Here is a 144,179-nt window from a genome sequence, read left to right as displayed (position 1 = left end):
TGTGGTAAGAAGGATTAAAAAATGGCCCTAAGATTCCTGCCTCCTGACATACACACAGATTATCCAATCAAACACTAATGTAGGTGCTGTGGTGAAGGTATTTTGCAGATGTAATTAAAGTCCCAAATCAATTAACCTAAAGATAGAAACACTATGCAGTTGAGCCATGAACATCTGAAAGCAATTTTCTCTGGCTAATAGCAAAATAGGAAGTTGGAGATGTGAAGTATGACCAGGATTTAATGTGTTGTTATTGGCTTAGGGATTGAGGAGAATATCTTAAAAAGACTGGACAGCCAGCCAGCAAAAACAGAGGGACCCCAGTCCTACAACCACAAGGAACTGAGATTTTCCAATAAAAAAATTGAGCTTGGAGATGTCTATTTCCCCAAAACTTCTGGGTAAAAATTCAGCCTAGTCAACCCTTTGATTTTAGCTTTGTGAGACCATGAGCAGAGAATCCATCCACACCATGCTGGTGTTCTGACCTGCAAAACTGAGAGCTAATAAATGAGTATTTATTAATAAGTGAATGTTTTAAGCAGCTGTGTCTGTAGTCATTGATTACATAGCATAGAAAATTGATATACATTTGATGTGACTATCACTTATATCCCTCAATAAATATTTTCCAAATGATACTACCTTTGCTCAGAAATTGCTCATTAAGTAAAAAGAGCAAAAATATTACCAAAAATTCCAGGAAAATAGATCACAATTGAAAGTCCAAATTCATGGAACCTATGTCAGCCGTTGACTGTGCCAATCCTATCGGTAGGAATTGGCTGCTGTTGGTACCACTGCAAGCGAAAAATTACTCCCATAGAAATGCATTAAAATTTCTCATTTTGCCTTGAGTTCACTCTGATAACCACAGAGGATGCAGCTAAACAAACTGGAGAAAACTTCATTAGTAATTATTAAGCGTTTCGAGGGAAAGTTCCCATGATACACACAGAGTTCAGCAGACAGAGGCTGAGTTCCAACAGCAAGTACATCTATAAATCAAAAAAATCCCATGAGTTGGTGGAGTGGTAATAGAGAAACCAGTGTGAATTACTGCTTAACGGGAATATTGAATCCTTAAATGAACTGCACACTCTCATTTTAATGGAAGCAAGCAGTAGCCAGGCATAATAAAAATAATTGAAATGAGGGTTTGGATCCATTAATCTACTGAAAAGTGTCTTAAAAAATAAGTGAGGCAGAAAAACAGCCAAATGTGGATGACAACTTCCCGATAGATGTCATTTGTGCCTAATGGTCTCCGTGGCCGTCAATAAAAGAGTGAATGGTATGGATAATGGCAAGTAAAAGTTTAAGACAAATTCTTCCCTAGAAGAAGGACATAATGGAGACTAGGAAGAGTGACGGATGGAGTAAATGTGCCTCCCCATTGCTTCACTGGAAAATAAGAATGAATTATCATATACACATACTACATATAATTAATGAAGTCGCAGGAGTCCAATTGAATGAACAAAACTCTTTTTTCATCTCTCTCTCTCCCCGTCATGTATGTTATATGAGATAATGTCTGAATCAGTCTTGCAAGAAACACTGGGGATTGCCACAGGTTTTATCTGAGTCCTTTCCCTGGAGTCTGAAAGTATGTGCCTTCCCACCATATATTAGTCTATTCTCGCATTGCTATAAAGAAATACCTAGGACTGGGCAATTTATTTTTAAAAAGAAAGTTTAATTGGCTCATGGTTCCACAGACCATACAGAAAGCACAGCTGAGAGGGCATCAGGAATCTTACAATTGCAGTGGAAGATGAAGGGGACACAGGCACATCTTTCATGGCTAGAAAAGAAAGAAGAAGAAAAGGGGAAGGTGTCACACTATTTTAAACAATGAGATCTTTTGAGAACTCACACACTGTCATGAGAACAGCAAGGGGAAATTCCACCCCCATGCTCTAATCACCTCCCACCAGGCCCCTCCTCCAACACTGGGGATTACAATTAGACATGAGATTTGGGGTGGGATACAGAGCCAAATCATTTGACACCATATTTAAAGATTTCACAGGCTGCCAGAAAAGGGCACAAGAAGTTTGCCTTCATACAAGATGCAGGTAGGTAATGTGAAAAGCAGGATGGTATGTATTTTTTTATGTTTCAGCAGATGAATTTGACAACTAGAAGCCCATGTTGGACTACTGGCGAGGGTAACTGTTTTGGAATGACCCACAGACCACAGTCTTTGATCTCCAGTTTACATCAGCATAATACATAATATGCTGTTGATTTTGGGAAGGTGATAGCATTTATATGACAAAACGATTATTTAATGTGGTTATGCCATCACCACTGTGCAGAAATGTGTGTAAATATTGAGTTATGCTTTTTGTGATTATTCCTTAAAAGCATACATTTAGGCCACCCTATGACAGTTCTCACTAAATAAATTGTCACCAGAACTATTTTGCAAAATATAATTCAGGTTCCAATCCCCTCATATAGCTTCAAGAAAATAAATCTCAATATATGTGAAAAGACTTGCCCAGTGGAGAGACAAGAGGTCTCAAGTTGCTCAGAGCCTACACAAAGTAGGTTGGACTTACCAAGAGGAGAATGAAATAGAGAATCGCAAGTATGGGAACAACCACATTGCTCGTTATTTTGTGAATTAGATGCAAATTTTGATTTCTCAGAACACACTAGTGTGTTTGAGAATTTCTGAAAGGAGAAAACATTCTTTCTCTCATTCCCTCGATTATTTGTGAGTCTCTTCTTCACAGAAGGCCTAGAAATGGTTAGGCCACTTCTTGAATGCTGGTGGCATTATTTAATCCAATTATAAAATCTTCACTGAGGGTTTTATTGCCAAGAACTCTACACGGATGAGTTATATAAATTCTTGTACAGACGACAGAACACAAACCCACTATATCATCACATACTGTAACATATATATATCATCATGCGATATACTTTACAATATACCATGCATAATAACATAAAATATTCAAAGTTAGGGTTTCAGTCTGTTTCAGCTGCTATAACACAATACCTTATTTATAAATAACAGAAATTTATTTCTCAGAGTTCTAGGGGTTGTGAAGTCCAAGCTCCAGGTGCAAGCAGATTCAGTTTCTGATGAGATTTCACTCTCTGCTTCCAAGATGGTGCCTTCTTTCTGCATTCTCACATCCAAGAAGAGAGGAACACTGTGCTCTTAAATGGAAGAAGGGCAAAAAGGGCAAAAAGGGCCAAGAAGACTCCCTCAAGCCCTTTTATAAGGGCACTAATCCCATTTGTGAGGGCAGAGCCTTCATGACCTCGTCACCTCTAAAGGCCCTGCCTCTTAATACTATTGCATTGTGGATTAACTTTCAACATGAATTTTGGAAGACATAAAAACACTCAAACCATAGTAATTGAAAAAGTTGAGTCCCTGCTTTCAAGAAACTCACCATCTAAAAGGAGTGGATGAAACACAGTCAAAGATTAGTCTAAAATGGATAAAGGATAAAATATATCTATGCAACAGTTATAATAGGAGCCCCTAAACTTCTCCATCAACTTAAAATCTTTCATGGAAGGAGTCTTTTTATTGGTGAAAATGTGGGAAAAGGCATTCAAAGTAGTGAAGAACCAGGCAGTTAAGTGTGACCTGTTTGAGAAAACACAAGAATTTTAATTCTTGAAGCAAAATGAGTCATGAAAATATGTCCACAGGTGAAGTCAGAAAGTAAGCTGAAAGTTTTGGTGGCAAGACTAAGAAATTTGATGCTCACTCTAACATTCATAGAAGCCATTGTAGGCTTCCTAAGAAAAAGAATGACCAGCTTATCTTGGTTTTCCTGGGGCTCTTTAGTTTTAGAACTGAATGCCCACATCCTCAGAACACCTTAGACCTGAGCAACTGAAGATGACTGGTCACTGTAGGCATAAGAAGATGGTGTCTCTCGATCTCAGAAATGCTTTATAATGACAACAAAGAATAGAACTGGGTTCCAGCTCTGGGATTCTATAGTAGCAATTATGGCAATGTAATGTTTGTATGGACGTAAATCAATGGCTGTGGAAACATAAAGAATGGAATGAACTCAAGAGAAATCAAGACAAACCCAACAGAAATTGGAGGCTAAATCAGATGTTCTGAGAGGTGAGAGGGAAAGAGAAATGTCAATTATGGCTCACTGTTTCTGGTTTGAGGGAAACAGTGGACATTTACTGAGTGTGCCCAGATATAGATTACAGGGATATACCTCTGCTTTTCCCCAGACAGCAGCATTAAAGGCAGTGGATGTGTACATACAAATCCATTATTAGGGGTTCAAACCCAGAGATAGGAGTAAGGAGCAAGAAGAGTAAGACAAAACATGTGGGAGAGTCTATGCACTGATGGCCCTGGGTGCTGCTAGTTGGCCAACCTGCAGGTAAATGCCACTAAGATGCATACAACATGCCTTGGCATTGCACCTTTGGAATGGAAGAAAGCAGCAGTAAATTATTCACTTGCTTCTTCTATTAGTTAAAGATTGGTTCCATAAGGCATTAACTTCTTGGACTTCCTGGTAGCACATATCTAGACAAGGGCAGTACACAAGGCTCTCTGTGCTGTCTCTTGGCATAGTATCCTTCAACATCAGAACTGCAATAAACTTCCAAGCACAGATGACTCCTATTGACCAAAAAAGACAACAAATAGCAATTACAGTGCATGTCAATACATGCATATCATTCACTGGACCATGACTTTATCTCACCAATGACCAGGTGATTGGTTGCACTAATTGATGAGCTGTTTTTACAGTGCTGGTTTCTCTGCTGATTATAAATGTTCAATTAATCAACATTGATGCTGTGTGTGGGAATCTGCTCCACAAGCATTTTCTCTGGTCCATGGACCAGGGCTCTGCAACTTTTTAAGGATAGTTAAAGCTCCCAATGCATCCTCCCAGGTAGGACAGGTATAGAAGGACAAAAAGTAGGTAAATCTTTCACAGGTTTTGTTGTGTTATTGTGAACAGCAGGAGAAGCAGATCATAACTTAGGGATCCTTTCTTAAACTTTGGAGAACTCTTGAAAGATACACTTTTACATTCAGGGTTAAATAGCACCCTTAAATGCAAATGACGTTCAAGTGTAAATTACCTGCACCCATCATGGTCATTGTAGCAATCAGTCAAAACCAACTCTAGCTAATTTAAGCTGAAAGGCATGGATGAAATAATAAGGAACAGGGTTCCTGAACATCAACAATATTGATATTTGGGCTACACAATTCTTTACTGTAAGAGGCTGTTCTATGCATTATAGGATATTTATCCATAAGAGGACAGTAGAACACTTTTTCTTCCTGCCCGACCAGTTGTGACAAACAAAAAAAGTCTTCAAATATTGTCAAATGTCCCCTCAGGAGAAAAATCACCCCAGTTGAGAAATACTGATAGCTCAACAAATTGCCACGAAAAGGGAGAGGAATTAAGATCAACAAATAGCTGAGCCACAGCCAAAATCAGTGCTAGAGCCATCTGGTTGGTACAGTAATCCAGGTACCAGGATTTATTGCCAAATACCATGGACTACAGCATTGCTAATACCCCGCAGTCTTATTATAGCCCTACTCTCACACTACCTCTGCATCCGTGGCAACCTCTGGTCACCTCCACCATGGTGTGTCAAGATTCTCCATCATCCCTTCATATTAGAGTCATCCTGTGAGGGAACAAAATGTTGGTGAATAGATGGTAGCAGAATGCTTAAGGGGTAGAGAGTTGGGGCATTTAATTTAATGTCTATAGGGTGTGTGAGTGTGTGTGTGTGTGTATGTGTGTGTGTGCTTGACATAAGAAGATGGGTGAAGAAGCAAGAATGACTAGGGTGAAGATAACACTCACCAGTATGACTTCAGATGTAGGAATAACGTCTTCTGGTAGATACTCATTGGGTGACAAAGAAGGTGGCCAGTTTATGCTGTCCTCCATTAAGGAAGCTTGAGCAAACTAATTCAAATAATGCATATCTCTCCTGAGAATGGTGAGGCCTTGCTCAACAACCCGAGACACCTGTATTGTGACTCTCCCAACATGGCTTGCCAAGGACTCTATGTACCATCCTTTCCCTCCACTGACACCTCCAACACCATAGAGTTTGCCAGATTATTTTGCTTAGGGGCAGGGTTATTTTCATCAAAGACTGGACAATTTCAGAGCTCTTTTCTACCGTGAGTCCCCATAAACTGGCCACCTTCTTTGTCACCCAGTACATGGGTCAAGGCATAAGATTACAACCTCTGTTTCTGTGTTATTTCCAAAATCCAAAAAGGGCTACCAGGTTTTGTGCTGCCTTTTACATGGTGAGATATACTAGAAGCAACAGTTTGTTTTCTACCTCAGATAGGACGCCTGAAAGCCTAAAATTTTTTTCCTGATATAGGAGACCCCTGAATCCTTACACACTCCACAAAACATTTTACACCAAGGTTCCCAGTATGCTGACCACCTCTTGCACATCCTGCCTGATCAATCTGCTGTCATCAATGTAATAATTTGATGTGATCTTCCAATGGTCCGATTTCTTTTGTCTTTTTAATGGTAGGGTGTCTTCCCAGGGACCCCAGTATCTCTTCAACTATTAGGTTCCAGTCTTGAAAACAAGCTCAGACCTGGAAACAAAAAAGGTCCTGTGGCTATCGTGGAAAAGAGTGCCTGTTCCCAGCCTCTTTGTTTTCTATCATGATTCCTTTCACTGGCATATGCTGAAAAATTCTTCTGTTAGACGTCCACACAATTTGCTCCACACACATGTCCATGCCTGTCTGATCCTCATGCATGTGGCCCTCTGATCTTCGTGATGTGTGCCCTGAAGATCAAAAGGAGAGGCAGAGACACAGTCTGAGGGGGCACCTGTTGCCTTGTGGGGAAGCAATCTCTACCTTGTCTTCTATCACAGAGGGACATCCAGCTCTTACTGGTGAAATTGGCTCCTTATGCAGGCTCAGAAATTTCAGGCAAGTATGGGCAGACAATTCACCCAAATGTCTCTATCCCATGTGCCAGAGTCCCAAGTCTCCATAACCAGTGCCCTGACCTTGGTCTTAGAGATGGGCTTTGATTGGGGCATTTAATTTTCTTTGAAGTTCAGCCAGTTGTACTGTTGGATCCTTGAGGTGGTCTTAGATTTTTGCCTTCTCCTAGTGAAAAAGAGAACTTATTTGCTTGCCACCAAAGAGCATCTCTTGTTTCATAGCACCCCTAAACTGACACTATGATGTTGCTAGTCATTGAGATATATGTGACCAACTCACTACAGGCAGAAAAAAATGTCCACAGGGTCTCTATGATTTCAGGTCTTATCATCTCCTTTGTTATCAGCAAGCCAAATGTTATTACTGCTTCTCCTCCTCTCAGGCCTGGTCCAAGAGAACACCACCTCTGAACCATTGAGTGATGTTGCCATCCTCTCACCAGCTCTTTGTCATGACCTTCATGCATCCTTGCCATGATGCATTTTGTTTTCCTTGCTGTGGAACAGAAATATCAGGTAGCTCTTCCATGACAGCACATCAGCTTCTCTGAGGTTTTGTTCCCATCTACTACCATCTGCCACAGCAATGCTGACATTTCTGCTTCACTCGGTGTAAACCATAGTGTTTTCCATGCATCTAATGACCATCTTAGTGGAAGGTCACACCATCTACTTGGGCACTGTCTAAGGTGTTAAATTCTGGATCTCAGAACACTCTGAGATCAACAAACTCTTCTGCAAGGCTATGTTTCAGCCCAAGAATCAAGCCCTGGAGAGATCCACTCTCTGCTGACTCTTTTGCAGCATCACACATTGACTTGGTGATACAGCTCCTTCTAGGTAGACCCACCCCTCCCCTATCAGTCTCAGCACCATCCCAGCCAGTATGAGGAGACTAAACTCTTGTTATTCCAAAAACCAGGGGACCACATGCATCATGAAGGCCTGAAGATCGAAAGGAGAGGCAGAGACACAGCCTGAGGGGGCACCTGTTGCCTTGTGGGGAAGCAACCTCTACCTTGTCTTCTATCACAGATGGGCATCCAGCTCTTACTGGTGAAACTGGCTCCTTATGCAGGCTCAGAAATTTCAGGCAAGTATGGGCAGGCAAAAGCATTGGGGTAATTCACCCAAATGTCTCTATCTCATGTGCCAGGGTCCCAAGTCTTTACAACCAGTGCCCTGACCTTGGTCTTAGAGATGGGCTTTGATTGGGGCATTTAACTTTCTTTGATGTTCAGCCAGTTACACTGTTGGATTTTCGAGGTGGTCTTGGCTTTTCTGCCTCCTCCTAGTGAAAAGGAGAACTTCTTTTTTTGCCACCAAAGAGCATCTCTTTTTTCGTAGGTGGCTTCCAATTGACCATTAGTCTCTCAGCGTTCCTTATTTTTCTGTAGCACATCATGGTATTTAATATTATTCATGCAATATCATTATGGCCATAGATACCATTTTCTCTATCCCTCTCAAACGCCAGATGAATCATGGCCTGCTCATGCAGTCTCTTCCAACATTACACCATCAAAAGTTGCTACCAGTGGGTGTTTTGTCAAAACTGAACCATAACTTTGCACCAGGGACTACCTCTGCACCACCTACCATAGCAGTGGAGTTCTCCTTCCCACCAGGTGGTGAAGAATCCACTTTCTGAGCACCATCCTGTTGCTTTATTTCAGACATCTGCAGGTATCAACTCTCACAGGTGGGCTTCTCCAAAAGTCAATGCTGAGAAAGATTTGGATGTGCAAGATAAGTACTAAGGATCATTCATGTGAAAGGAAGCATGATTGGGCAGAGAAAGAAGTCAAATAGCATTGAATAACATTGCAGATCAATCAGAATTTCTTCTAGCCTGTCATTAAACTCTGAAGTGTGTGGCTATCAGAGTACCTTGGGTTGAACCAAATTGGCCAGTTCCTTTTAGCCTGGATCCTGTCACTTAATGCAGCTGTCCTGGGAAAAGCAGGACCTCAGAAAATGTAGCTCTCTGCAGCTGAAGTCAACCCTGAGTAGCAAGTCCTTTCACAAAGTTAAATCCAGATGATGCATCTCCATTCTGCTATAGCAGATATTGTGTTTTATTCAGTAGTAAAATCAACATACAGCCCAGTCCCCATTCCAGGCCATTTCTTAAATGAATGAGTTAACGTAGGAGCAAACAAAGTTAAAAAATTATACAGGAGTGTTATTTTCACAGTGATAGTACTGTGTAAGCAATTGTTCTCCTTTGTTTCTGTAAGATTTTACAGGCAGTTAACCTAAGTATTGTTATGGGGTTTAATTTGTTCCACTATCTAGTCTCATTGTGATTTATTAAATATGGTGTGGTGCGTGGAGTGCAACCACACATACCAAAGTATGTTAAAGTTTAACTTCGGGAAATGTCAGTTTAAAAAAACAATACTGCATTGTTAAGGCATTTTGCTTAACAAATACTCCTATCACTGAGGAATCACCCTTGTCATTTATCTTCTGTCTCACTGAGACAAAAATAACATCATAAAGTGCTAATCCTTTTCGATGTCACATGCCCTTGAGTATCTGTTGTTCATTAACTTCCTTTAGTTGTTTGAATAACCCACTCGCTCCTGAAATCTTTATTAATCACACGAGCAATGAAAGTCATCATGCAAACAAATAAAATCTGTGCTCATCTTTCAAGTTTATTTTTCTTCCAGGGAGCCTCATTAGAGTGGCCTCTAAAATACTTGAAATTTGGTTTCCTAATTTACGAAGGGTGTGATTGTCAATAATTTATATCCACTCTGGGTTTAGCCAGGAGCCTTGCAATAAGAAATCAGCAGGACAGCCATTTGGTAAACAAAATCCTGCTCTCAGGAAATTGCCCTCATCCCAGGACATGAACAGACATTTCTCAAATGAAGACAAGCAAGCGGCCAACAAATATATGAAAAATACTTGACATCACTAATCGTCATCATTTGCAGAAATGCAAATTAAAACCACAATGAGATACCATCGCACACCAGTCAATATGGCTATTATTAAAAATTCAAAAAACAACCAATGTTAACATGGACACAGAGAAAAGGGAACATTTATACACTGTTGGTGGGAATATAAATTTGTACTACCTCTATGGAAAACAATATGGAGATTTCTCAAAGAGCTAACATAGTAATCCCACTACTGGGTATTTCTCTAAAGTAAGGGAAATCAGTATATCAAACAGATACCTGCACCCCATGTTCAACGAAGCACTATTCACAATGGCAATGATACGGAATCAACCTAAGTGTCCATCAACAGTGGATGGGGTATAGAAAATGTGGTACATCTGCAACATGGAATACTATGCAGCCACAAAAAAGAACAAAATCATGTCCTTTGCAGCAACATGGATGCAGCTGGAAGCCGTTATCCTAAGTGAACTAACTCAGAAACAGAAAGTCAAATATTGCATGTTCTCACTCACAAGTAAGAGCTAAACATTGGGTACTCATGGACATAAAGATAAAAACAATAGACACTGGGGACTCCAAAAAGGGGTAGAGTTAGAGGGGGGCAAGAGTTGAAAAATTAATTAGGTATAATGTTCACTATTTGGGTAATGGGGTTTTTACAGCTAGAAGCCCAAATCCGCCATCATTAGGCAATATACCCATGTAACAAACCTACACATGTAGTCTCTGAATCTAAAATAAAATTAAATTTAAAAAAAGAGATTGTCCTAATCCCTTCCTAAGGGTATGCTATAGGTCCATGTTCTGGAGGCTGCCTGATTTTATATAGATATCTATTTAAGGCTGATTTTATATAGATATCTATTTAAATAATATAGACATTAAATATATATTATATATTAAAATATATATTAAATATACGTACCATGTATTTTAATACATTATATTTAAAATATATAATATATTAAATATACATACTATGTATTTTAATATATACTATATATTTAAAGTATATAATGTATATTATATATAAAATATGTAATATAACAAAAATATATAAAGTATATTATATAAAATATAATATATTAAAATATGTATATGCATATTGTATAGAAAATTTTATTTCATGTGTAATATACATTATATATTATATATTATACATGTGTATTATAATATATGTTATACTTTTTTTCTTTTTTGAGACGGAGTCTCGCTCTGTCGCCCAGGCTGGAGTGCAATGGCACAATCTCAGCTCACTGCAACCTCCGCCTCCCGGGTTCAAGCAATTCTCCTGCCTCAGCCTCCTAAGTAGCTGGGACTACAGGTGCGTGCCACCACACCCAGCTAATTTTTGTATTTTTCGTAAAGATGGGGTTTCACCATGTTGGCCAGGCTTGTCTCGAGCTCCTGACCTCATGATTTGCCTGACTTGGCCTCCCAAAGTGCTGGGATTACAGGCATGAGCCACCATGCCCAGCCAATATTTTTATACTTTGTATACTTATTTTTATGTATCAATATATAATAGAATATATGTGTTATATATTATATAACATTCTAATAGAATGTATTATATAATATTCTATATTATATATAGACTATTCTAATATATCCTATCTAATAATATATTGTATTATACATAATATAATATATTCTAATATAGTCTATTATATGTATTTTCACATATATTCTCTTCTAATAGAATTCTAATAGGGAATATATATACTATTCTCTATGTATTATAATATATTCTATTCTATAGATTATCATATATATTCTATTCTATATATTCTATATGTATTCCATACATTATATAATTATGTAAATATGCAATCATAATTAGTAAAATAATTATTGATTAATTAATATAATAAATAATATAAATATTATTTAACTTTATATAATAATAAATAATATAGATATTGCAAATATTTTCCTCACTGCATTGGTAGGAGATATGTAGCATGGTACAGAAAGCAAGAAAGGTCATCCCACCTAGGCACATACCTAATTTCTTCCCTCCACTGTGGCCTAGCAGATTGCAATTGCTATTCCAGATGTTTCCTTCACCACCTGGGGTAGGTGAGAGATCATTTTTATCCCATCCAAAGGTCTGCTTACAAATACCATGTAGCTCTGTGCTGTTTATGGGCGCATTCAGTAAAGCATCATATTTTCAAGTATTGCAGAACATTACTGCTGGAATAGGTGTCTAAGCTCTTTTGCCTTTTTTTAATCTGGCAGAAACTTTCTGCTTGCTTTCTGTTCATGATACAATCGCTATTACTTCCACTCTTTTTAGTTCTGATTAAATGATATGTGTGTGCAGTGCTGGCATATAACTCTCTAAGTGACACGTCGTCTACATATCTCATGTTATTGAAAAGGCAGAAACCAGAAAGGAAGTACCCTATAGAGGAGAACTCTATTTTGGCCGGATGTCTGATGTGATGGGGCACAACCAAATACAGGCAAAGGACAGAAAAAAGCAGGAGTGGTCCAAGCAATCTATCACAAGCCTATGACTTTCACCTTGGAGGAAATGGGGCTGTTAGCCTCACACCTTTATCAGGCAATAACACATAAAATCAGAACAAAGATGAACTATGGCGGGGAGGCTTGACAGTCATGAAATTTAATGACTAAGAAGAGAATGAGGAGAAAGAGGGAACACAGTCATCCAAAAAATTATTAAAACAACGAGGTCTGAAAGGATTCGGGTTTGCTGAAACAGCCCTTAGGTGCCACAAAGACTGTTGCTGTAATGACACCTACTTCAGTCTTCTCACTTTGTAATCACAGCCACAAAGAGAAACAGGTTAAGCAATGTTGTATTATTTTTAAGAATGTAGAGAAGGTATCTTTTTTTTTTTACTTTTAAGTTCAGGGGTACCTGCACAGGTTCGTTATTCCGGCAGACTCGTGTCATGGGGGTTTGTTACATGGATTATTTTATCACCCAAGTATTAAGCCTAGTACACATTAATTATTCTTCCTGACCCTCTCCCTCCCCCCACCCTCCACTCTCAAGTAGGCCCCAGTGTGTATTGTTCTCCTCTGTGTGTCCATGTGTTCTCATCTTTTAGCTCCCACTTATAAGTGACAACATGTGGTATTTGGTTTTCTGTTCCCATCTTAATTTGCTAAAGATAATGGCCTCCAGCTCCATCCATGACCCTGCAAAGGACATGATCTCATTTTTTATGGCTGCATAATATTCCATGATGTATATGTACCACATTTTCACTATCCACTCCACCATTAATGGGAATTTGGCTTGATTCCATGTCTTTGCCACTGTGAATAGTACTGCAATGAACATTCACGTGCATGTGTCTTTATGATAGAATGATTTAAATTATCACATGTATCCCCAAAATACGTACATTGATTGTGTATCTTTTTTTAATTATGTAAATTCAACCAGGTATAAATAACACTTATATTTATCTCATTTTTTAAAAAAGAATGTAGAGAAAGAAAGACACGTTGGGAGCTTGGAAGAGCTCCCAATGTCCTAATCTGGGAAAACTGGAACAAGAAAATAAATACTAACAGTTAGAAATTATACTCATAAAAAAGTTGTTATTCCTCAGTCTATGGTGATGCAAGTAATTAATTGAATGGACAAATGAATGAGGAAGAAGGTAAAACTCTCCATGAAAGTAGAGTTCCAATGGACAAATGCAGAAGGAATGGTGGAACCAGAAAATCATAATCATTTCAGGCAAGAGTTGCCCTCAGAGGCTAAAAGAAACAGTTAGCTATATGAGGAAAAACAAGACACTTGCATAGTCTCAAAGTAACTACAGGGTACCTACTAGTTGCAAATGAGAAAATAGTAGCTTCAATGAGGTAGCTGAGCAGGTACCACATTTAATCAAATAATCAAAGTTATCACCAATAATGAGACATATCAACATCACTGGTATGATGCTCTGAGAAGACCTCAACATCACCTCTGTGGTATTCCGGCCAAATATGTGTAACCTCAACCTAATCTGATGGGTAAACATCAGACGAAGATGAATTGGACGCTATTCTGCAAAATAACTGGTCTGTATCCTTCCAAAATTTCAAGGTCGTCAGAGACAAAAACTAAGGACATGGCCCAGATGGAAGTCCACTGTGGAGGCATGACAGTGAATGCAAGGTGGGTCCTGGAAGGACATTAAAACAGAAAAACCACATTAGCAGGACAATCAGAGAAATTTGAACATCTGTGGATTAGTTGACAGTGTGACAACAGTGTTAATTTCCTAGTTTCAATAGTTTTCCTGTAGTTATTTGAAACACCAATGTTAGGGGAAGCTGTGCAAAGGGAATACTAGAATTCTCTGTGCCATTTTTGTAACTTTTCTGTAAATCTAAAGTGTTTTCAAAATGAAAAAAACATTAAAATAATAAAAAAGAACACAAATACATATGACAAAAAATAATAAGTAAAGAGAAGGAATTAGTGCATTTTAGAAATACTCATGACATTTCCAATCAACAGTAAATATTCAAGAAGCATTGCTTATATTTAAGAAAGGAAAAAAATGTGAACTAAAGATGTTCTACTAATGTTACTGTCTATTTATGCCATTTTCTAAAACATAGGTATAATTTAACAGATCCTAACTTCATGTATTTCTTGCTTTGCCAAAAATATATCTACTTCTTTATCAGTCAAAATTCTAGTCATCATCCTACAGAATGGGAGAAGATATTCACAAAGTATGCCTCCACCAAGGACCTAATATCCAGAATCTATAGGGAATTTAAATCAACAAGCACAAAACAAATAACTCCATTTAAAAATGTGCAAAGGACATGAACAGACACTTCTCCAAAGAAGACATACAAGTGGACAACAAACATATGAAACAAATGCTTGGCATCATTAAACATTAGAGAAACGCAAATCAAAAACCACAGTGAGATGCCATCTCACACCAGTCAGGATGGCTATTATCAAAAAGTCAAAAAGCAACAGATGCTGGTGAGGCGATGGTGAAAAGAGAATGCTTATACAATGTTAGTGTGAATGTAAATTAGTTCAGCCACTGTGGAAAGCAGTTTGGAGATTTCTCAAAGATGTTAAAACAGAGCTACCATTTAACTAGGCAATTCCATTACTGGGTACCTACCCAAAAGAAAATAAATCATTCTACCAAAAACACACATGCATTTGTAAGTTCATTGCTGCAATATTCACAATAACAAAGACATGGAACCAGCCCAGGTACCCATCAATGGTAGACTGGATTAAAAAATATGGTACATATACCTCATGGAATACTACACAGCCATAAAAAAAGAATGAAATCATGTCCTTTGCAGCAACATGGATACAGCTGGAAGCTATTTTCCTAAGCGAATTAATGCAGGAACACAAAACCAAATACTGCATATTCTTTCTTATAAGTGGGAAGTAAGCATTGAGCACACATTGATATAACTATGGGAAAAATAGATACTGTGGAATACTAGAGTGTGACTGGGGGCCAGAAATGGAAAAACGACTTATCAGGTACCATGCTCACTACCAGGGTATTGGGATCCATACTCCAAACCTCAGCATCACTCAATATTCCCATGTAACAAATCTGAATATGTACTCCCTGCGTCTAAAAAGTTGAAATTTAAAACAAAAACAAAAAAGAATACAATTTCTTAGAGAAGAGAAAGTGTTATTAACATAAAAAGTAAAATCCTGGTGATACTTCTACACCCATTTCAAGCTTTGTGTACTTTGTAAAGTCTTTCCAATTTTCCCCAACTAATAGGGCATTTGTGTCTTTCATCACTCTGTGTTGCACTCTGAGGACAAAACTATCATATTCCATTTCAGTATCTTGGGATAGAAGGAAGATGTGAAGTCTTCCAAATGCTAGTCCATCTGTGGGCTTACAGGTGGAATACCTCATGCCATCTCTCCTGTCCTAGGAATGTTTTGGAGCCCCTGGGTGGGGTTTTTACAGTGGATGGAGAGTAGGACCTTGGACAGCTCCATGGTTTCAATCCTGGTTGATACCTACGCTACTCACGAGCTATCAGCCAATCCCTTACTCAAAGAGCCATCTTCTTTCTGAAGGGCACATCAACAGCAATGCCCTCAGTTGCTACCACCATCTCTCTCACAAATACAGAACAGGACTTTGGCTCACAACTTTCAGCAGAAACAGTAGCCAAGGTGACACTAGGCTATGACAAAAGGAGTGAACGAGGTATTCTAGGTGCTTCATGAGTTTATTTTAGGAAATGTTTTCTCTGGCGGGTGCAGCGCCTCATGCCTATAATGTCAGCATCTTGAGGCCGAGGTGGGAGGATCGCTTGAGGCCAGGAGTTCAAGACCAGCCTGGCCCCCCATCTCTACAGGAAAAAAAAATAGCCAGGCATAATGGTGCACACCTGTAATCCCAGCTACTCAAGAGGCTGAGATGGGAGGATCACTTCAGCCTAGGAGGCTGGGGCTGCAGTAAGCCATGACTGCACCACTGCACTCCAGCCTGGGTGACAGAGTAAGACCCTGGCTCCAAAATCAACAACAAAAAAAGGAAATGTTTTCCCTTTGTGTTTATTTTCTACACACTGATGATATGCTCAAGGGAACCCACAGAAAGAAAACCTCTCTTAGCCAACTGGCAAGTGATAATGGGTGTTTTTCTTTCAAAGAGCTAGAGGACAGAGATCACTAGCCCTACAAGGACAACCATCAATTCCCAAGCAGCAGTTCATCTTTATATTCCTTTATATTCTTACTTCTTCCACTGACCTTTTATTGTTTCCACTTGGCCTGGCTCATTGACATGATTGGGAATTGAAATAAGTAAGGGAAAAGAGAAGAAATGCTTCCTCAGCTAGATGATGAAAAGTAACGGGTGAGGGTGCAGGGAAAAACAACCACATTTGCCAAATGGTAATGCATCCTTCTGCAGGGAGGTAGCTTCCAGATTTTCATGTCAGATGTACACCATGTTCAAGGGATTACACTCAATACCCCAAAATGCATCCAGCAAGGTCTCTGATGTGTTCACATTGTTGACACTGCTTCCCTATGGGGGCAGGATGTGAATGGGTTTTACGGCATCCCACGCAATTCTTCACTCCTTCCCCAGTGATCAGTCTAATTGTGATAAACACCCTCACACTCTGTGCAGAAAGTGCGAATCAAGCATTCTATGTTTTATAGCACTGTGATTCCATGTTGCTGCATAAAGACATAAACACTTCCACTCTGGGAGCAGGGGTAGCCAAATTTTGCTGTACTGCATTTTTCTGTTTTAATCCTATTCCGAAAGTAGTACCATATCCCCTGGCAATGCTCTCCTCTAAGTTGGCAGCCTACCTGCTTGCCATTTGGAATTAAGATCTAAATGGTGCTGGAGGTTTTTACACTGTTGGTGGGAGCGTAAATTAGTTCAACCATTGTGGAAGACAGTGTGGCGATTCCTCAAGAATCTAGAACCGGAAATACCATTTGACCTAGCAATCCTATTACTGGGTATAGACTCAAAGGATTATAAATCACTTTACTATAAAGACGCATGCACACATAAGTTTATTGCACCACTGTTTACAATAGCAAAGACTTGGAACCAACCCAAATGCCCATCAATGATGATAGACTGGATAAAGAAAATGTGGCACATACACAACATGGAATACTATGCAGCCATAAAAAAGAATGAGTTTATGTCTTTTGCAGGGACATGGATGAAGCTGGAAGCCATCATTCTCAGCAAACGAACACAGAAACAGAAAACCAAACACCGCATGTTCTCACTCATAAGTGGGAGTTGAACAATGAGAACGCAAGGACACAGGGAGGGGAACATCACACACTGAGACCTGTCAGGGGTTGGGGGGCAAGGGGAGGGAGAGCATTAGGACAAATAGCTAATGTATGCAGGGCTTAAAATCTAGATGACGGGTTCATAGGTGCAGCAAACCACCATGGCACATGTATACCTGTGCAACAAACCTGCATGTTCTGCACATGTACCCCAGAACTTAAAGTAAAATATACCTATATTTCTCTAAAAAAGATTAAATTACAAATTGACATAGAGGTGATTTGTAAACATTTTAAAGATTTCTATGAATATTCATTTGTACTATTCTTATACTAGTGAGGCTGGTTTCCATTGTAGTGGATCAGAGAAAAAACAGAGCAGAATTTATTTTCTATTTATTGCCTTTCCATCTTATTCCTTCTGACCTCTGTCGCTCATTGCCTCAAGTTCAACCATACTGGATGTATAGTCAGCCCTTTGTATTCATGGGTTCCATATCTGTGAATTCGACAAACCGGGGATCAAAAATATTCAGAAAAAAAAGGATCTGTACTGAATATGTATAGACTTTTCTTTTTCTTGTCATTAATCCCTAAACAACACAGTAGCTTTTACATTGTGTTTGGTATTTTAAGGAATCTAGAGATGACTTAAAGTATATAAGAGAATGTGCATAGGTTATATGCAAATATCATGTCATTTTATAAAAGAAACTTGGGCATCCTCAAATTTTGATATTCATGATGATATTCATGAGGAGTCCTAGAACCAATTTTCCATGGAGACTGAGAAATGACGGTATAAAAGAAATAGGACATAAATAAGTAAATTATGTTTCAACTGCATGACAAGATTGGAACATAGCCCGTAGATATGTGATATGGATAATGCTTTTTATTGCTATTGATAGTCATGATTGGCCCCATGATACCAAAATATTTAGTTTCATACAAGCGAGTTTTATTTTCTCAGATATATTATAAGTTCTTTGGTTTCTTAAACTTGTCTTCCACAATTCCCTGTAAAGTGTTGGTACACAAAAATACTGAATAGGCTGGGCACAATGGCTCACGCCTGGAGTCCCAGCACTTTGGGGGCCAAGGTGGGAGGACTGCTTGAGGCTAGGAGTTCAAGACTAGCTTGGTCAATATAGCAATACCTATTCTCTACTGAAAATTTAAAAATTAGCCGGCCGTGGTGTTGCATGCCTGTGGTCTCAGCTACTTGGGAGGCTGAAGCAGGAGGATCGCTTAAGCCCAGGAGTTTGAAGATGCAGTGAGCTATGATCACATCATTGCACTCCAGCCTGGGTGACAGAGCAAGACCCTGTCTCAAAAAAAAAAAAAAATACTGAACAAATACTTTCTGGACTCTACTGAACATAGACTACTTAACAATATATGAGATAGACCAAGTAAAACCGGGAAATAAGTTACTTGGATTCAAATTAAAGAGGAGTTAATTCTGCTATTTGTTTTGCCTGTAAAACCACAATGTCGGGGTGTGTGGCTATTTTGAAAAGCAAATAATAGAATGCAATCAAAAATACAGGAGGGTGTTGGGGGTTGGTTGTCAAAAGGCAAAATGAGAGACCCTCGTAATGCGACTGCCCTGTTTCTTGATCGTAATGGTAATTATATGAGCCTCTAAGTAGTAAAACTGTAAAGACATAAAGACACACAAACACATAAAAATTATTATCAGTGAAACTGATGGAATATGAATAAGGTCAGTGGATTGTATCAGTGTCTGTTTTCTGGTTGTGACAGTGTACAACAGTTATGCAAAATGTTACCATTTGAGAATTAGGATGGAAGGTACAGGCAACCTCTATGTGTCATTTCCTACCACTGAATGTGAATGTACCATTCCCTCAAAATTTTTAAAAATAAATTTCATTTTTTTAAAAAAACAACGCTTAAAACAAAGTAAAATGAAACGAACCTAATTTTGCATACAGGTCTTAACCACACAGAGGATAAATAATCCATGGGTCTTTAACACATAATCATTCGACTCTACATCCCTAATGAGGTAGACCTAATGACCAAAACAACTTGAACAGTCAAAACAAGGAAGTAAAGCAGTCCTCAGGAGGGGAACTTAATGTCATTATCTCCATTGTGCCTAATTGATACTCTAGTTGTGATCTATAAGTTATTTTATAATATTACCTATTTATGTGGATTTTTTTAGAGGCAGGGTCTCACACTGTCACCCAGGCTAGAGTGCAGTGCTGCAGGCATAGCTCACTGCACTCTTGTACTCCTGGGCTCAAGTGATCCTCCCACCTCAGCCTCCCAAATAGCTGGGACTAAAGACACATGCCACTACACCATGTGGCAGCTAAGGCTTTTAATTTTTTGTAGGGATGGAATCTGGTTATGTTGCCCAGTCTGGTCTTGAACTGCTGGTCTCAAGCAATCCTCCTGCCTCGACCTCCCAAAGTATTGGGATTACAGGTGTAAGCCACAACACTTGGCCCTCAGGTGGACCTTACGCCTTTACACAGGAGGCATTGTTCATTCTCCCTGATGCAATTTAATTATCCCCAAAATCTAAAGCTTAGAATGCCTGAAACATCACTGTGTACCCTAGACACTCTGCTGTTTCCTTCCTTCCTTCCTGGAAGTGGGTGCCAGTGTCTGTTAATAGTTAAAGCATTCCACAGACACCTGGCTATGACCATCAACCCCTCCCCAAGTGCAGCTAGACATTTCTTGTGCCAGTATCTTCCTTGTCCAATCAATGTATCTTATTAAGGGGATGGGCTGATGCCTATAGCCTTTGTATTCATTGCTCTGGCCATATGTATGAGGGGTTATGCTGGAGTTTTCTGTGACCAACCCCTTCCAGGAAACCACAGTAATATTCCTCTTCAGAGGTCATTTCTCTTCTGTGAATTACTTCAGCCTTAGAAAACTAGAGAAGTCACGAAGGAAAAGGAAATTCTACTCCAATCACAAAGTAATCTTTGCCTCTCAAGAGTTAAGGAATATATGAAGACTTGAAAATACATTTTATTTCAAATACATTGTCTTTTGTTTCCTTGTTAATTGTTTGATGGGAAGACACCATAAACATACAGCTTAGTTTCTTGAATTTCCTTCTAGAAGAACTTCATATTTTGAGCTGAACCTGTTTTTTACTGAGCAGTTCACACGGAAAACAACTATTCTTTGTGGCTCATGCCTGTAATCTCAGTGCTTTGGAGGCTAAGGTGGGAGGATTGCTTGAAGCCAGGAGTTCGAGATCAGCCTGGGCAAGATCACAAGACACTGTCTCTACAAAAACTTGGAAAATAAAATAATTTTTTAAACAAACAGCTATTTCTTTATCGCCAAAGAATTCCCCACTTCACATTTCCAGGTGTAGGATACCTATGACCCTCTCTTGTCTAATTAATAGCTGTTTCCTCAGAGAATGAAAAAAAAATTACTTATAAAGTAAAATCAATTAAATTAAAGGGAAAATATTCCATGAGGAACAAATCATTAATTGAAGTATTAATAAAGATAAAATCAAACTAACGTTTAATTAACCATGCAGTAACATCTGCAGCTCCATTTCTCTTCATTAGCATAAAGAATAGTTGTCTATATTTGAATATGTATTTTCATGTTACAATTTTACCTACAGAGGCTGGGTGCCATGGCTCACACCTGTAATCCTAGCACTTTGAGAGGCCGAGGTAGGCAGATTGCTTGAGCCCAGGAGTTCAAAACCAGCCTGGGCAACATATCGAGACCCCATCTCTACAAAAAATTAGCTGGATGTTGTAGTGTGCGCCTATAATCCCAGCTACTCAGGAGGCTGAGTGAGGAGCATCGCTTGAGCCCGGGAGTTTCAAGGCTGCAGTGAGTTGTGATCTCAAGATTCTTCCCTTAATGACATCTGCAAAGACCCTATTTCCAAATAACGTCCCATTCCCAGGTTCTGGGGGCTAGGATGCAGATATAGCGTTTGAGGGGACTATAGTTCAATCCACTACAATTGTAACCAGTTTCCTCTGGAAGGAGCCTTCCCTAGAGCCTCCAGAAGGAACTGGCTACAACTGCAATGGGTTAAATTGTGACCCCAAAACATATTCATATCTTACAACTCCGAACCTGTAAAGGAGACCTTATTGAGATGGAGTCTTATTCTGTCACCCAGGCTGGAGTGCAGTGGCACAATCTTGGTTCACTGCAACCTCCATCTCCCGGGTTCAAGTCATTCTCCTGCCTCAGCCTCCTGAGTAGCTGAGACTACAGGTGGCCACCACCATGCCCGGCTAACTATTTGTAGTTTTAGTAAAGATGGGGTTTCACCACATTGGTCAGGCTGGTCTCGAACTCCTGACCTCAGCTGATTCACCCACCTTGACCTCCCAAAGTGCTGGGATTACAGGCTTGAGCCACCGCGCCTGGCCCTAGACTTCTGTTTTAATAATGAATGATGACCATTACGTGTGACCAGAGTTGGATTCGAAGGGGATAACAAGAAAGCGTGTGGAGAGATGAATTGCAGACAGGCAATCCTTCCTAATTGGTCATGGGCTTCCCCTCTGCCTTGCATGAAGGTGAACTTACTGACAATACTCTCAAAGGCTTGAGGGGTCTTGTAATCCACTTAGAATCTGTGCAAGATCCTGCAGAGCCAATGCATTCTATTTCTCTACATTTTAAATTTTTAATAGAAAGGCACTTTGTGGTTTAAAACAATGAGTTGCATTGGCTTCGTTTCTCAAAGCTGAAAATGCACAGTGCGTTGCCCCGTGGTCTTGCTTCTGTAATTGGATCTGTCTCAAAACAAACAGCTGAGCAGCATCAAATGTTACTACAACTGAGTGGGTTTCCCTTTACAGGTACACGCTTATTGTTTATTTTCCTCTCTCAAAATATTTCTCCATCTCTGTTATTTGTCAAAAATATATACAGAAAAGGATCAGTGGAGAATTGAACTTCAAAAGAACAAACAAGGTAGATCTGAGTTTTTCTGGCGTCTGCCACCATGGAGGCGCTGGAGAAGGATTGTGGCCACGCTGGTATTCTCTGAGGTCGTTTTGTCACAGAGTGTAGGGGCACCATTTCTTCTTTAATGCATTTGTCAAAACTGCATCCAATTGTTTCACCAATGCAGCCAATAAACCAACTCTTTCTTTTCTCCTCTTATTTGTATCTATTTTAAATACTTTTCTGAATAAATAGCTTGATAGAGAAATTCACAGCAGGAGACGGCTATTTAAACATAAAACAGAGAGATGCAGGTAATTCTATATGAATTTTTGGCAACACCTAATTTAATAGTCTAGAAGATTTAATACATTCACATGATTTGAAAGTATTATTTTAAAAGTTAAGGCACTCGTTTCTGAGTAAATTTGCCTTCCTCCCTTCCTTCCTTCCTCCCTCCCTCCTTTTCTCCCTCTTTCCTTTCTCTTTCTTTCTTTCATTCTTTCTTTTGTTCATTCTTTCATTCATTCTTTCTTTCTTTCTTTCCCATATTTCTTGGAGGCTTTGTTCGTTCCTTTTTGTTCTTTTTTCTCTAATCTTGTCCTCTCACTTTATTTCATTAAGTTGATCTTCAATCACTGATATCCTTTCTTCCGCTTGACGGATTTGGCTATTGTTACTTGTGCATGCTTCATGAAGTTCTTGTGCTGTGTTTTTCAGCTCCATCAGGTCATTTATGTTCTTCTCTAAACTGGTTATTCTAGTTAGCAATTCCTCCAACGTTTTTTCAAGGTTCTTAGCTTCCTTGCATTGGGTTAGAACATGCTCCTTTAGCTCGGAGGAGTTTGCTATTACCCAACTTCTGAAGCCTACTTCCGTCAATTCGTCAAACTCATTCTCCATCCAGTTTTGTTCCCTTGCTGGCGAGGAGTTGTGATCCTTTGGAGGAGAAGAGGCATTCTGGTTTCTGCAATTTGCAGCCTGTTTGCACTGGTTTCTCCCCATCTTTGTGGATTTATCTACCTTTGGTCTTTGATGTTGGTGACCTTCAGATGAGGTCCTTGAGTGGACATGCTATTCCTTTCTGTTTATTAGTTTTCCTTCTAACAGTCAGGCCCCTCTGCTGCAGGTCTGCTGGAGTTTGCTGGAGGTTCACTCCCGATCCTGTTTGCTTGGGTATCACCAGCAGAGGCTGCAGAACAGTAAAGATTGCTGCCTGTTCTTTCCTCTGGAAGCTTCGCCCCAGAGGTGCACCTGCCACATGCCAGCCAGAGCTCTCCTGTATGAGATGTCTGTCGGCCCCTACTGGGAGATGTCACCCAGTCAGGATACACGGGGTTAAGGACCCACTTGAAGAGGCAGTCTGACCCTTAGCAGAGCTCGAATGCTGTGCTTGGTGGTCTGCTGCTCTCTTCAGAGCTGTCAGGCAGGGACATTTAAGTCTGCTGAAACTGTGCCCATGGCTGCCCCTTCCCCCCAGGTGTTCTGTCCCAGGTAGATGGGGGTTTTATCTATAAGTCCCTGACTGGGGTTGCTGCCTGTTTTTCAGAGGTTCCCTGCCCAGAGAAGAGAAATCTGGCAGTCCGGCCACAGCAACCTTGCTGAGCTGCAGTGGGCTCCGCCCAGTTTGAACTTCCTGGCAGCTTTGTTTATACTGTGAGCGTAAAACCGCCTACTTAAGCCTCAGAAATAATGGATGCCCCTGCCCCCACCAAGCTCGAGTGTCCCAGGTCCATCTCAGACAGCTGCTGTGCTGGCAGCAAGAATTTCAAGCCAGTGGATCTTAGTTTGCTGGACTCCATGGGAGTGGGACCCGCCAAACCAGACCACTTGGCTCCCTGGCTTCAGCACCCCTTTCCAGGGAAGTAAGTGGTTCTGTCTCGCTGGTGTCCCAGCTGCCACTGGAGTATGGAAAAAAAACAAACAAACAAACAAGCAAAAAAACTCCTGCAGCTAGTTCGTTGTCTGCCCAAATGGCCGCCCAGTTTTGTGCTTGAAACCCAGGGCCCTGGTGGGGTAGGCATCACAGGGTATCTCCTGGTTTATGACTTGCGAAGACTGTGGGACAAGCACAGTATCTGGACCGAAGTCCCCGGTTCCTCAGGCTCGGTCCCTCACAGCTTCCCTTGAGTAGGGGAGAAAATTCCCTGACCCCTTGTGCTTCCCTGGGGCGACACCCCACCCTGCTTCAGCTCGCCCTCCGTGGGCTGCACTCACTGTCTAACCAGTCCCAATGAGATGAACCAGGTACCTCAGTTGGAAGTGCAGAAATCACCTGCCTTCTGTGTCCATCTCGCTGGGAACTGCAGACCAGAGCTGTTCCTATTTGGTCATTTTGATCAGGATCTCTGGAAGCTCTTCCTTTTAAGCTGGAAATTGAATCACATATTCTAAAATTAGACTTCTGGCCGGGTGTGGTGGCTCATGCCCATAATCCCAGCACTTTGGGAGGCCAAGATGGGCAGATCACTTGAGGCCAGGAGTTTGAGACCAGCCTGACCAACATGGTGAAACCCTGTCTCTACTAAAAAAAAAAAATTGGTCTTCTGCTCATTTAGGCCTCATAAAGAGAACATACTTTGGGATTGCAAAGTCAGAACAAAAACTTTGTGTTCTGAGTCATGGCTGTGCTCAGCTTTATTCTACTGCTGGAAATCTGGTTACAAATAGCCCTTTATCACCTAACCTTAGTGAGAAGCAAGAGCTTTTTCATCACTAAACCAAACCCTAGGGTCAACATTGACACCCACACTTCAGATTTCACATGCATGACAAGGCCAGCCTTAGAAAGAAAGTTCAAGAAAAAATAATAGAATTTTTACCTATTTAGCTTGAAAATGAGGAGTTTAAAGATTATTAGCTGAATTACTTTCAAAATATTTTAATTGCATAAAGAAGAGAATAATACATTATCTTAAGTGTAAAATGGAGAAATAAACAGGAAGCTAAAACATGTCCAGAAAGTATTTGGGTGTTTTGGTTTTTTTGATTAAGGAACTATTTAATGACTTCTAAGTCAATATAATTACAAATTCATGATATATTAGGCAAGGCTAATAAGAAAGATTGATTTCACAATCTTCAGGTATAGGAATAAGTTTTTTTTTGTTTTTGGTTTTGTTTTCTTTTGTTTTTGAGACAGAGCCTCACTCTATCACCCAGGCTGGGGTGTAGTGGTGTGATCGTGGCTCATTGTGGCCTCCACCTCTCAGGTGCAAGCAACCCTCCCACCTCAGCTTCCTGAGTAGCTGGGACTACAGGTGCACACCACCACACCCAGCTGATTTTTATATTTTTTGTAGAGACAAGTTATCCCTATGTTTCCCAAGCTGGTCTCAAACTCCTGGCCTCAGCCAACTCTCCTGCCTTGGCCTCCCAAAGTGCTGAGATTACAGATGTGAACCACTGTGCCCTGCCTGGAATAAGTTTTTTTTTTTTTAAAAAAAAAAAAGAAAGAAAGAAAAGGAAATGTTATCTGTCCTGAAAAACTTAGATGTCCAGCCACCTAAAAAAAAAAAGAAATTAGACCAGATGACCTATTTGGGTTTTATACATGTATGTGTGAGCATGTATAGATATATGTTACTGTAAACAAATATTTGAGTTCCTACAAGAATATGGCATATTTCTATGAAACACAATTAGTTTCACAGCATTTTTTCCATGAAAGAGTTGACCAATCATCTACGAGATCTTCTTTTCCATATTTTACTTGGCCTTCCAAAAATAGAAGAGAACAAAACAGAGAGTGGTAACTTGAGAGCATCAAGTCTGAGACCCAGTCTACACACCCGTGTGGATGAACTATGACAGCCAGGTAAAGGTGATGCACACCTGTCTTTAGAAGAAGGATCTACACTTGGCCTTTGAACTGCATTGGGGATCCACTTATGCATGAATTTTCTTCCACCTCTGCCATCCCTTAGATAACAAAACCAACCCCTCCTCCTCCTTCTCCTCCTCAGCCTCCTCAACATGAAGACAATGAGATGAAGACATTTATGACGATTCACTTCTACTTGATGAATGGTAAATATATTTCCTGTTCTTTATGATTTTCTTAATAGTATTTCCTTTTCTCTAGCTTACTTTATTGTAACAACACAGTATATAATACATATAACATACAAAATATGTGTTAGTTGACTGTTTATGTCACCATAAGGCTTCTGGTCTTCAGCAGTTGATTAGCAGTTAAGTTTTGGGGGAGTTAAAAGTAATACATGGATTTTTGACTGAGTGGGGGGGGTCAGTGCCCCTAATCCCCACATTGTTCAAGGGTCATCCATATATTGAAAATATAGGGCCAGGCACAGTGGCTCATGCCTGTAATCCCAGCACTTTGGGAGGCTGAGGCTGGCAGATCATGAGGTCAGGAGATCAAGACTATCCTGGCTAACACTGTGAAACCTGATCTCTACTAAACATACAAAAAATTCCCTGGGCGTGGTGGCACGCACCTGTAGTCCCAGCTACTCGGGAGGCTGAGACAGGAGAATCACTTGAACCCAGGAGGCAGAAGTTGCAGTGAGCCGAGATAGCGCCACTGCACTCCAGCCTGGGGGACAGAGTGAGACTCCATCTCAAAAAAAAAGAAAAAAGAAAATATAAAGTAGTCTTCTTGCCAGTTAAAATCACTTTCGGGTACTGATGCAAGATGAATATGCATTAACTATGTTTTACTCCTTAAACCAAGACATATATAGACTTGGAAATTGTCAGTATATGGTATTGCAATACCTAACCCACAATATATTGGCTCTTATAAAAAGTTTCTCCTGCCTGGCATGGTGGGCTGATACCTGCAACTGCAACACTTTAGGAGACCCAGGTGTGAGTATCCCTTGAAGCCAGGAGTTTGAGACCAGCCTGGGCAACATATGGAGACCCCATCTCTACAAAAAGATTTAAAAATTAGCCAGGCTTGGTGGTGCACTCCTGTAGTCCCAGCTACTTGGGAGGCTGAAATGGGAGGATCACTTGAGGCCAGGAGTTCAAGGCTGCAGTGAGCTATGATCACACGACTGCACTCCAGCTTGGGTGACAGTGTAAGACAAAAGAAAGACGGAAAAGAAAGAAAAAGAAAGAAGAAAGAAGAAAGAAAGAAAGATAGAAAGAAAGAAAGAGAGAGAAAGGAAATTTTCTCCTGAATAATTATTTTTACTATAGCCCAAATAGAGAGACCAACTATAAAGAGAAGACAGAAAATGGCATCAAGACTTTTTCTCCCGTTTAGAGATAAAATACCCATGTTGGTACAGCCTGTTCTTTGTTTAAGTGTGTTGTCATTTTGTATTAGAAAGAGAAATTTAACGTGTGGAGTTTCTCCTGGAAATTTCCTTTGACCTGGCCTCGCTTGGGTTCATTTGATAAATCCACATCTGTTTATTTTTTTATGCCTCCAAATATAGACACACAAATACCAATTTAAACCGTAGGTTCTGTCTCCGTGGTAGTCTGAGGTGCCTCAAATCCTTATTTTTCACATGAATAGCTTTTGCTGTAGCCAATTTCCTACCTTTCCACGGTAAACAGCCAAGACACATGATCAGTCTTTGAAAGTTTTATCGTGTTTCTTTAATACTAAATGACACAATTTAACACCACCCAGGCCTGCAGCTCTCAAAAAATTGAATGTGATTTTGTTTGAAATGAAAGGATCCACCATTGCCTTCAGCAGCCTTCTATGTGTCCGAGGTCAGGAAGTTGTCTTAAAGAAGATAAATCCCACCTAAGGGAAAAAAACAAAATAAACGTTTTTGAGTTTTATATCTACACAGCTGTGCTATCAAAGAGAAACATGAAGGATAAAGAGAAAACAATCTACCAGCTTCTACGCACCAGATGACGAAAATCTGAGAGATTCTGAATATTCAGCTACTACAGGACAAAAACGCAGCTAAAATACAATGAAGTGTGCTCCTTTTCATTTAAAAGACATAAAACCACTCTCGTAAAAGGTTAAGGCTTTACAACTATCTATTAATGTTCAAAGCTTTTAAATAGCATCTTGAGTTGTTGAAAAGCATCTCAAGGGATTTTTGCTTTCTACCACAATTTTTCCTTGCAAGGTCAAAAGCATGATCAGTCACTTCTTCGGAGTTGCTCAAGAGTGCATAAAACCTTATTGTTAACTCTAGGCACCGTGACGTACAGCAGATCTCTAGAACTTACTCATCTCAAATAACTGAAGTGTCGATCAACATCTCCTTTTTCCCTCTCCTCGCCTTTCCTAGCAACGACCATTCTGTTTCCTGCTTCTCTAAGTTTGACTGTTTTAGATACCTCATATGAATGGCGTATAGGCAAAAACTCACCTCAAACTGTGTCTTCCCTCTGCTGTCATACCACAAAAAATCATCAACACAGAAGACTTCTGTGACCAAATGTGTGGGGGTTTTTCCCCCAAACACCAAGCAGTGGACACCAGCCAGGTGTCCTCCAATTCGGTTCCAACACCATCTACCCAAAGATAGAGAGCATCAGATCTCACAGGGTGAGAGCTCTGTTCCCAAGACTGCCCCCACTACACACATTAGTCACAAGTCCAGGCTTCTAGAACTTCTGGCTGACCACCTTCGTGTTGGGGTTCCTGCAAACCCCTCTTTGGGTTCAATTAATTTGCTGGAGCAGCTCACAGAACTCAAGGAAATGCTTAATTACACTTACTGGTTTATTATAAATGATATTGCAAAGGATACAGATGAGGATGTCTAGGGCAAGATTTGGGGATGGGAACCAAAAATAAAATTCTGAGGCCCCCCAACCATCTGAATGGACTTTCTCCTGGGTCAGGGGACTCTAAAATTTAACCCAAAAGACTATTTCAGACCATGATGGGAAGTGGGGGTTGGACATGCCTAATTCTATCCCTCCAGCATTAACATCAACACAGACAGCCCTTACATCTGATAAGAAACATTTACAATCTATTCTCTCTGAAGTCTGCTACTTGGAGGTTTCATCTGCATGATAAAACTTAGGTCTCCACAGCCCCTTATTTTAACCCAGACATTCCTTTTTATTGATAATAACTCTTTCAACAAATTGCCAATCAGAAAAAATTTAAATCTACCTATGACCCAGAAGGTCTTCTCCTCCTTTGAGCTGTCCTGCTCTTCCAGATGAAACCAATGTGTTTCTTAAATGTATTTGATTGAAGTCTCATGCCTCCCTAAAATATATAAAACCAAGCAGTATCTCGACCACCTTGGGCACATGTTCTCTTGATATCCTGGGGCTGTGTCACAGGCCATGGTCACACATATTTGGCTCAGAATAAATCTCTTCAAATATTTTACAGATTTGGACTCTTCTTGATGGCAGGGGAACAGGCACAGAGCTTCCACGCCCTCCCTGCGCCACCACCCTCCAGGAACCTACAAGTGTTCAGCTCTCTGGAAGCTCCCTGAACCTTGTCATCTTGGGGTTTTATTGAAGCTTCATGACATCAGCATTTTCTCCCTCAAGGAATAGAGTGAGACTCTCTCATGACAGTGAAATGGACAGTTTCCTGACCCCCATTCACAGGACATGCGACAGGGGTGTGGCTCATCTCTTCAGTCACTGCTGCTGCTCAAACCCCTTACAAGAGAGGGAGCACACAGATGGACAGGTGCAGGGCCCCAAGTGGGCGTGTGTTACAGTGTGCTCTTTTAGCCTTGCCATCTGCAGATGACTTAGGTTAACCTGTTAACCAGCTCAGTGGACCCTCTGCCTTTTTGCAAGGATGGAAGGCCAGTGTGTCAGCTTTCTGTATCCCTGTAGCAGGACAAGCCACAGACAAAACCCCTCAGACACCGAGTTAAAGAAGGAAGGGCTTTATTCAGCCGGGAGCTTCGGCAAGACTCACGTCTCCAACAACCGAGCTCCCTGAGTGAGCAATTCCTGTTCCTTTTAAGGGCTCACAGCTCTAAGGGGGTCGGCATGAGAGGGTTGTGATCAATTGAGCAAGCAGGGGGTACATGACTCAGGGCTGCATGCACCAGTAATTAGAACGGAACAGAACAGGACAGGGATTTTCACAGTGCTTTTCTATGCAATGTCTGTAATATATAGATAACATAACTGATTAGATCAGGGGTCAATCTTTAACTACCAGGCCCAGGGTGTGGTGCCAGGCTGTCTGCTTGTGGATTTCATTTCTGCCTTTTAGTTTTTACTTCTTCTTTCTTCGGAGGCAGAAACTGGGCATAAGACAATATGAGGGGTGGTCCCCTCCCTTATTCCCCCTCTTTGAGAATCTCACTTAATAGTGGGAGTTCTCACTTTCATTCTCACTACCCATGTCTTCTTGCAAGACAGATCTGTAATGATTCATATAGTACACTTGTGCTAAAGCATTTTGGTGAACTAAGGTAGCAATGAAGCTTTTTATCATTTGAAGAAGTACAGTTAGCAAACAAGGGAGCAGTAAGCAGGTTCCTATTACTATTATAACTCCTATTATAAGAGTTTTAAATCCTCCTAGCACTGGGAACCATTTTCCAAACATGGCCCCAGGATCAAATCCATGCCACACTTGCATGGGCACATGTGCCAATTTTGTCATATCTCTATGTCTTCAACTAGTTGCCCTTGATCATCTATATGTAGACAGCAATTAGTAAGGTTAAGTTTCCCACAGACCCCTCTTTCAGCTGCTAGCAAGTAGTCAAGAGCCAATCTATTTTGATAGATAACATTTCTCATCTGAGTTTCTTGCCGGACCAGAATAGTCAAGGCTCTGACAGTTTTATTAGTGATTATTTCTAAGACAGCTTGTAACTGTATGATTTGGTTGATCATGTAAATGGGGATCCAGTATCCCCATGAACCATCTTGTGTCCAAGTAGCAGGCCCATAATAGTGTATGATTCTCTGAGGGGGCCATTCATCATCTTTCCAATTTCCTACAGTTATGTTTCTCTTTTCATGGGAAGCATAGACAGGGAAGCCCAGGAGTTCACCTGTCTTTATGGGCAGTGGGAAGAAAGAAAGTTTAACAGTGCCAATAACACAACTACCTGCCCACTGGTCAGGTAATTTGGCGTAAGCTCTATGCCCACATATCCAGTATAATCCAGTGGGGGCTATCCAGTCCCGGTGGGACTCCAGGTGGGTCCACACGGTTTGCAACTTTGGGAATTTACTAAATGGAGTACTCTGTGTGATTTGAACTCTGCCTAGAGACTGTTTTTGTGGTAACGTTATACAGTTTCTGTCCCAGACAACTAAGTCACCCTATAGGGTGAGTGAATTCTTTTCCTTCTCTAGCTATGCAATGTTGTCCAATAATAGAGAGTTTTAGGACCCAGAAATTATCAGGGTGATTCTTTTGAGCCAGGAATTCATCAGGAACTGGTCTGTAGGTACTAATTCTCGGGCTTCCCATGGCCATTGATCTCCCATTACAGTTCCTCCACATATATAACACGAAGTGACATTGAGAGACTGGGCTACATGCTCAGCTAATTGCAAAAACAAATTTCTTGTTTTTCCTGGAATTTCTGGTACTGGCACATTTAGTTCATCATAGAAAGTTGGAAACACTGGCTCAGAAGAGCATTTGTAAACTTCTCGAACTAAGATATTTACTCAAGGATCCAGTACGGCCCCATCAATTCCTAAGTTCACACGCTCCCCTTTTTTCCAGCGAGGATCAAGGGGATTGGTTATTACTAGCTCTAAGGGGTTACATTGTCACTTAGTATAGGAAGGGCCATTTTTTGCTTTCTGAAGGTGGACTGGATCCTTTTCATTTTTTATCCAAGTGGCACAAATGACACAAGACCAGTATCCACATTCATTTCCACACAGTCCTAATTCATGACAAATGTACTTATTTTCGATCATATAGCCTTTTTCCCAACAAAAAGAGCCACATCCCCTTTCTAACTTACTGCTATTAATGACAGTACAGGCATCAAATTTCAAGGTTATGTATTTGGGCACCCCTTTTTCCTCTGTTCTGACTAATACTTTACTTGTATCATTTATGAGTCCCCACCAGTCTTCAGTCCTTAATCTCATTTCAAAAACTGTGGACATGGGAGGCTCAGAGGGGTCATAACACACATCTGGCCGGTCGTTTCCTGGGCTACATACCTTGTACTGACTGTCATTATATAAACATGTTCCTTTTAAAGTTCCTAGGTATTCATAGTAACTATAGAACAGAAAGATTGTTTTAACTTGTTGCCCTACCTCGGTAACCTGATGTATACACTGAGAGCAGTCCTCCATGCAGGGAAAATCGTGGAAGTTTTTACTATACAAGTCCAAATTATAAGGAAAATGAGTCCCACGATGATCCTCCTCATGTTTTGGCCATGCATAGACCAGTCAGCTTCCGGGTGTGACTGGAGCAGGGCTTGTCGTCCTCCTCAGAGTCACTTTGGAGGGGTTGTCCAGGCTTGGTTTTGCCTCCCAGGTTTCAGCGACTGCAGGTTTCACATGGCTGTGGTGGATCCAGGCTGGAATTCCTTCTACCTTTACAGCCGTGGGGGTGGTCAGGATGATGGTCTGAGGTCCTTTCCACCATGGCCGCAAAGGGGCTACGTTCCAGTCCTTGATCCACATGCGATCACCTGGAGAGAAAGGGTGAACTGGGGAGAATAAGCAGATGGGACATCTCTCATTTGCCCAAGTTGAGATTGTCTGTGTAATTTTTCCCAAAGTCTGTATGTAGCTGTCGCTGTAATTCAATTCCACCTAACTCTCAGGGAGTGCCTGGAAGTCCCCATAGTATAGGAGGAGGCCTATGATGCAGTATTTCATAAGTGGAGTATCCTGTTTTCTTAGAAGGAGTGCATCTAATTTTAAACAATACCATAAGAAGGGCCTGTATCTACTTTAATCCTGTTTCCTGACATACTTTCCCTAAACTATTTTTGATAGTCCGATTCATTCACTCCACCTTTCCAGAACTCTGAGGTTGGTCGGCGGCATGTAGCTTCCAAGTGATTCCTAATGCCTTTGCTGTCTTCTGTACCAAGTCAGCCACAAACGCCAGCCCGTTATCTGAGTAGATTCTTAAGGGCAGTCCAAACCTAGGAATAAGATCTCAGAGAAGCACATGGGTTACCTCATAGGCCTTTTCAGTTCGTGTTGGATAAGCCTCCACCCATCCGGAGTAAGTACACACACGAACCAACAAATACTTGTTACCTCCACATTTTGGCATTTCTGTGAAATCCACCTGAAGATCCTCAAAAGGAGCCACTCCATAAGCTTGTATGCCAGGTGGAACAGTGGGGCCTTGCCTCGCATTGTGCTGTTGGCAAGTAACACACTGTTGTGCTACTGCTTTGGCAAGGGCTGGCAAGTGTGAGATGTGGAAGTACTGGCCTAACAATTTTTCAAGTGACTCTTGACCTAGATGAGTGGTTTCATGCATGGCCAATATGAATGTGGCTCCGAGCAACTGCGGCACAGCTACTCTGCCATCTGGCAGTCTGATCCATCCTCCTTTTATTACTTGGCCCCCTCCTGCATGGAAGAAGTCTTTTTCTTCCCTAGAATAGGTAGGTATCAGGTCAGGTGTTTAAGAGAGTAAGGGAGCTGCTACCAATGCCCGGTAAGGGGTAGACGCTGCTTTTTGAGCTTCTGAATCAGCTCGAGAGTTTCCTAAGGCCACTGAGATGGAGGCTTGCTGGTGTCCCCTGCAGTGCAAGACTGCCACCTTCTGAGTTTTCTACACTGCCTCTAGTAATTGTAGAATTTCTTGTTATTTTATGTCCTTTCCCCCAGAGTTTAACAGACCCTTTTCTTTATATAATGCTCCATGCACTTGAAGGGTTAGAAAGGCATATCGAGAGTCAGTGTAGATGTTTACAGTCTTACCTTCACTGAGTTCTAGAGCCCGAGTTAAAGCAATGAGCTCAGCCTTCTGAGCCGAAGTGCCCTGTGGTAATGATTTGGCTTCAATGACAGCATCCAAAGTTACCACCACATATCCTGCACATCTTTCTCCTTGTAGGTTGATGAAGCTGCTCCCGTCCACGTATAACTCCCAGTCTACCGATGCCCATGGCTGGTCCCGAAGGTCAGGACTGCTAGAATAAACTGAGTCCAACACCTCTACACAGTTATGCTCCACCGGGCTCTCTGATACTGGGAGCAGGGTGGCGGGATTTAGGGTGTTACAGACTTCAATGGTTATGCGGGGATTTTCACATAGCAAGCTTTGGTACTTGGTTAATCTAGCATTTGTTAGCCAATGATGTCCTTTGGTATTCATCAAAGTTACCACAGCATGGAGGGCCTTTATATTCAGGTTTTGCCCAAGGGTTAGTTTATCTGCTTCTTGTGCTCACAGGGCTGTTGCTGCCAGGGCCCTTAGACATGGTGATCAGCCTTTGGAAACCCCACCTAGTTGTTTTCAGAGATAGGCCACTGGCCTTGGCCAGGGCCCCACAGTCTGGGTTAAAACTCCAACTGACATTTTTTTCTCTTTCCGATACATAGAGTGTAAAGGGCTTTGTCAAATCTGGTAGTCCTAGGACTGGGGCCAACATAAGTTTTTCCTTTAACTTACAGAAGGCTTGCTGTTGTAGAGGCCCCCATTCAAAGAGTCTCATAGAGGCTCTCGGTCATCCCCCTTTGTAACCCTGTACAAAGGTTTGGCTAGCACTGCAAAGTTTGGAATCCATAATCTGCAAAACCCCACAGCTCCTAGGAATTACCTTACTTGCCTTCTGGTTTTAGGTTCTGGTAGGCTGCAGATGACCTGCTTTCTTTCTGACCCCAGGCTGCGCTCCCCTTTCCGAATAGTGAATCCCAAGTAGCTTACCTGCTGTCTGCAGATCTGAGCTTTCTTCTTGGACACCTTATATTCACAGTCCTCCAGATGCCGAAGCAGGGCATCTGTCCTTTTTGCGCACCCAACTGCTGTGGAGTGTCCCAGCAGAAGGTTGTCCACGTACAGGAGCAAGACGCTGCCTAGGTCTTTAGCAGGAAACTTTTGCAGGTCTCGAGCCAGAGCCTCCCCAAAGCTAGCAGGGGAGTTCTTGAACCCTTGGGGAAGCTGGGTCCAAGTGTACTGAGTAGTGACACCTGACTCCGGATCTTCCCATTGAAAGGCAAACAGCTTCTGGCTTTCAGGAGCTATTCTGATGCTAAAGAAGGCATCTTTTAAGTCCAGACAGGTAAACCAGCTGTCCTCAGCCGGCAGCAGCCCTAACAATGTGTAAGGGTTAGGAACTGTTGGGTGCAGAGTCACTGTAGCTTGGTTGACCAAGCGCAAGTCCTGTACTGGCCGATAGTCCTTTGTCCCTGGCTTAGGGACAGGGAGGAGGGGGGTGTTCCATGGAGACTGGCAAGGAGCTATAATTCCATAGGCTTTCAAGCACCTGAGATGAACCTGGATTCCTTCAAGAGCTTCCCTGGGAACCGGATACTGCTTTTGTCTAATTGGTTGGGCCCCAGGCTTAACTTCTATAAGTATGGTGGCTTGGTTGACTGCCAGTCCTAGAGGATTATCCTCCACCCATACTCGAGGCCATCGCTTAGCTAGAGCTGGTTTTATCTCTTGGCCTGGCTCGGTTAGAAAAAGTCTCCATTCTTCTTCCCGAGGGACCGTAAGGGCCATGATAACTCCTGTTCCCGGTAACTTCAGCTGTAAAGAGCCCTGTTTTATAAAGGAGATGGTGGCTCTCAGCTTGCTAAGCAAGTCTCTTCCCAGCAAGGGCAAAAGACAGTCAGGCATGTACAAGAACTGGTGAACTATTTCATGTCCCCCCACCAAGCAGGTCTGCAGTAGACAGAAGCCTGCTTAGTGGAAACTCCTGTTGCTCCCATTATGTCAATGGTTTTCTTGGACAAGGGGGCGACCGGAGTCACTACTGAATGTTCGGCACCAGTATCCACCAAAAACTTAATGTCCTTGCCCCCAGTTGTAATCCTGACCGTAGGCTCCTTGGGGGGTGCTTAAGCCTGGTCCCCTTCCATCCAATAGCCCTTCAGCCAGATTGAACAAAGCTCCCTCATCTTTATCTGAGGTCTTTTGTTCTAAATCACCTTGCTTTTCCTTCAGATGGGGACACTTATCTTTCCAATGTCCTATTTCCTTACAATAGGCGCATTGGTTGCATTGCAACCGTGGGCGATTAGACTGGGTATTCTTCCCGGAACCTCCCTTTCCCACTCCCTTCAGGAGAATTCCCCTAATGGCCGTGGCCAGTAAGTCGGCTTTCTCGCCTGGCCTGGCGTTTGCCTTCCTTACTGCTTTCTCTGTGGCTTGTTTCATCTCTATTCACAAACACTTAATTGGCTATTTCCAGTAACTGTGAGGTATTCATACCCACAAACCCAGGCTGTTTCTGCAGTTTTCTCCTGATATCTTCTGCGCTTTGACTAACTAAGGCCGTGTTGATCATGTGCTGATTTTCAGGGCTATCTGGATCAAAAGAGTGTACATACGGTAAGCCTCACACAGTCTTTCATAGAATTGCGCTGGACTCTCCTCTTTTCCTTGGATGACCTCAGAAACCTTATTTACATTTGTAGCCTTTTGAGCCCCTTTCTTTAGACCTTCTATTAATGCCTCACGGTACCGTCTTAGCCTCTCCATGTCTGGTCCCTCGTTTGGGTCCCATTGGGAGTCTGTTCCTGGCAGCTGAATTCTTATATATTCTTGGGGGTTTTGGTAATTGGCTGGGAAATGCTCCCCTAGCCACTTAGTTGCCACCCGGAGCACCCTTCGCCTTTCATCTGTATTAAAGAGGTACATGAGCAGCTGGTGGTGATCAGCCCAAGTAGGATTACGAGTCTGTATAATAGTTTGCAGCAAGTCAATTAAAGCTTGAGGCTTTTCAGTGTAAGATGGAGTACTAGTTTTCCATTTGAGGAGGTCAGCAGAGGTGAAAGGTTGATACACAAAGGCACGCCTTTCCACCATGTGTCCCTCCTCCTCTACCCCAGTATATTGCTGCTCTATCAGGGGCATTTGGATTCCAGTCTTGGGCCGTAAGTGAGCTGCCAAGGGAGGAGTTTCTCCCACAGCTTCACTTCCTCTTTTGTCTACTCTGGATGGTCTAGGAGTGTGGCTATCTGGTAGAGGTGGAGGTGCTGTGGGCTTAGGAGTGGGGAGCCCTTCCTCTCAATAAGAAGGGGATACTGCTGGTACCAATTCCTGCCATGATTCTTCTGGTGTTGGGTCACACAGGATTTTTGGTGCTGATTTCCCTCGGTGGGTGGGGCGAGAACCTTCCTTAACTAATTGTCCCTTTGCTACTAGTACTGCTGCTGCCTGTCCTCTTAACCACTGTGGAGGGTGCAAAACTAGCTATAACCAAGAATCTACATATGGAAACTGATCTGGGTTTCCTGGCTTACAGGTTACCCTGTGCCATACCTTTGAGACAGGGGACTTGTCCAGGTTTCCTTCTGATGGCCAACCCACCTCTAATGCTGGCCAGTCTACCTCACACAAAGTTCTAAGTTTTCCTGGTGTCATAGTATCTCCATAGTCTCCCTTAAATCCGTTTTTGAAATTTTTCAACATAGTTCCTAACGGGATGGGCTTACTTTGTGCCTGACCCATGTTTCCTCGAGACAAAACACCACGCTCACACCACACACACACCACAAAACAAAGAACGGGTAAAAAGGGCACACACACATTTTTTCAGTTTATACCAAACCAGAATCAGAACCAAAAGCAGAGTATCAAGAAATCCAAGCCAGGTCAAAACCAAAACCAAAGTATCAAGCAATCCAAGTCAAGTCAAAAACAAAAAACCAAAGTGCCGGTACAGGCACGCCGTGGGTGATCAGGCCACGCTTCCACTCAGATGGAGTGGGGCAAGTTCCAAAGACTAGTCTTACCAAGTTTCAGATGTCCGGACTCCAAGTGCCAGTTCCTTCCCAGTGTTCAACCACTGCATTGATCCTCCACGGGAGCCTGCCACGCGCTGCTCTGGCAAGGCATTCCACCGGGGCAATTGCCTACCTGGGAGAGCTCTCAGGATCTGCGTCGCTCAAGCTGGCCACAGTCTCCCACAGGGATGCTCCACAGGGCAGGCCTAAGCCGCCTAAGGGGCTGCCTCGACTGTCTGTTAATCACCTCCTTCCCGGTCAGGAAACCAAGAAATGTATCAGGACAAGCCACAGACAAAACCTCTCAGACACTGAGTTAAAGAAGGAAGGGCTTCATTCGGCCAGGAGCTTTGGCAAGACTCACGTCTCCAACAACCAAGCTCCCTGAGTGAGCAATTCCTGTCCCTTTTAAGGGCTGGCAACTCTAAGGGGGTCTGCATGAGAGGGTCGTGATCAATTGAGCAAGCAGAGGGTATGTGACTGGGTGCTGCATGCACCAGTAATTAGAACAGAACAGAACAGGACAGGGATCTTCACAGTGCTTTTCTCATACAAATAACCGATTAGGTCAGGGGTCAATCTTTAACTACCAGGCCCAGGGTATGGCACCGGGCTGTCTGCTTGTGGATTTCATTTCTGCCTTTTAGTTTTTACTTCTTCTTTCTTTGGAGGCAGAAATTGGGCATAAGACAATATGAGGGGTGGTCTCCTCCCTTATCCCGAGCTCTTGTCCAGTGTCCCAGAACAATTAGGTCACACAAGGACTTAAAAGATGAGTGCGGGGGTTGTATTGAGTGGTGGAGGTGGTTCTCAGCAAGACGGATGGGGAGCTGGAAGGGGGGATAGAGTGGGAAGATGGTCTTCCCCTGGAGTTTGGCTGCCCAGTGGCCCATCTCCTCTCCGACCATCTCCAGCTGAACTCCTCTCAGCGTTCAGATGCTTCTTTTCTTCTCTCTGCCATACCGTTCTGCCACTCCTCTGCTCTTCTGTTCGTTTCTCATCTCCTTCTGGAACCAGGGGTTTGGATTTATATGGGTACAGGATAGATGGGTGTGGTGGGCCAAAAGGCAACTTTTGGGTGCAAAAACAGGAATGGCTGTTCCCAGTTAGGGTCACAGGTATCCAGGCTTGAGGGTGACGCCCTCTTCTACCCAATATTTCCCTGTTTCCTGTCTGTATCAGGAGGGTCTTGAAACTCACACTCAGAAAGGCAGGGGAACATTAGAATGAAAGGAATGCAGGAGAAGGTGAAAGACCTGCCCCTGAGGCCTGAAAACACCCAATATTATGAAAAAAGACTGTAACCAGGGCTATGGGAGTTATGGGCCAGGACCAATGAACAAAAACCAACATATATCATAACAAAACAAATGGAATCATGCAGTATTTTTACACTTAAAAACTTGTTAAGGGGAGGTAGATCTCATGTTGTGTGTTCTTATCACACACATTGTCAACAAAAAGAGTCAAACTCTGTAAGGTATTTGAAGAGGTCTATTCTGAGCCAAATATGAGTGACCATGGCCCATGACACAGGCCTCAGGAGGTCCTGAGAACATGTGCCCAAGGTGGCCGGGGCGCAGCTTGGTTTTATACATTTTAGGGAGGCATGAGACATCAATCAGAAACATTTGAGAAATACATTGGTTTGGTCCAGAAAGGCAGGACAATTCAAAGTAGGGGGCTTCCAGGCTATTTACACATTTTCTGGTTGACAATTTACACATTTTCTGGTTGACAATTGGTTGAGTTCGTCTAAAGACCTGGGATCAACAGAAAGGAAATGTTCAGGTTAAGATGAAAGATTGTGAAGACCAAGGTTCTTTTGAAGTCTCATAGTGGCTGCCATTAGAGATAATAGATAACAAATATTTCCTATTCAGACCCTTTAAAAGGTGCTAGACTCTCAGTTAATCTCTTCAGGATTAGGAGGGCCTGGAAGAAAAAGATCTAGCTATGCGAATAGAGATTCTTTACAGATGCACATTTTCCCCCGCAAAGGATGGCTTTGCAAGGCCATTTCAAAATATGGCAAAGAAACATGTTTTGGGGTAAAACATTTTTATTTTCTTCTTTGTCATGTAACATTATGCCAGAGTCAGATTGGAAGGTAAGTCACAATATATAGGGTTAAATGAAACTCATCTGATGAGAATTTATGGTTTGTAGGGCATGGCTCCCCAGACTCTTGAGATAGGAATTTGGGCAAGATAAGAAATCAGAGTTTAGTCCTCACATATACACACACACAGTCAAGAAAAATCCAAAAAAGAAAAAGGGACAGAAAAAGCTTTTGGAGGTAATGGGTATGTTTCTTATCTTGATAGTGATGATAGTATTAAAGAAAGTGACCGTGTCCTCGGGACACAGCAACTCTGGTGACTGTATGGTCAACACAATAAACCTCAGCATTTGCATTGTCATTGAGCTCATTCAAGCTAAGCTATCTTCAGTAGGGACTTTCCCTTCTACAGACCATGTGCATTTTTATTTTACCTGTCCTCAAACTGACCCTTTGCTCATTTTAATAGTTAAAAAACACCCCTCAGTAGAGATATAAGATGCTAATGAGACCTCCAGTCCGTGAACAAGCATGTACAGCTACTGTGCATGTGCACCCAGAGGACCACCCAGAACAGGCTTACTAGCAACACCTCTCCCATCCCCTTATGAATCATCATGTAAGACTCCCACAAAGGGAGTTTCTCCAGTGATAATCAATACTGTCTCACCCTTATGAGAAGCCTGCCCTGAAATTTCTCTCTCTCAGGGTGTGCTGTCTATTCTGCACCAAACTTTCAAAATATTCTTTTTCCTTTACAAGAAATTGCTCTATGCTGCATCTCCTTTGCTGTGTGTCTCTTGTTTAAATTCTTTGAAACTAAGAAGACAAGAACCGAGGTTTCACAACAGCAGTCCCAACAGTAAAATGTGTGCACACATATGTCGAAATTCATCAAATTGTATACATTAAATATGTGCCTCTTTTGCAGATCAATTATACCTCAATAAAACTTTTTTTAAAAAAAAGGGCTACTCAAGAAAATTTCCCACCAGATGTAAGGATAAAAACACAAAGAACAAACAAAAACAGTTCATTTATATGCACTTGCTAGAGTTTTGAACACTTGGCCAGAACTAATATTCTGTATCAAGTGTCTGACGGCAACGATGCCCTTTTCCCCAAAGTGCAGGGAAGACCATGCCTTCATTTTGATGCACAGGTGCACACATTCTAGTATCTATCAGCAAATGAATGTTGGTGCAGCATGCAGAAAATTTGAATAGATAAGATGTATTGATTGGAAGGTGGTGAAACAGGTCTGCCAGGTTTGTTTTGCCTTTGATGATGGATGTCCAAGTTCTTTTCCTTCCTCATCTCTCTCTCTGACACATGCAGACCCATGCACTTACCCCTGTTTGCTCTGCCCTCATTTTGCCTCAGCGCCAACACATGCATCTGGCTTCACCCTTGCAGCTAATGAATAAACCCAAAGGTCCCCACTGAGCCTGCGAGATTAATTAATTAGGCTGCTGACTTGGGCAGCTCAGCCCTGCACTGCTTGCTCCCTGAATACTAACGGCTCCAGCAAAGCAAACCCACAGAGCCTTTCCCAACCTCAGCAGGGTAGGCTGTGATCATCAAGTCACCGAGAATAAAAGTAGCTCTTCTTTTCTAACTGTCGGGGTTTATTTTCATTCTTATTTATTTATTTTTGTCCAAGTGGGAAAGAACCATGCAGGACTGCTTTGGTATCTATCTTCCACAAGGCAAGAGCTCCCTCTATCGCTCCCAATTTTTTTTTCTTTCCCTACCTCAGCAGGGTAGGCTGTGATCATCAAGTCACCGAGAATAAAAGTAGCTCTTCTTTTCTAACTGTCGGGGTTTGTTTTCATTCTTATTCATTTATTTTTGTCCAAGTGGGAAAGAACCATGCAGGACTGCTTTGGTATCTATCTTCCACAGGGCAAGAGCTCCCTCTATTGCTCCCATTTTTTTTTCTTTTTATCGAAGGCAAACACTAATCAACCCTGTGAAATATTTGTTTGCTTTTTGGCTGTTTGAGAATGCACATGCATTAAAACAATCTGGAGATGCCACAGAGAGGGGTGTAGAGTTTCTAATTCACACTTTTGCAGAATTTTTGTCTGTATCAAAGATTTTAACGATCCACCCCCAAGAGGCTTTTTAAAAATGTATCTCCCTATTGGATTATCTCAACTATGAAGTTGCTGATGCTTGAAGAACATCTCATATAGCTCACAATTTTCCCTCACCTTGATATCATTAATATATCTATTAATCTCAATATCATAATGAGATCATTAATATACATATTAGAATTTTTTAGACCGTATTAGGATAATATAATATCCTATGTATTTCAGCCATCGTGAATTACTTGAGAATTCAGTTTTCATGACTCTTTCTTACATATTTGTTCCATCTCTTAAGTTTATTATTTTTAGGGGCCCTTAATTTTCACAGTCTCACCCTGCAAAATTGTCCAGTCGGTGAACAAGTATTTGTGAGTTGTGCACAATTTTTCTGAGCTACATTTTAGTTTCTGTCATCTGCCAAAGAAACACAAGGAATGTTTCTACCCTCAAAGCAGCAAGGGAGAAAAACAAACATACGTGACTCAATTTATTGTGAAAAGTAAACTTTTAAAAAATTGAAGCCAGTGTAAGTTGGGGACTCAAGAACATCTTAGAGATAGAGGGTGACATCCTTTCAAGAAGAGTAGGGGGAGACTCCTGGGAGCATTGAAGGATGTGAATGCATTTTGTGTTTGGAAAAGATGTATACCATTAGTGGTCAGGCGGACAGTGGTCGGAAGAGTTTTTAAGATGCTCCCCATGATTTCTACTTCCTACTATGGATGCTAAGAATATAATGGGCTAGTCAATCCTTTGATTAAGGTATATTATATGGCAAAGGTAAAGAGATTTTATTGGGGTTTTTTTGGTCGGAGATGGCATATGGTAATAGTATGTTTGTTATTTTTTTAAACTTTTATTTTAGGTTCAGGGGCATATGTGAAGGTTTGTTATATAGGTAAACTTGTGTCATGGGGTTTGTTATGCAGATTATTTCATCGCCCAGGTTCTAAGCCTACTATCCATTAGTTATTTGTCCTGATCCCATTCTTCCTCCCACCCTCTACCCTCAAGTAGGCCCCAGTGTGTGTGTTGTTCCTCACTATGCATCCACGTGTTCTCATCACTTAGTTCCTACATATAAGCGAGAACATGCAGTATTTGGCTTTCTGCTCCTACGTTAATTTGCTAAGGATAATGGCCTCCAGTTCCATCCATGTTCCTGCAAAAGCCATGATCTCAGTCTTGTTTATGGCTGCATAGTATTCCATGGTGTATATATACCACATTTTCTTTCATCAGCCTACCATTGATGGGCACATAAAGAGATTTTGAACATGTAATTAAGGTCTCTAATCAACTGACTTTGAGTCATGACTTTAAGATGATTTTGAGTGGGCCACACCTAATCAGGTGAGTCTTTAAAAATAAACAGTTTCAAGCCTTCCCTGAGGGAGAGATTCAAATTAATTAAGATTCTCTTGCTGGCCTTTCTCTTGCTGACTTTGAAAAAGCAAACAGCCGTGCTTAGAACTGCCTGTGAAGGGGTCCACAGGGCAAGGACCCAGGAGCAGCCTCTAGGAAGGAACTGAGTGTGGTCCCTGGCCAACAGTCAGCAAGAAAACAGAGACCCCAGTCTTGTGCTTTCTTGCTGACTGTTGGCGGAGGACCACACTAAGCTCCTAGAGTGGACTTTTCCCAGTAAATGGACTTTTCCGACTACCTAAGGGAGCTTGAATGCAATCCTTTCTTCAGCTGGGTTTCCATAAAAGACATAGCCTGGCAGGGCATGGTGGCCCACACCTGTAATCCCAACACTTTGGGAGGCTGAAGTGGATGAATTGCTTGAGTCCAGGAGTTCTAGACCAGCCTGGGCAACATTGCAAAACCCCATCTTTACAAAAAATACAAAAATTAGCCAGGCGTGGTGCCACATGCCTGTAGTCCCAGCTACTCAGGAGGCTAGGGCAAGAAGATCACATGAGTTCGGGAGGTCAAGGCTGCAGTGAGCTGTGATCTTGCCACTGCATTCCAGCCTAATTGACAGATCAAGACCCTGTCTCAAAAAAAAAATAAGTTTCTACATTTCCAGATATTTGATATACAGCAACAGAAGAGCAATACAATGTAAAGACATCACAGTAGAAGACAGAGGATGTATATGCCTAAGATGGTTTAGGGTGAATAGTAAGAAGGGTGGGATGGCTCAGTAGGGTTTCAGTTTACAGAAGGTTTTGAAAGACCAGAACAAAACTTTAATTTACATCTTCTGCCTTTTCTAACCATTTAAACTAGCTCAAACCATCAGTGGCACTTGGTCTTCTCTGTTTAAACACACAACAGTGGTGATGAGTTTGAATCAAATTCCCCACTCACTCTGTTTTGACCAACAAAACACAGCAGGATGGGGATATCTGGTCTTATGTCTAGCACCGCTGTCTTTGAGTGGAGAAAGTAACTCTACACATTTGTTTTTAGCTCTATCTTGGCTACTATTACACATAAAAGGCTTCACATAAATGCCTCCCACTCCACAATAGGCATTTGTTTCCAAAAACATCTCGTGTTCTATTTTATATTTTGGCAAATCTCAAGATCTCATAGCACTATGTTAGCACCATGATTGCATTTGAATGGGAATAAGCCTAAATGCCCATCAACATGGACTAGATAAAGAAAATGTAGTACATATACACCACAGAATACTATGCAGCCATAAAAAAGAACAAGATCATGTCCTTTGCAGGAACCTGAATGGAGCTGGAGGCCATCATCCTCAGCCAACTAATGCAGGAACAGAAAACCAAATATCACATGTTCCCACTTATAAGTGGGAGCTAAACTATGAGAACACATGGACACATAGAAGGGAGCAACACACACTGTGGCCTTTCAGAGGGTGGAGGGAGAGAGGAGGGAGAGGATCAGGAAAAGTAACTAGTGAGGACTAAGCTTAATACCCAGGTGATGAAATAATCTGTGCAACACACCCACACGACGCAAGTTTACCTATGGAACATTCACATGCACCCGTGAACTTAACAGTTTTCAATAAAATGATTTTTTTGTTTTATTTTATTGCCACAGCAAATTATTTGATGTTCACCATTGCTGAGTTTATTGAATGTTGTGCTTTCCCTACTAGCTCTGAATTAAGTGGCTTTTTGAGGTTTCTTTTAAACAAGCTTGATTTGACATAGAAAATGAAACCCCATAACCCTTGTGTTCTGTAACATAAGGTTATTCTATTTACTCAAAAAAAAATTCTTTGATATAAGCTCCTTGTCCATTCAGATTTGGGAATATTTGGGTGTTTTGTTTAGTTTTGTTTTGTTTTGTTTTTGACAGGGTTTTGCTCTGTCTCTCAGGCAGGAGTGCAGTGGCGTGATCTTGGCTCACTGCAACCTCGACCTCCTGAACTCTAGCTATCCTCCCACCTCAGCCTCCCGAGTAACTGGGACTACAAGTGTGTACCACCACACTTGGCTAATTTTTGTATTTTTCTTTAGAGACAAGATCTCAGTATGTTGCCAAGGCTTTTCTCAAACTCCTGGGCTCAAGCGATCCTCCTGCCTGGGCCTCCCAAAGTGCTGGGATTAAAGGTGTCAGCCACCGTGTTTGGCCCAGAGGTGTGATTTTTGAAGACAGTGGATTGGCTCCATTTTAAAAAGACTAGATTGAGATTTCCAATGTATTCTGTTGGAGCCCAGATATTAGCAGGACTGACACTGGCCACCTACCATATCTTGTAACAAGACCGAGAGAATGACTGCTTCACTTGATTCGTCTATGGATATGCATATCATGTGGGCCCACCCATCACCCCTGCTTGGTAATGCCTTCAGTGCCTTCCATTCGTGGCTTTTGGACCATAGCTTTTATTCAATATTTCATTTGCTACCTACCAACCCACCCTCTGATAATAAGCCTGCTGTCCAGTTTGCTCATGAAGTTGACCACTTCGGTTTTTAGTTTTATTCAGTTGCTATTGTTGCTGTTGAACTGCTAGGTTTTATAGTAAAGATGGAAAAATTAACATCATCGTCCAATCTTGGATTAGCAGGTCCCAAAGTTCTTAGATATTTCATAACACCCAAGATCTACGTTTTGGAGATTTCAGGGGATGATAAGTCAAGGGGTCACATTGCCCTTACACACACACATACACACACACATACGCACATACGCACACACACATATACCCACACAAATACACCCACACACATACACACACACACACACACACACACACACACCTAGACAGACCTAGACAGATGAAGAAATGATTAATGTCTCCTCACACCAAGAATGGGAAAACTTCTGGCCAGGCACGGTGGCTCACGCTTGTAATCCCAGCACTTTGGGAGGCCGAGGCGGGCGGATCACGAGGTCAGGAGATCGAGACCATCCCCGCTATCACGGTGAAACCCCGTCTCTACTAAAAATACAAAAAATTAGCCGGGCATGGTGGCGGGCGCCACCCAGGAGGCGGAGCTTGCAGTGAGCCGAGATCGCGTCACTGCACTCCAACCTAGACGACAGAGCGAGACTCTGCCTCAAAAAAAAAAAAAAAAAAAGGGAAAACTTCTAGTGGAAATAACACTAATCTATGTGTCAGGAGATCCAAGTTAGTCCTGACTTAGACAGTTTCTAGATATATGACCTTGAGCAAGTCAGCCACCCTTAATTATGTTAAGGTTTTATATTTGTGGAAAAAAATAAATTATAATATTAATATGGCCAGGCATGGTGGTTCACGCCTTTGATCCCAGCAAGTTGGGAGGCCCAGGCAGGAGGATGACTTGAGCCCAGGAGGTGGAGACCAGCCTGGGCAACATGGTGAGACACTGTCTCCACAAAAAATGAAAAAATAAAAAAATTAGCTGGGCCTGATGATGCACCTGTAGTTCCAGCCACTTGGAAGGCTGTGGCAGGAGGATCACTTGAGCACAGGAGGTAAAAGCTGAAGACAGCTATGACTGCACCACTGCACTCCAGCCTGAGCAACAGAGCAAGACCCTGTCTCAAAAACTATATGGATAGTTAGATATGATGATGAAGAAGGAGCAAGTGGTCATGTGGACAAATTACATATCAATTAAATGTGTAAACAGATTCAACATGTCAACACATTTCGTACAATGCTAAGTCATATAAAAAGTGTAAGATTGTGGCATCATTACTAAATAATGTCATTTTATTACCCATATTAAAGCACACAAAATGTTGCCAATCTGGACAAAAGACGTACTATGATGTGCCTCTCAGTTAAAATTTTAAGACATTGAACGAAGGGATATCTCAGTCATTCTCACAACAGAGTTTAGCCTTGTAATCTTTCCAAAGTAGAACATAATTTTCTGGTCTCATAAATTTCTCATGAAACTATTTTACTACTTACACTGAAAAACAACATATCCTCTAAATGTATTAGCAGGATCTGTTTTGAGTCATTTATTATGCTTCAAGCTAGAAATGATGTGTAGGTTGATCATTCAAATTTCTGGCAGTCTGTTCACCAATTAAGATGCTTAACATATAATTACTTTCTACTTTGAGTAATGAAATATTTCAATTGCACAGAGTTGAGTCAATGTAATAAGAAATTTGTTTGAATGTCATCCTTAAAACAATACACACTCTTCCAATTTTTTTTAATCTACTGAAATTTGCCTTTTTCCCCCTGCTATTGTAAGATGTTCAGTTTGCCTTTATTTGTTAGTTTTAGCTCCCTGTTTGTATTTAATATTGTTTACTGGTCTCAGCGTTCTTATATTCTTGCCTGATTTTGCCAGAGTTCTCTATTTCATTGGCAATTTTTTAAAATGGCTTTTGGTTTAATTATCCACTCTATTTTTTCAAGTTTTAATTTCCTGTTACTTTTGTCTGTATATCTTTTTTTAAACTTTTATTTTAGGTTCAGGGGGTACGGATGCAGATTTGTTACATGGGTAAATCGCATGTCACTAAGGTTTGGAGTACAAATGATCCCATCACCCAGGAAGTGAGCATTGTACCCAATAGGTAGTTTTTCAATACCCCCTAACCCCTCCCCCTCCAGTAGCCCCCAGTGTCTATAATTCCCATCTTTGTGTCCCTGAGTACCCAATGTTTAGCTCTCACTTGCAGGTGAGCCCATGTGGTATTTAGTTTTCTGTTCCTGGGTTATTATTTTCTGTTTGTTGTGTTGTATTTTATTCATTTCTGTTTTTATTAATTTGCTTTGTTGTGATACCTTTTGTGGATTTTCTTGTTCACTGCTTTAAAAATTCTTGAGTTGAATATTTAATTCATTAACTTTCAGCAGTTCTTATTTTCTAGAATATGCATTTAAAGTTATACATTCCCTCCCACTATCAAGTTATCTATTTGGGTACAAGGTACTTTCACGTGATGCTATGCTAAACAGTTTGTCATTTTGTTTGTAGTTTTAAGTACTTAATGAGTGAATTATTTAGAATTTTGATTTTACTTTCCAAATGTATGGGTGGAAAAGGCTACTTCTAATAACTTATTTCTATTTTTGCTTTTTAATTAAAGAATGCTATCTCAATCACATTTAATATTTGTAAAAGAAAAACCCTATTTAATATAGTGTGGTAGTCACTTAAAGGATATGTGCCATATATACTTGGAAAGATATATATTCTCAATGCTTGGTAGTTTTAATTGTTCAAATCCTATACCATTTGTCTCTGTGCTTGGAAAGAACCTGATTACCTATGTGTTGATATCAGTGTTATTCTTTTTTAAAAAATCTGTTTGACATATTTCAAGAGAGCATTAAATTTTTTACACAGTTGTGATTTTTAATTTCTCTCTATAATTATGACAATTTGCTTTCTACTTTTAGGGCAATTTTGTTAGATTCATATAGGTTAAAGATTATTATATTTTCCTAGTAAATTGTTCCTTTTTTTAAGCAATGAATCCTGTAATCCCTAATAATGATTTCTGCCTGGAAGTTGTTTTTCTAATACATTATTATGCCAGCTTTATTTGTGTTATTTTCTCTGCTTTTAATGTTTATTTTCAAACTTTTATGTTTTTTATGCTTCGCTTGTGTCTCCTTAAATTTTTAATTTTTTGTTCACTCTTAGAAAAAAATGTGTCTCTTAAGAGGTGAGTTTAATCCATTCACATTTATTTATTTATTTATTTATTTATTTTTAAGGGGACATTCTAGTACCCAAAAGTTATCAAGCATAGCTCTACATTCAAGTTGGGTATGATTTTATTTTCCCAGTAATTTCCTAAATATAGCATAATATTGTCTATACAAAAAAAGAGAGCTTTCCCCCAAGCAAAATGTTAACATTTTGCTTTTATGAGCAAAAGTCTGTATTACCTTGCTTTATTTTTTTTTTTTTTTTTTGAGACGGAGTCTTCCATTGTCGCCCAGGCTGGAGTGCAGTGGCATGATCTCAGCTCACTGCAACCTCGGCCTCCCGTGTTCACGTGATTCTCCTGCCTCAGCCTCTCGGGTAGCTGGGATTAAGGCACGTGCCACCACATCCAGCTAATTTTTGTATTTTTAGTAGAGAAGGGGTTTCACCATGTTGGCCACACTGGTCCTAAACTCCTGACCTCAAGCGATCCACCTGCCTCAGCCTCCCAAAGCGCTGGTATTACAGGCATGAGCCACTGCACCCAGCCTTACATATTTCTTATGTTGATTTTACATACGGTTTCCATTTTCAGGTTCCCAAAGGGACTTACTCATTTTATCTGCAACACTTAGATGTCTGAATGTAACATGCACTAGAATGAAAAATTAATTCTATCACCTTGGAAAGAACGGGGATGGAGGAAAATGCTGACATTGAGTATACCCTCACCTAGTGTTCTGATGTTTCCTGAAAGAGCACTGTGATTTGCCCACTGTTGTATCCTTGCAACTTGGCACAGGCTGGCAGGTTAAAAACGATCTACTTTCTGTAGAAGGACAAGCCTATGCTTTACATGTAAGTTATGATTACTACTATTTTATCACATCTTCAACATACATATCTCTTGAATATCAGCAGTTTATTCAGACATTTTTGCAATTTAGCATGGCTCTGGTAAACCCCCAGCTCAACAAACTACTCCAGGAGTCTAGCTAGGGATACTCTTTACTCAAGCAGCCATGCTTTTCATTTAGGCTTATTTTCGGTAAGCAAGAGCAGATTAATACAGCTGATAGTTTTAAGCACCTTCAACTCACCTATTAGCAAATGATAGGCAAGATACCAATGGTTACAAGGCAAACCCAATATAAACTAAATTTGTCAATCATGGGAAAAAGTAATTTAACCAGAAAATAGTCTAAAAAGTACATCCTTTTTTTTTTCATTTTTGAGACAGGGTCTCGCTGTCCCCCAGGCTGGAGTGCAGTGGTGCAATCTTGACTCACTGTAGCCTCGACCTCCTGGGCTCATGTGATCCTCCCACCTCCACCTCCTAAATAGCTGAAACTACAGGTGCATGCCACCATGTACCTGCAGTTCATTTTTATATTTTTTGTATTTTTTGTAGAAACAGCGTTTGTATTTTTTGTAGAGACAGGGTTTTGCCGTGTTGCCCAGGCTGGTCTTGAACTCCTGAAGTCAGGCGATCTGCCTGCCTAGGCCTCCCAAATGTTGGGACTACAGGCATTTGTCACCGAGCCAGGCAAATCCATGTAACATCCTAGTACTTACAGCCATGTAACCAAAAAGTTAAGACAAAGAAGTTTTTGTAATGTGCCCGACACACCCCAGCTAAGCAAATAGACTTTTTAATAAAATACCTGCCTCTTACATTCTTAACTTTATTAGTTCACCTATGACCATGTAAGGCCCAACATGCCTATTATGAGAATAAAATCTCCAGCACAACCTAGAGTTATAGTCTAATCTTTACTTTAAAATCTGATCTGTCGGCTTAGCGTTTTCCACCAACTTGGAGAGCTGAAACTTCCACAGGCTTCGCAATTGTCTGCCTAGGTGCTGCCTTTGGCAAAAACGCAATTACTTTTGCACCAACCTAATAGGTGTCTTAGCAGCACCCATTGCAGTCTTTTTAGCTGCTTGCTTAGCCTTTTTTGCTTCTTTATGAGCCCTGATAGCTTGTTCTCATTGAGCCTTTCTAATGTCAAGTTTCTCATTCCTCTTGGCCATTATGTCAGCAAAAGATTGCACCAGTAAGGGCCCTCTGCAATTTGCTCAGCAGGTTCTTTTCTGTTGAATTTCTTCCAATTGTCCTTTTTTGTGCTTCCTTCTGTAGAGGACAGTCCAGTTTACCTGCCAAGAATTCCTCTTGGAAAGGAACGCCAACTCGCATTTTGCATTAAGACACTGGAAAACCTTCCCGTCATTGGTCCTGGCATGGCGCCTCCCGTGTCCGGGGTACATCCTGTACCCTCTGAAACTGCAAACCTCAACATTCATGGCAGCAGCTCCAAGGGAGGAGAAAAGATGACAAAAAGAACTCCATTTATTCTTATATCTGATATATTGGATCTTATTTTCTCCTGCTTATTTTGTGTTTTCCATTTACCAAACGCTCTTCATTTTCTTCTTTGCTGCCTACTCTTGAATTGATTGAGTTAAAATCTATTTCTATATTCCCCCTCTCCTTATATGAAAGTTACGTGCTCTATTTTATTTCACTCTTTTCCCTTAAAAACGTAAGTGTGCATTATTAAAGGGCTAGAGTTAAGTGATACTTTAGTGACACATCTGTATGGCTCTCAATTAAAGTGCTTCTGTTTGACAATCTCTACTATCTGTTCCTGGATTTAAATACTTTATATAATGAATAATGGAAGTGCACCATTAAAAAAGCTATACTGCGCTTTGTTTGTTAATTTCCAAGTTAATCCAATAGTTTAATTTTTTGATATCATCATAATCAATATGAAAGCCTAAAAATCTAGCTATAAGGTCTTTTCTAGAGAGATTTCAACACTACTCTTAGATTGTTTATTTTTTTAGATGAAATATAGTATACTTTTAGAGAGCTCAACAATAGTATGTTTTACTATTTGTGGTTCATTGCAAACTAGCCACCTGCCATAGCCCCTCCCTGTCCACACCCTATGTAAGACGACTTTGTCACTCCTCCCGTTAACAAGTGAAGTGCATTAGCCCTCTCCGTGAATCTGCATTGTCTTTCTTTAGTCAACAGCATGCAGTGGAAGGGATAGCATGACAGTTTTAAACCTGGGCTTCACAAGGTCTTTCATGTTTCAGTTCTTGGACCTCGGCCCAAGTCCCACGTATACAAATCAGAGCCAAACTACTGGAGTTCATTCAAATCACTAGGAACTGAAATGTGTCACCTTGCCTGAGTCTGTCCTAGACCCTCCAGCCCCCAGCCAACCTGCGAACTGACCACAGATACATGAGGGAGCCCAGGCAAGAAAAGAAGAGCCACCCAGCTGAGCCCAGTCCAAATTACAAAACCAGAGACACTCTTGTGCTAAACAATGAGTAGTTGTTTTTTTTAGCCACTAAGTTTCAGGGCAGTGTGTCACAGAGAAATAACTAGTGATTCCGTGTTGGTGTATATTTGTAGACACAATTTTACCAAGGAATATGTAATGCTAATTTGATTTCCAAACATTTTAATTTCTCCGTTTCTGTGATTCCTATTTTGTCCTGGACAGGGAAACTGACTTCTGTGTTGGATATGCAGAGGCACATTCACAGAACTTATTTTTCTCTGTTAGGCAGATTTTATCAGCATTATAAAATTATAGTGACTTAGGAAATAAAGAATATAAACCATCTCAGTTATCAACAGCTTTCAAATCGATCTCCTATAGGACATTTGAGGTTTATGTATGTTTGGAAGACAAATATAGACATTACTTCAACAAAACTAAAATGATTCTTTCTGATAACTCATTGCTTTAAGATCTGTTCAGAATGTCAGCTTTTATTTAACATGTAAACATATAAAACTAACTAAAACAGAGTATGCTTAAATTCATGATTAACACTAATCATTATAGATGCAAATTAAAACCACAATGAGACACCATCTTATACCAGTCAGAGTGGCTATGATTAAAGTCAAAAAATAGTAGATGCTGGTGAGGATGCAGAGAAAAAGGAAGGCTTATACACTGCTGGTGAGAATGTAAATTAGTTCAACCTCTATGGAAAACAGAACAGAGATTTCTAGAATAGAACTACCATTCCATCCAGCAATCCCACCACCAAGTATCCAATCCACTCAAAGGAAAAGAAATCATTACATCAAAAGATACCTGTACTCCCATATTTATTGAAGCATTATTCACAGTAGCAAAGATATGGAATCAACCTAAGTGTCCATCAGACTGGATAAAAGAAATGTTTTGTATATATATATACACTTACACACAATGAAATACTATTCAGTTATAAAAAAGAATGAAATCATGTCTTTCGCAGCAACATAGATGGAACTGGAGCATATTAAGTGAAATTATTCAGAATCAAAAAGTCAAATACTGCATGTTCTCATGTAGAACTGGGAGCTAAATAATGTGTACACATGGGCGTAGAGAATGGACACTGGAAACTAGAAAAGGTGGGGGTGGGAGTGTATATTGTACAGTATTCGGGTACATTAATCCTAGCTCCTCACCTAGTTCCAGAAATTACTTACTGCATTCAATGTACACTATTCTGCTGATGTCTACACTAAAAGCCCAGACTTCACCATTACACAATATATCCATGTAAAAAATCTGGCCAGGTGCGGTGGCTCACACCTGTAATACCAGCACTTTGGGTGGCCAAGGTGGGTGAATCACCTGAGGTTAGGACTTCAAGACCAGCCTGGCCAACATGGAGAAACTCCGTCTCTACTAAAAATGCAAAAATTAGCTGGGCGTGGTGGTACATGCGTGTAATCCCAGTTACTCAGGAGGCTGAGGCAGGAGAATCGCTTGAATCTAGGAGGCAGAGGTTGCAGTGAGCCGAGAGCCCACTACTGCACTCCAGCCTGGGTGACAGAGCAAGACTCTGTCTCAAAAAAAAAAAAAAAAATCTGCATTTGCACACATTAAATCCACAAAGAAATATTTTAAATTCATAACTAAGTAATGTGTAACTTAATTCTGCTGTTTAATTTAATATTGCAATTAATATTTTAAATATTGAATACTTAATATTTAATATGTAACATTACTTCATACTTAATAAATATTTAACACTTAATTTAAAAATTAATACCTAATAAAATCTTAACAAGAGTTGGAATGTTTATTAACTCCAATTCTTTTGTTTTGTCAAGGTGTGACTGTTGTAATAATAATTTGGAATTATAGTGAAATGTATTACACTGTACTTTGGGAAGAACTTACATTCCCATCATAAGCTGAGTTCAATCAAGTTTATTCCACGTCCTGAGGGTAGGTCAAGGGAAAAATAAGTTGACATCAGATGCCTCAAATCTGTTTTAGTGAGTGGTGTAAGAATATATTTGCTATATTCCCGCAGAATGTTCAAAGTGGCTTACTTTTTTCTTATAAACCTTTAAACAGTTTTATTAGCATTGTTTGAAAAACTCATCTGCTTGTTTTTCCCACCATTTTTTTTTTTTTTTTTTTGAGACAGAGTCTCACTCTGCCACCAAGGCTGGAGTGTAGTGGCAGGATCATGGCGCACTGCAGCCTCATCCTCCTGCGCTCAAGCAATCCTCCTGCCTCGGCCTCCCAAGCAGCTGGGACTTCAAGTGTGCATCATACCACACCCAGCTAATTTTTTATATTTTTTGTAGAGACAGGGGCTCACTATGTTGCCCAGGCTGGTCTCAAACTCGTGGGTTCAAGCGACCCTCCCAACAGTCTCCCAAAGTGTTGGGATTACAGGTGTGAGCCACCACACCAGCCTTCTCACCATCTTTAACCAATTTTTTTCTTCCAGTAACATTGTTTTCATTCACAAAGCATTTATATGCAGTCATGTCGTCACCAGCTTTTGAACAAAAATTTCACAGTCAGAAGACGTATCAACAGCCATGAATTCTAGCACCTCACCTAGTTCCAGAATCTCCCTCCTCACCCTGGAGGATGGGCCATGTGGCCTGAAAGCTCCCATGACAGCAGACAGACTATTCCACTCAGAAAGAGCACTTATTATTTGGAAGTTTTCTTCACATTATGTCCAAGTTAATGCTCACTGCCGCCTGCCAAAACCGAAAAGCATACCACAGCAGATACAAAAGCCAACAGAGAAGGAAGTTGGGTTTAGTGCCATCTCCTTAAACTATTCTTCAAAGAAAATGTTTATAGCCCAGCTGTGTTGCCCAAATCCACACAGAGAAAGCCAAACAATGGTTCAAGCTTCCCTAACTCATCACACTGAGAAACCAAGCACACTGCCTTTTCTGTTGTCCTGCTGTCCATGATGCAGTCTCTGCACTCTTCGACACACCATCAAAAAGCAGGGGGTATATGGAGGAATCTAAGATGTAAAGAAATGAAATGACCTTCACAAAGTTAATTGTTAGGGTGAGAAGGAAAGCCTCACCTGTCCAATGCACTTCCCAGCAGAGCCTGGCTGCATGAACTTCAGTTCACATAAGGATCACCCGAAGGGCCTGGAAACACATGGATTCTTGAACCCCACCCTAGAGATTCTGATTTAGTAGGCAAATGGGACAATCCAAGAATTTGCATCTTTTGGGCTCTCCAATCCTGCTGGAGGTGCTGCTTCATGGAACAGGCTTTGAGTACTGTTGGGCTAACCTGCACCAGAAAATGAGACCCTACCTCAGGGGTCTGACATACTTATTTTGTTTTGTTTTGTTTTGTTTTGAGATAGGGTGTCATTCTGTCACCCAGGTTAGAGTGCAGTGGTGCAATCTCAGCTCACTGCAGCCTTGACCTCCTGGGTTCAAGCAATCATCCCACTTCAACCCCCCGAGTAGCTGGGACTACAGGTATGCACCACCACACCCAGCTAATTTTTGTATTTTGGGTAGAGACAGAGTTTTGCCATGTTGCCCAGACTGGTCTCGATCTTCTGAGCTCAGGGGATCCACTTGCCTTGACCTCTCAAAGTGCTGGGATTACAGGCATGAGCCACTGCGCCCAGCCATACATGTTAAAGACATACCATTGCTAAAGCTATAGTAGGTGGATTTTAAGGAGAGATGACCAGGTGAAGGGCAATAGTTCTAACACGGTGAGAATTCTAGGAGTTAAGGCTCCTCTCCCAGCTCTAGGAGGGAGCAAAAATAAACATTGAGACATCTATAATCCCAGTACTTTGGGAGGCCAAGGTGGGAAGACTGCTTGAGCGCAGGAGTTTGAGACTCGCCTAAGCAACAAAGTGAGACCCCCATCTTTAAAAAAAAAAAAAAAATTAAAAAATTAGCTGGGTGTGGCGATGTGTGCCTATAGTTCTAGCTACTCAAGAGGCTGAGGTGAGAGGATTGCTTGAGTCCAGAAGGTTGAGGCTACAGTGAGCCATGATCACGCCACTGCGTTCCAGCCTGGGCAACAGAGCAATACCCTGTCTCAAATAATTTTTAAAAATAGAGAGAGAGAGAGAGAGACTCTTCTAGAATTAGAGCTTAGCCATTCAGTGGAGGCTGATTCAGCTAACTGAGCAAGACTCACTCTTCAAATATTTGCTAAAAACTTCTCCAATAATAATAATTCACCCCCCCGTCTGCTCTCTCTGTGTGTGTGTGTGTGTGTGTGTGTGTGTGTGTGTGTGTGTGTGTGTGTTTCACTTCCATTGTACTACTGAAGAGATGGCTCCCAGAAGATAATTCTTAGTTTACACAGCCCAAAATCATAGAGTTGGACTGTGAGCCCAGAATTTCCAAAACCCAGGCCAAGATTCTTTCCAGCACTCAGTACTGCCTCTCTGCAGAAGCAGAAGCTAAGAGCCATTATAACTTTGCTGGGAGAATTTGTTTCCTGTAAGCTATTAGTCTGTGTTCTCTTTTACCTCAAGGCAGAACATGTTTGCACAAAATGGTCAACACAGTGTAGACCATAATGCACAGAAAATAAAAGTATTTTCTTCCTTAGGAAATCACAGTTCTCCATGCTCACAGCGTAAGAAGTTATGTTTTATGCAGCCTGATTTAAAATTTCTCTTTTCAACTTATCCCTCTACTGTCTTTCTCTCTGTCCTTTGATTTTGTTCTAATTTTCTCTATCCTCTTAGCCACATCTTATCTTTCCTCTTTCATATTTTCATTTCTATTGCATCTCTGCTACCACTCAGGACAACACACAGGTGACTATGAGAGATACTGGACCCCATGTTTGACTCAAATTTGTTTTGGTCTAGCTCCTGGAAAGTTACAAGTCCTAATTATGAAATCGTCCTCATGCTTGCTTGCTTTCATCATTGTGGCCTAAATTTTAAAAACTCATAAATGTGAAATAATCCCCATATCTCTTCCATTTAAATAACAAAAGATACACATACAGAAAATCACACTTCTCTGTATTAGAAATTTCAATGCATTTCTCCATAATGAAGTATTATCCTAGAAAGTTGACAAAGCCCTCATCCATCCCATCTCAATTACAAATTTGTCCCCTTTCCTTCAAATAAATTGTTTTGGACCATAAAAATGGAAACTCCATTCTGCAAATGTATTTTGAATCATACTATGTTCATAGCCAGTTTTTGAGAGTCTACGCTGAGAAATTTTGTGACATTGCAAATCAGTATCAAAAAAGGTCCAGAAATAACAAATTCTATGACTCTGAATTATGAAAGATGATCTGATTATTACTATAAGTTGAAAAACAGATGGAAAAGAAATGTAACAGACCCCAAAGTGATACATCATTGGTTTCATAGGGAAAAAAAAAAATATATATATATATATATATATATATATATTCTCAGTGTTTTGGTGTTTAAATTTTTTTGGTTGGGTTTGGGGTTTTTTTGTTTTGTTCGTTTGTTTGTTTGTTTAGATAGAGTCTTGTTCTGTTGCCTAGGCTGGAGTGCAGTGGTGTGATCTCAGTTCACTGCAATCTCTGCCTCCTGGGTTCAAATGATTCTCCTGCCTCAACCTCCCGAGTAGCTAGGATTACAGGTGTCTGCCACCACCTCCAGCTAATTTTTGTATTTTTAGTAGAGATGGGGTTTTACCATGTTGGCCAGGCTGCTCTTGAACTTCCGACCTCAAATGATCCTTCAGCCTCGGCCTCCCAAAGTGCTGGGATTACAGGCATGAGCCGCATTGTATGGATTTCAAATTTCCAGAAATTTACAATGTAGAACATTTGTCATCTATGTAACCACCTCTGATTTTTTTTCCCTGCTTACAGCATGTTTTTAAACAAAATGTACCTTACATCATTAATTTCAATGTATTTAAAGAGCTTAATGAAGTGGCATGTGAACACCACATTTCAAATCTGAACTTGGGCTGACAGGGTCTGGACTCACTCAGTTTCATAATTTCAACTTCCTAAGAAATTGTCCTGTCCCCACTCTTTCTATAAGCACTTGCACACACAATTCCAGCAGCCGCATTAAAATACTACAACCTCATGTTTCCTTCAGAAAAGAGAATTGGCTTTAGTTTTGATGTCTTTTAAAGCACCATCGTTTTGGCTGCTCTGTAAGTATATTTATCATTTAAACAATGAAATTTCCATCTCAGGAAAAGAAAGTGTCTATATTTTTTTCTCTCTCTCTGACTGATAGTTTCTCATGCTGAACTCTTTATGAACCAGAAAAGGGGACGCATGGCCAGTGTCCTTCCATGAAACATTCTCTGCTGATAGATGTTATTGCCAAGGCAGCTTTCAGAAGGCTAGGAATCATTGTCAATGCCAAGTGTGCAGTCATCCATCATTTGGAACCATTTCTACCTTGCTAGTGCACCCGCTTCTCTTTGGGGAAGTTCTATTGTTGGTAGAATGAGAAAACCCTCTCTGTTCTCCTGAAAAACTGGGATGTTTTTCAGAAAGGCCCAGGCGGGCTGGACATGGTGGCTCATGCCTGGTATCCCAGCACTTTGGGAGGCTGAGGCAGGAGGATCACTTGAGCCCAGAAGTTCAAGAGCAACCTGGGCAACATAGCAAGACTCTCTCTCTACCAAAAAAAAAAAAATTAAATTAGCCGGGTGTGGTGGTGCATGCCTGTGGTCGCAGTTACTTGAGAGGCTGAGGCAGAAGGATCAATTCAGCCCAGACAGTTGAGGCTGCAGTGAGCCATGCTCATGCCACTGCATTCAAGCCTGGGTGACAAAGAGAGAACCTGTCTCAAAAAAAAAAAAAAAAATTGCTCAGGTGCATTGATATTTAATAATGGAAGGAAAAGATTAACTCTTTTTTTTTTTTTTTTTTTTTTTTGAGACGGAGTCTGACTCTGTTGCCCAGGCTGGAGTGCAGTGGCGCGATTTCGGCTCACTGCAAGCTCCACCTCCCGGATTCACGCCATTCTCCCGCCTCAGTCTCCGGAGTAGCTGGCACTACAGGCGCCCTCCACCACGCCAGCTAATTTTTTGTATTTTTAATAGAGATGGGGTTTCACCATGTTAGCCAGGATGATCTCGATCTCCTGACCTCGTGATCCACCCACCTCGGCCTCCCAAAGTGCTGGGATTACAGGCGTGAGCCACTGCGCCCGGCCATTAACTCTTAAAAGATTAAGCACATGTGGATTTTAAGTTTGCTGTGAGAAATAATTTACAACGTTAGACTTTCTCCCTTTAACAATAAATCATGTGTTAACTGCTTAAATTATGGTTTTTGACTTCTTTTCATGTCAAGATTAAACACCAATGAATAAATACATTTGTTTCTCATAGCAAATAGTTGGAGTCTAATTATTGCCATATATTGTTATATGTCTGGTAAAATATTCTGAGGGACAAACAGAAGAATCAGGTAATCAAAAGGCAAAATGATAATGTTAATTTTTTTAATACATGGCTCTGGAATAAGGGAAAACAGAACTTTAAAATGAAGAAGGATTCCTCCCTGAAGGAACTCTGGATCTAACTTCTTCCAGGCAGGGCATGGTGACTCACGCCTGTAATCCCAGCACAGGGAGGCTGAGGTTGGAGGAGCACTTAAGCCTGGGAGTTTGAGACCAGTCTGGACAACATAGAAAGACTCCACCTCTACAAAAAATAAAATAAAATAAAATAAAATAAATTAACCAGGCATGGTAGCACAGTCTGCAGGCCCAGCTACTCAGGAGGCTAAGGCAGGAGGATCATTTGAGCCCAGGAGGTGGAGGCTGTAGTGAGCTGTGATTGCCCTGCTGCTCTCCAGCCTGAGCAACAGAGCAAGACCCTGTCTTAAAAAAAAACAAAAACTTCTCCCTCATAAGGGCACATCTTTAAAGGTCAATATAGTGCAAGTATTTAACAAGTTGTTCTCAAGAAGTAGGAAAATGAGAAAATATTAAGGCCTTCTATTCATGCACTCTATCTAAATCTCTTTGAATGTCTTTTAAATTCAAAGAGAAAAATTATTGATCTATGAGTATACACTCATTCTATTTGGCAAAACAGCCAAAATATTGTTGGAGATAATATTGTATTGCCTAGTTATGCTTCTCACCCAGTTATTTATGTACTACAGATATACAGTTGCTCAAATTTGTGGAATGAGAAAGCAAGCCAGGTGTACAGGCTAAAAAATGAAAATTTAATCATCAATTAAACATTCATAATTGGCTTTTTTCACTTCGTGACTTTTGATACTTTGTAGATACAGTTTAATTTTGTCTTGTGTTGACTTCTTGTGCTATTTTCTCTGTAGAAAGTTTATGTGATCCTTGAACCTGAGTTATTATTTATTTATAACTATATAACTTTATCTTCCCCCAGGAGATCACCAATTCCAAAGGGTGTTCATGTTATTTTCATAATAAAAAAAAAATAAAAATATTCTTAAAACTTTTGAATTTTTAGGAGGCCAGAAAAAAATTATACTACCTAGCTTAGACCTATGCTCAACATATTTGTACATAAAAAAAAGCAAGTCACTAACTCAGAATAATTCAAGCAAATTCAATACATAAAATACTCTTGGGCAATGAAAATAAAGAATGCTTTATTTATCCCCAAATAAAAACCAATGACAAACACAAAGGCATCTGATTCTCCAGCATATTTTTATTGAAGGATTGAGTAAAGAAAATGAAGTGTCTTCATTTGCCATTTGGTAGTATGAGATGAAAAAAAGAATGCAGAAATGTATTCGTTTAAACTTCCTTTTTTTTGAGACAGGGTCTTGCTCTGTCGCTCTATCTGGGGGGCAGTGGTACGATCATGGCTCACTTCAGCCTCAACCTCCTGGACTCAAGCAATCCTCCCATCTCAGCCTCCACGTAGATGTAGCTGAGACTACAGGTGTGCACCATCACATGCAGCTAATTTTTTAAATGTTTTTTGTAGAGACAGGATCTCCCTATATTGCCCCAGCTGGTCTCAAGCTCCTGGGCTCAAGTCATCCTGCTGCTTCAGCCTCCCAGAGTGCTGGGATTAAGGGTGTGAGCCACTGTGCCCGGCCCCAAAACTTCCATTTTAAAGACCTGTGTTTTCTGTACATAGAGCCGCAGAAACTATTAGTACTGGGGAGTACCAAGCATGATATTTAAGGGCAACACTGACTATTCTAAAATACACGTTTTATTTAAATCTGTGAAAGTACACAGATAAAGAATCTTGACTCTTTCAAAGTAATCTCCTTAGAGCTATCCGTATACTCATAGGTGCTGTTCTTGATCGAACACAATTGTAACTTCTGGAAACACTTTGAGAACCTAGAGTGTGTTCTTTCATGCCTGCGCTTCTTTCCACGAGACAGTTGCTTCACTAAATGCATTATTGAACATCTCCACAGGTACAAATCTTCACCCTTTCCAAACTGATTTGGATTTTGGCAACATTTTGAGTGAGTTTTGTTTGTTTGTTAGTTTTGTTTTGTTTTTTAGGTACAGGGTCTCACACTGTCACCCAGGCTGGAGTGCAGCAGTGCAATCTTAGCTCACTGCAGCCCTGAACTCCCAGGCTCAAGGGATCCTCCCACCTCAGCCTCCTGAGTAGCTGGGACTACAGGCACACACCACCACATCTGGCTAACTTTTAAAATTTTTTTTTTAGAGATAGGATCTCACTATGTGGCCCAGGCTGGTCTTGAGCTCCTGGCCTAAAGCCATCCTCCTGCCTCAGCCTCCCAAAGTACTGAGAGTACAGGCATGAGTCACCATGCCTGGATATGAGTGGCTGTTATACAAGATACAGTAAGTAAGTTTTACGATGCTGTTAGGGAATTGAAAAATGATTTTCAAAAGATAATTTTTAACCAATGGATCAGAAAGAATAAGAAAGCGAAGCATTGACATTGTCCTTTTATATTCTTCCTCATAGCAACAAAAACTTCAGTTGACCATTTTCAAACTCCATCTGCATACTCTAAAAAGATATTCTCAAAAGGCAATTGAAAGTCAGTTGAATGACTTATATTTACACTTCACTAATCGATTGTTTGAGAAGACACTTGGCTAGGGCCGGCCAGGAAAGAAGAAATAGAGAAGACACTTAACCAGTTAACCCAATTGACAGGTGGCTTTGGGACGGTATACGGAGAGCCTTCTGTGTTTTAGAAAATTTGAGTTGTTCAAAGAACAGAATAACAGCTGATCTCTCAAATGATAAATGTGGATCCCCTGGCTAATGGCAGATGAGTGATTTGCCCATTAAATTGCTGAGGGCTATTGTTTGATTTAATACTGGCCAGGCAGATAGAGGAAGTTTTCCTTGGAGTGGAGCAGGTCACCCAGTCTAAGGCTTGAAATCATTGGCTGTTGTTGCTGGTCAAAAAGCACAGGCCAAGCCGGGCAGTGGCTCACACCTACAATCCCAGTACTTTGGGAGGCTGAAGCAGGTGGATCACCTGAAGTCAGGAGTTTGAGACCAGTCTGGTCAACATGGTGAAACCCCATCTCTACTAAAAATACAGAACTAGCCAGGTATGGTGGCTCATGCGTGTAGTCCCAGCTATTCTGGAGACTGAGGTAGGAGGATTTCTTGAACCCAGGAGGTAGAGGTTGCAGTGAGCCGAGATCATGCCACTGCATTCCAGCCTGGGCAACAGAATGAGACTTCATATCCAACAAAAATAATAATAATAAAATAAATAAAATAAATCTATAAGAATAAAAAAATTGAAAAAGAAAATGTGGTATACCTACACAGTGGACTACTATTCAGCCATAAAAATAAATGAAACCATGACTTTTGCAATAATGTGGATGGAACTGAAGGCCATTATCTTAAGTAAAATAACTTAGAAAGTAAAATGCCAGATGTGCTCATTTGTATGTGGGAGCTAAAGAATGCACACTCATGGACATGGAGAGTGGAAAAATAGACATTGGAGACTCCAAAGGGTGGGAGAGTGGGAGGGGGTGAGGGATGAGAATTTCTGTCATGAGTACAATGTGCATTATTCAGGTGATGGATACACTGAAAGCCCAGAAGGCAGTAGGTAATATACCTATAACAAAATTGTACCTGTACCTCTTAAACTTATACAAATTAATAAAAAGCATAATGATATATCTCTTGACCACTTAAGGAAGCAGAAATGTTAAAAAGTATCTGTATGAGTTATAAATTGCTTTGCCATAAAATCCACAAACTTGAAAAGAACACACCCACTTGTTGAGAGACTGAATAAACATTGGCCAGACTATCTATAAAACAATGCTTAACCTCAATAATAATGAGAGAAATGCAAATTTAAAAAAATAATTGCTTGCCAACAGATGGCAAATATTAATAGTCTGGCTGCACCAAGTATTGGTATGAATAGAAAGCAGTCAAGTTGTCATATACATTTTTTTTGGTGAGAATAAAATAGTCCCGCAACCACCTTGGAATCAGTGAGAATTTTCTAGTAAACTTGAACATGCTCATTCTCTAGGGTCTTGCAATTAAAAAAAAAAAAATGCCAAAGCCCATGAGCAAATATTCATACCCACGTTGTCCATGACCAGAGAATACTGAAAACAACCTATGCAGTCATCAACATTGGACTCGATGAATAAAATAGGGTAGATTCACGCAATAAAACTGCAGTGAATATGAATAAACTCCGTGTACATGTATTGACATGAATGCATTTCAAAATCATAATAGTGAAAGAACCAAGTCAGACAAAATTATATGCCTTATGATACCATTTATGTGAAGTTCAAAAACAGGCAAAACTAAACAATGTATTGTTGAGGGATATTTACATAGACAATAAAACAATACAAAAGATAGAATGACTGGACATCTCATTATTGAGTTGGCGTTTTTTGTTTTCTTTTTCAACCTGGGTAATGGATATTAATTTTATAAATTATTCTTTAAACTCAATCCACTATATGTTTTATGCATGCTTCCCTATGTGTATGTACAAAGATAGACAAGGAGTGGGGGAGAGAGAGAGAGAGAAAGGCATGGAGGGAGCAAGGAGGGGAGGGAGGGAGGAAGGAATGAAAAGGAGAGAGTGCAATAAGCGAAATCATGAAGGAGAGAGTATTGAAAATAATGAAGAAATAAATAACATGTAAAAAATAAAGAAAACGCGTGACTCCATTTCACAGGTCCTTTTATTTCTATGGGCTTTCTGGGTATTGCATGCAAATCTCCATGGTCTGCAAGCAACCACACATCACATGTGTGTGTTACACACATCACCATTCAGCCATTGCTGACTTTTCATTTGTCTGTCTGTCTGCTGTGCTCTTTAGTTTCGAAATCTCACGATGGAAGACTCTATTCAATTTTGCATCCTCGGCACCTCGCATGGTGCCTGGCAAACAGAAGAATAAATATAATTAAATTTAAAAATGCATAAAAACCTTAAAAATGGACCAAAATAATGGGAGGAAATGTCGCCTTATTTTTAAACTCTAAATTAGTCCATGGGGAGTGTCCCACCCCACACCAGCCACCGCACTCCCCACACACACTTGTAATAGCCTCTCTTCAAGACACAATCTTAATTTGTACATAACCAAACTAAAAGAAAACACAACTCTGAAAACATGAAAAAACTATGCCCCCTCTTCTAGGTCTTATTATGTTCTTTTCAATGTTCAAACACAAATTGATTTGGCAACCCACGTTTTCTTAAAATTCCTGGGGGCATTTATTTAACCGAACCACAATAGCATGCCACTTGCATATATTTGTATATTTGGATTCAGATAATGTTTTCCATTTACTTTTAAATGATCCCATATAATGTGCATTATTCAACTGTACCCCCACTGAATATAAATAATTTAATGTTCACATTTCTAATGCTTGCCAGCGGAAGCAATTTTTTTCCCTCAAAATGTGTAAGACAGAGTAGGTTCTCATGCTTAATGCAAACAAAAATGGCCTGAAACTATTTATTTTTCATTTTAGAAATATTATTGCAATATAGACAGAACATAAACTCAGTACTTAACAGAAAATTAATATAATTTTAATGTCCTGTTATGATGATTTCTATTCTCCATCGCTTTTGCACTTATGAATAGTTTGGAATAGAGTTTCCATAAAATGTAAGTTCTCAATCTGATCCTAAAAACTATTCAAAGAATCGACCAGCATTATATAATAGCACAGATGTGACAGTCCAATTTTTTTAAGTTACAAAAAGAGACCAGAAATCACTGAAAAGAGGCAAAAATAATACTATTTTAGTTTTAAATCGCTGATTTTTCTTTTTTTTCTTTTTTGATTTAGACAAAGGTTCCCATTCCATAAATAGTTGATTTTTACTACAATTCAGGAAGAAAGCTAGTTCTAAAATTCCTGATACTTAAAACAGCTACATTTTATGCTTAAACATTAACATACATTACTAAAAGTTACAAAGAGCTGGTTAACATATGAAATTCACAAATATAACCTTTCTGATTTTCTTATTCTTTATCAAGAAATCCTCTTATGTCACCAAGTCAGCCCCAATGCTAAATGGAAACAGTGTAAGTCTTTTTACATCTTCACCCACTATTCCTAGCTGACTCAAGACCTTGTTACTAAAATGGTTATTTAAGAGAAATATTTCTGGTTAGAAATGGTGTAATAAAGTCCATCTTGAACTCTCTTCTACTTGGAAATCATTTCAAAAAACACAATAAAGGTGAAAAACAGAAACACTGACTTCCTTTTAACAAGAATAAGAGATAGAAGATATTCAGAATCACAAGCAGTAGAAGCCACACAGGGCTGTGGAAAAAGACAGAAAATAACCCTGGCTGCAAATTCTAATATCCAGGAAAAATCAGTTCTCCATGGAAGGAGAAACCAGAAGTCCAAGACAAATATTTCTTGTTGGCAATAATGAGGAAAGTGTGCTATGGACTCATGGTAAGAGCTCCTCTGCAACCAGTCTAAATTCAACATTTAGAGAAAATGGTGTTGAATGAGAAATCACAGAGACAGCCATATTTGTAGGAAGCACCTCATGACTGAGGCAGACCAAGGATGAAACACGAATGCAGGGTGCAGCTGCTTAGCTTTTTGGGTAAAACAAAAAGGTTAAAGATAGTACTGGGAATCCTATTCAGTGGAAGGAAGGAAGGAAGGAAGGAAGGAAGGAAGGAAGGAAGGAAGGAAGGAAGGAAAGAAGGGAGGGAGGGAGGGACGGAGGGAGGGAGGGAGGGAAGGAAAGGCATATATTGGAATGAAGTAAAATAGTTTTTATTCATAATGACATGATCTTGCATGTAGAAAATTCTCTAGCATCTGCAGAAAAGCTACCAGAATAATAAGTGGATTTAGAAAGTCACAGAATACATGGCTAATTTTAAAAATTAAATTAGGCTGGGTGCAGTGGCTCAAGCCTGTAATCCCAGCACTTTGGGATGCTGAGGCGGGTGGATAATGCGGTCAGGAGATCAAGACCATCTTGGCTAACATGGTGAAACCCCATCTCTACTAAAAATACAAAAAAATTAGCCAGGCATGGTGGTGGGCACCTGTAGTCCCAGCTACTCAGGATGCTGAGGCAGGAGAATGGCATGAACCCGGGAGGCAGAGCTCGCAGTGAGCCAAGATTGCGTCACTGCACTCCAGCCTGGGCAACAGAGCAAGACTCCATCTCAAAAAAAAAAAAAATTAAATTATACCAGTAACAAAAAGTTGGAAAACAAATTATTTTAAATGTCATTTACAATAGCAAGTAGTACTGAGAGACAGATTTAGCAAATTTATGCAACACCTGAACACTGAAAATTTTTAAATATATATGTTGATGAGAGAAATTTATGAAGACCAATACATAGAGAGATATATCATCTCTATTATTTGAAAGTATTGGCATTGTTAAGCTGATAATTTCCTCTTACTTGATCTACTGATTCACTGAAATGTTAATCAATGTTTCATTAGGATTTTTTTATATTGACAAGCTAACTCCAAAATTTACCTGCAAATGCCAAGGACCTAGAATAGCAAAGTAATTTAGATAAAGAACAACAAAATTAGACCACATATGCTTCTTAAGTTCAAGATTTACTAGAAGGCAACAGTATCAATGTCATATGTCACAGGCAGTAGGACAGACAGGGAAAACAATGATATAAAATAGAACCACACATCCATGGTCAATTGACTCAATGTGGAAATAATAAGCTTTTCAAGAAATGGTGTAAGAATAACTGAGTATTCTTTTAGAAATTAAAAAAATACCCTTTTTTCACACTATTTAGAAGTTTTTATCAAAATGTATCATAGACGTAAATGAAAAAGCTGAACTATTAAGCATCTAGGTGAAAACACATGAACAACACTTCTTGAACTTGGTATAGAAAATATTTTTTAGGGCTGGGCATGGTGGCTCATGCTTGTAATCCCAGCAATCTGGGAGGCCGAGGCAGGCAGATTACTTGAGGTCAGGAGTCTGAGAACAGCCTGGCCAACAATGATGAAACCCCATCTCTACAAAAAATGCAAAAAAAAAAAAAAAATTAGCCTGGCTTGGTGGCGTGCACCTGTAATCCCAGCTCCTTGGGAGGCTGAGGCAGGAGAATTGCTTGAACCCAGGAGGTGGAGGTTGCAAAAAAAAAAAAAAGAAAAGAAAAGATTGTTTAGATAGGACACAAAAAGCATGAATCATAATATTTTTAAAAATGGATGAAGGGGACTTTATCAAAATTCAAAATTATCTTTAAACAACATCATTAATAAAAGAAAAGATAAGCCACATACTGGGAAAAATATTACATAAAATATATTTATTATATATTCAGAATATATAAACAACTCAGTTACAAAAGACAAGCAACCCAACAGACTACTGACAAAATATATGAACAAATACTTCACAGAAAAATAATGCACACACACACACACTCTCACACACACGGAGCCAATAGATATATAAACAAAGATACCCATCATTATTAGTGATCAGAGCAATGCAAATTAAAGACACAGTGAGATATCCCTACATGAACACGAGCATAAATAACATTTTCAAGCTTGACAATAACAAGCACTAAATATAAAGCAACTACAACCGTCCTACATTCTCAGGTGCAAAGTGAAACGACAACTTTTGAAAAACAGTGCAGCATATGAACCTAAACATGTAACCAAGAAAAAAAAAAATAGAAATAGCCTATAGACAAAGACGTGTCCACTGATACCATGCATTTTTATTCATAATAGCTCAGACAGGTAAATACCGCCATTGTAAAAAAAATAAATAAATAAATAAGCTATTCCACTGGGATTATGAAATTTTTTTAAAATTTGCACAGTCTCATTATCCCTGTGTATTTAATTTTCTCCTCTGGGAGCCTGCAGCATTTACCTTGGAAGTGCCCCAAGCAGGTGACTGAGCCAGTTTCACTCACCTTTGGTTGACCTCACCTGGAAATGATGGGGAAATTGTATTTTTCTCACATTCTAAGCACACCTGGTTGACCTATGATGCAATAATAATTACATAGATGGGTTCTCTGCACCAGATAGCTCCTTCCATTGCAAAAACATTGCCATTCATGCATTTTCACCCCCCAGCTAAACCTCACATGAAGGTCTAAGAAAGAATAGTAGATTGTGTCAAAAATCATTGATTTCTGAGTTTTTTTTTTTTTTTTTTTTGAAATGCTAGTGTTTGGTGCCATCTAGTGGGTTCAATTTATTATTTAAGCCACACCAAAAAATCACCATAACAGAGGGAAGAGAGAGGATCCTTTTAAAATAAATGAAATCAAGAATTGCTTTTCAAAAATAAGTGTGGGCCGGGCGTGGTGGCTCATGCCTGTAATCTCAGCATTTTGGGAGGCCGAGGCGGGTGGGTCATTTCAGGTCAGGAGTTCAAGAACAGCCTGGCCAACATGGTAAAACCCCGTATCTACTGAAAATACAAAAATTAGCCGGGATGTTGGCGGGCGCCTGTAGTCCCAGCTACTCAGAAGGCTGAGGCATGAGAATCGCTTGAACCTGGGAAGCGGAGGTTGGAGTGAGCCGAGATCATGCCACTGCACCCCAGCCTGGATGACAGAGTGACACTCTGTCTCAAAAAATAAAAAACAAAAAACAAACAAAACAAAAAGTGTGGACTAGGGCTCAAAATTCTGATGCCTTTTTTTTTAATAATTAAAATTAACTTTTGCTTGATGAATATGGGGGTGATATTCTTTTTTGAGGGTGATAAAAATGTTCAGGGACTAGATGGAGATGATGGTTGTACAATATTATGCATGCTGTGTACTAAATGCCACCGAATTCTATGCTTTGAAATAGTTAAATATATGTTAGAATAATAACATTCTAAGAAAATATGAATTTAAAATGGGAGGTATGGTAGATAACATGACTGCCCACACAGAATAGTCTTTAAATCTGCCCAATATAGTCCAACATTGTTTCTTCAGATGGCTATATTTTATTTTACCTTGTATTTTATCTACTATGCCACTTTTTCCCCCACTTTCTCACCTCAGCTATTCAAACAGCCCCCTGCCCAGCCTTCTAGCACTCAATCCTGTCTCCCGGGATAAACGGCATCCCTCCTAAGCCATCCAAGACATGGTGTCACTGCACTTCTGAATGTTCCTGGGTTTTCCCCAACTTTTCCCAATGGAAAAGCCCTGTAAGGGTCTCTATGGAAGTTTAGGAGGATTAGGGGCTGGCACCAGCTGTCCCCACTGTTGTAAGCCCTCTCATCCCTCTAGGCCGCAATTGGGGGGTGGGCGATGGTCTGTGGACCAGCTGTGGGGAGCTACCCCTGGAGTGCAGAACCTACGGATGCAGAGAAGAGGTACCTCCTTCTTGTACAGAACGGGTGTGCAGGGATGCCTGAAATGGGGAGAGGGCAGAGTGCCGGGAAGGAAAGCCAGCACTCTTATGGGGTACACTGGAGGGATGGCAGGGAAGGAGGTGGGAAAGATGATTTCAGCAGGGAACAGGAGTTAGTGGGGGAGGCTTGCACCTTTCCACGCTTTTGAGAGTGCACTCACACAGGCACATGCACTCACTCCCATGCACACACTCCCACTCATTCATGTACACACACTTGCATTCGCATGCCCTTTACACTTGCCCTTGCACACTAGCACACTCAGGTCCACACCCAATACACATACACAGTCATATACTGAAAAACATAGCGACACTCACACTCATGCATCACAACCCTACACTTACACCATCGCATGCACACTCATACACTTACTTGTATGCACCTACATACACATGCATACTTTCACATGCTGTCATTCATAAACACTGACACACAGCCACACAATGTCACAGTACACACACACTTTTACACGCTGTCACACTCATACCCACTGGCACACACTCATAAACACACCCACAAGCAGTCACACTAACTCACACGCTCACCCTCCCACACACATGCACTGCACACTCACACACTGACATACTACATGCCTTCATAGTTTACACACACACTTCCATGCACATTCACTCCATACCTTTCTGCACACTCATACACTCATTCACACTTCCATCATCACAACACTGACACACTTCTGCCTGTCCTCACACGCCTAAACACTTACCACACACACACTGACAGTGTTCCTTGCACACTCACACATCCTGCACATTCAGTCACTAACTTACCCTCATGACCACACACACACACACACACACAGGCTTTCAAATGCACTCATCCACAGACACATATTCTCATATGCACACATACTTGCACACACACCCTCGCACGCTTGTTCACACTCCCTTACATGCAGTTACACTAGCCATCACACTCACATGTGCTCACACGCATACACACTCACACTCCCTTTGCACACACACTCCCCTCACCCGCTCACCCCAAGCCCACCTGACAGGTGACACGCTTTACCTGTGCAGCTGGGATGGCTGGTCCTCTGCCTGCTCTTCGAGGTTCCTTGGGGGCAGCGGCTCATGCTGGTTTTCTCACTGCGGTGTCTTCTGTGGCTTCAGCGTTGCCTAGTGCAGGCTGCCATTCAACAAACGCATTGTCAGCAGTCAACCAAAAGAAACCCATTGGCCACCATGCCCTGAGGACTAACCCTGACGCAGATGCCCTTCCAGATGCCCTCAATAGACTGTTTCCATCGCCCCAGCCTGAGAGGAGAAGCACTGCTGCCTATGCACTCCATTTACAGGTGAGACTGGGAGAGGTTTAGGGAGTGGCCAAGTCCCCTGCCTACACAGCTGCCTCCCAATCTACCTTCTCACCCTCCCCCTTCTCGGGCTAAAATCACACTCAGTGTTTCTGTGGGATCATTTGATCTGGACATTGTCAGAAAAAATTGCACCAGACAAGTTAAACCTTCAAGGAAGGACTCAGTCAGGACTATTGCAATACGGAAGAGAGAAGGAGCTTAACTTTGTTGAAACAAAAGGCTGGAGAGTTTTTAAGTGCAGGGGTGAGATGCTGAGAAGGAACTGGAGACATCAGGAAGAGGTTAGGAAATGCTGTAAAGCTATCTGTGTTGGCTCATTGGAATTTTTCAAAACTGGGAATCTGCCCTTCTACAAAAACTGAGACACAGATGTGTCATCTCCTTCAATAATTGCATTTTAAAGGGATGGCTCTGAAGTCTTGAGAAAGACATTCCTGGGTTGCAAAACTAGGAAGAGGCTAGAAGAAAATTTGGGAGAAGAGTTGCATCTCAAAGAGGTAGAGAAAGAACTCACAATTGCAAGTTTCCTAAAACAAATCCTCCGTGAAAAAGGAGGCCTGATGGATGGAACTGGAGGTCATTACGTTAAGTGAAATAAACCAGGCACAGAAGAAAAATACCGCGTGTTCTCACTCACATGTGGGAGCTTAAAACCTGGATCTCATGGAGATAGAGAGTAGATTGGTGGCTACCAGAGGCTGGGAAGGGAGCAGAGAAGAGAGATAAAAATAGTTTGATTAATGGATGCAAATATCTTAGGTTTTTTTGGTTTTTTGTTTTGTTTTTTTGGAGACAGGATTCTGCTCTGTTGCCAGACTGGAGTACAGTGGTGTGATCATAGCTCACAGTAACCTTGAACTCCTGGGCTCAAGCGATCCTCCTGCCTCAGCCTCCCCAGTAGCTAGGACTACAGGTGCATGCCACCATGCCAGGCTGGCTTTTTTTTTTTTTTTTTTTTGTACAGACAGGGTCTCACTAGGTTGCTCAGGCAGGTCTCGAGCTCCTGAGCTCCAGAAATCCTCCCGCTTTGCAAATATACACTTCGATAAGAGAAAAAAAGACGTAGTGTTCAATAGATCAGCAAGTGACTGTAGTTTACAATAATCTACTTTACATTTCTTTTCTTCTTCTTTTTTTTTTTTTTTTTTTTTTTTTGAGACAGAGTCTCGCTCAGTCACCCAGGCTGGAGTGCAGTGGCATGATCTCCACTCACTGCAACCTTGACTTCCCAGGCTCCAGAGATCCACCCACCTTAGCCTCTTGAGTATGGGACTACAGGCACACACCACAACACCTGGCTAATTTTTGTATTTTTTGTAGAGACAGGGTTTCGCCATGTTGGCTCGGCTAGTCTCAAACTCCTGGACTCAAGTGATCCACCCACCTTGTAGCAGGACGAGCCGCAGACAAAACCTCTCAGACACCGAGTTGTAGAAGAAAGGGCTTTATTCAGCTGGGAGCATTGGCAAGCTACTGCCTTAAAATCCGAGCTCCCCGAGTGCACAATTTCTGTCCCTTTTAAGGGCTCACAACACTAAAGATTTCACATGAAATGGTCGTGATTGATTGAGCAAGCAGTGGGTACATGACAGGGGCTGCATGCACCGGTGGTGAGAGAGAAACAGAACAGGGCAGGGAGTTTCACAGTGTTCTTCTATACAATGTCTGGAATCTATGAATAACATCGGTTTCTAAGTTATGAGTTGATTTTTAACTACTGGGTGTAGGCCAGGCAGGCCCAGGCCTGGTTTCAGGCCTGGCGCCGGGCTGCCTGTCTTTGGTTTTACTTCCTTGTTGTTTTTTCTTAAAACAGGTACTGAGTATAAAACAATATAAAATAATATGAGAGGGTCTTTCTCTTCCTTCAACCTCGGCCTCCCAAAGTGCTGGGATTACAGGCCTGAGCCACCACACCCAGCTATCTTGGTGTTTTTAACCTTAATAACGACCAAGTGCATCCTTGATATGGTCTCATCCCCCTTGCTGTAAGCACGTTAAAATGCTGTTATGACGTGCATTCAAGTGATCAAATGGTGCTAACATCAATGCCTTTGCCTACAGAATTAATTCAGGGGTTTATTTGAAACTCAATAAAAAAGGCCTAATGTGCAACATGCGGCAGACAAGAAGCTGTATGCAGATACTTTCTTTTAAAATAACACATCATTATTTGGTTCTTTCTCATGTGAGAGTCAGATGACTCAGAGCCAACATAAATTCCAAGTGGTATGCAGAAAACCAACGCATAGCTGGAGAGGGGAATGAAGGTTAGTATCTGCAGTAAGGCTGAGTCGATGCAAACGGCCACACGGTCATGGATTCACAATGATCCGGTTCTGCATCATCCTGCAATCCAACACCTTGCACAACCTTCAAACACCAGCTGGGAAATCAAAAGTAGCATGTGCAGTAGCAGGAGATCTATTCACCCTCTATTTCCTCTCATCTCCACGTAGCAATCTGTGAACAGAGAGAAGCCTTTAAGCTCTGGGGTCTGCTGCTCTGCAGAGACAATTTGCATTTCTCTCACCACCCCTGGAATTCTTACTGGGAAACCCAGGGTACCTGGGAGCTCAGGCCATCCTATGTCCTTTGGGATGTTAGGAGGAAGCAGAACAGCCAGCTCCCAAATGGAACATTGCAAAATGCTCACTTCTCAAGGGTCTGTTTTGGGTTTGTTTTTTTTTTTGAGACAGGGTCTCTGTCACACAGTCTGGAGTGCAGTGGCGTGATCCCGGCTCACTATAACCTCCACCTCCCAGGTTCAAGGGATTCTCCCACCTCAACCTCCCAAGTAGCTGGGACTACAGGCACACACCACCACACTCAGTTAATTTTTGTATTTTCATTTTTGGGGGTTTTTTGGTAGAGACAGAGTTTCACCATGTTGGCCAGGCTGGTCTCAAACGCCTGACCTCAAGTGATCCACCCACCTCAGCCTCCCAAAGTGCTGGGATTACAGGCATGAGCCACCGCACCTGGCCTCCTTCAAGGGTCTGAATCCAGCCAGTGAGCTTGCCTGCTTCATCCTATGCAATGGAGAGAGGCTGAGATTTTATTTTAATGAGAAAATCTATTGAATTGCATTACATCAGACTAAAATGGAGAGACACAAACATAAAAACTAAAATAAAAATCCAGAAATTGCAATAGTAGGCAACCCTCCAAAATGTGGCAAAGCTCTGTGTATATTAAAAGTGTACTGAGGTCGGGCATGGTGGCTCACACCTGTAATCTCAGCACTTTGGGAGGCCAAGGCAGGTGGATTGCCTGAGCTCAGGGGTTCAAGACTAGCCTGGGCAAAACAGTGAAACCCCATCTTTACTGAAGTACAAAAAATTAGCCAGGCGTGGCGGCATGCACCTGTAATCTCAGCTACACGGGAGGCTGAGACAGGAGAATTGCTTGAACCCAGGAGGCGGAGGTTGCAGTGAGCTGAGACCTCGCCATTGCACTCCAGCCTGGGCAACACAGCGAGAGTCCGTCTCAAAAACAAAACAAAACAAAAAATATACTGAAACATGCAACATCCACCTTTTTGTAATAGTTCCCATGGTCTACACAAGTGAGTATGAAATGCTTAATATTTTGCTTGCCCTACATTCTCTTTTGCTGGAAGGGTGGTTCGGAATAAAAATTTTTTATTTTCCCATTCTTTGCTTTTTCATTAATGCTATTTTCTTTGCCCCAAAGTTATAGAGTGGAAAAACTCCCAATCTCTTTTTCTTCTCTCTTGTATTTTCAGGTAGATGCATTCTATTACTATATTCTATCTATCCGTTCATTCCATCTATAATCTATCATCTATTCCATATATCTATCCACCATCTATCTATTCCATCTATCATCTATCTACCTACCTATTATTGTCTATCTGTCTATCTTTCTATCATCTATTCATTATCTATCTATTCTATCTACCTATCATTAATCTGTCATCTATTCCATATAATATCTATCTACCTATTGTCTATCTTTCTATCATCTATCATCTATCTACATTTACCTATATTGTTCTTTCTGTCAATCATCTATCTATCTATCCATCTATGTATATATGTATTTATGAATGTATGTGTGTAATTTTCTATCTTCTAGTTATCCATCTGTCTACCTATCCATCCGTCCATCTTTTCTCTTATGTATACAGATAAATATATAATCTATATATCTTACATCTGTAACATGTTCTTTTTACTTTTTCACATCAGTGACATTAATTAAATCCCACCTAATAAAAATTGTATTCTAAAACTTGGTGTAGTAGAAGGCTAAATAACCTGACCCTAGATCAAGGTACACATTGTGTGGCTGAAAATCACCTGGCTTTGTTAGACTTCATCTTTCTCCTACATAGGACTAGGTAGCCAGCCTAGAAAATCTCAAAGGTGCCTTACAACCTTTGAATGCATTGGTTCCATGGAAGCAGGAGGCTTGAGCTCTAGACCCATGGCTGTTGTAATTACACATAACTCAGGCATTGCCATAAGGGACCCTTAGGATGGCAGTACGACACTGGTTCCTCAGAATACCCTACATGCAAATTTGCTCTCCCAAGAGCCATATTTTACAAAGTGATAATCTTGGGAACATGGTCCACCCAAATGCCTCTGCCTGCATTGGATTTCTGCAGACTTCGGACAATCTGGGCACCATCAAAGCCAAGCACTCCCTGGTGTAGTGTCTAATAGGGACCATGTAATTAGGGCATGTTTTATGTGAGATTCTGTTCAAGAGATGTAAGTACAAGAAAAAGATGGCTTTTCACGGCAGAGATAAGATAATTGAGCCGTCTGGCATAGTGACTCAAAGCCATTGAAGGTTCTAGTCAAATGATTCCTCTGGTTTTGACTTTTTAAATGGCTCTTTCACTGTTATTGCTTCTGGCAACTACCATTACAATTGGAGGAAATTTTGTTCCCCTAAGAGGCTACTCCATTTACAGACTCAAGCCAGACCAAAATAATGAAGCTCTCTTATAATCCCAGTATGTTTCCTGATCATTCCCATTTCCCTCTCTGGCTGTCCAGAAATAGACTCTCTTCCAAGGTATCACTTTTATTTATAGCCAATATGAAGGTCTTGTAGAAAAACATTGACTTCCAAAAACAACAGACGCATGTTGGCAAGAATGCAGAGAGAAGGGAACGCTTATACACTGTTGGTGAGAAGTAAATTGTACAACCTCTATAGGAAACAGTATGTAGATTTCCCAAAGAACTAAAAATAGATCTATCCTTTGACCCAGCAACTCCACTAATGATTGTCTATGCAAAGGAAAAGAAATTATCAAAAAAGACACCTATACTTACATTTTTATTGCACCTCAATTCACAATAGCAAAATCGTGGAATGAACCTAAGTGTTCGTTGGATGAAGAAAATGTGGTATACACACACCAAGGAATACTATGCATCTATAAAAAAGAATGAAACTGTATCTTTTGCAGCAACATAAATGGAGCTGCAGGTCAATATCCTAAGTGAGATAACTCAGAAACAGAAAATCAAATACCACATGTTTTCACTTACAAGTGGGAGCTAAAAATGTGTACACACGGATCTATAGAATGGAATAACAGGCACTGGACACCTTTAAAAGGGGGAAGGTGGGAGAGGATGAGGGTTGAAAAATTACCTATCTGGTATTATGTTCACTGTTTAGGGGACAGAAGGCCGATCCCCACCACTAGGCAACATATCCATGTAACAAACCTGCACCCTTATGCCATGAATCTATTTGTTTTTTCAACATTGACTTCCATGGTCACTATTTGTCTGTGAAATCACTCCTCATGAACCAAGACTTGCATGTCTTTTTGTTTCTTAGGTGAACTGTCACCCCTACAACTCAGCTTGCAACCAGCCCTGGCCACCACCAGTTTCCCCACACTGAGCTGAATATTGGACATGCCCATCTTAGACATTCCAGCCCATTCTGAAATTTCACATCGATTCACCCGACAAAGTCTGAAGTTCCAGGGCAATTTATCTGGAAAAGCTCACCTGGAATCATGTGTCATTTCAACCAACAACTGTTGAAGAGGACGTGGCATTAAAACCAAGGTTATCAATTATTTATAAGTGTTGTGTGGTGGTTGGTCCAAGCATCTCTCCTTCACACCATCACTCCTTTCAAGAGCTGCCTCTATTTTCTAATTTAGCACAGGAATTTAGATGCCCCTAAATAAGTAGGCATCCAGTATCCGCCCACACCAGTTTTTGTGAGAGTACATATGGAGACACTGCCACCATCCCTGCTCTCCTACTGCATACCCCACCATGCCAAAGCATGGCGGCTCACACCTGTAATCCCAGTGCTTTGGGAGGCCAAAGAGGAGGAACACTTGAGGCCAGAAGTATGAGACCAGCCTGGGCAACATAGTGAGACCTCATTTCTATAAATAAGTAAAAAAAAAAAAAAAAAAATAGGGCATAGTGGCGCACATGTGTGGTCCCAGTTACTCAGCAGGCTGAGGCCAGAAGATCACTTGAGCCCAGGAGTTTGAGGCTGCAGCGAGCTAGGATTATGCCACTGCACTCTAGCCTGGGCAACAGAGAGAGACCCCATCTCTAAAAAGAGGGAGAAGAAGGAAGAAGGAGGAAGAAGAGGAAGAGGAGGAGGAGGAGAAATACTGCTCTTTCTCAGGCCCAAGGTAAAAAGGTTTTTGGTCTCATGTTGACCAGAAAGACATTGATATTTAACTAAGCAATATAAAAAGGCTCACTGTTAGGATTAAAGAGTAAGTAAAATCAATATTGAGATAGGAGGATGGAGGACATCAACTGAGTTCTGATCCCAATGAAAAGGAGAAAAAGCTACAACTATCTAGGTGAAATATCTACTTGTCCTAGAAGAAGCCTTTTGACAGCAACATAAAATTCATAACTATAGGTTTTTAATTCCTATGGACACCATAGCAAATAACAAAAATTTGGATGGCTTAAAGTAACAGATGTTTATTCTTTTCCAGTATTGGAGACCAGGAATCTGAGATCAAGGTGTGGGCAGGGGGGCACTCCCCCTGGAGGTTCTAGGAGAGGTTCCTTCCTGCCTCTTCCAGCTCCTGGTGGCTCCAGGTGTACCTGGGCTTGTGGCCACATCACTACATTCTCTGCCTCCATCTCCACGTGACCTTTTCCTCTGTGTCTGTGTCTCCTCTTCTGTCTCTTAGAAGGACACTGGTCATTGGATTTAAAGGCCACCTGGGTAATTTAGAGTGTTCTAATCTCAAGAATCTTACCTTAATTACATGCAAATACTCTTTATCCGAATTAGTTTGCATTCACAAATTCTGGAGCCTAGTACTTGGACATATATTTTGGGGGATTGGTGGTTGGAGGGGCTTTTATTCAACTCAGTACATCTTAATAAGGAATTAATGCCCCCCAACTTGCCTTACAAGTCATATATTAAAAACAGTGTTGGCCTGGCGCAGTGGCTCATGCCTGTAATCTCAACACTTTGGGAAGCCAAGGCAGGAGGATCACTTGAGCCCAGGAGTTGGAGACCAGCCTGGATAACATAGGGAGACCCAGTTTCTACAAAATATTTAAAAATTAGCCAGGCATGATGGTGCATGCCTGTGGTCCTAGCTATTCAGGAAACTGAGGTGGGAGGATCACTTGAGTCTGGAAGTTCAAGACGGCAGTGAGCTATGCTCACACCACTGCACTCCATCCTGGGCAACAGAGCTGGACTCTGTCTCAAAAAACTTAAGACTAAAACATCCAAATTTAAAAAAAAAAAAAACAATGAAAGTAGCCTCAACTTACAAACTAATTACTCTTTCTTGAAAATATTACACTTTTTTTCTTCTATATCTCTACTCCTGGCTCTCAACACCTTTCTTAAGCCCACATCATAACCTGTCTTGCATAACTTTGTGAGTGCCCAACTTTTCACTGTACTAGATTGTAGAGCTGCATGCTTCTTAAGAATAAATCCACACTTTAGGTACCAGTAAATCCATGCAATGCCTCAGACATTATAACCAAATAATGCCTGGCAAATTGACATGAATTTATGTGAAGCATAAGCCTTTAATTTTTTTAAAGAAAAGTAGATTGCTGTTTTTCCACATCATTTCAGAGTTGTTCTCTAGTTTTGCATGCCCTTTACTGCAGAACCATACGGATTTTGTTCTCCATTTCATACATCATTTGTTGAAATGCCCTTTAAAATGTAATGGAATATAGAGCTTTATGGGAAAAAATACTGTAGAAAATAAATTATCTTCTCTCTTTGTATTGGGAACCAAAAGGTCTCACCTTATTAATGACCACAGAGACTCTCCTAAAGCAATTCTGGAAGTCAAAACAGCTGGAGTCTAGTTTAATGGGAACCCTCATTAATTAGACAAGAACACCAAGGCTATGACCACAGCAGCTGGTAGCAGCAGCCCTGCAGTGAAGTAGACTCTCAGAGGACACAAGGAAAGAGTGTATTGATAAGAAATCTACAGCAAAGGTGTAGCACATCATCATTTGATCTTGATACACTTGACTGTGGGCAAAGTACCTGTTATGTAAAACATGCTTTGTTAGTTAGGGCCATGATAAGCTGCTTAAGCTGGTGAATGAACACCGAATGTCAGTGGTTTTTTTGTTTTGTTTTGTTTTTGAGACAGAGTCTCACTCTGTCACCCAGGCTGGAGTGCACTGGGGTGATCTCAGCTCACCGCAAGCTCCGCCTCCCAGGTTCACGCCCTTCTCCTGCCTCAGCCTCCCGAGTAGCTGGGACTACAGGCGCCCGCCACCATGCCCAGCTAATTTTTTTGTATTTTTAGTAGAGACGAGGTTTTATCATGTTAGCCAGGATGCTCTCAATCTCCTGACCTCATGATCCTCCCATCTCGGCCTTCCAAAGTGCTGGGATTACAGGTGTGAGCCACCGTACCCAGCCTGTATTTTTTTTTTTTTTAAACAAATACCTGGTGTTAAGCCCAAAGTGTGTGTTTCTGGTTGGCTGGTGATGCTCTTTCAAGTCCTGAATCAGGGACCCAATAACTTTCAACATTGTGGCTCAGCTCTCTTCAACAGCTGCCTCCAAGTTCTCTTGAGATATTGGTATTTATCAGAGGAGAGGGGATAGAGAAGGTATATGCCTTTGCTAGAGCTGCCATAACAAGGGACTGTAGACTGAGGGGCTTAAACAACAGAAATTTATTTCCCTGCAATCCTGGAGGTTGGAAGTCTGAGATCAAGGTGTGGGCAGGGCTGGTTCCTCCTGAGGCCTCTCTCCTTGGCTTGTAGACTCTGTGTTCTCCCTTTGTCCTCACACAGTCGTCTCTCTGTGTGTGCCTGTGTCCTCATCTCTTCTTATGAGGTGTCTTAGTCCATTTCAAGCTGCTATAACAGAATACCATAGACTACAGGGCTTAAACAACAGACATTTATTCTCCCATTGTCCTGGAGGCTATCTATCTACCTATGTATCATCTATCTACCCATCTATCTATCATCTGTGTATAATCTACCTATTATCTATCTATCTACTTATCATCTACCTATCATCTATCTATTTCTCTATCTATCACCTATCTACCATCTATGTATCTACCTATCACCTAGCCATCTGTCATCTATCTATCATCTATCACCTATCATCTGTCTCACCTATCATTTATCTATGTATTTATGTATCATCATCACCCAGCTATGATCTATCTATCATGTATGATGTATCTATCATCTATGTATCTACCTATCTGTTATTTTGGTCAAATATACATAATATAAAACTCACCATTTTAACCATTTTTAAGTGCACGGTTCAGTGGCATTAAGTGGATTCACACTGTTATGCAACCATCACCACCACCTATCTCCAGAGCTTTTTTAATATCCTCAGTGAGATTCTGTCCCCATTAAACACTAACTCCCCATGTTCCCTTCCCCCAGTGCCCAGTGCCCACCATTGTCTCTATGCATTGGATGACTCTAGAGACCTCATATGAATGGACTCATAGAGTATTAGTCTTTTTGAGCGTGGCTTATTTTACTTAGCATAATGTCCTCAAGGTTGATCTACGTTGTAGCACGTGTCAGAATTTCCTTCTTTGTTAGGGCTGAATAATGTCTCATTGTATGGATGGACCACACTTCGTTTATCCATTCCTCTGCTGATAGACACTTGGGTTGCTTCCACCTCTTGGCTACAGTGAATAACAATGTTACAGACATAGGTTTACAAGTATCTCTTTGAGACCCTGCTTTCAATTCTTTTGAGTATATACCCAGAAGTGGAATTGCTGGATCCTGTGCTAACTCTGTGTTTAATTATTGGAGAAACCACCACACTGTTTGGCACAGGGACTGCACCATTGAGCATTTTCACCAACAATGCACAAAGACTCCCATTTCTCTACATCCTGGCTGACCCCTGCTATTTTCTGGATTTTGTGAATCGTAGCCATCCTAGTGGGTGTGAAGTGGTACAGCTTTTATCTAACACTGAAGGACACAGCACAGCAAGAGAGAGAAAAAGTGTGTGCGCAGGCCAGCATTGGGATACAGAGACACCCTTGTGCAAGCTCCCAGAGTTCATATTGATGCGTGAATTGAACCACCTAAATATAGTGAAGCCATACTGACTTCACAAATGGTTAGGCCAGTTGCAAGCCATCAGTAAAGAAATTGACCCTCAAGGGATTTCTTTCTTTTTTTTTTTTTTTTTTTTTGAGATGGAGTTTCCCAGGCTGTAGTGGCGTGGCATGATCTCAGCTCACTGCAACCTCTGCCTCCTGGGTTCAAGCAATTCTCCTGCCTCAGCCTCCTGAGTAGCTGGGACAACAAGTGCGTGCAACAACGCCTGACTAATTTTTTTGTATTTTTAGTAGAGACGCGGTTTCACCATGTTGGCCAGGATGGTCTTGAACTCCTGACCTCAGGTGATCTGCTAGCCTTGGCCTCCCAAAGTGCTGGGATTACGGACGTGAGCCACTGAGCCCGACCAAGGGATTTCTTAATTGTACATTTTAAAAGAACTTAAAGAATGTCATTGGATTGTTTGTAGCTCAAAGGATAAATGCTTCAGGGGATGGATATCCCATTCCCCACGATGTGCTTCTTTCACATTGCATGCCTGTATCGAAACATCTCATGTAAGGCTGGGCACGGTGGCTCGTGCATGTAATTCTAGCACTTTGGGAGGCCAAGGCCAGCAGATCACTTGAGGCCAGGAGTTCAAGACCAGCCTGGCCAACATGGTGAAACCCCATTTCTACTAAAAATACAAGAATTAGCTTTACATGGTGGTGCACACCTGTAGTCCCAGCTACTCAGGAGGCTGAGGCAGGAGAATCGCTTGAACCCAGGAGTCACTGGTTGTAGTGAGCCAACACCACATTACTGCACTCCAGCCTGGGTTACGGAGCCAGACTCTGTTTCAAAAAAAACAAAAACAACTCATGTACCCCATAAATACATACACCTACTATGTATCTACAAAGATTAAAAATTAAAATTAAAAATTTTAGAAAAGAAAACTTATCCCACCATGCAAAGCAAAGAACCACTCTATTCTACAATTACCAAGCCCAGTATGAGACTTTCAGCAACATCTCATAAAACCCAGTGACCATGGGTCAAAGACCAGACCTCTAGTAGTTGCAAGAGATAGATAGAGCTTGTCCAGTTCAGCTATAAATCAACTTTATTTCCACAGGGGGTCACATAGCCCTTTCAAAAACAACCATATTGGATCAAACACAAAATTCGTAAAAAATATTCCTCCTGTTCCCCCAACCTCAAAATATATGTTGAAGGTCATATGGCCGGGGCAATGCAGATTCAAAGCCACTATTGTGAGCTGCATTGACTATACCACCATGTAATTCAAATGCTCATGATAAATGATCATTGATTAGGGCCCCTAGTTGTGAGTGTACCTATATTTTTTCATTCTATAAAAGCAAATATTAAATCAACATGAAGAGTAAATAATTACCCATGTTATATTGACAGGCTGAAATTGGTTTATATTCCATTTGGAGTTCAATTGATCATTATTTTCATCCTCGACACTTGGGTTTATCCATTCTCCAAATCACTTTGGAAGAGCAAGTTAATATACAATTACTGCTAAAAAAAAAAGGTACATACCTCCAATTTTGTGTTGTGTTGAAAATTCCACTTGTTTGTTCTGTCCTTCTGATTGGGAGTATTATTTTCCTAGGTCTGTTTTAACAAAGTACCATAAATTGAGACACTGAATGAGTCTCAATAAATGTGCATTCTCACATTTCTAGAGACCAGAAGTCTGAAATCAAGGTGCGGTCCGAGCCACACTCCCTCTGAAGGCTCAGCCTGGCCAACATGGTGAAACCCCATCTCTACTAAACATACAAAATTTATCTGGGCATGGTGGTGTGCACCTGTAGTCCAAGCTACTTGGGAGACTGAGACAGGAGAATCGCTTGAATCCGGGAGGCAGAGGTTGCAGGGAACAGAGATCGTGCCACTGCAGGCCAGCCTGGATGACTGAGCAAGACTCCATCTCAAAAACAAAAACAAAAACAAAAACAGAGACTGATGCTCACAGATTGTGTATTCCAGCCCACCAAGTTAATTCAGCATTGGCAGTGACATCATGTTCTTCCAAACAGCATCCCCTTTCTCCTTCTGGGTACTGAATTTTTGTAAATGGCAAATGAATTCCTTCATTAAGCCACAAACAGTGACATGACAGCTGCAAATTCAGCCATCTATAAGGTTTCCAGATAAAAGACACACCACCAATTAAATGTGAATTTCAGATAAATACTGAATAATTTTTTAGTATCCATATGCCCCCAGTATGACATGGGGCATACTGATACTTAAAAATCTGTTACTTGGCCAAGTGCAGTGGCTCACACCTGGAATCCTAGGACTTTGGGAGGCTGAGGTGGGGGGATTGTTGATCCCAGGAGTACAAGACCAGCCTAGGCAACATGGTGAAACCCTGTCTCTACAAAAATACAGAAATTAGCTGAGCGAAATGGTGCACACCTGTAGTCCAACTACTCAGGAAGCTGAGGTGTGGGGATCGCCTGAGCCCGAAGAGGTAGAGGCTGCAGTGAGCCGTAATCACACCACTGTACTCCAGCCTGGGCCACAGAGTGAGACCCTGTCTCAAAAAATAAAAATAAAAAAGTAGAATAAATAGAATTAAAATTTAAAACTTTTTAAAATGTGTTATCTGAAATTTAAATTTATTACAATTTTTATTTGCTAAATGTGGCCACTCCAAGTGCATGGAGTATTTATTTTACCATGCAGTTTTTAACACTTGCATCTCTGCATCTGCTTCTGTTCCAGGACAGAGAAAAACTAACACATTTCTGCTGTATCTAAGAATAGGTAGATATACCTGTGTTTTTATTCTTTCTGATTTCAGTACTAAACATCCCTCATTATCATTCTCGGGAAAAGATGAATGTAGAATCTCCACTGAGCTAATATTTCCTGACACCCTGTTTATGTGCCTTGTGAATTATGGGCATTGCCATGTGGGTTATTTCATTTCATCTTCACAATCACCCTCCAAAAGTAAAAAACAAAGACTGCCTCACTCAAATGTCCACTGCCATCAGTGCCCCATGAGTATATATACGGTGCCAAGCTCCGCCATGATCTCTCCAGAGAAGAGGAGTAAAACCAAAGAAGTGAAGACATGTCTGCCTGGAAGGGAACATCTGTGACACCTTCTTTTCCAAATGTTCTTAAAGTTTAAGCAGATTATTGTAAAGGAAATATGAAAAAGTTAGTACTTAAAAAAAACCTCCTTGTATCAAAACGTCCCATTCCCAGCCTCTATTCAATTTCAATCCTTTAAATGTTTGTTTTCATATTTACAATCATGGTCCTATGTAATATTCTTATACTACAGTTTCAAGATTTGTCAATTTTATGCCTTATGGTTATTGAGGATTTGGTCTTGAAACTGAGATTGCAGAATTATAAGAAATGTGAGAAATCTTGGCTGGGCGCGGTGGCTCATGCCTGTAATCCTAGCACTTTGTGAGGCTGAGGTAGGCAGATTGCTTGAGGTCAGGAGTTCAAAACCAGCTGGCCAACATGGTGCAACCCCATCTCTATTAAAAAAAAAAAATTAGCCGGGCATGGTGGCGGGTGCCTGTAATCCCAGCTACTCGGGAGGCTGAGGCAGGAGAATCACTTGAAGCCAGGAGGCAGAGGTTGCAGTGAGCTGAGATCGCGCCATTGCACTCCAGCCTGGGCAACAACAGCAAAGCTCCATCAAAAAAAAAAAAAAGAAAAGAAAAAGAAAAACAAATGTGAGAAATCTAACGTGACTGACTCCATTTTCCATCAAACTTCACAGGCTAAATTGTTTTGTTTTGTTTTGTTTTGTTTTTGCTAATTCTAGTGTGGCAGCCAAGATAACTGTGTGAGGAAGTTAGTTTATAGTTAAAATTTGAAGCCAGGTGTGGTGTCACCCAGCACCTTGGGAGACCAAGGCAGGAGGATTGCTTGAGCCCAGGAGTTGGAGACCAGCCTCAGGAACACAGTGAAACCCCTTCTCAACAAAAAATTTACAAAAATTAGCCAGGCATGGTGGTGTGCACCTGTAGTCCCAGCTACTCAGGAGGCTGAGGTGAGAGGATCGCTTGAGCCCAGGAAGTTGAGGCTGCAGTGAGCCAAGATCACACCACTGCACTCCAACCTGGACAACAGAGCAAGATTGTGTCTCAAAAAATAACAAATAAATAAATAATAAATAAATAATTGTGTATATATATTTATACACACAGAGAGAGAGAGAGAGAGAGTTAAACTCTGAGGCAAGGAAACTGATCCCACTCCTTGACTGCAGATTAAAGCCACATTCAGAAAACAAGGTTAGAATTACTGTAGGGGCTTGAACTTTGCTAAAGAACAGGCATAGTTAATCAATGACCTGCCATCACTTAGCGTGTTTTCATGTAAGTTGTTCACTGCACCAGAGTCATGTAACCAGGGATCACAAGATGTATAACTTCCCAAACTACTCCGGTAGATAACATTACTATTGTAAAACCTAAACAATGGTCTTTGAAATATTTTTCAGATTTAGCATTTTGGCAGACCAAGAGATGCCACCTGGTCCTGAGATACCCTCTCCTGGGAACTAACTCACCTGCACAAAGACAGTTTTAGACACCCCTAAGATTTCATCCATAGCCAATCAATTGTTGCAGTTCCCCAGCCTTCTGCCCATAAAAGTACCATGAAAAACCATAGTTTCCAACTTTTCAGGGAGACAGATTTGAGAAACCTCTCCTATTCTCCTCAATTAGCTGTCCCTGCAATTATTAACCTCCCTCTTTGCTGCAACATCTGCTGTTCTCAGTGCATTGGGTTTTTGGGGGACAGCAGGAAAGAAGAACCCCTCAGACTGTGACACTCTCCTGCCTGCCTTTCCATCCAATCACAAATGTCCTTTCCCTCCTACCACATTCTTGTAAACATTTAGGTCACAATATTTGGTTTAAGAAATCATCAGTGTTTCCATTATAATGACCATTGCAATGATATTCAAAGATGAACCAGTGACTACAATGATTATGTTTTCTTTCTTTCCTTTTTCCTGGAGTTAGTAATTGCCTTTTTATTTTTTGGAGACAGGGTCTGTCACCCAAGCTAGAAGGCTGGAGTGCAGTGGTGCAATTACTGCTCACTGCAGCCTCAAACTCCTGAGCTCAAGTGATCCTCCCAACTCAGCCTCTGGAGTTGCTGAGATTACAGGCATGAGCCACTGCACTGGGCTGCCTTCTTTTTATATACAATTTACTTAGTGCCTGAAACTATTTTATCCCAGTGCTCCAAAAGGCCTACCATGTGCCCCTCAGTTCATCAGTTTTTCTAACTCCCATACTTTTTGTCCATTCATTCCTGCTCTTTCTTCCTGGATGGCTCCGTCTGGCATCTCTTGAACCCCATCTCCAACATGAACTGTTTGCCTATGGAACCTGGTGAATGGCTGTCACCCTGGCCACCAACTGCACTTCTTTCCTCCACCGGATCTCCTAACTTTCTGAATCCACGTCTTACTTGTTCTCAGTTTGCGCCATCCTTTTTCTGAAGAACATCTTGCAGTAGCTAAGAAAAGGTGTCAACAAAAAGAGTCAAACTCTGTAAAATATTTGAAGAAATTTATTCTGAGCCAAATACGACTGACCATGGCCCGTTACACAGCCCTCAGGAGGTCCTGAGAACATGTGCCCAAGGTGGTTGGGGTGCAGTTTGGTTTTATACATTTTAGGAAGGCATGAGACAGCAATCAAATACATTTGAGAAATACATTGGTTTGGTCCAGAAAAGAGACAAGTAGAAGTGGTGGGCGGGGGCGGGGGGGTGGAGGAAGTGGGGTTCCAGGCTGTGGGTGAATTTAAACATTTTCTGGTTGACAGCTGGTTATCTGAAGACCTGGGATCACAGAAAGGAATGTCTGGGTTGTGATAAGACGTGGTGGAGACCAAAGTTTTACTATGCAGATGAAGCTTTTAGCTAGCAGGCTTCAAAGACAAGAGAGAATAGGTTGTAAAATGTTTCCTCCCTCCTGAGTAGCCGGGTCTGGACCCGTGCGCCTCTGCGCCTAAGAGGGTCGGGGCGGTAGGTCGCGGTGAGAGGCCGTCCTGGGTGCCACCCGAGGGGCGCCTCGGGCGCGGAGGGGGCGTGAGCACCTCTCCAGGGCCGCGCCTGCCCACGGTGGCGGGGCACGCCCAGGTCTCCGGCTCCTGGGCTGGGTCGCGGCAGGGGCGGAGCGCGTGCGAAGGCGACGGCCCCAGCCCCTAGGGGTCGCCCAGGCGCCTTCCGCCCGCCTCTTCAACGCGCACGCGGCTACCGAGCTGCAGGAGGCAGCGGGCGCGAGACTGGGAATGCGCAGGGCCCCCGCCTGGCTCTACAAGTCCGGGCCGCGGCCCCCGCCTTCCCCGCCGCCTCCCGGCGCTCCGTGCCCGCGCCCCGAGGCCGGCGGCTGCTCCCACCTGGGGCCGTTGCTGCTCGTGCCGTGAGCGCCGCCCAGCCATTGTCCCCGCCGCTCTGTCAGCCGCGCCGGACCGCGCGCGCACCGGAAGGCGCGTTGGCGTCTTGCGGGCTCCGGGCCGGGTGGGCAGAGTCGTGGCCTCCACAAGCCGCCTGGCGCGCATGGGGAGCCTCCGTTGATGCCGCCGCGCCGCCCTCCGAGGCTGCGTCCCCGGAAGCCCGGCTCCCCGAGCGCTCCGGCCCGGCCCGGCGCCCCGGACCTGAGTGCGTCCCCATGGAGGCGCCCGGGCTGGCCCAGGCGGCCGTGGTAGAGGAGACCCCGGACTGGGCGCCCGAGCTCTGCCCCAGCCCGGAGGCGCGGTCGCCGGAGCCGCCTGCCAACCGCCTTCAGGACTTCGACACGCTGGTCACCGTGGGTGAGTGCGCGCGGGGACTCGGCCCACAGGGGCGCGCGGCGCGGCCGGGACGCTGTCGTAGGACAAAGGGCCCCGGGTGCCGGCCTCCTGGGGAGGGCCCTGCCCGGCCGCTGCGGCTCAGGATCCTAGCGCGGGGCTGCCCCTGCGCCCTGGGTCTCCCTGGGGGGCGCTCGGAGAAGTGGAGCGCACCCCCCAGCCCCGGCGAGTCCCCCGACCGAGCGGGTGCCTTCCCTGGAACGCCGACGGCTCCTCTCGGAGACCACCCTCCACCCCCAGCACACACAGCACTCTGGGGCCTGGGCCGTCCGACGTCACCAAACTTCCTGTTGGTCACCTCGCCTGGGGTAACTCGTGCGCTCTCCCAGGCAGCGGCCCCAGGGACACGGGCGCGGGGTCCCTCAGGCCAGCCTCCCCGTGTACCCAGCGGCAGGGTCCTCGGCGGGGAATGTACAGATTTCTCCAGGGGCTGCAGGAGCAGCTGGGCTCCGGGGTACAGGTGTTCCGTGGCTTTGTGGGGATGAAGACGGCGGAGTTGGGGACGGATCCTAACATGTCCTGACACCGCCTATGCTCTTCGTCTTGTGCGTCTGAAATGGGTAATTCTTGTATTGGACGCTTTATCTCGTTTCCTTTGTCCTCTGTCTTTGAACTTAACCCCCAATGGGCAGCTTGACAGAGAGGTTTCCAGTTCTCGGTGCGCTTGGATCCGGACCACGCGCTGGTTTATGGGGCAACCCTGAGTGGGTCAGAATATCCCAGCCGAACGTGGGCGCTGGATTTAAACAGTTGTCAGTGGTCAGCCTGTGCCTTCTTGGGGGGTGTGTTGCTGGGACAGGACTTCTCAGGCCCTCTAACTCCTGTTTGTCCTCTCATTTTGGACAGGAGGAAGCTGGGCTGGGAAGCCGAATGGCTCAGGGTTATAGCTTCTGGCTTAGGAAGACCAGCGGCCATAGCCCAGGAGCCTTCAGGCCTGCTGAGGAAGAGGGGACTTTGCTTCCTTCAGTGACCTCTTTGGCACCTAGGCCTTGAGGAAGGGGTCATGAGGAAACCCTGATTTTGGAAGGATAGTGGGAAGAGGGCCCTCTCTTTTTCTCCTGTCCCTCTCTTTCTCCTATCTCATTCTCTCTCTCTCTTTCTCTTTTTGTCTCTCTCTCCCTCTTTCTGTGTCTTTATGCATTACTCTCTGTATTAATCGTTTTTACGTTGCTGATAAAGACATACCCTAGACTTGGAAAAAAAGGAGGTTGAATTTCTTTTTTTTCTGAGACGAGTCTTGCTCCTGTCGCCCAGGCTGAAGTGCAGTGGCGTGATCTAGGCTCACTGCAACCTCTGCCTCCCGGGTTGAAGCAATTCTCCTGCCTCAGCCTCCTGAGTAGCTGGGATTACAGGTGCGTGCCCCAACTCTCGGCTAATTTTTGTACTGTTAGTAGAGACGGGGCTTCACCATGTTGGCCAGGCTGGTCTGGAACTCCTGACCTCAGGTGATCCACCCACCTCAGCCTCCCAAAGTGTTGCGATTACAGGTGTAAGCCACCGCGCCCGGCCAGGAAGTTTGACTTACAGTTCCACAGGGCTGGGTAAGTCCCATAATCATGGCGGAGGGCAAAAGGTACTTCTTACATGGCGGCAGCAAGAGAGAATGAGGAGGAAGCAACAGCAGAAACCCCTGAAAACCCATCAGATCTCGTGAGACTTATTCACTATCATGAGAATAGCACGGGAAAGACCCGCCCCTATGATTGCAGTTACCTCGCCCTGAGTCCCTCCCGCAACACGTGGGTATTCTGGGAGATACAATTCAAGTTGACATTTCAGTAGGGACACAGCCAAACCATATAATTCCACCCCGGCCCCTCCAAATCTCATATCCTCACATTTCAAAACTAACTGTGCCTTCCCAACAGTCCCCCCAAAGTCTTAACTCATTTCAGCATTAACCCAAACGTCCACAGTCAGACAAGGCAAGTCCCTTCCACCTATGAGCCTGTAAAATCAAAAGCAAGCTAGTTACTTCTTAGATACAATGGGGATACAGGTATTGGGTAAATACAGCCATTCCAAATGGGAATAATGGCCAAAACAAAGGGGTTATAGGGCCCCTGCAAGTCCAAAATCCAGCGGGGCAGTCAGATCTTAAAGCTCCAAAATGATCTCCTTTGACTACAGGTCTCACATCAGGTGCAAGAGGTGGATTCCTATGGTCTTGGGCAGCTCTGCGCCTGTGGCTTTGCAGGGTACAGCCTCCCTCCCGGCTGCTTTCACGGGCTGACGTTGAGTGTCTGTTGTGTTTCCGGGCCTATGGTGCATGCTGTTGGTGGATCTATCTTTCTGGGGTTTGGACGATGGTGGCTTTCTTCTCACAGCTCTACTAGGCAGTGCCCCAGTAGGGCCTCTGTGTGGGTGCTCCAACCCCACATTTCCCTTCTGCACTGCCCTAGCAGAGGTTCTCCATGAGGGCCTCACCCCTGCCACAGACTTTTGCCTGGACATCCGGGCATTTCCATACATCTTCTGAAATCTAGGCGGAGGTTCTCAAACCTCAATTCTTGACTTCTGTGCATCTGCAGGCTCAACACCACATGGAAGTTGCCCAGGTTTGGGGCTTCCACCCTCTGAAGCCACAGCCTGAGCTCTACGTTGGCTCCTTTCAGTCACAGATGGAGCAGCTGGAACCCAGGGTACCAAGTCCCTAGGCTGCACACAGCACAGAGACCCTGGGCCCAGCCCACAAAACCACTTCTTTCTCCTGGGCCTGTGATGGGAGGGGCTGCTGTGAAGGTCTGTGACATGGCCTGGAGACATTTTCCCCGTGGTCTTGGAGATTGACATTAGGCTCCTTGCTACTTATGCAAATTTCTGCAGCTGGCTGGCATTTCTCCCCCAAAAAATGGATTTTTCTTTTCTACTGGATCATCAGGCTGCAGATTTTCAAACTTTTATACTCTGTATCCCTTTTAAAACGGAATGCTTTCAACAGCACCCAAGTCACATTTTGAATGCTTTGCTGCTTAGAAATTTCTTCCGCTAGATATTCTAAGTCATCTCTCTCAAGTTCAAAGTTCCACACATCTCTAGGGCAGAGGCAAAATGCCGCCAGTCTCTTTGCTAAAACATAATAAGAGTCACCTTTGCTCCAGTTCCCAAGAAGTTGCTCATCTCTATCTAAGACCACCTCAGCCTGGACCTTATTGTCATATCGCTATCAGCGTTTTGGCCAAAGCCATTCAACAAGTCTCTAGGAAGTTGCAAACATTCCCACATTTTCCTGCCTTATTCTAAGCCCTCCAAACTGTTCCGACCTCTGCCTATTAACCATTTCCAAAGTCGCTGCCACATTGTTGGGTACCTTTTCAGCAATGCCCCACTCCCAGTACCTATTTACTGTATTAGTCTGTTTTTACGCTGCTGATACAGACATACCCAAGACTGGGAAGAAAAGGAGCTTTAATTTGACTAACAGTTCCACAGGCTGAGGAAGTCTTGTAATTATGGCGGAGGGCGAAAGGCACTTCTTACATAGTGGCAGCAAGAAAAAATGAGGAGGAAGCAAAAGCAGAAACCCTAATAAACCCATTAGATCTGATGAGACTTATTCACTATCACCAGAATAGCGCAGGAAAGACCGGCCACCATGATTCAGTTACTTCCCCTGGATCCCTCTCACAGCACGAGAGAATTCTGGGAGATACAATTCAAGTTGAGATTTCAGTGGGGACATGGCCAAAACATATCATTTTCTGTTTCTCTATTTCTGTCTTTCCCCATCTCATTTTTTTTCTTTTCTTTTCTTTTCTTTTTTTTAATGAATCATTGAAAATGACATTTGCAATTATTTGGGGATATGCTTAATCATAGACTATTAAATGCAAAAAGGAAGACAAAATACACTTTTTCAAGCAAGGCTTTCGATTCCATTCATTTATTTATTTATCCCGGAGTGCTGGGATTACAGGCACGAGCCACCGCTCCTGGCCCAAGGATTCCATGTATATATATAGAAATACACGTGTACAGTGAAAGAAAAAAAAAAAAAACTCGACAAGAAGGAGGTTGAGACTCCTGCAGCCATTATTTTTTGGGCAATAGGGAATTCGGTGGTTCTTTGGCCTTTGGTTTTCTGTGTTTTCTGAGCTAGATTTAACCATGCCGAAAGGCTCTTGATACACGAAGTTGCGAGGCCGCAGGATTCTCAAGAGTTAAAAACAGCTTTGAATGGGAATGTTTGAAAACCTCACTGCAGAGCCAAGCCTCCCATGTGCAATTTGCATTTTCCCTGTGGAAGCCTGCGGTTCCCTGTAGGAAGCCGCCTCCCTTCTCCTCCTTGAAGTCTCCTAGAAGTCTCCTTGAAGTCAGTTTCTGCATCCACCCAATGGGGATGACAGTGAGGCGGTCAAAAGTCGCAGCTGGGGCCAAGCGGGAGGCAGCCAGTGGCGCGGGCTCTGTAAGGAATCAGTCGCGGGCCGGCGCGAACACGGAGCCCTTTTAGATGGTCGGGCGGTCGGTTATCTCAGTTGGTGAGCGCGTGGTGCTGATACCGCCATGGTCGCGGGCTTGATCCCCGCACCGGCCCTAGTCCCAGTTTTTTTGTTGGTTTGTTTCTTTGTTTTTTCCCATGAACTGTTTCTGCAACTCTCCTTCAAAATGCGCCTTTCAGGTTCTGTAAGCCCCATGCGGGCAGGAGCGACTTGCGGGATCTCTTGGACTCGGCCCAGAGGTTGTCGAGGACAGCCTGGCAGGGAGGAGCGGGAGAAACCCTGCCAGCGCTGGGGCGTTGGCTCCTCACCGGAGTCCCCGCGGCTCGGGCAAAGCGGAAGGCAGCCAGAGGCACGCGGGCTTGGCAGGGAATCCCTCGTGGACTGGCGCGAACGTGGAGCCCTGTTATAGGCTCCAGGGGCACTGTGGCGTCAGGCGGTCGGTTAGCTCAGTTGGTAAGAGCGTGGTGCTGATAACACTAAGGTCGCGGGCTCGAATCCCGCACCGACCACAGTTTTTGGCTTTTTTTTTTTTTCCGCCGCCACCCCGCAATGAACTCCTTCTACAACGGTGTGTGAAAAATGCGCCTTTCGGGTACTGTGAGCGTTGTGCGGGTAGGAGCGAATTGCAGGATCTCTTGGTCTCCGCGCCCAGAGGTTGTCGAGGGCGGCCTGCTGGGGAGAGCGGGAGGTACCAGGCATGCGCTGGGGCTGTGGCTCCGCACCCGAGTCCCTGCACTCTCCGCCACCTGCAGGGCACTCAGGACATCTAAAGCGATCCACATCTCCGGCCCTCAGCCCCCAGCCCCGCCGCCCCCGCGCTTCCTGAGGTCCCGTAGGCCGGACGCTGCCCCTGAGACCTGAATGAATTAAAAGGAACCAACTGAGCTTTTCAGGTCTCAGGCACAGCAAGTGCCACGGCCCAGCATTTTCTTCTCTTCATTGCTGCTTCTCGGCATTTTCTTTCTCTCTCTCTCTCTCTGTCTCTCTCTCTGTGTCTCTGTCTCTCTCTCTGTGTCTCTGTCTCTCTCTCTGTCTCTCTCTTTCTCCTCTCTCTGTCTCTTTTTGAATACAGATACTATCGTTGTCCACCCAGCAGCTGTTTCAACCCTTCTACCCTGTACCATTTCATTTATTCATGTGTTCAATTAAGCGACAGCAATTGAATACATTTTTCCAACACTTAAATATAAATAAGAAAAAGAAAGATGGGAGAGAGCTATACTTTGTCCACTCAAAACACTGAGGAATCATTTGAAATGACATTTGCAATTATTTAGGGATATGCTTCATGATAGAATATTAAATGTGAAAAGAAAGACAAAATACACTGTGTCAAACAAGGCTTTGGGTTCCATTTATGTATGTATGTATGTATGTATTTATCTATCTATCCAACCCGAAGTGCTGAGATTACAGGCATGAGCCACCGCTCCCGGCCCAAGGATTCCATGTATATATATAGAAATACACGTGTACAGTGAAAGAAAAAAAAAAAAACTCGACAAGAAGGAGGTCGAGACCCCTGCAGCCATTATTTTTTGGGCAATAGGGAATTCGGTGGTTCTTTGGCCTTTGGTTTTCTGTGTTTTCTGAGCTAGATTTAACCATGCCGAAAGGCTCTTGATACACGAAGTTGCCAGGCCGCAGGATTCTCAAGAGTTAAAAACAGCTTTGAATGGGAATGTTTGAAAACCTCACTGCAGAGCCAAGCCTCCCATGTGCAATTTGCATTTTCCCTGTGGAAGCCGCCTCCCTTCTCCTCCTTGAAGTCTCCTAGAAGTCTCCTTGAAGTCAGTTTCTGCATCCACCCAATGGGGATGACAGTGAGGCGGTCAAAAGTCGCAGCTGGGGCCAAGCGGGAGGCAGCCAGTGGCGCGGGCTCTGCAAGGAATCAGTCGCGGGCCGGTGCGAACACGGAGCCCTTTTAGATGGTCGGGCGGTCGGTTATCTCAGTTGGTGAGCGCGTGGTGCTGATACCGCCATGGTCGCGGGCTTGATCCCCGCACCGGCCCTAGTCCCAGTTTTTTTGTTGGTTTGTTTCTTTGCTTTTTCCCATGAACTGTTTCTGCAACTCTCTTTCAAAATGCGCCTTTCAGGTTCTGTAAGCCCCATGCGGGCAGGAGCGACTTGCGGGATCTCTTGGACTCGGCCCAGAGGTTGTCGAGGACAGCCTGGCAGGGAGGAGCGGGAGAAACCCTGCCAGCGCTGGGGCGGTGGCTCCTCACCGGAGTCCCCGCGGCTCGGGCAAAGCGGAAGGCAGCCAGAGGCGCGCGGGCTTGGCAGGGAATCCCTCGTGGACTGGCGCGAACGTGGAGCCCTGTTATAGGCTCCAGGGGCACTGTGGCGTCAGGCGGTCGGTTAGCTCAGTTGGTAAGAGCGTGGTGCTGATAACACTAAGGTCGCGGGCTCGAATCCCGCACCGACCACAGTTTTTGGCTTTTTTTTTTTCCGCCGCCACCCCGCAATGAACTCCTTCTACAACGGTGTGTGAAAAATGCGCCTTTCGGGTACTGTGAGCGTTGTGCGGGTAGGAGCGAATTGCAGGATCTCTTGGTCTCCGCGCCCAGAGGTTGTCGAGGGCGGCCTGCTGGGGAGAGCGGGAGGTACCAGGCATGCGCTGGGGCTGTGGCTCCGCACCCGAGTCCCTGCACTCTCCGCCACCTGCAGGGCACTCAGGACATCCAAAGCGATCCACATCTCCGGCCCTCAGCCCCCAGCCCCGCCGCCCCCGCGCTTCCTGAGGCTGTGGCTCCCCTGGAGGAATCGCCCAGTGAAGACAGGTGCTCCCCGATGTCACCGCCTCGTGTTCCCTTGGCCGCCTTGCGGGGAAGTCTTAGGGTTGAAAATCCAGGTCTGGAATGAGCGCATTCCACAGATGGTATGTAGGGCTACTGCATGCCCAGCACCGTTCTAGGCGGGGAGCAAAACAGTAAGTGAGACACAAATCCCAAGCCACATGGAGAAAGTGACCAGCCAGTAGATGACTGCCATGTTTTTAGAGAGGCGTTCTGGTTGTGGAAGCCTCTGGAAACCTTCTCTTGCTCTACCCCCCCTCCCCCCCCCCCCCGTTTCTTTTCAGAGACATTTTAGGCTTCACATTTCTTCCTCTTGGTTCTGCATTTTGCAGCCAGAGCAAGTGGATGAATTTCTCGCTGGTGGTTCAGGTTTCCGGGGTGGTCAGGTGTGCTCTGTTGAACAAAGCCAGTTGCGTAGGATCAGTGCCATTTTCTGTCAGCATCCAGCAGGGGCTCCACCTGTTTTTGAAAACTCTCCAGTGGAAACCTCTACTAACTCTGGCCTAAATCAGTAGCTGCTCAAAATCTACGGACTACTGGCTTCAAAGGCTGGTAAGTGCCCAGGGTGTAGTAAAAGTTCCCAATAAACGCCAGCTGATGGCGCTGCTGCTACTATAAGCAACGTTAGGAGAGCCTGGGTCGGCTGACACCTGAAATAGAAACCTGTACACAACAAGTTGGATGTCACATCTTGCAATAGTCGCGCCGGGTTAGATGCAGGGACAGAGCACGGAGGAGTCGGTGGAGGTTGCTGCCCTCAAGTTTCCTGAACTCGAAGGGGTTTAGAATGTGCCACGGTGGCGTGAAAATTATTTTGAGCAGAAGGCATTTGAATTCCTGAAATTTCTTATCTGCTGAAAAGCAGAGCTTCCCAAAAGATCTCAAAAGAACTCAGTTGTCGTAAATCCCTTCTTGGGAAGGAACTAGGAAAGACTGACTCGGGCCAGGCGCAGTGGTTCACGCCTGTAATTCCCAGCACTTTGGGAGGCCGAGGCAAGTGGATCATCTGAGCCCAGGAGTTGGAGACCAGCCCGGGCAACATGGTGAGATCCTCTCTCTATTAAAAAAAAAAAAAAAACGGAAATTAGCTCGGCATGGTAGCACATGCCTGTAGTCCGAGCTACTCCAGAGGCTGAGGTGGAAGGATCACCTGAGCCCGGGAAGTCGAGGTTGTAGCGAGCTGAGATCGCGCCACTGCACTCCAGCCTGGGCAACAGAGTGAGACCCTGTCTCAAAAAAAAAAAAAAAAAAATGTGGTAAGATACCCATAATATGAAATTCACCATTAAAAAATAGCGAGGAGCATCGTGAATGTGACGTATTGATGAGGATGATGGTGATGTTCCAGAACCTTCTCTTGACACCAGCCTGGCCCCCCGGCCTTACCTTTCCTGGCTTCATGGTACTCATCATACCGTGCTGCAAATGCCGGTTTCCTCCTTCTCGCCAGCTAGACCTGTGGTACCCCACAGGGAGGGAATGGCGACTCACCCACCAGGTGCTTAATAAGTGTTTGTTGGCCAGTGGACCTCCTACGCTCCCTGGGGAGAGGAACTGGGACTGGGACATGTGTACACACCTGCAGCTACAAGACTCGGTGGGGAGGGTGCACAGAGCCTCGACCCTGTAAGAGAGGCGATCGGGCTGAAGAACACGGGGCACTGGGGCTGGATGGATGGGACTGACGTGGAGAGGGTGGGTTCATTGATTTGTTCACCCGTTCATTTATTGGTTTCTATGCATCCATCCATCTTTCATGCCTTGAGCGTGCGTTCTGGGCAGGGCCTGTAATGGGCACCGAATGAGTAACATATCGTGTCTCCCTTCAAGGTACACGCAGTCTGGGTGGGTGAGGGGAAAGACGGTAGGGTGACATGGGAACAGTTTGGGGGTTGGGAGGTACTGTTGTTAAAAATTCAAACTTTGGGTCCCCTCCCAGATTTATAAACCTAAACGTTTGCTGGTGGACCTAGGACTCCGCATATCCAGGCGGGATCCTCCGCTGATCGGGATGCACGATGACGTCAGAACACGTGGATAATGGGATAACTTCTGGGCCAGGGGCTTTGGAACCTCAAAGAATGTGATAACTTTTGGGTCAGGGGCTTTGGAACCTCAAAGACCTCCGCCTGGGAGATCCGGGACAGCTCCCGGAGGAGGTGACATCTGAGTGTTAAACACATCCGTGACAGGCAATGAGAAAATAAGGTGGGTCCGCTGTGCTGATCGGCCCTAGGCGCCGCGGCGGCTGTCCCGGCGGGGCAGGGTCGCCTTCCGAGGTGTCTTGGCCTGCGGGGCACTCGTAGCCCGCCGCTTTCCCAGGTGAGGCACAGTGACCCAGGTTGGAGTCCCTGCTTCAGCCGCCATGGCGGATGCGGCGGCCAGGCTTCTCCAGGCCAGGGCAGCGTTGCACGTGTGGCCCCGCTGGGCCCCGAGCAGCTGCGGCGGGTCCTGAAGCAGGTGACGAAGGCGCAGCTGCCGCCGCCGCGGCCCATCAGGCCGCCCTCCAGCGGGACCCTGGCGCCGAGCCCCCGTGCCCGCCACGCCTGCTGCCGCCCCAGGTGAGGCCCCGGGAGGGACATGGGGAAACTGAGGCCCGGAGGGGGCCGAGGCCCCGCGGCGGGGTTAGCTGCTTGGCGGGGGTGGCCAGTACCCGGCCCCGGTCAAGACTCAGGGTGTCCCGAAGCTGAGCTCCTTAGGGACGGCGTTCGGCCCCCACCTGCCACCACCCCGGCGTTTTCACCCCAGGAGCCTCACTTGAGCCGATGCTCACGCTGGGCCCTCTGCCTGGGACGCCGTCGTGCCCTCTCTGCCTCCACAGCCCTGCCCGGGGCTCCCCTGTGCTGCCTAGCTCTTACACGCCTTTGACCACTCGTTCAGCCTTTGTGGGGCACTCAGAGACGGGGTTGCCCGCACTCCCACCTAAGTGCAGGAGGTGCAGCCTTCGACACACTCGAAGAACGAACATCAGGCAGGTTCTGGGAGGGACAGGGGGGCCGCTTTAGAGTGAATGGTCCCGTAGGCCGGACGCTGCCCCTGAGACCTGAATGAATTAAAAGGAACCAACTGAGCTTTTCAGGTCTCAGACACAGCAAGTGCCACGGCCCAGCATTTTCTTCTCTTCATTGCTGCTTCTCGGCATTTTCTTTCTCTCTCTCTCTGTCTCTGTTTTTGCATACAGATACTATGCTTTTGGGGTGGGTACTCTCGTCCTCCCAGGGTTCCTACACGGCGTGTGTAAAATTCCATCTCATTTCATTGCTGGGACTGTAAATAAAACTAGTCTTATCCCAAAATTGCCAAAAGAAGATGGCTTTTTCCACTAGAAGAGATGCGTTAGAGAATAGAATCAGCGATCTTCACTCCTGAGGTTTTTCGACTTCACTCGTGATTTTAGCTGCCTGGGGTTGTTGTATCCAGTTGATCATCAAGAGTGGAGAGTTGTCTTGCCAAGGTTTAGGAAGAGAAGTATGATTCTGCCCAAATGCCACACTATCTAGAGGTGTGACCTTGGGTAACTCGACCTTTTTGGACTTTGGTCTGGGTCCAAAGGCTGCAAGAAGCCATCCCGGGACAGCCATCTGCAGAGCCTCTTCTCTGCCGGGCAGTGTTATGGGTTGCTTAGCTCGCAGCAGTGTTTTTGTACCAACATTTTGCAGGGAGGTTGAGTGGCTTTGCCAAAGATCCCTCAGGTGTGGCTGCTCTCCGGAGCCCTTTTTCTCCCCAGCACAGCCTGCTGAATGTGGCCACATCTTTTTGGGTTTGAAATGGAGTCCAAAAATGACATATTTTTCATAAAGTAAGCAAACTTAGTCAAGATTAGGCAGCATGATGGGACTTATTCTGTAGCTAATCTGATGGAGATGTATAAATTCTACCTCCAATAACGTACCTTTGTAGCACATTCTGCTAATACTTTTTCAGCCCCAGCTGTGTCGTGGAGGCCACGAAGTCAAACCAGATGTGTACTTTGCCCCTCAGTAGCTTATGAACTAACAGGAGATAAAACATGACCCAGATACCTTCTAATCAAGGCCTGAAAGCTAGTGATGAAGAACTAAATGTAGTTAGAGAAAGGGAGATTGTTTCTGGCCGAGGAAATCAGAAGCAGCTTTGTTGAAGAAGTGGTATCTGAACTAGATTTGAAAGGGTGAGTCTGAGTTGAAAATGCAGAAGAGGAGAGGCAGGTTCTGGGGCGGGTGGTGGGGTGCATTTCAACAACCACAGCAGACTGCCCAGTGGTTTGCTGTGGGGGATGGTGTGGATCAGAAGCACAGACCAGTGGACACACTTGGGTCAGATGGAGGCACCTGTCTCTCCCCATCTTCCATCTTCCCTCTTCCCACCCCCCAGAAATGTCCAGTTCCATCCAACATGCCTACCCCTTTTCATGCATCCATGCATGTACACATTTTTCTTTGTACTCAGAATGCCCTACCTGGCAAAAATTCCCAGCCTTCAAAATGCCCCTCAGAGATCACTGCTTCTGGGCAGCCCACCACCTCTGGGCCGTTCTGCCTCTTTATTGCACCTGTTGTACCATGATGACATTTTTCCTGTCTGCCTCACCTGTCTGCATTCCTTAGGGAAACTTGTCTGCCTTTGAAATCGTCAGCGGAGTTTTTGAAAGGGCAGATCAGGTCTCCACCCCAGGAGATCCGATTCTGCAGGTCTGCGGGGACTAAGGCATGGCAGGGAAACTGCCCACCATCTCAAGGGTGAGGCTAGGAGTTGGCTAGTGTGTATGTATTCCATCCAGAAATATTTAGTAAACGTTCGCCGAATGAAATAAACACACAAGAAAGCATGAAGCATAATACCCACAGGGTAAGCCAGTCAGGATTAGAGGATGAATACATTATTAGGCCGGCTTTGCTGCTGTGGTTATCCTAAAACAATAGGGTTTAGGTTGTGCGTCTGTGTGTATATGTATTTTGTTGTTGTTTTGGGGTTTTTTTGAGACAAGGTGTTGCTTTCTCACCCAGGCTGGACTGATCACGGCTCACTACAGCCTCAAACTCCCAGACTCAAACGATCCTTCTCCCTCAGCCTCCCCAGTAGCTGGGGCTACAGGCAGGTACCATCAAGCCTAATTTTAAAATGTTTTGTAGGTGGGGCTCGGTGGCTCACCGCTGGAATCCCAGCACATTGGGAGGCTGAGGCGGGTGGATCACCTGAGATCAGGAGTTTGAGGCCAGTCTGGCCAATGTGATGAAACCCCGTCTCTACTAAAAATACAAAAATTAGCCCGTCACGGTGGCACATGCCTGCAATGCTAGCTACTAGTGAGGCCAAGTCAGGAAAATCGCTTGAACTCAGGAGGCAGAGGTTTCAGGGAGCCAAGAATGCACCACTGCAGTCCAGCCTAGGCAACGGTGAGACTCTTTGTTTTGGGTTTTTTGTTTGTTTGTTTTTTAGTGTTTTGTAGGGACAGGGTCTTGCTCTGTTGCCCAGGCTAGCTCTGAACTCCTGGCCTCAAGCAATCCTCCCGCCTCAGCATCCCAAAGCACTGCTACTACAGGTGTGATTTGTGTTTGGCCCTTAGAGAGATATTCTATGTGATTGGTAGTAAAATGAAACAGACATCGTTCTTGAAGGATATGCACAGTCAATCTAGTTGTCATTTGATTTGCAAGTAGCCCAGGAATGGGGACTCCCAGGGTTGTGGTGCCACCTTGGTACACTTGACCTCTGTTATTTGTACTAGTGTATAACAAGAGACAGACGAGAGACACATTCCAGCCTGATCTCAGTGAGGGTCTTGATTCTGTCCTGTTTGACATTTTTATTGACTTTCTACTGTTTGAGGGTCACACCAAAAGGTTGAGTCCAAAGAGGTCCAGTTGGTGGTCCCAAATAAGTGGTTCTCAACCGAGGGTAGTTTTGCCCCACAAGGGGCACTTGGCAATGTCTTGTCAGGACTTGGGATCACTACTGGCATCTAGTGCGTAGAGGCAGAGATGCTGCTGGGCATCCTCCAGCCACCCATGTCAAAGGATTATGTTCTGAAATGTTGGTTGTGAAATCGTGCTCTGGATGACAAGGTGTGCCTCTTTTTCTCCCTGGAGGAAAATGCTCATTATTTCTGCTCTGTGAGGGCAGGAGCCTTGTTTCTTTTGCTTCCTGACCTTCTCCCCTAAGCTGTATGAGAGCTGTTTCTCTGACACCTGTAGCAGTGTCTCATGCACATGGTCAGTGCTCAATAAATATTTGTGGGATGTTGTCGAAGGTAGCTCTCCCCTTTGGTAGGTGTTTTGCTATTACAGACAGTGCTGCCTTGAACCTCATAGAACATAACATCTTTATGGCCATCTAAGTTTTTTTAATTTTGGAATCCAGGAAGTAGAATTACTGGGTCAGAAAGCACATGTATTTGAAATTTTGTCAGATATATTTGTAAAAAGTTGTTGAGGATATTCAGCCCGGCCGGGCACGGTGGCTCACGCCTGTAATTCCAGCACTTCGGGAGGCTGAATGGGGCAGATCACTTGAGGTCAGGAGTTTGAGACCAGCCTGGACAACATGGTGAAACCCCTTCTCTACTAAGGATACAAAAATTAGCCAAGCGTGGTGCTGCACACCTGTAATCCCAGCTACTATGGAGGCTGAGGCATGAGAATCGCTTGAACCTGGGAGGACGAGGTTGCAGTGAGGCAAGATTGCGCCACTGCACTCCAGCCTGGGCGACACAGCGAGACTCCATCTCAAAAAACAAACAAAATGGCCGGGCACGGTGGCTCATGCCTGTAATCCCAGCACTGTGGGAGGCCGAATCACTTGAGGCCAGGAGTTCCAGACCAGCTTGGCCAACATGGTGAAACCCCGTCTATACTAAAAATACAAAAGTTAGCCGGGTGTGGTGGCACATTCCTGTACTCTCAACTACTTGGGAGGCTGAGGCAGGAGAATTGCTTGAGCCTGGGAGGCGGAGCGGCTGCAGTGAGCCGAGATCCTGCCACTGCACTCCAGCCTGGGTGACAGAGCTGGACTCAGTCTCAAAAACAAACAAACAAAAACAGACCACAGTGACACATTTTACATTATGACGTAGTACGCATGTATATAAATATTTGCATACATAAATGAAAAGTTGATGGAACTACTTAGCATTCCTATGTAAATGCCTGCTGATTGTATCTATTCTTCATTTCTACATCACTTTTTTTTTTTTTTTTTTTTTTGAGACAGAGTCTCACTCTGTCGCCCAGGCTGGAGTGCAGTGGCGCGATCTCAGCTCACGGCAACCTCCGCCTCCCAGGTTCAAGTGATTCTCCTGCTTCTGCCTCCTGTATAGCTGGGATTACAGGCACACGCCACCATGCCTGGCTAATTTTTGTATTTTCTGTAGAGACGGGGTTTCACCATGTTGGACAGGCTGGTGTCAAACTCCTGAACTCAAGTGACCCGCCCGCCTCGACCTCCCAAAGTGCTGGGATTACAGGTGTGAGCTACTGCACCTGACCCTAATCTACATCACTTTAAAAAAAATACTAGTCATAATTTTTGTATCCTTAGTAGAGAAGAGGTTTCACCATGTTGGCCTGGCTGGTCTCAAACTCCTGTCCTCAAGTGATCTGCCCACTCTTGGCCTCCTGAAGTGCTGGGATTACAGGCGTAAGCCACCACGCCCAGCCTGTATCACTGTGGTTTCTGGTCAGAAAGGTCTGAAAGACACTTAATACAAACATATTACATAAATTGTATATGTAAGACATAATTTAGAAAAAATGTCAATAGTGGATTTACTATGAGAGCAAAATTGCAGACATGTTGATAAGCACAATGCTTCTTTTCCCTTTCTTGTCTTTCTGTAGGAAAGCAACTAGAAGCCATTTGTGTCAAGGTAACGTCTGGAGAAACAAAAGGTCAGGAATGGCCAACGTCCCTACTGGCCGCAGTCCAGCCCCAATCTGCAAGACAGAGCCAGCCGCCCCGGGGGAATTCCCGCCTGGTGGGACTCCACGTCACCAGCCCCCAGCTGCTCAGGGTACAGCCCCTCGTGAGAACTGCGCCACAGTCACGTTTCCTACATCAGCCTCCTGCTCAGGGGTTTGTACAGAGACCACTGCCAGCCCTCTAGGCAGTCCCTGCAAAGAGAGTCCCAGCCCCCAAGGCTCCGAATGGACAGGGCACCTTGTTGACCCCTTTGTTGGCCTCCAGTTTGCCGACTGTAACGTTTCATCCAGTTCAGGACGTTTATTTATTTCCAACTTGCATACAAAACATACTGAGAAACTAAAACCATCGTTGAAAGTGAACACATGTTGAGACGGGTATCTCGACCTGCCAAGTATAAAGCTAAAGATAAGTTCATAAAAAGGGATGATTTGGCCGACGGTCATCTGCCAGATTCTGATGATTATTCAGAACTCAGTGTGGAAGAAGATCAGAGCTTTAAGTGTCAGACTTGTAAAAAGTCATATATAGGGAAGTGGGGACCGGCCCAGCATTTTAAACTTAATCCAGGCCATGGCCAGCTGGACCCTGAGATGACGCTGTCTGAGAAAGCCAATGGGAGCACCCTCCGGGGGCACACAGAGGAAAGGATGCTCAGCCTGACCTCCCCGGGGCTGTCCATGCCAGCGGCTCCACGTGAGCAGGGGGCCCGCTCCTGCTTGGTGAGGGAGTCAGCATGCGGTGGCCTGCAGGTAATGTTTGCATCTGGGTGTCATTTTCGTCCATTCTCACACTGTTATAAATACCTGAGACCAGGTATTTTATAAAGAAAAGAGGTTTAGTTGGCTCACAGTTCCACAGGCTGTACAGGAAGCATGGTGCTGGCATCTGCTCGGCTTCTGGGGATGCTTCAGAATCAGTCACGGTGAAGGCAGAGTGGGAGCAGGCACATCACATGGCCACAGCAGGGACAAGGGGGGTCGGGGGAGGTGCCACACACTTTCTTTCTTTTTTTTTTTTTTTTTGGAGTCTTGCTCTGTCGCCCAGGCTGGCGTGCAGTGCTGCGATCTCGGCTCACTGCAAGCTCCGCCTCCCGGGTTCACGCCATTCTCCTGCCTCAGCCTCCCGAGTAGCTGGGACTACAGGCGCCTGCCACCACGCCTGGCAATTTTTTGTATTTTTAGTAGGTACGGGGTTTCTCCGTATTAGCCAGGATGGTCTTGATCTCCTGACCTCATGATCCACCCGCCTCAGCCTCCCAAAGTGCTGGGATTACAGGCGTGAGCCACCGCGCCCGGCCAGTGCCACACACTTTTAAACAACCAACCAGCTATCATGAGAACAGCACCAAGGGGATGGTGCTAAACCAATGAGAGATTGGGTGGGGACAGATTCAAACCATATCAGTCCTTATTCCTGCCTCTGCCTGCCCATCATCCTTAAGTTGACCTTTACAATGCCTGATGGGGACTCGGGCGAAGGCTCAGGCAGGACCAGAATCATTCTAGTGGAGGATCTCAGACCCCTCATGTTGTCTGCACTGCTGCCGAACAGGCTGGAAGATGCATGTCTGTGTGTCAGCATGATTTAGTGAGCAAATCTGATGGGAACGCAGCCATTTCTTTAGGTTTGGTCAGTAAAACCAATGGCAGTGCACTCTTGGCTGACGCTGCCATTACAGAGGGTGATGTTGAGAAAGGCAGTCCCTGGGGGTGCTTCTGGTGTGTCAATAGCCCCTGGCTGCTTAGCATGTCCTCTCCCTCCTGCCCCTTCTGAAACTCCCGATAAAGCAGGTGTGAGTCGCTGTAAGTTTGCATTATCATATCAAAATTTTTTTTCCAAAATATTTTACTGTAGTAAAATATACATAGCATAACATTTACCATCTTAGCCATATGTAAGTGTGTGGTTCAGGGGCACTAAATACATTCACGATGTTGTACAGCCATCACCCCCACACATCTCCAGAACTCTTTTCATCTTGTGCAACTAAAACTCTGAGCTTCAAGTTGGGGTAAGTGGCGGGGGGGGGGAACTAAAACTGTCCCCATAAACACCAACTCTCCATTCCCTTTTTCCCCAACCCTGGCAGCCACTATTCTACTTTGTGTCTCTATGATTTTGACTACGCTACTTTCTTCACAGAAGTGGAATCACAGAATATTTGTCTTTCTGTGACTGGCTTATTTCACTTAGCACAGTATCCTCAAGCTTCAGGGGTAGAAAGTGTCTGAATGTCCTTTAAGGTAGAGTAAAATTTCACTGTGCATACCACATTTTGCTTATTCATTCGTCTGTCAATGGACACTTGGGTTGCTTCCACCTTTTGGCTATTATGAATAATGCTGCTGTGAACACAGGTGTTCAATTACCTCCTTGAGACCCTCCTTTCAATTTTTGGGGGTATATATCCAGAAGTAGAATTGCTAGATTTTAAGTGGAATTTTCATTTTCTTTAGTTCCTTTTCAGACTGTTCATTGTTAGTATTTAGAAATACAGCTATTTTTGTGTATTGACTTTTTTTTTTTTTCAGTCTCGCTCTGTTGCCCAGGCTGGAGTACAGTGGCACAGTCTGAGTTCACTGCAACCTCCACCTCCCAGGTTCAAGTGATTCTCCTGCCTCAACCTCCCAAGTAGCTGGGACAACAGTCACGTACCACCAGTAATTTTTTATATTTTTAGCAGAAACAGGGTTTCACCACGTTGGCCAGGCTGGTCTTGAACTCCTGACCTCAAGTGATCAGTTCACCTCCGCCTCCCAAAGTGCTGGGATTACAGGTGTGAGCCACCACACCTGGCCTGTGTATTTACCTTGTATGCTACTACATTGCTGATTTCATTTATTAGGTTTTTGGTTTTTTTTAAATCTGTTTTCTTTTTTAAAAAAGAGACAGAGTCTCGCTCTCTTGCTCTGTCGCCCAGGCTGGAGTGCAGTGGCATGATCTTGGCTCACTGCAACCTCTGCCTCCAGGGTTCAAGTGATTCTTGTGCCTCAGCCTCCCAAGTAGCTGGGACCACAGGCACCCACCACCATGCCTAGCTAATTTTTGTATTTTTTTTGTAGAGATGGGGTTTTGCCATGTTGGTGAGGCTGGTCTTGAATTCCTGACCTCAAGTGATCTGCACACCTCTGCCTCCCAAAGTGCTGGGATTATAGGCATAAGCCACCATGCCTGGCCTCATTTATTAGTTCTAACGTGTGTGTGCACACACGTGCTCTTTAGGCATTTCTACTTATAAGATCCTATCTGCAAATAGAGATAATTTTACTTCTTTCTTTTCAATTTTGATGCCTTTTATTTCTTTTTCTTGCCTAAGTGTGCCGGTTAGAACTTCTAGCACTGTGTTGTATAGAAGTAATGAATGCAGGCATCCTTGTCTTGTTCCTAATTTTAGAGGAAAAGCTTTCAGTTTTCACCATTGAGTGTGATGTGGCTTTTTCATATATGACTTTTACTATGTTGAGGTAGTTTTCTCTATTCTTAGTTTGCTGAGTGTTTTTAATCATGAAAGGGAGTTGAATTTTGTCGGTGCTTTTTCTCCATTAACTGAAAAAATCATACATTTTTGGAAATGGAAATGCAGCCACAAATAATGGCCAGCTTGGGTTCTCCTGGTGTCCACTCGCCCCAGCTGGCCTCTTACACCCCGGGCTCTGCTCCGCTCTGAGGCTGCAGCCCAGACTGCCTGTGCCCCACACTTCCCATGGATGCAGGGTCAGTGCGCCCCTCTGGAGCTGACAGCCCAGCCTGTGCCCAGGGCCTTTCTGCCTTCCCTTCCCACCCTGTCCTGAGAGCTCAGCATGCCCTCTGTGGCCGCGACCCCAAGGCTTGTTTGTTTCTTGACCTGCTCCTCCCTGCCCTGCGCCATACCAAACACACAGTAGGTGCTCACTGGGGAGTGAAGGAAACGCCCACCACTGAGTGGCTGCTCAGGGGCTGAGAACTGAAACTTTGTTTAGGTTTTCTTCTGTATTTTCCTTATAAGTGCCTGGGGTTTAAACTTTTTTCCTAATCTTTATCTTCACAAAGGTTGAAAAAGATCATCTAGCAAAGCCTTTCTTCCCAGCTACATATAAGGAATTTGAAAGTCACATAAAATGGTTAAGAAAATGTGCCAAGATTACCTCAGTAATTCTGGTCTGTGTTCTCAGGAGACCCTGGAAATAAACAATGGTAAGGTACAATCTCCCACAGCAGAAAGAGTTTCACTCAGAGTTAGCCAAAACAAGGGCCAGGCGCAGTGGCTTCTCTGGGAGGCTGAGGTGGGTGGATCACTTGAGGTCAGGAGTTTGAGACCAGCCTGGCCAACATGACAAAACCCTAATACAAAAATTAGCCTGGCATGGTGGTGCATTCCTCTAATCCCAGTTATTCAGGAGGCTGAGGCACAAGAATTCATTTGAACCTGGGAGGCGAAGGTTGCAGTGAGCTGAGATTGTACCACTGCACTCCAGCGTATGCGACAGAACGAGACTCTGTCTCAAAAAAAAAGTCCATGAATGAAGGAAAATGTTTTTAGTAATGATATTTTCCTAGTCAGCCTCATTTTAGCTTTTTCTCATCAAGTGAAATTTTTTTTTCTTAAAGCAATAAATGCGACCGGGCGCGGTGGCTCACGCCTGTAATCCCAACACTGTGGGAGGCCAAGGCGGGTAGATCACAAGGTCAGGAGATCAAGACCATCCTGGCTAACAAGGTGAAACCCTGTCTCTACTAAAAAAAATACAAAAAATTAGCCGGGCGTGGTGGCATGCACCTGTAGTCCCAGCTACTCGGGAGGCTGAGGCAGGAAAATCACTTGAACCTGGGAAGTGGAGGTTGCAGTGAGCCAAGATCACACCACTGCACTCCAGCCTGGGCGACAGAGGGAGATTCCGTCTCAAAAAGAAAAAAAGCAATAAATGCTCTTCCAGAAAACTCAAAAATGAAGATAAGCTAAAAGAAAATGGAAAGCACCAGAATACCAGAATCTTTCCACTCACTGATGATCAGAGTTAATACCTCAGGTACCCTTTTCGTCTTTCTGTTTTTTAGACAAGGTTTCACTCTGACTCTCAGGCTGAAGTACAGTGGTGCAAATACAGCTCCCTGTGGCCTTGATTTCCCAGGCTCAAGCAATCCTCCCTTCTGGGCCTCCCAAAGTGCTGGAATTATAGGCATGAACCACTACGCCCAGCCCTGTTTTCTTCTTTACGTGGGTTTTGGGGGATGGGTTATATAGGAGGCATTTCATTATTGTTTGTGGTTTTTCTGACACAATTCTCATTTCAATGTCACTGTTATCATCAAACTGCCTTTAGCTACATTGGATTTTTTGGGGTTTTTTGCAGAGTCTCGCTCTGTCGCCCAGGCTGGAGTGCAGTGGTGCAATCTCGGCTGGCTACAACCTTGGCCTCCTGAGTTCAAGCAATTCTCCCACCTCAGCCTCCCCAGTAGCTGGGATTACAGGCACCTGCTACCATGCCCGGCTACTTTTTGTATTTTTAGTAGAGATGGGGTTTCACCATGTTGTCCAGGCTGGTCTTGAACTCCTGATCTCAACTGATCCACTTGCCTCGGCCTCCCAAAATGCTGGGATTACGGGTGTGAGCCATTGCGCCCAGCTCCTGCTGTGCTTTAAGCAGAGAGAAAAACACTGTAGTCATAAGAGCTATTAAATACAGTAGATAATTTTAAAACATTTTTGAAACACAGAAAACACATCCTTTTTTGATCTCAGGAAGGAGCAGGAGTTAGTAGGGGAGGCCTGCACCCATCCATGCTTCTGAGCGTGCACTCACACATGCACGCACACTACCACTCATTCACATACACTCACACACACTTGCACTCATGCCCTTTACACTTGCCCTTGCACACTTGCACACACATGCCCTTTACACTGTGCACATTCAGATCCACACCATGTACACTCATACACTGGCACACCCACACATGCATCACACCCCTACACTTGCACTGTCACATACACATACACTGAAGCACATTCACACCCTCATGGTTACACTCACACATGTGCTCACACGCATACACACTCACACCCTCTTTGCATACACACTCCCCCCACTCACTCACCCCAAGCCCACCTGACAGGTGACACACTTTACCTGTGCAGCTGGGATGGCTAGTCCTCTGCCTGCTCTTCGAGGTTCCTTGGGGGCAGCGGCTCATGGTGGTTTTCTCACTGCGGTGTCTTCTGTGGCTTCAGCGTTGCCTAGTGCAGGCTGCCATTCAACAAACGCATTGTCAACAGTCAACCAAAAGAAACCCATTGGCCACCATACCCTGAGGACTAACCCTGAGGCAGATGCCCTTCCAGATGCCCTCAATAGTTTAACTGATTCCATCGCCCCAGCCTCGGAGGAGAAGCACTGCTGCCTATGCACTCCATTTACAGGTGAGACTGGGAGAGGTTTAGGGAGTGGCCAAGTCCCCTGCCTACACAGCTGCCTCCCAGTCTATCTTCTCACCCTCCCCCTTCTCAGGCTAAAATCACACTCAGTGTTTCTGTGGGATCATTTGATCTGGACATTGTCAGAAAAAATTGCACCAGACAAGTTAAACCTTCAAGGAAGGACTCAGTCAGGACTATTGCAATACGGAAGAGAGAAGGAGCTTAACTTTGTTGAAACAAAAGGCTGGAGAGTTTTTAAGTGCCGGGGTGAGATGCTGAGAAGGAACTGGAGACATCAGGAAGAGGTTAGGAAATGCCGTAAAGCTATCTGTGTTGGCTCATTGGAATTTTTCAAAACTGGGAACCTGCCCTTCTACAAAAACTGAAACACAGATGTATCATCTCCTTCAATAATTGCATTTTAAAGGGATGGCTCTGAAGTCTTGAGAAAGACATTCCTGGGTTGCAAAACTAGGAAGAGGCTAGAAGAAAATTTGGGAGAAGATTTGCATCTCAAAGAGGTAGAGAAAGAACTCACAATTGCAAGTTTCCTAAAATAAATCTTCCGTGAAAAAAGGAGGCCTGATGGATGGAACTGGAGGTCATTACGTTAAGTGAAATAAACCAGGCACAGAAGAAAAATACCGCGTGTTCTCACTCACATGTGGGAGCTTAAAACCTGGATCTCATGGAGATAGAGAGTAGATTAGTGGCTACCAGAGGCTAGGGAGCAGAGAAGGGAGATAAAAATAGTTTGATTAATGGGTACAAATAAGTAGGGGTTTTTGTTTTTTTGGAGACAGGATTCTGCTCTGTTGCCCAGACTAGAGTACAGTGATATGATCGTAGCTCACAGTAACCTGGAACTCCTGAGCTCAAGTGATCCTACCACCTCAGACTCCCCAGTAGCTGGGACTACAGGTGCATGCCACCATGCCAGGCCGATTTTTGTATTTTTTGTAGAGACAGGGTCTCACTAGATTGCCCAGGCTGGTCTCGAACTCCTGGGCTCAAGCAATCCTCCCGCCTTGCAAATACAGAGTTTGATAAAAGAAATAAGACCCACTGTTAAATAAATCAGCAGGGTGACTAGTTTACAGTAATCTATTGTACATTTCAAAATAGCTAAAGATAACTTAAATGTTTCTAGCTTAACGAAAAGGCAAATATATAGGGTGATGAATATCTTGATCACAATGATGTGATCTTTACAAATTATGAGTGTATTTAGTAATCACATGTACCCCCAACATATGTGCATCAATTATGTATCAAAAAAAATTGAAACTAAAAAATAAGGAGGTCGAGAGGAAAACTGTAACACCCAGTGAAGCTGAGGGAAACGTGAAGGCTGTCTTAGTCAACAGATTTGCCCTTTTCCCTTTAATCTGCTAATTATCAATTGATACGGTTTGGCTCTGTGTCTCCACCCAGATCTCACCTTGAATTGTAATAATCCTCACATGTTGTGGAAGGGAACTGGTGGGAGCTAACTGAATTAAGGGGGTGGGTTTTTCCCATGCTGTTCTCGTGATAAGTGAATGAGTCTCAGAAGATCTGATGGTTTTATAAAGGGCAATTCCCCTGCACACACTCTCCTGCCTACCACCATGTAAGACGTGACTTTGCTCCTCCTTTGCCTTCCGCCATGATTGTGAGGCCTCCCCAACCGTGTGGAACTGTGGATCCATTAAACCTCTTTCCTTTATAAATTACCCAGTATTAGGTATGTGTTTATTAGCAGCATTGAGAACAGACTAATACATCAGTAACTCCCTTTGAGGACATTTTAGCTGTTTGGAAATGTCTGCTCCTATCTTGATTTTTTTTTTTTTTTTTTTCCTGAGACAAGGTATCGCTCTGTCACCCAGGCTGGAGTGCAGTGGCACGATCTTGAAACTCTCAATATAAATGCCTAAGGTGCAACACTTGGCAGATAAGAAGCCATATGCAGACACATTCTTTTAAAATAACACATCAGTATTTGGTTCTTTCTCATGTGAGAGTCGGATGACTCAGAGCCAACATAAATTCCAAGTGGTATGCAGAAAACCAATGCATAGCTGGAGAGGGAAATGAAAGTTAGTATCTGTAGTAAGGCTGAGTCAATGCAAACGGCCACACGGTCATGGATTCACAAAGATCTGGGTGTCCATCATCCTGCAATCCAACATCTTGCACAGCCTTCAGACGCCAGCTGGCAAATCAAAAGTGGCATATGCAGTAGCAGGAGATCTGTTCACCCTCTATTTCCTCTCATCCCCATGTAGCAATCTGGTGTGATCACATAGCTCACAGCAACCTCAAACTCCTGGACTCAAGTGATCCTACCTCTTCAGCCTCCCTAGTAGCTGGGACTACAGGTGTGTGCCACCCTGCCAGGCTGATTTTTGTAGTTTTTGTAGAGACAGAGTCTCACTAGGTTGCCCAGGCTAGTCTCGAACTCCTGGGCTCAAGCAATCCTCCCGCCTTGCAAATACAGAGTTTGATAAAAGACCTCCTGAGGTCCTATAGAGAGAAGTCTTTAAGCTCCAGGGCAGAGACAATTTGCATTTTTCTCACCACCCACGGAATGCTAACTGGGCAGCCCAGGGTACCCGGGATCTCAGGCCATCGAGTGTCCTTTGAGATGTTAGGAGGAAGCAGAACAGCCAGCTCCCAAATGAAACACGGCAAAATGCTCACCCTTCAAGGGTCTGCTTTTGTTTTGTTTATCTTTTTTGAAATGGTCTCACTCTGTCGCCCAGGCTGGAGTGCGGTGGTACGATTTTGGCTCACTGCAACCACCACCTATTGGGTTCAAGCAATTCTCCTACCTCAGCCTTCCAAGTAGCTGGGACTACAGGCACGCACCACCACAGTCGGTTAATTTTTGTTTTTCGTTTTTTTGGTAGAGACGGGATTTCACCATGTTGGCCAGGCTGGTCTCAAACTCCTGACCTCAAGTGATCTGCCTGCCTCAGCCTCCTAAAGTGCTGGGATTACAGGCATGAGCCACCGCGCCCGGCCTTCTTCAAGGGTCTGAATCCAGCCAGTGTCCTACGTCATACCTGCTTCAGCCTATGCAATGGAGAGAGCCTGAGATTTTATTTCAATAAGAAAATCTACTGAGTTGCATTACATCAAACTAAAAGGGAGAAACACAAATATAAAAAATAAAAATCCAGAAATTCCAATACTAGGCAACCCTCCAAAATGTGGCAAAGCTCTGTGTATATTAAAAATGTATTGAGTCCGGGCACGGTGGTTCACGCCTGTAATCTCTGCACTTTGGGAGGTTGAGGTGGGTGATCACTTGAGGTCAGGAGTTCAAGACCAGCCTGGACAACATGGTGAAACCCTATCTCTATTAAAAACCAAAAAAAAAACTAGCTGGGCATGGTGGCAGGAGACTATTAATCCCAGCTATTCGGGAGATTGAACCCAGAAAGCGGAGGTTGCAGTGAGCCAAGATCACTTCACTGCACTCCAGCCTGGGCGACAGAGTGAGACTCTGTCTCAAAAAAAAAAAAAAGACCATTGAAACATGTGACATCCACCTTTTTGTAATAGTTCCCATGGCCTACACAAATGCATACGAAATGCTTAATATTTTGCTTGCACTATTCTTTTCTGCTGGAAGGGTGGTTCTGATTTAAAAATTATACTTTCCCATTCTTTGCTTTTTCATTAATGCTGTTTTCTTTGCCCCAGGGTTATAGAGTGGAAAGTCCCACAATCTTTTTCTTCTCTATTTTCAGGTAGATGCATTTTATTACTATATTCTATCCATTTATTCCATCTATCCCATTTATCATCTACCTACCTATTATTATCTATCATCTATGTATTCCATCTACCTGTCATTGATCTATCATCTACCAATCTACATTTTTGTCTTGTAGAAAAACGACCTCTTGGCGAGAATGCAAAGAAGGGAACGCTTATACACTGTTGGTGAGAATGTAAAATTGTACATCTTCTATAGAAAACAGTATGTAGATTTCTCAGAGAACTAAAAATAGATCTACCCTTTGACCTAGCAACTCCAGTAATGGTTATCTACCCAAAGGAAAGAAATTATCAGAAAAGACACCTACACTTATATTTTTATTGCAGCACAATTCACAGTAGCAAAATCATGGAATGAACCTGAGTGTTCACTGGATGAAGAAAATGTGGTATACACACACCGAGGAATACTATGCATCTATAAAAAGGAATGAAACTATATCTTTTGCAGCAACATAAATTGAGCTGCAGGTCAATATCCTAAGTGAAATAACTCAGAAACAGAAAATCAAATACCACATGTCCTCGCTTATAAGTCGGAGTTAAAAAAATGGGTACACATGGACCTATAGAATGAAATTAACAGACACAGGACACCTTAAAAAGGGGGAAGGTGGGAGGGGATGAGGGTGGAAAAATTACCTATCTGGTATTACTTTCACTGTTTGGGGGATAGAAAGCCGATCCCCACCACTAGGCAATATATCCATGTAACAAACCTGCACCCTTATGCCCTGAATCTATTTGTTTTTTCAACATTGACTTCCATGGTCACTATTTGTGAAATCACTCCTCATGAACCAGGACTTGCATGTTTTCTTGTTTCTCACGTGAACTGTCACCCCTACAACTCAGCTTGCAACCAGCCCTGGCCACCACCAGTTTCCCCACACTGAGCTGAATATTGGACATGCCCATCTTAGACATTCCAGCCCATTCTGAAATTTCACATTGATTCACCCGACAAAGTCTGAAGTTCCAGGGCAATTTATCTGGAAAAGCTCACCTGGAATCACGTGTCATTTCAACCAACAACTGTTGAAGAGGACGTAGTATCAAAACCAAGGGTATCAGTTATTTATAAGGGTTTTGTGGTGGTTGGTCCAAGCATCTCTCCTTCACGCCATCACTCCTTTCAAGAGCTGCCTCTGTTTTCTAATTTAGCACAGGAATTTAGATGCCCCTAAATAAGTAGGCATCCAGTATCCACCCACACCAGTTTTTGTGAGAGTACATATGGAGACACTGCCACCACCCCTGCTCTCCTACTGCATACCCCACCATGCCAAAGCGTGGTGGCTCACACCTGTAATCCCAGTGTTTTGGGAGGCCAAAGAGGAGGAACACTTGAGATCAGAGGTCTGAGACCAGCCTGAGCAACACAGTGAGACCTCATTTCTACAAGTAAGTTAAAATATATATATATATGTAGGGCATAGTGGCACACACCTGTGGTCTCAGCTTTTCAGCAAGCTGAGGCCGGAAGATCACTTGAGCCCAGGAGTTTGGGGCTGCAGTGAGCTAGGATTATGCCACTGCACTGTAGCCTGGGCAACAGAGAGACCCCATCTCTAAAAAGAGGAGGAGGAGGGAAAATACTGCTCCTTCTCAGACCCAAAGTAAAAAGGTTTTTGGTCTCACACTGACCAGAAAAACATTGATATTTACTTAAGCAATATTAAAAGGGTCACTGCTTTAGAACAGAGGATTAAAGAGAAAGTAAAATCAACATTGAGATAGGAGGACGGAGAACATCAACTGAGTTCCGATGCCAGTGAAGACAAGAAAAGGCTACAACTATCTAGGTGAAATATCTACTTGTCTTAGAAAAAGCCTTTTGGCAGCAACATAAAATTCATACCTGTTAGTTTTTAAATTCCTATGGATGCTGAAGCAAATAACCACAATGTGGGTGGCTGAAAGTAACAGAAGTTTATTCTTTTCCAGTATTGGAAACCAGGAATCTGAGATCAAGCTGTGGACAGGGCTGGACTCACCCTGGAGGCTCTAGGGGGGTTCCTTCCTGCCTCTCCCAGTTCTTGGTGGCTCCAGGTGACGCTGTCATAGGACAAAGGGCCCCGGGTGCCGACCTCTTGGGGAGGGCCCTGCCCCGCTGCGGCTCGGGGTACCCGCGCAGGGCTACCCCTGCGTCCTGGGTCTCCCCGGGGGGCGCTTGAGGAGGTGGAGCTTCCCCCACAGCCCCGGCGAGTCTCCCCGACCGGCCGGGTGCCTTCCCTGGAAGGCTGACGGCTCCTCTAGGAGGCCGCCCGCCACCACCAGCACACACCACCCCCAGGCCTGGGCCGCCCAACGTCACAAAACCTCTTGCGGGTCACCTCGCCTGGGGGACCTCGTGCGCCCTCCCAGGCAGCGACCGCAGGGACACGGGCCTCCATTTGCCCAGCGGCAGGGTCCTAGGCGTGGAATGTACACATTGCTCCCAGTTCGCCCGCCCCCTCCGGCTCGGAGCCCGAGAGCCGCCTGCTCTCATTTCAAATCGGATAATAGGGACGCTGAGAATAACTACGACCAGCACCGCGAAGACGCCCCTCTCGTGGGTCAGAGGTCGGCGCCCCCGCTCCGCAAGCACCCAGCACCCGCCCGGGGACCCCTGGTGGCCTCAGGCCTCCAGGCCCGCCCCGGAGCCCCCTATTGGCCCCTCATTACCGCCCCGAGGCTCTCTGGCCCCCCACGCCCGCCCCGAGGCCTGTGGCGCAGCTCTGCGGACGGGGGAGGACCTGCAGGCCGCAAGGCTGCACCAATGCCGCCGCCCGCCCCAACCACCATCCTGAGGCCAGCAGCGCCTCTCATTGGGCTGCGAGAGCTGCTCGGCTTCCCGGCTGCGTTTCCCGGCCCGAGCGGGAAGGCGACGGCGAAGCGGACTCCGAGCCCAGTCGAGCTGTGAGGACCGATGGGAGGCGAGCCCGCCCCTCGGGCGCGCCCATGGCTTAGGCGAGAGCCGCGGCACCCGATGCGGGCGCTACTGAAGGGCGTCTGGCTGCGGGTTCGGCGGCGGCGCCTCTCCGGCAAGAGCCCTTGGTCCATTATGCGCTTCTTTTTTTGTTGTTTTGGAGACGGAGTCTTGCTCTGTCACGCAGGCTGGAGTGCAGTGGCACGATCTTGGCTCACTGCGAGCTCTGCCTCCCGGGTTCATGCCATTCTCCTGCCTCAGCCTCCCGAGTAGCTGGGACCACAGGCGCCCGCCACCACGCCCGGCTAATTTTTTGTAATTTTAGTAGAGACGGGGTTTCACTGTGTTAGCCAGGATGGTCTCGATCTGCTGACCTTGTGATCCGCCCGCCACGGCCTCCCAAAGTGCTGGGATTACAGGCGAGAGCCACCGCTCCCGGCCTATTGTGCGCTTCTCAGGGCAGCTTCTGCCTCCTCCAGGACCCAGCAGCAGCTGCGGCAGACGTCAGCCGCATAACACGTTCCCGCCCATTGGCCCGCCCTGGCCAGGTGCTGTGCATGTCATCGCGTCGGAAGGAAGTACGCCAATAGGGTGAAGGGGTCAGACAGCACTGACAGCCTCTGCGATGGCCGAGGCGGGACTAGGAGGACGTTCCCGGTAACGATTGGACAGGATCTCGCGTAAGGACGCCTGCGACACTAGAAATAACGAGCAACTGGATTGGCTGCCTCCATCGCAAAGTGGGTGGGTCTTGCATCCTCGGGCCTAATGATTGGTCTTTCCAAGTGCGGGAAGCGGCAAGCATATGGTCTGGAAACATTTGGTATCCAAACGCTGCCAGCCAAAACGTCCCTCTCCCGGGCCGGAGAGGCCCGTCATCGCCGCATACCCATGGTCTCTTGCCTGTCTCTGGGCATCTCTGGCCACGTCCGCCCCGGCCCCCGAAAGGCCCGGCTCTTGGCCGCTCTGCCGTGGTGTGGCGGTGAAGGGAGGGGACCGGGGCCTCGGGGCGGGTGGCGGCCGCACCGCGAGAGCCCTGTGCCTCGCAATCTGAGAGCCTGAGCTGCGTGAGGGAGGCCAAGCCCCCGCGAGCCGCAGCCCCTGCCTTGCTAGTTCAACAACACGCGAAAAAGGTAGATGAGAACTGGTGCGGGGATAGGTTTCGGTGGGGTTCACTTGGCACCACCCAATTTCTAAATCGGTCATATTTTCTGAGTAGTTCTACCAACAAAGGTCAAGCTGGAGTCAAGTGCTTTAATCCCAGCACTTTGGGAGGCCCAGCCGAGAGGATACATTGAGGCTATGAGTTTGAGACCAGCCTGGGCAACATAGCAAGACTGCCTCTACAAAAAGTTTTTGGTTTTTGTTGTTGTTGTTTTGAGACGGAGTCTCCCTCTGTCGCCCAGGCTGGAGTGCAGTGGCACAATCTCGGCTCACTGCAACCTCCGCCTCCCGGGTTCAAGCGATTCTCCTGCCTCAGCCTCCTGAGTACCTGGGACTACAGGCACCCTCCACCACGCCTGGTTAATTTTTGTATATATAGCAGAGACGAGGTTTCACCATGTTGGCCAGGCTGGTCTTTAACTCCTGACCTCAAGTGATCCGCCTGCCTCTGCCTCCCAAAGTGCTGGGATTACAGGCATGAGCCACCGCACCCAGCCACAAAAAGTTTTAAAATTACCTGGGCATGGTGGTGCGTGCTGGTAGACCCAACTACTTGGGAGACTGAGACGGGAGGATTGCTTGAGGCCAGGAATTTGAGACCAGCCTGGGCAACATAAGGAGACTCCGTATCTAGAAAACATACATATATTAGCTAGGTGTAGTGGTGTACGCCTGTGGTCCCAGCCACTCAGGAGGCTGACGTAGAAGGATCGCTTGAGCCCAGGAGGTCAAGGCTGCAGTGAGCTATGATCGCACCACTGCACTCTTTGCTGGGCCAGAGCCAGACCCTGTCTCCAAGAAAATAAAAGGACACAGCCACACACAGGGATGACCATGTGAGGACACAGGGAGGATCGCTTCAGCCTGGGAAGTGGAGGCTGCAGTGAGCTATAATCACGCCACTGCACTTCCCAGGCTCAAGCGATCCTCCCACGTCAGCCTCCCGAGTAGGCGGGGCCACAGGTTTGTGCCACAATTCCGGGCTAATTATTTGTAGAAATGAAGACTTCATATGTTGCTCAGGCTGGTCTTAAACTCCTGAGCTCCCATGATCCTCCCGCCTTGGCCTCCCAAAGTGCTGGTATTATAGGCATGAGCCACTATGCCTGGACCAATTCTTAAGTGGTGACTTGACTTGTTTATTAGTTAATGTCTCACTCAGCTTCCTTCAAATGCTGAGCCTCCGTCCTCTTGCTAAGCTCTTTTAAGAAGGTTGTGTACCATGTCAACCTGTTCTAAATATTTGAGGAGAGAAAGTTCTAGAATTCACGTCCCCACCAACTTTCATTTTTTCTTTAAAAAAAATTTTTTAAGAGACACAGTCTTGCTCTGTTGCCTGGGCTGGAGTGTGGTGGTGCAATCACAGCTCACTGTAGCCTCGACCTCCTGGGCTCAGGTGATCCTCCTACTTCAGTCTCCCAAGTAGGTGGGACCACAAGTGTGCATAACCATACCCAGCCAATTTTTGTTTGTTTGTTTACTTTTTGTAGCGGAGAGGTCTCGATCTCCTGGCTTCACATGATCCTCCCGCCTCAGCCTCCCAAAGCACTAGTATTACAGGCATGAGCCACCGTGCGTGGCCACCACTGACTTTCTGAACCCCAAGTGTATTAGCCACCATAACAGACACCTTTTGTCTGATACATTCTGTGGATCATATTCCTTTTTTATATATAATTTTACCTTTTATTTTAGATTTGAGTGGTACAGGTACAGGTTTGTTTCATGGGTATATCATGTGACACTGAGGTTTGGAATGCAGATGATCCCATCACCCAGGTACTGAGCATAGCACCCAACAGGTAGTGTTTCAGCCCTGGCCCCTCCATCTCTCCACCCTCTAGTATTCCCCAGTATCTACTGTTCCCAACTTTATATCCATGTATAGATTATGTTTCTTAGAGTTCTCTAAATAATGGGGCAGGGAAGGTAGTATGAATGATGCAAAGGTGTGGCAAATTGATTCTGCAAAATTAACCTTTTTTGAATAAAATATTCAATTTTCTGAAGCGAGCAGGCTACTTTCTCAAGCAAAATTTCATTTGAATCCTCCACCCCCAGCCTGCAGAGAGAGAGGGAGGGAGGGAGACCTCTTAAGAGTTTTATTTGTTCTCTTGCAGTCTTATGACTTACTTCTTAATGAAAACCCTTATTGTTTTCTAAGAGAAAAAAAAGAGAGAATGAATGCGATGTTCGAAATGGAATTATGTAGAAATTTTAGGAGCATAAAGAGAAATTGAAGAATTATGAAAACAAAGGCCGGAAAAGCAAACAGTGTTCTTCCTCTACGTAGCAGCCAGATGGCGTTTTAGGCAAATACACCGCAAACTGCACAGCCAGGTCCCCATCTCAAAGGGCTTTCCACGGAGCAAAAGTAGTTTTGATCGTATCGTCATCACCACCATCAACTTTTTTTTCCACTCACATGATGTATGCCAATATCATTATTCTCGTTATTTGTATAACCATCATCATTATCAATGTCTCGTGAATTTTTGCATGTTATTTTTAACATAGCATGTAAACAGCACCTCCCCACAGAAAAACTAGCTCAGGATAAACATCTCTAAGAGTATTTCATAGGAGCTGATAGTTTGACCAACAAAAAAATGTTTTCTTTTCCCAAAATAAAGTTCTGTGGCTTGTCTCAGGGAAAGTTTTTTATTTGTTTATTTGTTGGATTTTTGGTTTGGTTTGGTTTTGTCTCATTTCTGGGTTTGGTGGTTGGTGATTGAGTTTGTTTCTGGCTTAAAGGGCACCCTTGATGAAGAAATGTTTATGTTTTCAGATATGTAGGCTTTAGTAAACTAGCTCACTCTGAGAAATCTAAAGTTTCAATTGCTCTGTGAACACCACTGAAAGAATCCACCTTCCTTCTCAAACCACATTCTCAAGGGCAGACTTGAGGATGCTAGAACTCCCGTCCCCTCTCCCCTCTCCCCTCCCCCTCTCGCCTCCCCTCCTCCCCTCCTGAGGCTCTGTTGCCCAACCTCCGCCTCCCGGATTCAAGCCATTCTCCCTGCCTCAGCATCCCCAGTAGCTGGGATTACAGGCACCCAGCACAATGCCCAGCTAAGTTTTGTATTTTTAGTAGAGATGCAGTTTTGCCATGTTGGCCAGGCTGGTCTCGAACTCCTGACCTTAGGTGATACACCCACCTCGGCCTCCCAAAGTGCTGGGATTATAGGCGTGAGCCACTGTGCCCAGCCTAGAACCATTTTCAACAACAAAAGACTCAACACATTCATGCTTCCATGCGACATGGCAAGTCCACTTCGAGATGGTGCCTTTATTTACCTTTGATTATTCTTCACCATACACCCATCTGACTTTGTAGAATCTTCACAATGATGAACAGCCCAAGACTCATATGGCCAGAACTGAGACCTGAGACTGTCAACGAGAACAAAGTGTCCCGATATTTATTTCTGCTTGGACTGTTATTCAAGATATTCAATATATTCAATAAATATTCAATGCTGTTCAAAATACTCAATAACAGATACAGGAACTGTCCAAGGAGAAGGACTCTGGTCTCAATGGCAAGATGATGTCCTGGGTCAGGCATTGCCAGCATGAACCATGAGGAGATTGGGAGTCCCAATCTGGGGTGTGGCATCCAGAGAGCTTAGGTCTCGGACAGAGGCTGTTTAACCTACCACTGCAGAAGTGTGGCCATATTTTAAGCCCAAGAATGTCCCAAGAAATATTGTAAAGCCAAGAAGTGTGTACGCACCGGCTGATCAGCCTTGTTTTTGCTCAAATCCATCTTATGAGTGTTTGGTAGTAGAATCCTCCATTCAAACAATCTAACCCAAAACAAATGGAGACATTGAATGATTCCAAGTAAACAACTAGCTCTCGAATTCAGGGGAAAGAAATGGCCATATTTCAACTCATTCTGAGCATATCCTTTTAAGGTAGAGAAAGAGGCAGAAAAAAATAGTATGTACTTCCTGACGCAGCAATGCTCTCTCATTCCATAGAATGTTGTAGCAGCCCCCTCAAGACTGATAATGACCTGCAGAATGAATACCAAGGACACTCACAGGATATAGGGGTCTTCTTGAAGCTTTACAGTTCTAGCCTGTCCCTCTTCTGGCACATTGCCCCAGTGGGAGCAGGCTTTTTTGTGGAATTAAAAAGTAACCAGGAATTCCCCGATTATACTAGGTTGGTACAAAAGTGATTGCAGTTTTGAGAGCGCGCGCGCGTGTGTGTGTGTCTAAAATGGAGTCTCGCTGTGTTGCCCAGGCTGGAGTGCAGTGCCATAATTTCGGCTCACTGCAGTCTCTGCCTCCTGGGCTCAAGCGATTCTCGTGCCTCAGCCCCCCAAGTAGCTGGCACCACAGGCACGCACCACCATGCCCAGCTATTTTTTGTATTTTTAATACAGATGAGGTTTCACTATGTTGACCAGGCTGGTCTTGAACTCCTGACCCCAAGTGATCCGCCCACCTTGGCTTCCCAAATTTCTGAGATTACAGGCATGAGCCACTGCGCCCAGTCTGGCCATTACTTTTAATGGCAAAAACTGCAATTACGTTTGCACCAACCTAATTTATAAGCCTACATTTCGGTCTACGCCAATCCTCCAGCAACTATACTTCAGAATGGCATGGAAAAAATACGCAGCTTTTCAGGGAAGTAGAACCATTGGTGCCTGTAACTGTCTGTAAAAGCCACTTTCTCCTCAGCCGTGGGATGCAGGAGGCATGTTCTTCCTGCTGAGTCAGGAGGATGTAGCCTCTGCCACATTCTGAGATCAAATTCCAAGATTCATCTGGGGGTCCTCAGTCATCACTGCCTAGTGTAAAACTCCAGCTCCAATGAACAACTTGAAAGTGGAAGAATCGGATACATGCGCCACTACTCCCAGGGTAGCATCAAATCCAACATCTTCTGGCAAACTCAAAGCATGGATGCTAAACACAGAAATACACTCCTGACGGGAATGTTTTCATGCACGTCCGTGTGAAGAGACCACCAAACAGGCTCTGTGTGAGCAGTAAAGCTTTTTAATCACCTGGGTGCAGGCGGGCTGAGTCTGAAAAGAGTCAGCGAAGGGAGACGGGTGGGGCCGTTTTATAAGATTTGGGTAGGTAGTGGAAAATTACAGTCAAAGGGGGTTGTTCTCTGGCTGGCAGGGGTAGGGGTCACAAGGTACTCAGTGGGGGAGCTTTTGAGCCAGGATGAGCCAGGAGAAGGAATTTCACAAGGTAATGTCATCAGTTAAGGCAGGAACATTTTCACTTCTGTGATTCTTCAGTTACTTCAGGCCATCTGGATGTATAAGTGCAGGTCACAGGGGATATGATTGCTTAGCTTGGGCTTAGAGGCCTGACAGATGTAAATTAACTCCGCTGCAGTGAAAAGCAGTTTGGAGAGTTCTCAAGGAACTCAGAACTACCATTCAACCCAGCAATCCCATTACTGTTTATAAACCCAAGGAAAAATACATTCTTCTAACCTAAAGACAACTGCACGTACATGTTCATTGGAACTCTATTCACAATAGCAAAGACACGGAATCAACCCCGGTGCCCATCCATGTGGAGTGGGTAAGGAAAATGTGGTACATATACACCATGAAATACTACACAGCCATAAAAAAGAATAAAATCACGTCCTTTGTAGCAACAAAGATGCAGCTGGAGGCCATTATTCTAAGCAAATTAATTCAGGAGCCAAATATGAGGCATATTCTCACTTATAAAGTGGGAAGTAAACATTGGGTACTCATGGACATAAAGATGGGAACCATAGACACTGGGGACTACTAGAGGGGAGAGGAGGGGAAGGGGACAGGGCTGGAAAAGTGCCTCTTGGGTACTATGCTCACTACCTGGGTGATGGGATTCATACAGGAGCTAGAAAGAAATTATTCAGGCAGATAGGGTAAAAGAGTCCTCGGCGGAATTTCTCTTTTAACAAAAAGCAGCTCCAAAATCATTTCTTTTCTAACAAAGAGCAGCCTGAAAAATCATGCTGCAGACATAGATAAGCAAGCTGGAAGCTTGCACAGGTGAATACCGGCAGCTGTGCCAATAGAAAAGGGCTACGTGGGGGCCAGGCACGTTCAACATGGAGGCTTCATCTTCCCTTTTCTTTGTCACCGTGTGTACCTTAAAGGAACAGGCAACATAGTGCCAACCAGGTAGAGAATCCATCTGCATAATAAAAGATTAGGGTGAAAGTGGCCAGGTTTGGGTGCCCTATGCAAATGGCATGCCTATACCTAACCAGTTTTTTTGTGCCCTATGCAAATGACACACCTGGTCCAACCAATCTTTTGCACTCTGTGTAAATCAGACACCACCTCATCAAGCTCATCTATAAAACCCATTGCATTTTGTTGCAGACCAGAAAACCCACTCGGGACCTCCTCTCTGCAGGAGAGAGCTCTTCTTGTTCCTTCACCTATTAAACCTCCGCCCTTAACCTCACTTCTTGTATGTCCACATCCTTGATTTCCTCAGCGTGAGACAACAAACCTCAGGTATCACCCTAGATGAACAACGCTGCTTCAGAATCATTCATACCCCAGACCTCAGCATCACGCATTATATCCATGTAACAAACACACATGTGCCCCCTGAATCTATAATAGAAGTTGACATTTAAAAATACACTCTAAAGGACATATATTGTATGATTTCACGTATATCAGTACCTCTAGAGTAGGCAAATTCATGGAGTCAGAAAGTAGAATGGTGGTTACTAGGGGCTGGGGGAGTAGAGAATGGGGAGTTAGTGTTTAATGGGGACAGAGTTTCAGGTGGGAAGATGAAGAATTTCCAGAGGTGGATGGTGGTGACAGATGCACAATATGAGTGCACTTAATGCCACTCAACTGTACACTTGAAAATAGCTAAAATGGTCAGTTTTGTCTTATGTATACTTTGCCACACAATTCTTTTTTTGAGATGGTGTCTTGCTATGTGGGCCAGGCAGGTCTTGAACTCCTGGGCTCAAGCGATCTTCCCACCTTAGCCTCCCAAAGTGTTGAGATTACAGGCGTGAGCCACAATTTCTAAAACGACACACAGCGTTTGCCACAGTTTCTACAACGACATATAGAGACTTGTTATCTTTATAAAGGAAGAGCAGTGAAGGGCATGCAGACTAGAAAGAGAGCCGTTTCCAAGGCTCATCTTTGACCCCTGGTTTCCAGGCACCTGTCCCTGTGACCCATCGCAGCCCATGTGCTGCACACCTCTCCCAGGAATGTATTATTTGTCCTTTTTCTCCAAAACTGCCAAAGTTAATATTTTGTCATAAGCAGCCCTACTTGTGAACCACGCAGCAATGCTCTGGAGGAAAAACATACAAACTCACTTTCTCTGGTGACTGGAAGAAGCCCTTTCATCAGAAACTGGGTTGAAAGTGTTGGATGAAAACGAAAACCCCGATCTCACTGGAGCTGGTGCATGGCAGCTCGAGCCTGTGGTTAGTGAAGCCCCAGGGCTCCCTCCTCCGCAGGCTGATAGCGCATCAGCGGCTGGGGCTGATAGTGAACCCTCCGGGGACTGCATCTCTCCCAAGAACTCTCTCACTGCGAGTGAGAAAGCAGAAACAGGTGTGGTTTTCCTTAATAATTCCTCAGGATGAGAAAGCAGAAACAGGCGTGGTTTTCCTTAATAATTCCTCAGGATGAGAAAGTAGAAACAGGTGTGGTTTTCCTTAATTCCTCAGGACTCGCAGGCAGACCAAACAATTAGCCTACATGTGAAATAAACATGAAGTTTCCCTATCAGGAACCAATCTAAATGCCCGGATATTTAAATGATGCCAGCCCAATACAGCCCAAGGGTGATCAGAAACCCATCCCATTACAGGGAGCTTCAGAACGTGACAAACCAGTACTTCAAGGGTGAACAATTAAAAGGTTTGAGAATGTACCATAGTTGGTGTAAGAAAAAAAAAAGGGAGATACAGAGACAGAGACAGGGTCTGGCTCTGTCATCCAGGCTGGGGTGCAGTGGTGCAATCGCAGCTCACTGCAGCCTCAAACTCCTGAGCTCAAGCAATCCACCTGCCTCAGCCTCTCTAATACCTGGGGCTACAGGTGCACGCCACCACACTCAGCTAATTTTTAATATTTTGTAGAGATGGGGGTCTCACAATGTTGCCCAGGCTGGTCCTGAACTCCTCAGCCTCCTGAGTAGCTGAGACTACAGGCATGTGCCACCACATGCAGCTATTTTTAAAAATTTTCTGTAGACATGGGGTTTCAATGTGTTGCCCAGTCTGGTCTCAAACTCCTGGGCTCAAGCAATTGCCTCACCTCAGCCTGCCAAGTATCTGAGACTATAGGTGTGTGCAAACACACTCAGCTAATTTTTTATTTTTTGTAGACACGGAGTCTCGCTGTGTTGCCTAGGCTGGTATCAAACTCCTGGGCTCAAGCGCTCCTCCTGCATCAGCTTCTCAAAGTCCTGGGATTACAGGCATGAGCTACCGCACTCAGCCTCATTTTCTTTCTCTGCTTTTTGCAGAAAAAAGACAATTAGAATTATGTCAGGAAAAAAGCCAAGGAAACCTGATCCATGTTTAACACAGGGAAGACACTTTTTTTTTCTTTTTTTTTTTTTTTGAGATGGAGTCTCACTCTGTCGTCCAGACTGGAGTGCAGTGGCGTGATCTTGGCTCACTGTAACCTCCACCTCGCAGGTCCAAGCGATTCTCCTGGCTAAGCCTCCCAAGTAGCTGGGATTACAGGCACGTGCCATCACGCCTGGCTAATTTTTGTTTTTTTAGTAGACACGGGGTTTCACCATGTTGGCTGGTCTCGAACCCCTGATCTCAGGTGATCTGCCTGCCTCGGCCTCCCAAAGTGTTGGGATTACAGGCATGACCCACTGCACCCAACTAACACTTTTATTTCAAAGACAAATAAAATTTGAGTTAGGAGGAATAAGTTCAAGGGATCCATTGTATAATATGGGGACTATAGTTCACAACAATGTATTGCATACTTGAAAATCACTGAGAGCAGATTTTAAATATTCTCATCACACACATAAAAGATAAATATATAAGGTGATACATATGTTAATTAGTTCAATTTAGCCACTCTGCAATGTACACGTATTTCAAAACATCATATTGTATATCATAAATATATGCTATTTTTATTTGTCAATTTTTAAAAATATAAAAAGAGGCCGGGCACGGTGGCTCACGCCTGTAATCCCAGCACTTTGGGAGGCCGAGGTGGGTGGATCATCTGAGGTCAGGGGTTTGAGACCAGTCTGGTCAACATGGTGAAACCCCATCTCTACTCAAAATACAAAAATCAGCCAGGTGTGGTGGCATGTGCCTGTAATCCCAGCTACTTGGGAGGCTGAGACAGGAGAATTGCTTGAACCTGGGAGGTGGAGGTTGCAGTGAGCCGAGATGGTGCCACTGCACTCCAGCCTTGGCGACAGAGTGAGACTCCATCTCAATAAATAAATAAATAAAAATCCATCCTGCCAAATCCTTTTTTAAGAATTTTGTTGTTTCCATTGACATATAATGACTGTCCATATTCCTGGGATACACAGTGATATTTCAATATATATAATGTATAGTGGTCACAGCAGGGTAATTGGCAGATTCATCATCTCACACATGTACCATTTGTTTGTGTTGGCAACATTTAATATCCTCTCGGCTACTTGAAACTGTATATTATTGTTGCATAGAGTCATCCTACAGTGCTATAAAACACTAGAACTTATTCCCACTCTCTACCTATAACTTTGTATCCTTTAACAAATCTTACTTTTAAGTAGGCAGTTGGGTTCACAGTTTCATGCAAAACTCATGCCTGCAAATGATGTACAACAGTCTCCCAGGTGAAAAGGCAACTAAAAATGATAAAGTTCAGGCTTTGCTTCTGGTACTTAGTGATTTGTATTTTGTAGCTTGCCCACTTCCCAAAAACTCATGATCCATGAGTCGACCGAGAGTATTTTCACACCAGTAGTTACCATTTTAGGGAGACCAAAAAAAAAAAATGCTTTTTTGAGAAGAAGAAAATTACCTTAGTTGTACAACATTGGGGCAAAGTGATTTTGATGAAATCTGTAGTCACACAATGACTTGCATTGATAGAGCTTGCTGAAGACAGAATTTATGTTACCCCCAAATCAAAATTGAACCCCCAAGGTGATGGTGTTAGGAGGTGAGGCCTTTGGAACGTGATGAAGTCAAGAGCCTCATGAATGGCACTAATGCCCTTATAAAAGGGACCTCAGAGAGCTCTCTCACCCTTTCCACCATGTGAGGACACGGCGAGAAGGTGCCAAATCTATGAACCAGGAAGACTTCACCAGACAATGAATCTGCCACACCTTGATCCTGGACTCCAGAGCTGTGAGCAGTAAATGTCTTTTGTTTAACCCCTTTCCCATTTGCCCCGAGAATACTCTTGTCTCTAATCTCAATGTAACAGAAATGTATATGATTTTACATTAGGATTAGACACAAGTTCTGTTTAGAAATAACTCCAAGAACAGTTTTTGTATTTTATTTTCACATTGAAAATCCATTAGATTTCCTTCAGCCTCAAAGAGCGAGTGTGTTTATGTAAAATTAAATGAGTGCAGGCAGCAAGCTGTACCTTTTTTTTTTTTTCTAAACGGGAAATGGGTTAAAAGCCATTCATTGTATAGTATTTTGTCATAGCAGTCCAAATGAACTAAGTCAGAGCTCCAATGGCGTACCCCAGAGGATAGGAAACATTAGTGTCATCTTGCTACTGTTTTGATGTTCTTTTTGTAAAGGAGGAAGGAAGGAAACACCCCATGAATTCTATCTGGGCAAGACCTTTTATCTTTTTTTTTTATTTTATTTTTTTTAAGACGGAGTTTTGCTCTTGGCGCCCAGGCTGGAGTGCAGTGGTGCAATCTTAGCTCATTGCAACCTCCGCCTCCGGGGCTCAAGAGATTCTCCTGCCTCAGTCTCCCAAGTAGCTCGGATTACAGGTGTGCACTACCACACCCAGCTAATTTTTGTATTATTAGTAGAGACGGGGTTTCGCCATATTGGCCAGGCTGGTCTCGAACTCCTGGCCTCAAGTGATCCATCCACCTCGGCCTCCCAAAGTGCTGGGATTACAGGTGTGAGACACTGCACCCAGCCCCGGATAATTTTTCTTATTATTTATTTATTTATTTGAGACAGAGTCTCTTTCTGTCGCCCAGGCTGGAATGTGGAGTGCAGTGGCGCGATCTCGGCTCACTGCAACCTTCACCTCCTGGGTTGAAGCGATTCTCCCACTTCAGCCTTCTGAGTAGCTGGGATTACAGGCGTGTACCACCACACCCGGCTAATTTTAGTATTTTTAGTAGAGATGGGGTTTCACTATGTTATCCAGGCTGGTCTCGAACTCCTGACCTCAGGTGATCCGCCCACTTCGGTCTCCCAAAGTGCTGGGATCACAGGCGTAAGCCACTGCGCCCAGCCCCAGCTAATTTTTTTATTTTTTATAGAGACGGGGTCTCGCTCTGTTGCCCAGGATGGTCTCAAACTCCTGGGCTAAAGAAATCCTCCCACTTCAGCTTCCCAAAGTGCTGGAATTATGGGTGTGAGCCACTGCGCCCAGCAGGAAGCACTTCTTGGGTGTCAAATGTGTTTACCCCAAGTGACTTTCCTGAGGCTGCTGTAATACAGTATCACAACCTGAGCAGCTTAAAACAACTGGAATTGATCGTCTCCTGGTCCTGGAGGCCAAGAGTCTGAAATCAAGGAATGTCGGGGCTTCGCTCCCTCTGGAGGCTCTAGGGGCGGCTCTGGGGGAGGCTCTAGGGGAGGCTCCTTCCTGCCTCTCCAAGCTCCTGGGGGCTCCAGGCATCCCTGGGCTTATGGCCGCATCGCTCCAGTCTCTGCCTCCATCTGTACGTGGCCTTCTCCTCTGTGTCTGTGTCTCCTCTTTCATCTCTTAGAAGGACACCTGTCATTGGATGCAGGACTCTCCCTAACCCAGGATGAGCTCCTTTTGGAATCCTTAACGAATAATATCTGTAAAGACTCTATTTCCAAATCAGATCCCATTCACAGGTTCTGTGAATTTAAAGGGGTTAGGATCCTCAAGTGGAGGACCCTTCCTGCCTCTCCAGCTCCTGGGGGCTCCTGGCGTCCCTGGACTTGCTGCTGCATCACTCCAGTCCCTGCCTTCTCATGTGGCCTCCTTTTCTGTGCCTGTCTCCTCTTCTGTCTCTTAAAAGGATACTTGTCAGGGGACTCAGGGCCCACCCTAATCCAGGATGAGCTCATCTTCAGATCCTTAACCTACATCTGCATCACTTACATCACACACATCCTTCAGGACATCTGTGAAGGCTGGATTTCCAAATAAGGCCCCGTTCACAGGTACTGGGGGTTCAGGTTTCAACATATCTTCATTGGGCATATGATTCAACCCTCAACAAAGGAATGTGAATCCATGGTAAACTCTTCTGTGCTTTCAAGCATTTATCTAGCCCCTTCATTATATGGGCTTTCCCTTTCTGCAAATTTATTTTTACAAGTAATAGCCATAGCTGTGATTGTTGAAGCACTCATGATGTGCCATCCACTTCTTAACTTCTTTGCAAACCACAATCATATAATTGTCACCCAAATCCTACCAGGAAAGTACTACTGTATTTTATAAATGTGGAAACAAAAGTTTGGAGACATTAAGACAAGTCTAATATTTCACAGCTAAAACATGGTGGGTTTCCACTCTGAAGTATATCTCCAAGAGAAATGAAAACATGTGCTCACGTAAACTCTCAAACACACATTCACAGCAGCATTATTCATGGTAGCCTAAAGGTGGTAACAACCTCAAATGGCCTGTCAGCAAACGAATGTGTAAACTAAATGTGGTCCATCCATATCATGGAATATTCTTCAGCCCTAAAAAGGACTGAAGCTCTGACACAGGCCGCCACATGAGTGAGCCTTGAAGGCATTTTGCTAAGTGACGGAAGCCAGTCATAAAACGCTGTGTTCTGTGTGATCCCATGTAAAGGATAATTCAAAACAAGGAAGTCTATAAAGATGGAAAGTAGATTGTGGTTGCTTAGGGATGGGGACGGGGGTGTTAAGGTGGTTATAGCTAAAGGGTACAAAGTGTCTTACCAAAGAAATCAAATGCTCGGCCGGGAGCGGTGGCTCACGCCTGTAATCCCAGCACTTCGGGAGGCCTAGGCAGGTGATCACCTGAGGTCAGGAGTTCGAGACCAGCCTGGGCAACATGGTGAAATCCTGTCTCTACTAAAAATACAAAAATTAGCTGGGCGTGGTGACGCGTGCCTTAATCTCAGCTACCCAGGAGACTGAGGCAGGAGAATCGCTGGAACCCGGGAGGCGGAGACTGCAGTGAGCTGATATCACGCCACTGCGGTCCAGCCTGGCAACAGAGCGAGACTCTGTCTCAAAAAAAAAAAAAAAAAAAGAAATCAAATGCTCTAAAACTGATAGTGGTGATGGTTGCACAACTCTGAATATACTACGAAACACTGAACTGCATGCCTTAAGTGGGCAAATGATATCGTATGTAAGCTATATCTCAATAAAGTTGTTAAAAAAACTAGTTTCTACCCAAAGGAAAATAAATCATTCTACCAAAAACACACACGGACACGTATGTTCATCACGGCACTATTCACAATAGCAAAGACATGGAATCAATCCAGGTCCCATCCATGGCAGACTGGATAAAGAAAATATGGTACCTATACACCAAGGAATACTACACAGCCATAAAAAGAACAAAATGATGTCCTTTGCAGTAACATAGATGGAGCTGGAGGCCATCATCCTAAGGAAATTAAGGCAGGCGCAGAAAGTCAAATAGCGCATCTTCTCATTTACAAGTGGGAGCTAAACATCGGGTACCCATGGACATAAAGATGGGAACAATAGACTCTGGGGACTGCTAGAGGGGAGAGGAAGGAAGGGGGACAAGGGCTAGAAAGGTACTTATCAGGTACTAGGCTCACTACCTGGGTGACCGGTCCATTAGGAGCCCAAACCTCAGCATCATGCAATATACCCAGGTCAGAAACCTGCACATGTACCCCTGAGTCTAAAATAAACATGTTAAAAATTAAAAATTAAATAATTTTAATTTAACTTAAATTTTTAAAAAATTGGCCAGGCACAGTGGCTTATGTCTGTAATCCCAGCACTTTGGGAGGCCGAGGTTGGCAGATCACTTGAAGCCAGCAGTTCGAGACCAACCTGGCTAACATGGTAAAACCCTGTCTCTATGAAAAATACAAAAATTAGCCTAACTTGGTGGTACATGCCTATAATCCCAGCTACTCAGGTGGCTGAAGGAGGAGAATCTCTTGACCCCGAGAAGTGGAGGTTGCAGTGAGCCAAGATTGCAGCACTGCGCTCCAGCCTGGGCAACAGAGTGAGACTCTATCTCAAAAAGTAAAAATAAAAATAAAAAATTAGCTGGACGTGGTGGTGTGTGCTTTTCATCCCAGCTACTTGAGACCATGCCACTGCACTCCAGCCTGGGCGACACAGAGAGACCCTGCCTCAAATAAATAAATAAATAAATAAATAGAATTAGAAAGACCCATAAGAGCATTACTCCACCAAAAACCAAAAATACTTCAAATGAAAAATAGCATGTAATTTTACCTAATGTGGAAAAGACAATGATTTGAAATGCATTGAAGTTTTGTTTTAATAAAATAATGATGAAGTAGTAGGTTGAAGATTCAAGGCCAGACTTACACCTGCGTACCTTCTCATCCTCTGAACACAATGAGGACACATTCTCTCCGTTGTATAGCGCCTTCTATAATCCATTGCACAACAAAAACTTTATCATCATTTCCCTGTTGCAGTTTCAATTTCTTCCCAGGTACTTTTCACAGCCCGTCTGTATCTTCTCTTCGTTAAACTTCTTCTTCCTATCTATAGATCTGTTTCACACAGAACTAACATCTCTGACCCAAATGGCACACTGCTATTTATTTAAATCTAAGATCGCAGATCTGGAAGAAATCATGAATAATAATCTAGTCCAGGTGTCCTGAGTCGTAGGTTAAAAAACATCTCAAGTGGAATCAACCCAAATGACCATCAGTGGATGAAGAAAAATACAACGTGGTCCATCCACACAAGGGAACATGATGCAGCCCTAGGGAGGAATGCGGCTCGGACACAGGTTTCAGTGTGGGTGCACCTGAATAACACCACGCTCAGCAAAACAAGTCAGACACAAAAGACCACGTGCTATATGATGCCATTTATATAAAGTGTCCAACATAGGCAAATCCACAGAGACAGAAAATACATGGCCATTAGAGGCTGGGGAGGCAGAATGGGAAGTGACTGCTAGTGGGTACAGGGTCTCGTTTTGGAAATATGAAAATGTTCTGGAACTAGATAGAGATGTGGTTGTGAACATACTAAATCTCACTGAGTTGTACACTTTAAAATGGTGAATTTCGCCAGGTGCAGTGGCTCACGCCTGTAATCCCAACACTTTGGGAGTCCAAGGTGGGTGGATCACCTGAGGTCAGGGGTTCGAGACCAGCCTGACCAACGTGGTGAAACCCCGTCTCTACTAAAAATACAAAAACTAGCCGGGCATGGTGGTGGGCGCCTGTAATTCCAGGTACTTGGGAAGCTGAGGCAGGAGAATTGCTTGAACCCAGGAGGCAGAGGTTGCAGTGAGCTGAGATTGTACCACTGCGCTCCAGTCTGGGCAACAGAGTGAGACTCTGTCTCAAAAATAAATAAATAATAAAAATAACAAAATGTTGAGTTTTATATTCTATAAATTTCCTCTCCATAGAGAAAAAATTAGTCTTCTCCTAAGTCTCAAAACCTACAGTGGGCATCACTTCAGTTACCCCAAAAGTTAAGAGCCAGGGCCAGGCACAGTGGCTCATGCATGTAATCCCAGCATTTTGGGAGGCCAAGGGAAAAGGATCACTAGAGCCCAGGGGCTCAAGACCAGTGGGGCAACACAGCACGACCCCAACCTTACAAAAAATAAAAAACTAAGTGGGCATGGTGGAGCACACCTGTGATCCCAGGAACTCAGGAGGCTAAGCTGGGAGGATCACTTCAGCCCAGGAAGCCAAGGCTGCAGTGAACCATGATTGCACAACTGCACTCCAGCCTGGGCAACAGAGCAAGACCTCATCTCCAAAAAAAGTTTAATTTAAAAAGAAAGTTAAGAGCGGAGACAATCCTGTCCTCCCCATCCCCGCATTGTCCAACACTCAACAGACAAACAGATACCAGTCTTCCTTTATATTTTTTTTCTTTTTTGAGACAGAGTCTTACTCTGTTTCCCAGGCTGGAGTGCAGTGGTGCAATCTCAGCTCACTGCGACCTCCGCCTCCTGGGTTCAAGCAATTCTCCTGCTTCAGCCTCCCAAGTAGATGGGATTACAGGCATGCGCCACCACACCTGGCTAATTTTTGTATTTTTAGTAGAGACAGGGTTTCACCATGTTGGCCAGGCTGGTTTCAAGCTCCCGATCTCAAGTGATGCGCCCACCTTGGCCTCTCAAAGTGCTGGGATTACAGGTGTGAGTCACCGCGCCCAGCCCTTCCTTTATATTTTTGCATGGCTTCATCTTAAAAGATTTATCTGTGCACCTCTCTGGGGAAATTTTTGCAAACAAATGTTTCTGTCCTGCCATTGGGAATTTGAAAGATGTTTAAATCTTATTGACTTTACAACCTTTCGTGGGTTTCCTAGAAGACAACACAGAAACCTGATGGACGTAGAAGGGAAGGGTAATATAGAATTAGCAGAAAGTTTATCAATTAAGATCTATACTTATTTATAAGATAATAACATTGGCCTCATCATGAAAAAAGTGCAGGTAAGTGGCACACCAATTATATCCCAGCTAGAAGTAACAAACAATCAATGGTGTGAAAAGATAATTCTACTTATCATGTGGTCAGAAACACCTGAAAGTACCTCAAGCATATAGAGCTTCCAGTGCTGGGTGACGAGGGGAGAAAACCATGAGTTTTCAAACCTGTCCCAGCACGTCCCTGAAGTTTTCACTTACTTTTTTTTTTTTTTTTTTTAAGACGAAGTCTAGCTCTGTTGCCCAGGCTGGAGTGCAGTGGCGCGATCTCAGCTCACTGCAAGCTCCGCCTCCCGGGTTCATGCCATTCTCCTGCCTCAGCTTCCTGAGTAGCTGGGACTACAGGCGCCCATCACCACGCCCAGCTAATTTTTTTGGATTTTTAGTAGAGATGGGTTTCACCGTGTTAGCCAGTATGGTCTCGATCTCCTGATCTCGTGATCCGCCCGCCTCAGCCTCCCAAAGTGCTGGGATTACAGGCATGAGCCACCGTGCCCAGCCAGTTTTCACTTACTTTTTTTTGGCGGGGGTGGGGATTGGGGGGCAGGGTCTCCATCTGTTGCCCAGGCTGGAGTGCAGTGGCACGATCATAACTCACTGCAACCTCAAACACCCAGTCTCAAGTAATCTTGCCACCTCCCAGCCTCCCAAGTAGCTGGGACCACAGGCATGTGCCACCGTACCTGGCTAATTTCAAATTTTTGGTAAAGACAGGTTCTCACTATGTTGTCCAAACTGGTCTCAAACTCCTGGGCTCAAGGAATCCTCTGCCCTCAGCCTCCCAGAGAGCTAAAGTTATGGGCATGAGCCACTGTGCCCCGACTTTCACTTACTTACTTTGGAAACAAGCTGCATCCCACTAGAGAAGTTCCAGCATCTGCAGGTGCTGTATAGGATGACGATGAAGTTCTTCCTACTCCATCAAGACCATCAGCCAAAGGAAAGAGAGCACATTGCTCCAGGCTGGAGTAGGTGTTACGGACTGAACGATGTCCCTTCAAAATTCATATGGGGAAACCCTAACCCTAATGTGGCTGTATTTGGAGATAGAGTCTATCGGCAGATAATAAAGACTCAATGAGCTCATAAGAGTGGGGCCCTCATCCTATAGGACTAGTGTCCTCATAAGAAGATGAAGACAGATCTCTCTCTCTCTCTCTCTCATTGTGATAAGAATCCTTAATATGAGATTTACCTCTTAAATACTTAAGTACACAATACAGTATTGTTAACTACAGGCATGATTCTCTACAGTAGATCAGAGCTTATATGTCTTGCATAACTGAACCTCTGTACCCACTAAACAATTCCCCATTCCTTCTTCTGCCAACCCTGGACAACCACAGTTCCTTCATTCTCTCTCTCTCTCTCTCTCTCTTTCCATCTCCACCACCGCCTTTCTGCTTTAGGACAAAGGAAAGGCCATGTGAGGATACAGCGAGAAGGTGGCCGTCTGCCGGCCAGGAAAAGAGTCCTCACCAGACCCCAATCTTAACAGCATCCTGTTCTTCGACTTCCAGCCTGCAGAACTATGAGAAAATAAATTTCTGAGGACTGTGGGACCTAGCAGACTAATATGGTGAGGGTTTGTCCCCAGACAGGAATGCCTGAAGTTGGGACTCTTGGACTCAATAGAGCTGTACATATCCATTCTCACACTGCTATGAAGACATACGTGAAACTGAGTAATTTATGGAGAAAAGAGGTTTAATTGGCTCACAGCTTCACAGGCTGTACAGGAGGCATGGGTGGGGAGGCCTCAGAAAACTTACAATCACAGTGGAAGGTGAAGGGGAAGCAGGCACAATCTTCACATGCCCAGCAGGAGAGAGCGAGAGTGCACAAAGGGGGAAGTGTCACACATTTTTAAACAACCAGATCTTGTGAGAACTCACTCACTACGAGAACATCAAGGAGGAAATCCGCCCCCATGATCCAATCACCTCCCACCATTGGGAATTACAATTCAACATGAGATTTGGGTGGGAACACAGAGCCAAACCATATCAAGAGCCAGGTCAGGATCAAGCCTCTGTCTCCTCATTTTATAAGGATAGCAAAAGCATTAGCTGCAAGTTACTGAATTCACATGGTTTAACTGTACAGACTGCACCCAAACGTTATTTCAGAGACAACACAGATAAGCTTTTTGAGACCAAGTTGTTTCCAAAGGTAAGGGAAGATTGAACTACACACTGTTTGCAAAGCAGCTAACTTATATATGATACACTATGCACAACTACCGGAAAAGAACATAGAGGAAGGTGTTGGAAATTAACTCTGTGGCTCCTCCCCTCTTCCAGATGTGGTTTTAAAAAATGCCCATTTCCTGTTCCTCAAAAAATTAAAAATAAATCTACCATGTGACCCAGCAAGCCTACTCGTATTTGTCCAAATGAAATAAAATCAAGATCTCAAACAGACATCTGCACCCCCATGTTCACTGCAGCATCATTCACTATAGCCGGGGCATAGAAACCATCTAAGTTTCCGTGGATGGATGAATGCGTAAAGAAAATGTCATGCATATATACAGTGGAATACTATTCAGCTTTAAGAAAGAAAGACAACCAGTCATTGGCAACAACACAGATGAACCTGGAGGATATTATGCTAAGCAGAATCAGCCAGGCACAGAAAGACAAATACTGCCACGTCTCACTTATATGCAGAGTCTAAACTCATCAAACTCATAGAAGCAGAGGATGAATTATGGTTGCCAGGTGCTCCGAGGAGGGACAGTAGGGAGTTGTTCTGTGGGTATAAAGCTTCAGTTATACAAGATGAATAAGCTCTGATCTGCTGTCTACAACACTGCGCCTGTAGTTAATAATACTGTATTCTGTACTACTCAGCCATAAAAAGGAATGAAATAATGGCAATTGCAGCAACCTAGATGGAATTGGAGACCATTATTCTAAGTGAAGTCATTCAGGGATGGAAAACCAAACATCGTATGCTCTCACTTATAAGCAGAAGCTAAGCTATGAGGATGCAAAGGCATAGGAATGGCATAATGGACTCTGGGGACTCAGAGGGAAGGGTGGGAGGGGGGTGGGGGATCAAAGGGGACACATTGGGTACAGTGTACACTGCTCGGATGACGGTGCACCAAAATCTCAGAAATCACCACTAAAGAACTTATCCATGTAACCAAACACCACCTGTTCCCCAAAAACTATTCAAATGTTTTAAAGAGTTAACAAGTAATAATAATACTGTATTCCATACTTAAAGACTTGAGAGGATAAATCTCATGTTAGATATTCTTATCACAATTTTTTTTAACGTGTCTGTTTCCTGGTTCTATCCAAATCTTCTGATCTGCCACTATCTGACTCTCTGTCACCTAAGAATTTCCTTCAGTGGCCCCCACTAAGATGTCCCGCATCCTACTCAGACATGGGACACCTGCAGCTTTATTTCAGGTCACACAGGCTAATGTCAGGGAATCCACTACTCTCTGTCAAACCATAGGTACACAGCATTTCTTAAGTCCAAGATGTCTGTATACTTCCACTGGCTTCTCTTGTAATAGTCCAACTCCATGCCATACTGAAGTTTGAGGAGATTCATTCTTTTGTTTTCCAATTCACTTTAGAAAAAAAATTAAATAAAACACACACTCTAGAATCTCATCCTTTCTCTCCCCAAGAGGTAAAATCTCAGAGCAGGTGCCCTGGGAACCTGCTGGGAAGATTCTAGCCTTGGATGAGGGTTGGAGCATGTGTTCCTAGTGAAAACTTTTAGAATAAAATTGGACCACAGCCACCGGGTATGGGTATAGGAACACATCCAGGTGAGGGGGATAGACAGAGCAGACCAAGATGGGAAGCAGAATTTGTAAATTCCCTCAGCTGTAGGAGTCCTGAGACAGAACCTTTGTATGGGGTGCACCTGGAAACATTCAAGACTTAGTCCAAAGTCCTCCTGACCTGACAGCCAGGCCCCCCTACCCGAACTTGGAGACACCTCCATAGACAGCCATCAAAGTCTAAACAATGGATAAACGATGACCCGGAACAGTCTCCCCATGGTGCAGGCGCAGCGGTAACTTCCAGGTCATGTCAGACATCTCTTGGGCTGCAAGACCTCCCCACTCTCTTCCTCCTCCACCTCATTCTCCTCCTATTCCTCCTTTTTAAAAAACCATCTAACACCTTCATGTGCTGCTAAGACACGAACCCACACCAACCTGTGAAACTTAAATGTGTCCAGGAGTACCTTCTATTTTGTTGATTTTTTTTTTTGCTACATTATATTAGAGCCTTGAATTAATCATATAACTGCACAGAAATCTGTGTGGATAATGTAAAAGAGTTCTCAGGGTGTGAATACCCTTCCTTCCTCCTCCTCCCCTCCTCCTCCAGCTCCTTCTTCCTCTCTCCTTTCTCCTCCTCCCTCCAAGTTTTCTTTCTTTTTCTCCTCCTCTTTTCTATTCCTCCTCCTCCTTCTCCTCCTATTGTTCCTTCTCTTTCTCCTCCTTCTCCCTCCAATTTTTTCTTTTTCTCCTCCTCCTCCTATTTTTCCTCCTCCTTCTTTTCCTCCTTTTTCTCCTCCTCCTTCATCTCCTTCTCCCTCCTCATCTTCCTCTTCTCCTTCTCCTTCCCCTCTTCCTTTCTCTTGCTTCCTTTTATCTTTCCTCCCTCCCATCTTCCGTTCCTTCCTTCCTTCTTTCTTTCTTCTCACTTTGAGCACTCCACACAACCAACCCCACACAGTCAAGCATTCCCAGATACGTGTCAAGAAAATGTGACGAAAGACATATAAAAAAGAGTACCAATCAGCCAAAAACACAAAAGTGGGTCTGATACAGGTCAGATATCATTATGAAAGCACCAGTACCTCTATTCCAGGATGGGATGGAGGTTGAAAGCTGATGCACAGCCAACATGACACAGTCTCAACCGCATGACCAGCAATTCCACTCCTGGGTAAATACAGAAAACAATTGGAGGCCAGACACAGTGGCTCACATCTGTAATCCCAGCACTTTGGGAGGCCGAGACGCGCGGATCACCTGAGGTCAAGAGTTCAAGACCAACCTGGCCAACATGGTGAAACCCTGTCTCTACTAAAACTAAACCTGTAATCCCAGTTACTCAGGAGGCTGAGGCATGAGAATCGCTTGAATCCGGGAGGCAAAGGTTATAGTGAGCTGAGACCGTGCCACCGCACTCCAGCCTGGGCGACAGAGTGAGATTCCATCTCAAAAAAAAAAAAAAAAAGGTAGGGGGGCTGGGCATAATGGCTCACACCTGTAATCCTAACACTTTGGGAGGCCAAGATGGGAGGGTCACTTCAGACCAGGATCTCGAGACCAGCCTGCCTGATCAACACACTGAGACCCCCATTGCTAAAAATGAAAAGAATTTTAAAAAGAATTGAGACTCCAACAGATATGTACACACCATATTCACAGCAGCACCATGGGTCAGGCAGTGTGACTCACGCCTGTAATCCCAGCACTTTGGGAGGCCAAGGTGAGCAGATCACTTGAGCCTAGGAATTTGAGACTAGCCTGGTCAACATGGTGAAACCCAGTCTGTACAAAATACACAAAAATTAGCCGAGGCTGGTGCATGCCTGTAGTCACAGCTACTCGGGAGGCTGAGATGAAAGAATTGCTTGAGCCAGGGAAGCAGAGATTGCAGTGAGCTGAGATCATGCCACTACACTCCAGCCTGGGTGACAGAGCAAGACCCTGTCTCAAAACAAATGAACAAATAAATAAATGAAGAGCAGCTTCGTGCACAAGAGCCAAAAAGTAGAAACAACTTAAACATTTACTGGAGCATGAATGCAGTTACATAAATGTAGCTCACACATACGACAGACTATGATTGCACAATAAAAAAGACTGGAGCTCTCACACATGCTGCAACATGAATGAACTTGGAAACATGATGCTAAGTTTAAAAAGACAGACACAAAGGTCTCATATTGTATGATTCTATGTATATGAAAGGCCCAGAATAGGCAGAGAGACAGATAGCAGAGTGGTATTTGCTGGAAGCTTCAGGTGGGGAGAGGATTGCAGGGTGAGGGGCTGATAACTATTGGGTGTAATTTCTTTGTAGGTAATAAAAGTGTTTGATTAGGCATGGTGACTCACGCCTGTAATCCCAGCACTTTGGGAGGCCGAGGAGGGCGGATCACTTGAGGCCAGGAGTTCAAAACCAGCCTGGTCAACATGGTGAAACCCCATCTCTACTAAAAATACAAAAATTAGCCAAATGTGGTGGCAGGCACCTGTAATCCCAGCTACTTGGGAGGCTGAGGCACGAGAATCACTTGAACCTGGGAGGCGGAGGTTGCAGTGAGCCGAGGTGGTGCCACTGCACTCCAGCCTGGGTGATAGAGTGAGACCCTGTCTCAAAAAAAAAAAAAAAAAAAAAAAGTGTTTGATCATTGATTGGCATGATCATTGCACAACACTGTTGTGCACTAAAACACGAATTCACTGTTGCGAATGCACTAAATGCCATCAAATTGCACAAAGTGGCTAAAATGGTAAATTGTAGGTTATGTGCATCTTGCAACAATTGAAACAGAAAACTAAAACCACACAGTCTCAGAGATACTACACCCATCCCTCCATGGCTGGTGGCTGACATCCTGCTGGGACCTGGAGCCAGGAAGAAGGCCCAGGACGGGCAGTGGTTTCCTTGTGGCTTCATCAGCAGTTTACTATGGACACCCTTTATTCGCCGTGCCATTTTTTGGAGCGCTTTGTGGTATCCAGGTCAAACCCTGAAGGAAATGGGATCCCGTCTACTGCTCCTGTCTTTGGGATTGCGTTTCTCCCAGTTCCCAGCAGTGGGTGCATCTCATCTATCCTCTGAGCGCCTCTGAGGCTGAGACTCAGGCAGCAGGTGGGCGCCAGGAGCCCACCTGTGCACACCCACCCAGCAGGGACCCTTCCTCCTCTGGGAACTGCTTGCTTTCCTGGGTGCCCTGTTTCCCAGCCATCCGGAGAGCTGCGGAGAGCAGGCACCTGGGAAGCACTGGAGTGATGGTGTTACCGCGGGTGAAGCCATACCGGGCTGCAGCAATTCCTGCCTCCTCAGGAGAAAGAATTTGACTGAAGGGCATAAGGCAGAAGGAGAGATTGAGGCAAGTTTGAGAGCAGGAGTGAAAGTTTATCAGAAAGCTTTAGAACACGATCGAAAGAAAGTATACTTGGAAGAGGGTCAAGTGGGCAACTTCAAAGTCAAGTGCATGGTTTGACCTTTAGACTTGGGGTTTTATGCGTTGACTTTTAGACTGGAGTCTTGTGTCCCTTCTCCCCTGAGTCTTCCTTTGGGGTGGGCTGTCTGCATGCACAGTGGGCCGCCAGCACTCGGGAGGGGAGCATGCGCAGTGTGTTTACTGGTGTTGTACGCATGCTCACTTGAGGCGTTCTTCCCTTACCAGTGAAGTGTTCCTAGAAGGTTGTAGGCCAGTTAAACTCCGCCATTTTGCCTCTTAGTGTGCATGCTTGAGCCCACTCACTCACCTCCTGAGATCATATTGGGAAGCTGCTGACCACCAGTTTTAGGTGTTTTCTATTTACTGGGAGACGGCCTTTCCCTGGTGCTGACTGTGACCAATTATTATTTTAGAGACAGTTTATCAACCGCCTGACCATCACCTGATGGTCTTCTGACATTTCTGGTGTGTGTGGGGAGGGAGCAGGGGGAACCCATCTCCTGCCCTGTTCATGCCTGACACGCTACCTACCCTAACAGTAGTGTCAGAGGTGTGTGAACCAGAGCAACTCCATCTTAACTAGGAGCTGGGTAAAATGAGGCTAAAACCTACTGGGCTGCATTTCCAGATGATTGAGGGATTCTAAGTCACAGGATGAGATAGGAGGTCAGCAAAAAATACAGGTCATAAAGACCTTGCTGATAAAACAGGTTGCAGTAAAGAAGGCGGCCAAACCCACCAAAACCAAGATGGCCACAAGAGGGACCTCTGGTCGTCCTCACTGCTACACTCCCACCAGCACCATGACAGTTTACAAATGCCATGGCAACGTCAGGAAGTTACCCTATACAGTCTCGGGACCCCTGTCCTGTAACAGTAGGAGGCACAAGATCCCAAGTTTGTTTAAATCCCCTTAGGGCACCTCCCAAGACTTGCAGTGACCTGCCTTGCTGAGGGTGGGAGACCTGGCCCCATATCCTATCACCCGAAGGATCTCATTGTTGGTAGCCTCAGGTAGGACCCACCTGTCTGCAAAAAGCAAACAACAAAAATTTTAAAATGCAGGCTCTCCTTCTGCTTGGGGTGAGGCTTCTGTAGACAGATCTAGGGCAGGTCTTCAAAGGGACAGTTTAAAAGAGGAGTTGTGAGGTCTGCCTTTTCCCAAAGCCTCCTCCCCCTGGGGACCTGCAAGGGCAAGGACGAGGAGATTGGATTTCATCGACATTGCATCTGC

At 43.9% G+C, this 144,179-nt stretch overlaps 1 protein-coding gene, 1 long non-coding RNA gene, 2 other non-coding genes and 2 pseudogenes across 4 annotated transcripts; 5 read left to right on the top strand and 1 right to left on the bottom strand.

Moving 5' to 3' along the window:
* Positions 1 to 51,426: 51,426 nt before the first annotated feature.
* Positions 51,427 to 51,932, bottom strand: LOC129025433 (large ribosomal subunit protein eL24-like; annotated as a pseudogene).
* Positions 51,933 to 77,264: 25,332 nt separating this feature from the next.
* Positions 77,265 to 81,885, top strand: LOC129024913 (uncharacterized). The gene is made up of 3 exons (XR_008497134.1): positions 77,265 to 77,289; positions 77,955 to 78,190; positions 79,099 to 81,885. It is a non-coding gene; the product is annotated as an uncharacterized LOC129024913 (long non-coding RNA).
* Positions 81,886 to 88,843: 6,958 nt separating this feature from the next.
* Positions 88,844 to 119,090, top strand: LOC129024912 (zinc finger protein 839-like; annotated as a pseudogene).
* On the top strand, positions 94,419 to 94,492 carry TRNAI-GAU (transfer RNA isoleucine (anticodon GAU)). The gene has a single exon. It is a non-coding gene; the product is annotated as a tRNA-Ile (tRNA).
* On the top strand, positions 96,336 to 96,409 carry TRNAI-GAU (transfer RNA isoleucine (anticodon GAU)). Its single transcript has one exon. It is a non-coding gene; the product is annotated as a tRNA-Ile (tRNA).
* Positions 118,522 to 122,184, top strand: LOC134739062 (zinc finger protein ENSP00000375192-like). The gene is made up of 3 exons (XM_063660734.1): positions 118,522 to 118,735; positions 119,090 to 119,232; positions 121,833 to 122,184. The coding sequence occupies exons 1-3, from the start codon at positions 118,522 to 118,524 to the stop codon at positions 122,064 to 122,066; spliced, it is 591 nt and encodes a 196-aa protein (XP_063516804.1). The 3' UTR covers positions 122,067 to 122,184.
* The last annotated feature ends 21,995 nt before the right edge of the window (positions 122,185 to 144,179 follow it).

Source organism: Pongo pygmaeus, chromosome X (genome assembly GCF_028885625.2).
Source record: "Pongo pygmaeus isolate AG05252 chromosome X, NHGRI_mPonPyg2-v2.0_pri, whole genome shotgun sequence".
In the NCBI taxonomy this organism is placed as follows: Eukaryota; Metazoa; Chordata; class Mammalia; order Primates; family Hominidae; genus Pongo; species Pongo pygmaeus.
Note: the sequence above shows the minus strand (reverse complement) of the source record. Positions and strands in the feature narration are given on the sequence as shown.

Coding starts and splice junctions, on each gene's coding strand:
- LOC134739062 (XM_063660734.1), top strand. CDS start 118,522: ATGATTGGTCTTTCCAAGTGCGGGAAGCGGCAAGCATATGGTCTGGAA. Junction 118,736..119,089: donor CGCTCTGCCGTGGTGTGGCG/GTGAAGGGAGGG, acceptor CAACATAGCAAG/ACTGCCTCTACAAAAAGTTT. Junction 119,233..121,832: donor CAAGCGATTCTCCTGCCTCA/GCCTCCTGAGTA, acceptor TGAGGATGCTAG/AACTCCCGTCCCCTCTCCCC.